Consider the following 144179-nt stretch of genomic DNA (forward strand, 5'->3'; position numbering starts at 1 on the left):
TGACCTAAAATAAGTACTATTTAAATGGAGTATTTTAAAATACTGTTTTATTTATTATGTAGATAGACAGACAGACAGACAGACAGACAGCCCTGGGGGCACATGCAGCTAATCAAGTCACATGATTTGTTTTTGTACAGTATTTGGAAAGAGGTCTGAATAGTGAGTACAGCGAGTCCAAAGTAATCTTTGTCTGGACAAAGTCCGTGCTGATGTTTGGCGGCTCTGCATACGGTTTGCACATGGGCAAGCTCTGTACTGAGGACTTCAGAGTAACACAGTGGTCAGAGGTTGAATCCAGCGCTCACCCTGCCCCTACGCCCCCAATCCACATATTGATCCTATGTTGGAAAGGAATGTCATTGGCATGTACTGTTTCAGGGGACAAAAAATATTTAAGCCTGCTCGTTGTATTTGGGTTGGGTCTTGGAGTCTGAAGGCCAGGGCTTTTTTTCTGGGAAAAGAGGTGTTGGAACTCGTGGGTTGCCCTCAGAGAAAATAGTCACATGGCTGGTGGCCCCGCCCCCTGATCTCCAGACAGAGGGGAGTTGAGATTGCCCTCCATGCCGCTCAGCGGCACAGAGGGCAATCTAAACTCCCCTCTGTCTGGAGATCAGGGGGCAGGGCCACCAGCCATGTGACCATTTTCAAGAGGTTCCGGAACTCCGTTCCCCCCCCATTCCCCCTGAAAAAAAAGCCCTGGTGAAGACCATGTCAGCCATGAAGATAGCCTTTAAAAAAAATGTTGCCCTTTAAATTGAAATGTCGAAGATAAAGTTCCCCAGCAATGGGAAGTCAAGAAATTGCCAAACAAATCCTTGCATCTGTTCGAACACGATGCGGAAACAATGGATCCTTTACACTCCCCGGTCCCGTTGCCAAAGGACAGGCCTTACGGAACTATTAGCTTCTCTTGCCAAGGAAGAGGTCTAGCCAGCGGAGAGGCTGAGTGGAATGCAACCACAGCCAGAACCGCCTGCTTCATGGCCTTTTTTAGTACAGGTAAGAGAGTTCTGGAAAAGCCCGGTCTGGCAAGTCTGGTCACAACACGCCTAAGGAGGGCTCAATTAAAGCCAACCCATTCTCTTTGATATGCCAGAGAAAGGAAAGTGCACTTCAAATGAAACTCAACAGTAAACATAAAAGGCAATCTATTCACTAAATGCAATTACCAAAGAAAGAGTAAATCTCTACAATGGCTCAAATATACATTGTGATGACAGACATAAACAATGGAGCGGAAGAGAAAAGCTTGGGTCTCCATTACAGCTGCAAGACCAGGACGCCTACATTTCCCATCAAAACTTGAGGGAAGCTGACAAGGGTCCAACCTGTGTCAGGCGTCACTTGTAGCTTGGCTCTCAGTCCCAGCTGTATTGCGGAGATAATAAAACTGACTTTGTTCACCACTCTGTGTGGGGCACTAATCTGAGCAGAAGAGCAGCATATAAGCATACTGTTGTTATTAAAATCAAAATGAAGACTTTCAAGTTGAAACATTTGGGATGAGAAATTCAAAATCATCCCTGCAATAAATCTCCTTGATACACTGCTGTGTGTTACGCTGCAAAAACAGGTATTAAGCATTCAGAAAATCACAATCTGTGGTTAGTTGGCTTTGTTCAAAACTGAATTGTGCGGGCCTACTCTAGATGAAGGAAATTACATGGGTGGGGGTGTGATCTCATAAAGAGGAAGCTCCTCTGATACTTTCCCTTCAAATAAAATTTCTTTTGGCCATGAACAACTGTTCAGAAGATGGAAAAACGATTTGCAGGGCAATCCTAAGCAAAGTTTATTTCCATCTTCTTAGAAGGGCATATCCGCTTAGTTAGGATTGCTTTGTTAGCTGCTGTCCTCTAAGTAGACAGAGGAGAGAGCCCCGCAGCAGTGATTCTTTCCAAATCAGCATAGAGTGGATCCAGCTACGAATCTGACCGCCTTTCAAAGGCAGAGGAGCACATCGGTGAAGCGGTGTAATTTCCTCAATTGCTTTGTTTGCTTGAGATCTTAAATTTCCAAATTTCTTTTTTCCAAAGAGCAAACAATAACTCCTTTAAGGCAAGGAGGGGTAGCAATTCCTATGCATGTGCAAAGGCTATTTAGAAAATTGCCAGCATTTGCAAGTGGTTTCCCCACCCCCACCCCTGGTCGTACTCACGCTTTTGTCATAAGCTATGATTTTAAGTCTTTGAACAGTGTTTTGGTGAACTCTGTTAACTTTCCTCCTTCGGGAGAAGTTTGCTCAATTCATTAGGAATCACTTTCAGCTGCTCCGTAAACTGTTATTGTCCGGGGTTTCTTGCCGCAAGAAGTCATTTGCTGTTGCTGTTATAAACTCAGGCACTTCTTTCTTCAGCTGTTTGTTATAACTTGGCAGTTTCTAAAATAGTGGATGAAGCTTGTTGCATGTTTTTCCCCCCAGCCCAGATGTGCTTAGCAGGCGCATGCCCCCCCCCACACACACACACACGAGAATGCTTTAATCCTTTAGCAACAGACTGTAATATCCCTTGTTTACCAATGCATAGAGCATTCAGACATCACAATAAAGCATGAATTGTTTAAACCATTGCTGAGCTTGGCAACCAGCAGGAGGGTTGGGACATGGAGACATGGGGGGGGGCAGCATTGCAAGCATGATGATGTCCAGGGAAAACCCAAAAGTGATTATGAGTAGCTCTAGGAATGGTTGGAAACTCTATGGTAAAACATCATTACACTCACGATTATGCCTTTTTAAAAAAAACAATCCAAATGGGATCTTGGGGCAGGGGATCCCCTGATCCTACTGGGGGCTTGGCAGTACTAGTCTGAACTAGAGCAGCATCCACATGATGGTATCCACTAATTGCCCACTTTTCACTATTCTTCTGCCTTGCAGAACCTATGACAAACTGCTGAACCTAATAGGATCTTTTAGGAAATATTGAAGTCAAAGTGCTTTGGCACACTGCATGGATGGGGAGATGAACCATTTTCATTGCTTTGGTCCCCAATGGTCATCCTCCACTCTCACAGCACTGGAGGGCTTTTTTAAAAAATTGGTGATGGACATATGGCTATAGCTTAAAAATGTTTTAGAGGCCTGAACAAGTCCTTGGGTGGTGTTAAGGGGGGAGTGGCAGCCCCAGGGGACTTGGAAAGAGAAATTACAATGTGGCTTCACCTTTGCAGCTTCTTTCAGTGGTAACAGAAGGAATGCAGAAAATCATCACCATACGATGGAGACCATTCAGAGATCACAATAAACTAGGGGCTGCCTGCTTCTTGCTTGCTCTCAGTCTGAAAGCAGGGAGGATGTCTACCCTATGCTACCCTATGTGGTGGTGGCAGAGAGAAGTGCTGATACTCAACCAAGCTGTAGTTTATAAATTCATAAATTGCAACAAATTATAATTATTACAAAATGGTTATTGAATGGGTTACAAACCCTAACTGAAATCCCATTTTGATGCCAGCCAATCAACCCCAGTTTGCTGGAACATTTGCGTTTGGGCAGCTCAAATAACCACGGTTTGTACAAACCACAATTTATTGTGAGGACTAAATGCAGTCATGATTGGCTATTTTGGGTGAGTGGAAGTAAGTGGAGATGCCAGACTATTTTTTTTATTAGATTGCAACCTCGTGATTAGCTTTAGATGCTTATTTTCTGTTGTTTAAAATGAAAACAGACCCCCCCCGCCCCTTCCCCAAGATAAAAATCAGCAAATGAAGGGTTAGGGTCATGCATTTGACAAGATGGTGTCTAGTTTGTCTAGAATTCCTGCAACCGCATCAGATATAAGCTTTAGTGGAAAATCTCGTGTACAGAGATTCACAAAAGACAAACAGCCTTTGCACAGAGTTCTAAATCAAAGCAACAAAAGAAAACATCAGTGCTGTGAAGAATTTTTTCAGTGCAAATCATGTTCAAAACTAGCACAATCTCTCTCACACACAAAACTTTGGTCTTTAGCTCTAGCTAGGAGAAAAGGATGAGAATGTTGCAATAAGAAGAGTCTTAAAAAAAAAGCAAATTAAACATTTGTTGTGCAAAAAAGCCAGTGGCTTATATATACAGCCTAACCCTAATTCCATTTATTTGGCTCTGTATTTAAAATCCCCCTTCATTCATGTGCTTTAGCTCAAACCCTGTAGTGATCCTGCAGGGTTGCCAACTCCAGGTTGGGAAATCCTTGGGGAGTTTGAGGTGGAGCCTGGAGAGGGCAGGGTTTGAGGAGGGACATCAACAAAGTATAATGCCATAGAGTGCACCTGCCAAAGCAGCCATTTTCTCCAGGGGAACTGATCTTTATAGTGTGGAGATCAGTTGTAATTCCAGATCTCCAGGCCCAACGTGAAGGTTGGCAAACTTTGGTAGTGATTCATGGTTTTTGACTGCCTGGATTTGGCAATCCTTGAAAGCTCTGGGCCCTAAAAAAAAATGAGATGAAAAACACATATCTCACTGCCTATAATTACTTGAATTTGAAGGCTACAATCCTACACATACTAATTTAATGTATCTAGAAAATTTATGACTTGCCTTTCCAACAAATAAAAAGGACAAAAAGTCATTGATAAAACATACACATGACCATCCTATCCAATTTTATTTGCTAGTAATGTTTATGCAATTCACAAAGAATTACAAAACAGCAAAACAACAATATCACATTATCAATAAAATTGTGCAGCATTAAAAGAAAAAAGCAATAAAACAGCTGCAGATGCAGAACATTCAGTGAACCAGGGGGAAAAAATCCTTACTCATCCCACAGTTGCCCTACAAGGTAAAAATGTCTAAATCACATGTCCAGGGCATGAGAAGGGAAGGAGTTAAACATGCATCTGGAGGAAGAACATGTGGGGCTTTTAGGATCGTCACCAGCCCTGTGAATTGTGCATGGAAACAAACCGGCAACTGATTGAGCTGATACAACTATGACTCTCCATTTCCCCACATCGTCCCTCTCCATAGGGACTCTCATGTCCGGGGTCTGAGGCACAGCCCCCGGCCTCAACAAGAGGAAGCAGGGGGAGGCAGCCAGGAGACAGCAGTCCTGCCACCTCAGCCAGCAGCCAGGGCCAGAACCTGCCTACACCAAAGGGAGAGGGCAGAGGCAGGAAGAATTGGGACCCAGCAGCAGCCCAAACAGGGCCCTTACCTGCAAAGGGGCAGAAGCAGCCGCAGCAACTCAGAGCCACGCCCCAGCATCCACCCCAGCTTGAAGATGGCAACCTGACTCAGGAGGTGCTCAGAAGCCAGCCCCTCCGGGTAGAGCTGCTGAGGGCACTCTGTGGGAAGAGCTGGGCAACCAGCCAAGGGGCCGCAGCTAGGCCCACCTTCCCTAATCAGCTCAGCCAGAGAAGCCCAGTAGCCAGCCAACATGGTGCAGCTGTGGCTGATCCCGGCAGCCCAGCCAGCTACCCCTGCTGCAGCAGCTTGAGGCAGCCCATGGCCACGCCAGGGCTAGAAGACAGCAGCCTGGCTCAGGAGTTGCTAGAAGCCAAGCCTCTGCAGGGGGGGCTGCCACAGGCATTCTGGGGGAGGAGATGGGTAGCCCCGCCCAGCATTGCCAAGCAGGCAGCACGGAAGCTGGCTAAGGCAGCTCCTCGTGAGCAAGGCCAGGCAAGCTCAGTAGCTCAGAGGCTGGCTGGGGCAGCCCCTCGTGAGCAAGGCCAAGGAGCCCTCAGCTGGGGATGGCTCACACTCAACCCCACCCTGCCAGCTAGGCAAAGGAGCCCAGAAGGGATTAGTGGTTGGAGGGAAACACCTGGGGGAACGCACAGCTGGGCCCGGTCAGGAGAGGGAACAAGCCTGGAAGGAGGGCGGGGTGGAGATAGGAAGCCCTATAAAGGGTGGCTGGGAAGAGCTCTGAGGTGGTGGGTGTGAGTGAGGAGGGATGATGTGGAATGAGAGCAGTAGGATGCAAGGGTGGAGGCTTGGAGGAGAGTTCTGGAAGGAGGAGATGGAGGACACAGAGGGTAAGCAGGCCAGGTTGAGCAGGCCAGCGAGTGGACTGAGAGGGAGTCTGGGTGAGGTATACCGCCCCTCCTTCCACAGAGCAGGGTCCTGCAGAGTCCCTGGCCCCCCTGTGATGTCAGGAGCAGACCGCCCAGTGCCACGCCCAGCGGCAGCCGCGGCAAGCCCTGACATCTCAATTCTAGTTTTTAGAAATGTCAGTATATTTTTCAACCTCTCTTTCACCAAGAGAGTCCCGTCTAGCTCAGTGTTGTCTGACTGGTAGCAGCTCTGGAATGTCATGCAGAATAAAGGCCCAACATGTGCTACCTGAAATCCCAACTCTGAGCTTTTTCCGCATGCCGGTTGTGTAATCTGCTACTGTGCTACTTGTGTCGGATAAGCCCCATTGAACATAGAGGAACATGGACAGGGTTGGCCTGCATAAACCCTAAGATTAGCTGTGGACTGCATGACACATCCATGTTCATGTGTCATTTGATGCATGTTTGAACATTTGATGATTTAGTAAAGGTTTATGAATGGGCCATCTCTCTCTCTCTCTCTCTCTCTCTCTCTCTCTCTCTCTCTCTCACACACACACACACACACACACACACACACACACACTTAAAAATGTTCCTTCATTATTACTTTAAATCTCATGCATTTCAATGGAGCCAGTTCACATAATGCATCCAGGGTCCCCAATCCTGTTCAGCCTGTGGGCACCGTTAGAATGGAAAACAGAGAATGGGCACCCACCACAGCATGGCTGCCATGAAAGGCTGCCATGGAGCAGTGGCGTAGCATGGGGGGGGCAGAGGTGTGGTCGCCTCAGGTGCATAATTTTTAGGGGCGCCGCACTGTGGACGGCCTGTGCTGCATCCGCAGGAGGCCACCCACACTGCCTTGGCTGCCAGCCGCACCAACAGGGCAGCTGGCTTGCTGGGTGCTGAGCGGGCCATCCTGCAGTGGCTGGTGGCTGAGGAGCATGCCGAGAGGGCAGCCGGCTCACTGGGGGCCAAGCTGGCCATCCTGCAGCTGCTGCTGGCTGGGCTGCAGCAGCGAGGCAGCTGTGCTGTAGGGCTGCCAGGTAAGGGGCAGGGAGGTGAGCAGCCCGAATCACAGGAGCGCTCCCAGGGGGGTGGCTGGGCCCTGAGGGATGACATAACTTCCTGGAAGTAATGTCATTGCATGGTCCTGGGATCGTTCACGTGCTTTGTGCGTGCATGTGGTACCAGTGGCACCACCTCCTGCCTATAATTACTTGGCTGGGCAAGATGGGAATATTAGACAAACAAGACATCTCCCCTGCTCCCCAGAATGGACCTTTGAAGGGCCCTCTGAAGGAAGCATCCACATACAAACCATAAACAAACCTCCTAATGCCAGTGCTGGAAGACAGTATGAGGGGAAGGCCTTGACCTTTATGTCCTGTTTGATGCTATATGGCCGCTGTGTGAAAGAGGATGCTGAAGTAGATGGACCACTGGCCTGATCCAGCATGCTCTTATAGGACAGGGGATTAAAGAACCACCTCTTTTATACGTTTTTTTTGTCCTGTCAGATGGGTTGGGTGGATGCCAGAAAGCGGACTAGGACAGCTGTGAAGAAATACTGTAAAGAATATGCATATGCAAAATATTTGCAATACAATTTAGAACAATGTTGAGTGCTGGATAAAAAGCCATTTTTCTAGCATTTGAGGGTACAGCTCATAAGTTGTGATCAGTCTATGATCTGAACAGCTGAATATTAACACATTACTGTACCTCATTTCACTGAGCATGATTCGTCTTACGGAGAATATGGGGGAAATGCTCCCATGGGAGCCATTATTCTATGAAGTGCTTGGCTCTAACGGAGGGAGCGTTTTAATGACCCAACGACATGGTCTAATTGCAAGGATCTTTTCCAGGCAATTAGCACCAACCCCTCTCTTGGGTTGCCAACACCACGACTGGGGGCCCTGCAATTGGCTCTCATGCGTGAGGTTTACTTTCCACATTATTTTTATTTATTTATGTCATTTATAGTCCGCCTTTCTCACTGAGACTCAAGGTGGATTACACAGTATGAGGTTAATACAATCAGTATCAAGTAAGTACATTTCAATACAATACCATAAGGTAAACATATACAAGTTTAAAGACATAGCATTCGCAAGGATCCAGGATACAAAGCCAAGCTACAAGTGACGCCTGACACAGGTTACACCCTTGTCAGCTTCCCTCAAGTTTTGATGGGAAATGTAGGCATCCTGGTTTTACAGCTTGGCTCCCCATTACAGCTGCAAGACCAGGATGCCTACATTTCCCATCAAAACTTGAGGGAAGCTGACAAGGGTCCAACCTGTGTCAGGCGTCACTTATAGCTTGGCTATGAGTAGAGATACTGAAGCAAAACATAAATCAATTCTAGGACTAACATTAGACAGCATGGAGCGCTGGTTGTACATAGGAGTACATATTTAAGGCAGCAGATAACATATAAGGCAAAAATGGTGATAAGGTCTGTGATCCCCAACTCGTTAGTGAAGCACCTGAGACCCCCTCCCTACAATGCAGCCCTCCCATTTGAGTAAAAAGCCTTTTTGAATAGTTCGGTTTTGCATCGTTTATGGAAAGCCAGGAGAGTGGGGGCTCTTCGGACTTCCTCAGGCAGGTCATTCCACAGGGTAGGGGCCACCACAGAGAAAGCCCGTGTATGGGCTGCTGCTTACTTCACCTATGTGCAGCCTGGCACAAATAATTGAGATTTGGATGCTACTGAATGGTTCTCACATGGTGAGCCTTCAGCACACCTTGGACCGAGCACAGCTAAGCATGTGGGGACGTTCAGTTCAACGCTCCAATTCTAAGAATGTTCATGGGAAGAAGGGTGTTGGGTCATGTGTAGGCTATGAGCCGGTATAAAGGAACCAGTTCAGACTGCACTACATATGTAACAAGCCCAGTGCTGGAATCATTCAGCAGAGCAAGGCTAAGCTATGATTTGCCGCACAACCACATGAAGAAAAATCTGTGCAGCTGGGACAAAATCAGGTTATTCCATTTCCTGCAACAATACAGACAACCATAATCCAGGCAGCTGCTGTCTTGTGCAAAATGGCAACTCCTTGGCCCTTATTTCGAGAGAGGAATCACAAGAGTTTACACAGCCAGGCAGAGAGCTTTTCAGACGTCACAGATGTGGGCCCCGAGAGCCCCCTCGACTGGGTCCAGATTTCATAAGAAGCAGGCAAGTTTTCAGCGGGAAAGCTGGAGAGCAACCTGCAGAAGTGTTGCATTCTCTGCCTCCAAACGCTCTTCCAAACTTTTTGTTTGCCCGATGGCCTTGGGCTTTTTGGCTGCTGCAGTTTTTAAATCCGCTGGCAAACAGCTCACTGCAGCTCCGCGTGAAATCCTTGGGGGGGGGGGTTAAAATAAAGGTAGCTTCTGAACTCTGTTCTCCTTCAAACTATTTTTCTCCCACCTCCTCTATGTGCCTTCTTCGTGCACATGCTTGCCCCCCCTTCCTCCCCAAATAACCCCCTTTGTCCACTTTTATGAATTGAAACATGTACTCCAACTTGCACACACGGGGAATCCTGCCCATTAATTAAAGGACTTGTCAGCCCCAATCCTGGATTCTTACAGTGCAGGAAATGTCTCCCCTTTTAAGTGCAAAACCATAACATTACCATTTCCCCAAGTGCTCTCTGTTTTAGGCTGCTTTCCTAATTAGAGGAATGATAACAGCCGTGCTGATTGGCATTATAAAAGCACTAGTTTGGCTTCATCTGTCCCAGGTGTGCTATGTAATTTTTCTCCCCCTCTTCTCACCGGTTCAGAGCACTACCTCTCTTCTTCATTGTTCCTTAAAGTTTTCATCTGAGGAATTAATTCAGATAAAAAGACATTAGAACAGAACCGCTACTGCCAAAGCCCATCAGTAAAACCTTTTATCAAAAGTACAAACTATACAAGCTAGGGTTTTCTTTTCTTTTCTTTTTTTCTTTTTACCCTTTTGTTTCTGAGGGTTTAAAAAAAGAAGAAGGAGAAGGGGAAAGGAGAGGGGGAGGGAGAAGAGGGAAGAAAAAAACCCGGGAGTTCTGTCAACGGGCTGAATGCTCCATTAAAACTGGCGTCACTACAAAGGTTAGCGTGGATCTAACTGTCAATAGAATGAGTGGAGTGCAGTCCGGTAAGGGGAGGGAAGGGGAGCTTTGGTGAGAAAGAGATACTTTGATATTTTGGGATGTTAGAAGGGTGAATGTGAAAAATTGGAGGTTGGGGATCTAATTACCCAACCATAATTGGGGGCTAGGGAATAAGTTGCCGTCCTCTCAACTCACCGCAGATCAATTATGTTAAGAGAACATCTGTAAGTAGAACTTAATGAGGTCCATTAGAGCAACATGTACAGCCTCCTCTAACCGTACTTGTCAGCTCCTTGGATAAGCTGAAGAGAGCTGCTAACTAGGGACCTGGTGGAGGTGTTTAAATACTGAAGGAGGAGAGCTGGCCCACTCAGGTTTTTTTTTCCCTGGGAAGAAAGTGAGGCAGGCGGAAAAAGAAGACGGGAAAGGAGGAAAAGAGAGGCAGGGTTAGGCTTATCTGATGCTGCAGACATTCAGGCTGGGGGAGAAAAGGGGGACCTGAGGCTCACGTACAGTTTTCCCTCTTGAACTGAGGTTTGTTTTTTTAAGGGAGGAAAAAGGACTTTACATATTTTTTTCCTCTGAATATTTTTTGGTTTTTTTGCTCTACAATAAGAGGCATCACAGTCCACCGGGCATCTCTCTCTGGGACTATAAAGATTCATGGTCAGTGGGGTGGGGGCACACACTTCCCAAAACTGGTGACGGTCTTTTTCATTGTTATAGGACAAAAGTGTCCAAGCTGTGAAACTTGAAGATTTTTTTTTTTTACCTTTCTGTTGTTCTGTTTTTTCCTCTGGAGAAGGCTTTTCTTGCACAAAGGTAAGTCTTTATCTCTAATAACAATAAAAAGAACTCTTGCAAATCCAAGGGGAAGAAAAATGTTTTTTTTTAGCAAAGTGCAATGGAAGAACAGAGAGGGAGAGGCTGAAACAAGCCACAATCTTACTAAAAGAGAGAGACCCCAACTCCCTTTTTTTAAAAAAAGCTTTTAACAAAAATCTTTGCAACATCTAATTTTCCTCGTCTCCCACCCTCCGGCACTGGAAATGAAGGAATTGTTTCGGCTGGAATTCAGCCTTGCCTAAGTAAACAATAATGCCAAATACTGTTTAATTTGGGGTAGGTCCTCAGATTTGGCAGCCTAGAAATGCGGCAATGCAGGGTGGGAAGCAAAGAGAAGTGAAAGGATTGGAGTTTGTAGAGGGTTAATGGCTGTCACCAAAGTGATTAAATCCCAGCTCTTGTTCACCAAATCCCTCTTCTGTCCTTGGTCTCTTCTCCCCCCCACCCCCATTGCTCAGGGGTCCTGTGCTCCAGGATATTTTCAGCCCCGGTACACGGCTGGTGACCACATCTGAGCAAGGTGCTTTGAAAAGTGGCAACTTCTCCCCCTCCACTCTTTCCCAGCCACCTTTCATTTCTCTCCTGGCTTCTCTCCCCTCCCTTGCAAAAATAATTCCTACAATTCTGAAAAGAAAGAGGAACGCTTTATTTCCCCCTAATTTTGATACTTTGTTATAGTATTCTATATCCCCCCCTCGAAAAAAATCTAGCTGTAAATTGCATGATGTGTGTGGGGGGGGGGGGCAGAAAGCCTGCTTTCAAATAATTTAATTCATGACAAAACCTAATTACTGTCAGGTAATACCCTGTCAGCTTTAATGCATTTCATCAGTCATAATGAAAAGAAGAGCATTTTATGACCCATCTAATTATCATTACATTTTAGGGGGAAATGAATGGCGTGGAGCTGAATGTTAACCATTCTATTTTATTCCTTTACACATGTGGTTTGGCATATTACTCACCAAATTCTTTTTTTTTTTTAAGAGAAAGCCCTTGATTGGCGATGGGGGGAGGACGATTGCAATTAGATGCGGAGCTGTTTGTTCCAGGCACACTCACACAGACACACACAAACACACACAGGCACACACACTTTCAAGTGACAAAGTGCTTAATGTCTCTGGCAGGTTGGTGTTGACACCGGGTATCTTATTGCCACAGTCCAAATAGAGTACTAATTACTGCGCGTGATGTCACCATAGGCAGAGGAATAATCCGATCATTTAATTAGTTGAATGATTTAAACAAAGATTTGCATAGATGCCCTAATCAGTTGCCATGAATTACGGAGGCGCAGTTTGCCAGCGAGGGGTAGCAGATCGTACATGCTGGTGGGGGGGCGGGCGATGCTGGGGGGGGAGAGAATTTCATCTCCTTTGCCATAATTAATTTAATTGTCCTCATTAGCTGTACCATTTGTTCTGATTTTATTTCTCCCTTTCTCTGCACATAACTTCTCTCTCTGTCCCCCTCCCACTGAATGTCTCAGGGTAGGGAGAGACAAACACACACTTCGGTTATTGGGTCACTTCGGGAGCAGGCGAGGTTTGCAAAGGTACCTTGTAGACAAGGCGCCCATCCAGACATGTGGGCTGCTCGGAAGGGAACCGGTGAAGTTTCTCTGGTGCAAATCGACACGCAGCACTCCTGCGGAAGGGCTCCTGGTTTTTGGCCGAACGTCGGAGTCTTCCTTCTCATTTCTGATGATTGAACTTCATAGCTGTTTGGGGTGAATAAAATGCAAGGGAAACAAAAGGGGACTGGGGTATCGAGGGCTGCAGGATCCAGACGTGAAAAATGTATACATGTTCAGCATTTCCAAAGAGAGACGTAGGGTTTTTTTCCTTGCTTTATTATTCGGATCAGAATTGCTGGATTATGGGGGGTGGGGAGAAGAGGGTGAGAGAAGGATGTCAAATCACTTCAAAGCATTAAAAGCTTTTGGCGGGGGTCTTGAAAGCCCCCTTTCTCATAATAGGCGTCATTCATTTTTTTTTAAAGGATGGGGTATTCTAAGCTGACATCTTTTTTTAAAAAAAAGTGCTTTGTGGCAATCCTAGTGTGAAGCTCCTAATGGCAGACAACAGAAGGATGACTTTGAAGTCTGCAAACTGCATTCACAAATTCTTAATCGGTTTTTTCCTCCCTCCACCCAGCCCCTTTCTCTTTCGCTCCCAGCTGTGGATTGACTCTTAATATCCCCAGGCATCTTCGGGGTGGGGGGGTGCTGTTTACACAATAAGTAGGCTCCGTGCTGAAAAGGCAAGATATTTGTCCCTTTAATATGGCTGGGAAATATTTAACGTCCTGCTTTGGGGAGGGGGCGGGGGGGGGGGGAAGAGCCGATGGAAACCTGGGGATCCAAAGCATCGTCGACTTCAAGGGAGCAAGACGGAGAGTCCTTTCATCTCGTGCAAGAGTGGTCCTAGCCGTGCTTACTCGGGAGTAAGCACCGCGGAGTTCAACGGGGCTTGCTCCCGTGTTCTCCTTGCTTAGCTGGGGCATATCTTTTGTTGGGAGGGGGAGCGACGAGCACATCGCTTCCTCCCTTCCGTAGTGTAAAGGATAGCAGGATCGCAGCTCTTCCATTGGAGAGCAAGCCACGTGCTCTGACACCGGCTGCTTGTCAAAGTTGAAAATGCGCAGGGAAACTTCTCTCCAATGCCACGCGTCCTCGTCCTTGCCCCCCCCCCTTTGCAAAATCTGGAAATTGGCAGTTTTTGAGTTAGCTTGCAGGGAACTTTCTTATCCTTTATAACCTGAACAAGTCTTGCGGGGGGGGGGGGGGGGAGAGACCTACCCTGATTTCTTGAAAGCAAAAATCGGGTCTAGTAGCACCTTAAAGACCAACTAGATTCCCAGGCTATGAAGAGAGTCAAAGCTCCATTCTTCAGATAACATTAGAAGCTCCATTCCGCTTCCCAGTAAACGTGCATCCTCCTGGGCTGGGCAGCAAAGGAGCAAGAGAAGTGTCTACAGGGGGTCACTGGCTTGTACGTATGTGGGGGGGGGGCGGTCTGTCGGTTCCTTTGCCCAGCCACTCTATGGCAGGGAGGTCTCCGCAGCCCGATCTTTCTGCGCATTTCCTCGGAAGTAAGCCCCCTGGAGTCCAGCGGGCTTTGCTCCCTTGCGAAGTTGCCATTGCTGTCTGCAGAGGGCATTTCGCGCGCTTGCGGGTGCGAGCTCGCAGCCCAAATGCTCCGGGTCTAGCGCACGTATCTGCTTTTTTTTGCTGACTGATCTCGCGGACTAGTCAATTTCCACCCTGGGAAATTAGCGACTCAGCCCCCAATCTGGCTCCCGGCTGCTTTGCATTTTTTTCCCCCGGCTGTGGTTAAAGGCGAGCTGCAGATCGAGGGAGGGGGGAAGAGGAGGGGGGGGGGGAAGGAGGAGGAAAAGGGGGCGGTGGGGTGAGGATGACAGGAGGTGGGGGGGCGAGAGAGTGAGTAGCGGTAAATAGCCTGCAACCGGCCACGAGCCTCGGCTTTTCTCTCCCTGCGTTTGCAAGCACGCAACCGGCTCTTCGCCTTTCTCCCCAATAACAAGCCTGACCTTTTTTTCCCCTTTGCTGTATTATGTCTGGCTGGTTAAGGGACTGCGTTCCGCAATTGCGCCTGCCTCTGACTTCCTCCAGCTCGGCTCCAAGCACGCTGCTTTAGGTAAGTTGTCTTCGCGCACACGCACACACATACCGGAGGAAGGGGGGGGGTGCATGGAGGAGGCAGATCAGTCGGCCAAGATTCACCTTGCTTTAAAATATAGATGGGACACCTGTAGCTCTGATGCGGGCAACCCAATTACTCGGCGGCTCCTTGAGGACCTCATTATTTAAAAAGAAAAGCAAAATCCCAAAGAAGGGCAGGCTGCCCCCTTCCTCCATTCTCTCTTTCCAACCCCGCTTTATTAACCCCCCCTTCCTCCTCCAACACAAACAATGCACTTTCCTGACCTTCCCCAAGGTGGTCAGTTTCAAAGCAGTTCCTCCCCCCGGGGTTTTTTTAACTCACCTTGTTCGCCTTTAATCGCGCAGGTAAGTGGAGGCAGCGCGGTCCGCAGCGGGGCTCCGGGTCCTGTTTCTGAACGTGGAGAGGCGTTTGCCTCTCCGAACTCTCCGTGCCCCGGTCCTCTCTCGGCGCGGCAACTTCGGCTCCGTGCGCCTCTTTCCCACGCTCGCCTTCCGTGTGTGTGCGTGTGCGCGCGCGTGTGTGTGTTTGTTGCGTGTGTTTAAATCATGTGAGGCTTCATTATTTTTATGATGACGGGAGATGCGAGAACGAGAGCGAGTGCAGGCTCGGGCTGCGGGAGCCGGGCGCTTGGAAGGCTGCGGGGAGAAGCAGGCAAAGTTAAAACAATGAGTCGGGGGCCGGTTCCCACCTTGCCGTAGACCCGGCGCCAGATGCGGCTTCTGGTTCTTTGCCAGGTGGGGTGAAACGCGATGGTGAGAACCTGAATTCCCCCCCCCCCACCCAATTTCCTTCTAGGAAGCATCCTCTTTTCTCTTCCCCACCCCTTTTATTTATATCTAGATTTTTCAACCTCTTTCCCTTTGACGCTCCCCTCTCCAAAGCTCATACCCTAGAAATCTGCAGACCAACACGGCTATCCTCCCCCCACCCCCCACCCCCAAAAACTACTCTGAAAATCTAGTTTCAGGTGGGCAGCCGTGTTGATCTTTCGGTGCTATTGGACCCGAATCTTGCTCTCCTGGAAATCGAATTGGTCTTTAAGGTGCTACTGGGCTGGAATTCGCCCCCCCCCCCCACTTTCTGTTTGGAAGTAGAGCAGATTTGGATAGAACAATTGGGAAGGGCTCGGGGCACCCCCCCCCCCTCCGGCATTTGTGATCTGACCCTCTTTTATAGCGCACCCCCTATTTACAGCGCATGGTGTGCTTATGCGACCGCCTCATGTGCCGCTTTAATCGAATCCGTTTGTTCTAAAGCAGCTTGGAAAGACGCCGCTTGGGATGGCGAGGAAATCCGCCGCGCAGTTAATAAGGCAGCGTGGCTCTTTTGTCGTTCGCCATCATCTTTGGCGTGCGCGCCGGCACGGTGGCAACTGCCCTCCTCTGAGTGTGTGTGTGTCGCTTTTCCAGCAAGGCCCCCCAACCTCCACCCCCTTTCCAAAGTGCTCGGCACAATAGCCCTGTTCGCTTTCTCTTGCTGGCAAGACAAAAACCCTCCTCTTGACCCAAAGCTGGGGGCTGGGGGGGGCCCACTTGCCACTTGGTGCTTTCTTCTGCGCGAAAGGAGCTCTTCGGGGGGGAGTTCATTGCATCAACTCATGCAGAAAAAGGAGAAAAGTTTTGGTAAGGACAGCGTGGCTTTGGCGTTTGGGGGTAGCTTTGGAGGGGGGGGCTTTGGTGTTCAGGGTGGGTTTAAGATTTGGAAAGGGTGGGGGAGGAATAGATGGACCCCCCCCCCCCCCGAATCTCTGAATGCTGTTCTTGGAAGGCTGCCGGGTTAATTTTTAAAGCCATTTTTTAAATCTAGGTGTTACAATGACAAAAGCGATTCTCTTTTTTGTGTGTGCGTGTGCGTTTTCTTCTGTTTGCAAAAGAACAAATGCTAGCCTACACCTCCCTTGGATGGCTTTGCCAGGGGTTGGGAGGGGGGGAGAAAAAAATTAGTGGTGCCTGGTTTGTGCTAACTACACAAAGGGGGGATTCTTTGTTGTGAAGAGTGTTTCCTCTCGTCGGGGTGTTTCTTTTTTTTTAAATCTCTCTCTTTTTTTTGCATGTGAACTGCATCAAAATTGAGCTCGGTCTTGCAAATCTCTTGTTGGCCTTTGCCAACCACTAGCACTTTGCTGCCATGGTAACTGTAATTAAACTGATAAGAGTGGAAAAATGTCAGTATCTCTTGGAGTCTTACAGCTGCATTGGAAGAAGGGGGGAGTAGAATTGGCTTCTAGCAATACCACATTTTTTGTGTGTGGGGGGAGAGAAGATGGGGTGTGTTTTTAAACAGTATATGAGCAAGATACTTTGAAAAGAAAATATCCTCTCCTGAGACCTTGGTGTGAAAGTAAAGGCTGCTTAGACTTGCCCCTTGGAGGCCTGTGGGGAAAGATGTGGGCCAGTGAACAGAGAAACTAGCTTTTAGACCCAAACGAGCTTTTGGAAATTGAGGCTTCATATCTTTTGTCGCTCAATTCCCTTTAGTTGGGGCTCCCAACTTGGGGGTGGCCTGCATGTGCTCTGTCCTCCCTCCCCACAAAAACATTTCTTTTCTCAATGCTCCGTCCTCTTTCTTAAACCCTCCGACATTCATGGCATGTCTTGAAGGCTGGTGGTGTGAGGGGGGGGGAAGATTTTTTTAAAATGTATTTTAAAGGTTATGGGGAAGTAATTAGTGGAAAGTGGACAAAAGTCCCATATTCTGAACTATGCCAGATTTTTTTTTAAAGGTGGCTGTGGGGAATTCCTGGGTGTTACGGAGTTGCAGTTACTTTGTTGTGTTAACTACAGCGTGTGCGCGCGCTTGTGTGTGTGTGTGTGTGTGTGTGTGTGTGTGTGTGTGTGTGTAAGGGGATGAATAGCACAGAACAAGAGGGCATAATGGAGGCAGTGGAGCGTTGGCTTGGTTCGCAATGCAATCTAGGCAATTAAAAGCTCACCAGAGTTTTTAAAATGAAATGGTTCTACTTCCCCCTTCCCCCCACCCCTCACCACACAGCACAAGCTATTATTTGTGTCTCTCTCATTTAATTATGATTTCCTTTAAACTGTCAAAAGTAGCAAGGGCAAGAAGGAATTTTTTCCCCTCCACTTTTTGCACACCAGTTTGAAATGACTCCTGAGGAGCTGGGAAGAACTGGAAGTGTTGGCTTTTATTCAAAGCAGGCCTTCTCTTTCTCCCCTTTCCCCAATAATTAAGGTGATGTGGAGGGGAAGGAGCTCTAGCAACGGCACTTGTTCTCTCACCACAGAAATCTGATTTTTTCCCCCCCTCTGTATGTCTAGACTGAATGGACTTGCAAGTTTGAAGCATATTTCTCTCTAGAAACACAAACTCGTGAACTTAAGTAGTTGGAGGAGGCCATGTAGGTTTGCCTCAGAGAAAGCAACCGTGACAGCCCAATTCTGTGCCTGTTTATTCTGAAACAACCCCCACTTGCTACATTGGACTTATTGCCAAGTAAATGCAGCTTTAAACCTTTGGGCTTGCCAGCTGCTTAAACATAACTGCTGCCTATGAGAGGTCTTGGTTAGTAGTGAAACATACACTTAACATTTAAACCCTGCCTTCCATCATGGAACTCAGTGTGGTGTGGTGGTTAAGAGTGTTGGCCTAGTATCTGGGAGGCTCAGGTTCAAATTCCAGCTCTGCCACAGAAAAGCATTGGGTGACTTTAGGTCAGCCACACACTCAGTCTAGCCTACCTTTCAGGGTTGTTGTGAGGAAATTTATTTATTTATTTCAAATTTGTATTCCGCCCTCCCCGCGAGCAGGCTCAGGGTGGATAACAACATATTAAAAATACAATTAAAAATTCATGTTAATTAAAAACAACAAATAATAGAGGAGAATGATGTAAGCTGCTTTGGGTCTCCTTTCGGGGGAACAGCTGAATATAAATTACAAAAATAAGGAACATAAAATAAACTCAGTGTAGTGTATAAGGGGGTGGGTTTCCCAGGAGGACTCACATTCAGGTACCGGGCCAAACCTGCTTCACCAGGGTGGCCCCATTAGTTGACTTTCAACCAATCTCATAGCTACCCCTGTGTGAACTTTACTTGTACCGATACAGCAAAGCTAAAAGAAAATAATCTGAGGTAACTACAGTAATAAATACTTCTCTCCCAAACTGAAAAGAGGTTCACCAAGCATATGGACTGGACTGAATGGGGTAGTTTCTGCTAATTTATTATTTTTTGAAGGCCTGGTGTTGGACAATTGGTTTATCCTTGGTCTGAAAATCAAGTTAACTTGAGGACTTTTAAATCCTACTGATTTCAGTGTGCTAAGATTAGTGTGTGCTTCAGGTTCTTGCTAAAATCCAGGGGACTGAAGGGTGCCTCTTGAGTGTACTCTGCCTGTTCCAGAAACTAGGTATAATGTGTATGCCAGTGTATCGGTAAGCATGAAACACTAGCTTAGTATCGGAGTTTGATCTGTTGAAAGTGCAGCTATCTCCTTTCCTCCCCCCCCCCCATTCTAACCATATGTTGGTGTGGTAAACCTTAGGCCATGAAAGATATTAGGAAGGTCGAGACTTTTCTGCCTTGTGAATTTGAAATTAAGTGTCAAATACAGGAAAGCCCATGTCCTAGGCAACAAATAAGTGTTAATCTGCAAAAATTCCATCATAAGTCAAGCAAGTCTAAAGTGACCATTTCCCATTTGAAAACTTGGCAGACTATTGAGCTGTGACTGTATTAGTGTCAAAGCCACAGACCTGTTCATAAAAAGATGGCTAGCGCATTACAACCATCTTTTTGGAGCAATGTAGCTTTTAGCTTTTCTACTTGCTTAACTTGAGAACGCTGTGCTGTGTTGGCCTGGTTTGTGAGGACAGTTGCTTAAAGATCTGAGGGGTTAGAGGTTAGGTGTAGTATGCATGCTTGCTCTCTGAATATGAGTCCATGGTTCAAATCCCATCTTTGTCACGAATTCACTAAGCAGTCTTAAAGTATCTGGCATTATTTGGTTCGGTTCAACGGCTGTGTTTCGTGTTATAGAGATAATACTGGGACTGTTGTAGGGACGACCGAATAAGTGAAGTTTTATGAATAACTGAAATATATTTCCTGAATGCTTAACACTTTTACGTTGGGGATACATTTAGTGTATGTAGCAAAAGCATTTTGTTAAAATGCTTTGCAGATTTAGAAGCAAATTCCACAGCTACACTTGACCACACAACCTTTTGAGGGTGGTCTCTTCTAGCGTATTAGAAGGCAAAATGTTTGCAATGGTTGGGGTACTCATCTCCTCCACCCCCATAATTTTTCCCTTGATACTTCTGTGGGTTTTGCAGGGCAACGCTTTTGCCCATTGTCCGGGAAAATATCCAGGGAAAGCCTGAATCTGTATCTTCTGTGTTTCTCAGCAAAATGGTGGCTTTCTATCTGGGCTTTTAAGAATAAGAGCAGGTTGCCAATCCAAAGGATCTTGTAACTCCTGGTGCATTTGATTCTCTGATGCTGATCACTGCTTGAGTCTGGCGAGAAATTGCTAAAGAGATGACTTAGGTTGTGCCAGCTTGCCGTTGGTATACCAGCAGTGCATTCCGTTCTTTTTTAAGGTGCAATTGTAACAAGTTATTCTTAATGAGGTGTTTCCTGCAGCTTGCACGGAAGCAGTAAATAGAAACAAACCTCTTGAAGCTATTGCCTTTAATAGAAAGCAGCATATCAGCTGCTGTAAGAAACACAGGAGTACATGTTGCTTTTATGTCTTTTCTGATTACTTCATATCTGCAACATGCATTTTAATACTAAGGCACGTCTATTTAATGTCTTACTTTCTTTCTCAGTCTTTTCTCAAACTCTTTTAGTTGCAGGGTGCAAATTATCTCTGAACACCAGCTCAAAGTGCACAGTTGGGCAACACCAGGTTCTACTTCGTAATTTCACTTCTTGAGAAGTTCTCTTGAGTTTGCAGTGCTCTTAAACAGGGAGCAAGTATCTGTTAGTTCCTGCCAATGTTTTGTTTTATGCTTTCCCACCTACCCCTGGAAGAGTCAGGTATTCTGCACAGCTCTCTCATTCATCCTTCGCAATCTGTTGGATCGTGTTGTGGATGCTCCCAGAAATGCTGAATGGTTTAATTCTCGATCAGTAGGTGTCACCTGCCTTACAGAAGCACTGACTAAAAAGTCTTACAACAGCCCTTCTGAAAGCGAAGTGTCTGTCCTACACAAGTTCTGATGTCAGTATTTCTTGAAGCAGATACCCAACATTTTAAGATTCATGGCCATGCACACGTGTGCACACCCCTCTGAGAAGTGGCTTCTGCATAATAACAGTAGTAATAACAGTGTGCTTATATATTTTCCTTCTGAACAGATTAGTGTCCACTCAGAGTGGTGAACAAAGTCAGTGTTATTATCCCCATGATACAAATGGCACTGAGAGGAGTGGCTTGCCCAAGGCCACCAGCAGAGCTTCTGGCAGTAGTGAGAGTTGGACTAGCAGAATGCTGACTTGCAACCCAGCCTCTAAACCAGTATGCTACAGCAACTCTCTGCAGGATATTTTTCCATTCGCTTGCTGTGTTTGTAGGAATACAATGATGAAATGTATGGGTCTTTCCTTCCTGATTTGCGCTGTCCTCCTTCTCTGCAAAGTTCCCATCCAACAGGAAGGACCTACAGGGCTGGCCCTTTTCATATTATTGTAGTCTGCACACGTTCCATGTAGAGGTAACATGGGGAAGGTGTGTGAGTGTGTACATACACCCCTTCAGCAAGTGTGCCACATGTCATCCAATATATGAAAGAATCCCCCTCCCTTACAAATCTTGGGATAGATTTGGCCTTCAATGTCTTAAAAGCCAGGCAGCAGAGTGGGAGGAGACGCCCCTGGTTTAGTAGGCAGCAGAGCAGGGCATGAGAGAGGCAGGCTGTAATTCTGAATCTATGACGTTTCCAAGCCCCAGGTCCTGTAGAGAGATGCTGCAAACCTGCTGTTTGTGTGTCTAGTGAATTGCTTTTAGGGGTTGGCATGGTACAGTTTGTTACTGGAATATGTTTGCTTTATGTCTTCCTCAGCTATCGGGTTGGCACAGGTCATGGGCTCCTGGCTATTTGGGTTTATTTGCTGCAGCATGCACACTTAACAGAGATTCATTTAGTGGCCGTACCTGTATTTAAAGGTGTCTGTTGCATTGATACTCGGTGATTTTACATGCACATCTTAAAAGGGGGTGGTGGTGGTTTGTGAAGCCCTGCAAGCTACATCTCTTGCAGTCCAGAGCCGTTCCTATTCTTGATGTTACTCAATACGAAGGTCCATCAATACTGTTTTTGCTGTAAGGTACTTAATATTTTACACTTCGGGCTGTAGCTACCCACAGCTGACTTCGCTGCAGCAACAGTCGAAAAAAGAGATCTTGGCTGCCTCCAGACTTGTCAGTGGGTGGGAAAGCGGCTGTGTGTGTGTTTTTTTAGAGAAGGCTCTTGACTAGAATCCTTTTTTTTTTCTCCTCCTTTGCTCTGACAGATGCCAATCTGACCTTTGCAGAGCTCCATCTATTTTTTCCAAGCCTTTTTCCTGAGGAATGGGAACAGTGGATGTGGCTTTCATTTGAATCAGGATAAGACCCTCTTTTTGGATATAATGTCTCACATTTGTCTGTAAGTAACTGGGCTGTGTAGGATGGAATAGTCCTAAATAAACCAGCATAGTTTAGTGATTAGAGGGGTTTGGTCTGGGATTAGAAACGTTTGGGTTAAACCCTTACTCAGCCATGAAGCTCTCTGGGTGGTCCTGGGCCAGTTGTTCGCTCTTGGCCTTTCTTACCTCGCAGGGTGGCTGTGAAGATAAATTAGGGGGTAGAAGAACATGTGTGCTGCCTTAAGCCACTTGGAGGGAGGGTGGATAGATACAGAGTTGCCAGCCTCCAGGTGGGACCCGGCGATCTCCCAGAATTGTGTCTGATCTCCAGACAACAGAGAGCAGTTCCCCTGGAGAAAATGGCTCCTTTGGAGGGTAGATTCTATGGTATTAAACCATAGAGTTCCAGGCCCTCCTCAAACCCTGTCTCCCCAAGCTCCGCCCCCAAATCTCCAAGTATTTCCCAGCCTAGAGCTGACAACCCTAGACATGGCATGGATACATGAGTTTCATGGGCACACGAGTTTCCCCGTGTAAATAGCTAGCTGCATTTGTGTGTGCATGTGTTGTCTTGAGTGCGAGCCCTCAAAATTTCAGTTGATTTTATTTTCAGCAAGTGTACTTTGGATCGCAGTTTATATAATTGACTCGGAGTTCAATAAAATAATGGAAATAGCCTTCTTGCACTAAATTTCATGGCCCTCCCAAGAGTTTATCCCCCAAGCAGGCTGGAGCTGAAGGACTCATAAGTGCATCTGCTTGCATACGTCCCTTTTGTTGTAGTATCGCCCTCTCTGTTGTCCTCCAACTCCTGTTAAAATTCCAGTGTGCTGCAAATTCCTTGGAGTAAGGAAGGAATGTCGTCTTTGTCGAGAGAGACTTCAGTTTACAGATGCTGATGCTATTTGGATTTGTTTCATTGTATATCATCTTCAGTGTGTTGGTGTCAAATCTGTGTTCTAAGGCTTCGTACAGCGGCTCTTGATCTTTTTTGACAAATGAATCAAATTCTCTGACTTACAGTCCTTGTTCCTCAGTGAAACATCTGAACACCCGTAATGCCCCCATGGCTGTACTCTCTTGCCATGGTGATCCTTTCCCTTGTAACCATGGTTTGCTAATAAGCTCCTTCAGTCTGTCTTTACAATACAACCATAATTTTTAAGACTCCGTGGCTAATATCAAGAACTGGGGAAATTGCTCTGAGGTGGAGTCAGGGAGAGACATGCCATCGGAAGACTCCATGCTTTGCAGTGAGCTAATTCATATAAGTCCAAGGACTGGACTTTATCCGTATCTGTATTCTTGTTCTTTACATTGGGACCCAATCTACTTAGACAGAGACACAACAAAGGGTTCCATACCTTGGCCTTCTGCCTCCTATCCTTCTTCTTCCGGTCTCTGTTCTCTATTCAGTTAAAAATGCATGTCCCACCTTTCAAAAAGTTCAAGGCACGCAGCCAATCATAAAACCACTGAAAAGTCAAAAGCAGTAAGCAATATGTTCTCCATGATTGCTCTGTCGGTTTCTTCCGACACACACAACCTCCTTGGCCCCAAACTGTAATGCGAAGGGCCAGTCTAGCACATCCATATTTGTCACTTGCTCACTGCAGCATCAAGTGGCACAACTTGCATGGCCAAACTGTGGGTATCTTCTGCAGGTGTGTTGCTGGAATGCTGTTTACCTCAGCCTATGCTTCTGTCTCCCTCCATCCTTGCATTCCAGAAGATACGATCAAAGTTCCTCTCTTTCCCTGCTGTTGCATGTGTCTGTATTGTCTCTCTCTATCTCCCCCCTTTCCCTCACCCTGTCAGCAGCTTCCATCTTCAGAGAGTATAAGTAAAATGTTACCCTCCACGAGGCATATGCCACTCCAGAATAGCAAGCAAGTCAGACTTGCTTCTGCTTAAGTATTATAAAAGAGAGCCTCTTATGTAGTGATCAGCAGAGAGTAGAAACACAGTGGCTGAGAGTGTGATCCTCTTTGGCAGGAGCATTTGCTAACTCCTTTGGTTGGAAAATGCCCCTCGTCTGTTAAGAGTATCTGCTGGGTCACTCTCCCCTGCTGCCCTTGCCTTGTGCCGTTGTGAGAAGCAAGATAGGTACCCCAATAATGGTAACTTCCACAGATTGCTAAGTCATTTATTTTTAATGTTTGGCTTAAGCACAGTAAAGAAGAGACGTCATTCAGTTGCAGTTCAATTTATTAGGTTTTGAATACACACACACACGTGTGTGAGCCCCTAGAAAATTTAAACAACTGTTGGGATTTGAGTTATTATTTCTGGGATATTTTCAACAGACAATGGGCCTCTGGGACTCCAAGCATGCTTGTTAAAAGAAATAAAAACAATGCTTCTTAATTACAGCCATCTTTTATCTTAAGTCTTCCCCAGTAACAAAATAAACATTGTTCTTACTTGCCTGTGACATACTGAGTGTGCCATATATTATTTGACCATTTTCTTGTGCATATTGTTGCAGTTTGTATATGCGTGTTAAGTTCAAGAAGGCAAACAAGTCCAAAATAAATGTTTAGATCAGGTGCACTCTGAAGATGGTACAAACCTTAATGCCTTTGCAAGCTGATATTGTGTTGCTCACACATCTGAAGAGAATTTACACCTCAGGAAAAGCGAACGTTGAGCCAGTTGCTATCAAAATTCTGTTTTAGATGAAATCCAAGGCAAATTTGGAGAAGCATCTGTGGACTTTGAGGGAAGCATGAAGTGGTTATATGTGTATGTATGTATGTATATGTGTATAGAGAGAGAGAGATGTATATGTGTGTATGTATGTATATATATATGTATATGTATGTATGTATGTGTATATATATATATGTGTATGTATAGAGGTATACATATAGAGATATATGTCTGTTGATGGAGTGCAATATCTCTCTCAGGGAGCTACATCAAAGCAGGTTGTTAGTCAAGCTGCTATGCTATGAGTGCATTGACTATCCCGTTGGAGAGTTCATGGCTAGCAAAGAAGGATGTACCATGCCAATAAATGTAACCTAAAGTGAGGTGGATTGGAAGTTTCCTGATCTGCGGCAACATTGAAGAATTTTCAAGGAAGAGAAGTTTTGACAAGACCAAGGAAGCTTTCTTGGGGAGAAATCCTGCAGGTTGTGTACTAACTTCTCTCCTCCTTTTCTTCCAACTGCAGGTATACAAATGCTCTCAGTCCAGCCAGACACCAAGCCGAAAGGTTGTGCTGGCTGCAACCGTAAGATCAAAGACAGGTATCTTCTAAAGGCCCTGGACAAATACTGGCATGAGGACTGCCTGAAGTGTGCCTGCTGTGACTGCCGGTTGGGAGAGGTGGGCTCCACGTTGTACACCAAAGCCAACCTTATCCTGTGTCGTCGAGACTACCTGAGGTAGGACATTCCTGCCTTTGCATACCCTTAGTACGCAAAACTCTATGTTTTGGCTGTCTGCTCTAGTGCAGTGTGCTGTACAACCCACACAAGGCAGACCATATGTGACTGTTGCTAAGGAGACTCTGCTGTATGAGTATGGCAGGCATGCAAATTGTCTTGTGGGGAGGGAGGAGTACATAAGCGATAAACAGATTCTCAGTCAGCACCTTGTGTGTCCATGTCATAATAAACTCTTATGTTCTGAAAGACCTGTAATTCCATGTATAGTGAGTTTAGAGAATCTTGTGCTGGACTGTTTCTTGCATTTGCACTGTGCTCTTTAAATTGGAAAGGCAGCCTGGGATTGTAAGTGACTTGACCTGAGTCACTTGAAATCTGTCTTTTGATGGGATTTATAGACCAGATTATTGCATGGTAAGGCCATTATTGGATTGCATCACTATGGGTTGGGGATTGCAAAACTGAATGTGGTGTAATCTGCCTTGAGTCTCAGTGAGAAAGGTGACTATAAATAATAATACTGATAACAATAACAACAATATCCTGCCCATCTAGCAGATTAGTTCCACAAAGTCAGTGTTATACAGCTGGGGAGCTGGGGCTGAGAGGAGTGACTTACCCAAAGCAGAGTTCATGGCTGTAGAGGGAGTCGAACTAGCAGAGTGCTCATTTACAATCTTGCCACTTAACCACTATGCTACAGTATAAAAAAAATACTCCTTTACAACAACAAATCCTGTTACACCTTTTTAAAAGAAAACATTTATATGTTGGGAGGAAGATGAAGCTGGATCCTTTCTCCCTTATTACAGAGATGCCTATTTAAGGTCGTGATGCTACTAATTTTGGTTAGGTGTGAGAGAAGGCCAGTTTCCTTTACTTAATTTCCTGTAAGGAAGGTTGCTAAGACTGTGACAATGCAGGTTTCCAAAGGCTAGCTAAGTCAGTTAAGCTTTCTTCCGTAGAGCAATTGTTGGTTTCTTTTCACCCTTAAGTTGCAGATTTGTAGCAGCATCATCTAGGCACTTTTCATGAAGTTCTCCAGTTTTCCTTTTTGCATGTTGGGACAAGTGTAAGGTATTGTTAAATACTAAGGTTGTTGATGGGGTTCTCTTGTATGTATTTGTTGTTATCCTGACCTGCTGAGATTGTCTAATGATGCCTTCCCCAACATGCATAGGTAGGTAAAGGTAGTCCCCTGTGCAAGCACTGAGTCATTACTGACCCATGGGGGGGACGTCGCATCATGACGTTTCCTTGGCAGAGTTTTTGTTACGGGGCAGTTTGCCATTGCCTTCCCCAGTCATCTACACTTTACCCCCAAGAAACTGGGTACTCATTTTACCAACCTCGGAAGGATGGAAGGCTGAGTCAACCTTGAGCCAGCTACCTGAACCCAGCTTCCGCCAGGATCGGACTCAGGTCATGAGCAAAGCTTGGGCTGGAGTACTGCCACTTACCACTCTGCACCATGGCAACGTGCATAGCTGTAACTTTATAAGAAAACGTGCATAGCTGTAACTTTATAAGAAAAGAATACACTCATTATCTCAAATCAGCAACCTTGTTAGGATATATCTTGAGCACCTCCATACTTTAGAGGATAGTCAGGGCTGGTTTTGAGGTTGGATTGGTGGGACACCTGCTGATGTTCCAAGCTTTGCAGAAGACATCCCCCCACCACCACAGCAGGAGAGGCTTCACAAGTCATTTCTCACTGAAGCAAGCTAGAGACAGGAGCATTGTGCTGTGCTGCATCTTCCATGCACTGCATCCTGTTGGCCCAGAGCACCCTGCGATGTTGCTGTTATGACTCCCTTTCTTTTTCAGTTAGATTTTTCCTTTAACCCTTTTCTTACACCCTCTAGGTAGATTGCTGCCACCGGGAATTATATTCCAAAACAGCTAATTTAAATTTTCCTTTTAATAATGTGCCCAAGTGTCAGGCTCCTTTGTGGGACTATGAGGTTCTGAGGAAAAGAATGGGATATAGGAATAACATAAACTCTGGGGTGAACAGAAAAACCAAAATAAACTTTTATTTTTACAAGAAACATATCGGTTTCACACTAGTATACTTAAGCTTAACAGTTTCAAAGAGAGTTCTCAGTTCTTAAAAGTTTTCTCACATAGGCTCAGTCACACAGATCTTCATAAACTTTCTCAGGTGCACACACAGTTTGCCTGCTTCAGATATATTATTCTCTCACTCAAATGCACATAGACTTTCTCTCAGGTGCACACACAGTTTGCTTGTCAAAACCAGAAAGCAAGATGAATGTTCTCTCACAGGTTCAGGCACACACAGATTGTCTAACAGAACTAGAATGTGAATCCCCTCAGGCTTCCTCACAGGTTGCCTAACAGAACTAGGATGTGAATCCCCTCAGGCTTCTGCACAGGTTGCCTAACGGAACTAGGATGTGAATCCGCTCAGGCTTCCGCACAGGTTGCCTAACGGAACTAGGATGTGAATCCCCTCAGGCTTCTGCACAGGTTGCCTAACGGAACTAGGATGTGAATCTGCTCAGGCTTCCGCACAGGTTGCCTAACGGAACTAGGATGTGAATCCCCTCAGGCTTCTGCACAGGTTGCCTGACGGAACTAGGATGTGAATCCCCTCAGGCTTCCGCACAGCTTGTCTGCTTTGCCCGGACTGAACATTCTCTCTCTGCTCAGTAACTAAAAACAGCAGTTCACTCCACCCACACTTTCAGTCATCAACCAGTCATCTCACTCACTCACCCCTCTTTCACCCCCATTCTTCCTCAGTACCACATGTAAAGACACACACACACAAACTTAAAGCAATTACAGTTGCAAAGACTTCCTTGCTCTTTAGATCTGCCAGCCCGGATTGAGCTAAAAAGAGGCCACCAGCTTGCGCTCTTCTAGTCACAGCGGAGAAGGGACTTCAATGAGGTGGCAAGTGGTGATGGTTGGGGAAGAAGTGTCACAAGAGCTATGATGGAGGTTCCCATAGATACTTTGTGTCCGAGGGCTATAAAAATGTGCAGCCAGTTCCTCCTGAGGATTGTGGTAGGAATATCTAAAACAATTTTGGAGTATCTGAAGCAGCAACAATTGGGATGCCCTTTCATTTCTACTGCTGAATTTGGTGGTTGCTGTCCTACCATTAATTGAGGTACAAATTATGTCTCTGGATCTAAAAGGGAGGTGGGCAGGAGAAATAGTCTGAACGTCAGCAGTACCTGGTCCTAGCAGATGTACGAGTTGTTTTCACAAGATCTTTGTTTTTAAGCTTGAATCTTTTGTTAGTCCATGCAGGTCCTGCAGCACCACAAATATATTCCTGGAGGGGCAGGAAACACAAGAAAGGTCCATGCCCATTGAGTCTGGATCCAACCCACTGAATGTTACTTCGATGGCATTGTCAGAATGATGAGTGACACAGCCAAATCTTTTATTTTTAGTTTTCAAAACACTGATGTTGAAGAGCAGGTACAAATGTTGGCTAAATTAAAGTATGGAGGAGGATTTAGAAGAGAATTTTTGAAGGTGAATTCGTTTTGGCCATCAGATACTGCTAAACACTTTATAAAGATGGGAGCCTTGGCATGGGTAAAGAAAGCTCCTCCCCTCTAGTTTTCTGAAAATCTAGGGATGAGCAAGTGTTCCCCATTTCATTTGGGGCGAAGCTCTTCTAGTTCTCTTTTTCTTGTTTTATATTTGTTTGTGGTACGTCTCTGGTGTTCGTGTGTATACTATGTGTATGTGGTGCTGATTAAGTGGTGCACAAACAGTAAAATGTGTGCAACTTATGGGGGGAATCAATACACGCGAATTAAAAATAGTGCAAAGATAGGATGAAGGGATCAATTTATACATGAAGAACCAAAACCGAAGTGGGAATTATCAGGTTGGAATAGCAAAGAAGAGAAACTTGAGATCCTGCGTATAAAGTGAGGCAAGAGCATATCTATTGACTAGAGAACCATGGTGCGTTCTTAAACACTTGTCAGATTTTAAATAAAAGCTTTATGATACATTCAACTTCCAAAGAAGTAGAGAGCAAGCTGGAAAAAATGTTTTCACGTGAGTCAGATATTCCATGGGATGATGAGTTTGGTTTGGAGATTTTCATTAGATGGTAGACCATATATTTGGGTATTGAGTTGAGTGTGCAACATGCATCCACTTCAGGTGCCAGGGCTTTGCAGGCTATGTGCAAATAAGATAAAGCAAAACAATTATGTTGGCTTGCTGTTGGCCAAATGGGTACAAAGGAAGGCTGTTAGCTGGTGCTGGGTACATGGCAGTAGATACTGTATGCCTGTTGAATTAAATACAACTACAAGGTCTTTGTCCATTGAAGTGCTGTGCAAAGTTCAGCTTGCAGGTGTGCCCCTGAAGCTGAGGGCAACAACTTTTCATTTGATCTCATCCCATGAACAAATGCAGTTAGGATAGCACCAAATGTAGCGACCGAGGTTGTTTTGGCTTGTTTGCACATTGCGCATTGTGTTGTTTCCATGCCAACATTTTAGTCCCCTCCCCCTGCATTTTTAATTATAAAACTCCTAACTCACCTTTCTCTGATGTAGACTCATGGATCATACCTACAAGTCAGCAATTCATAACCATAGCAGCCTTTGTGCTTGTGTCCGGTTGATGAGAATAACTTCATCAGGGAGTCGAAAGCGATTTTGATAGCATTTCCATGCTCACAGTGTGTACACTCATCCAACTTTGACCGAACAGGTTGTGTTGGTCTTTGTATGGTTTCAAAACCCAGTTTGACCAGAAGTAAAAGTGGGGCAAAAGCAGTATGTATGTGCACTGTCAGGATGCGGAGTTTCTCTGGAACCCGTTTCAGCTTTCTTGTGAACTGTTGCTTCTCTCCAACCTTGCAGCATATGGCTTAGCACAGCCATCAGTCGTGGCAACTGACAAGCTATCGGCCCTCACACCGCATGGCTTGTGTATGTGGGATGTTGCTCATATTTGCAATATGGTGACTGGTGTCCAAGACGCCAATTTCTGATCTAGGTGTGGGTTTGTCACCATCTTTCTCCATCACGATTGCATGCTTATACTTAAACGCGCTATTTATGTTAAACTTCGAGTTGATGCACTTAACGTAATTGCAGACAGTCATTTGCCTCATTGCCTCTGTATGTACTTAACTATGCAGTGAACCTGTAAAAAGTGATCTCCATTTTTATGCTAATGCTGGAGATGGTTAAACGTGCTCTATCTCTTGTAGGCAAATAAGCTTTTCATATTTAGTAACCGACTTGATAGGGATATGAAGAATAAATTACATGAGCTAATGATCAGATTAGGGATAGGTTGCAGCTTCCAGCTGCCCCATTTATAGGCTTTTAAAAAAAACCATTCCTTTATTTAAGTGTCTTAGAACAGTGTATTACATCTATCTACTTGCTTTTAATTTGCAGTGCCCTCTAGAGGGTATGCGGTTTCTGGGAAAGAATAAAAATAGCTTATTAACGACCCTTGTACATAGACACATACATGTACACTGAGTATTGTATTCTACATGCCGAGATTTGACAGAGATGCAAAGAATGTGGAATGTGGGTCTTGGGCACAGAATTCAGCTGGTGGGAATCTGTTAGTTTTGTGCTGTCCTTAAATCCACCAAGTTTGTAAGCCTGAACAGCTGCAAGGATACGGTGTGCGGGTAATGCCTATTGAAATCTAAACTGGAACCCGGGAGGGCTGGCTTCTCTTCCCTCCGTTGTCTGACTCTTTTGCCCCGTCGACATGGAAAGCCAGGTTAATGGTGGAATTGTAGAGCGGAGAAAAAGAGTAACCCTGTCCACCGAGACACCATTATTACACATGGTGTTTTTGTCTCCAAAAAGAAGTGGAGAAACTCAAGTGTGGCTTCTTTTAAAGTAAGATTGCTCCTACTGATTCTGTTTGTAATCTACCATAACTAGAGACTAGGGATACTTTCAGGGATAATTTCAGATTTCTCGGCCTTACTGTTTCAACCTAAACAGTTTCGTTGCATGCTGTTTCATGTCTCTTCTGAACATGAAGTGGTCATATTCTCTGGTCATAGTTGGAGGTTTTGTCAAACTTAATGTTTCTTACTGCTGTCTACTTAAGAAAGGTGAATGCAGTTAGTGGTACTTTAGGGGAGAAGTACGGTTGCCAGCTCTGGGTTGGGAAATTTCTAGAGATTTGGGGGGGAGGGGGTTAGTGCCTGAAGAGGGCAGGTTTGGGGAATTGAGAGACCTCAGAAGGGTATAATTTCATGGAGGCCACCCTCCAAAGCAGCCATTTTCTCCAGGGAAACTGATTGCCATTGTCTGGAGACCTGATGTACTTCTTGGAGATCTCCAGTTATCCCCTGGAAGCTGGCAACCTTAAAGAGCATTTCTCCTATGAGGCTGTGTGATTGCCTTGATCCGGAGGAGGTGGCCCATAGAACTCATCCATGAACTGGGCTGTTGCTGGTATCAGCTTTGCCCCTGTTTGGAACGCTGTATCTAGAGAAGTCTTCCTAAGTCTATGGCATTTTAATGCAATCTAATTGCCTCTTGTTTTAAATACTTAAGGGGTGATTTGAAATGTTTTTGTATTGGTGGCTTTAATTTGAAGCGAAAACGGTGGTGTTTCTGTTACTTTTTTCTTTTAAAAATGTCAGCATTTTTCAAGGATGTGCTTTAAGCTGCTGAGCATCTACAGAATGAAGTGTAATAAACGCACTTTTTAGACTTTCTGGGGTGGGGAGACTTTCCTTACAATCAGAAGTTTTGTGTCGGTGTGTTTAGAGAGAAGAAAAAGCTAAACTGGGTCCCCAAAATGGATCAGACTCAGTAAGATTAATATTCATTAAAAACAATCTGAGCTTGTAAAATTCACAGGATTATAGTAGAGTTGCTAGATCCCTTGAGTCCCCCATTAGGGGACTGGGAACCTCGCACTCACCCTCTGTGGTCGTTGTTTTTTCTCCTCACACATGCACAGCGCACATGCGCTCCTGACATGTGCGATGTCACTTCAAGGAAGTGATGTTGTCATGTGGGTCAAAGGGCAGCCTGGCATGCACTCCCACAGTCACCAAAGCGCTGAATTGCCCCCTCCTGCTGGCCCGGTTTGGCCCAAAACGGGATCATTGTGGGGCACAGGAGTGCGCTGCGGCAGGGTGCACTGCGTCGCTGGGGGGGTGCTCCAGGGGCGCACCCCCTCGCTGGCCAGGTAAGTGGGGTTGGAGGAGGAGGTGGGAGCAGGGGATCCCCCACCCCGGGCGGGGGAATGGCAGCCCTAGATTATAGTAGTGAGATATAGCAGTCCACTGTTTTAGCTCTTGCTACTGAAATCTCTCTCTGTTGCTCTTCAACATTGAGGGATGTTGAAGAGCATCCTGTCAGTATTTTTACTAAGGAACACCTCCATATTTGTTATAGAACCTCAGTTTGTTAAAGAAGATTCTAGGCCATATTTTGGGAAACACCATCAGTTCAAATGAGGTATTCTTCTTGGCTTTTGGTCCACACCATTGCCCTATTTGAATTTTCTTCTTTAAATGAGCTACACCACAACTAACATTCTGTGTTTTGTTCTTTTGGAGGAGGATTGTGTCTGCATATTGCAGCCTTCTATGTTCTCATGGATCATCTCATTGACAAATCTTCTAAAGCTTCACTTCCCGAGGTCTCCAGAACACAATCTGAAAACATATACTTAAATTGTGATGTAATGGAGGGAGTTTAAGAAAACGTGCTTGCATAGAGAACTGCTTTTATTAAAAGTAGCACTTCTGTGAAAGATGTTTGGTTTCTGTATCCAAACGGGCTTCTTCTCCAATTAGTTTACAGAATAAGTCCTTTAAGAAGGGCATTTCTGCTGCACAAAAACCATGTGGAATCAATCCAATATGCTAAACTATGGTGTATATAAGGAATAATAGATACTACAAGGGTCAAGCTAAAAACCTTTAAAATATATTCAAAATAAGTATGTATTATACAGTGTACAGACAGAGTACTCAAATTAAAAATGTAGGACCTGAATAGCAGGCTATACACATGTGCTTAAAATAGGTATAACGTTCTCCAAATACAATTGATGATACTGTCAAATGACCAACACTAAAGTAGACCATCCGTGTTTCGACCCCAAGGCCTTCCTCAGTGGTCAGTCATACAATTGTTGTAATAGACAAACAAACCTGCACATCCAGAAACCACTATGTATAAATAAAAATGCTCCTGATGTTCTTATTTGTGTGGTCTGATACAGATTATTGCAGCAGGCCACGGATCACTTCACACGGTGACAGCACTCAAATAAAGCTCTTCATTTGGTGTAAAAAAGTAAAAAAACCAGTAGCACCTTTAAGACTAACCAACTTTATTGAGGCATAAGCGTTCAAAAACCACAGCTCTCTTTGTCAGATGCAGGAGCTGTGATTCTTGAAAGCTTATGCCTCAATAAAGTTGGTTCGTCTTAAAGGCGCTACTGAATTTTTTAATTTTGCAACTACAGACTAATACAGCTAACTCCTCTGGATCATTTGGTGGAATAATCTGGTGCTTGGTTTCCAATGTTTCTGGATGTGTATCATCAATCTCTGGTTTCAATCAAATGGAGGATGAATACCCATATTGATGTACATGAATTGGGAATGGAGAATTTTTCTTTATCAAAATATAAATCTTATAAAAACCTGGAGATGGAGCTAAAATGCAGACGTGGTATCAAATTGCCCATCTATTCTCCAGAACAACAGTTACAATAATTTTATAGATATGTAGCTAATTAATAATCTTCTCTTCCCAAAGCTTAGATGGACTGGACTGTCCTGTCTTGTCCTTTCGAAACTTCGACCAAGAAAGCTGTTTTTAAAGAATTCTTTATTGATTTCTTGCTTCTCTCTCTCTCTCTTTTTAAAAGAGTACCGTACAAATTTAGATACATCCCACTCACCCCAAAGGTGGGAAATATCTGCTTTGCAGGCTAATCTCTTGCAATCTGTCCTCCATTCTGATTGGCGTCTTCTTGCAAAGGAAACAGCCACTTGCTTACAATCTGTTACCCTGACTAATGACCAGTTGTGGTAACAGCATAGCAAGTTTTTTAATTGGAAAATTTTCACTTCAACTAATATGGGCTGTGTACTATTGAAAAGGAAAAGAGCCTCTTTGTGCATTATCTTGGGTACACATTTAAATAGTTAATATGTGAAAGTGATGAACAGATATTTTTGAGAGCTCCATTGGAACTGGTTGCAGCTCTCTGAGTGCAGACTAGGTGGGTGAACCAGGGTATATTGTTATGTGACCTGTGAAAATAGACCTAGTTCTATTCTGTGAGTTTCTCCCAAGTGCTCAATGAGACTTCTCCAATGAAACATACATAGGAGCTTCCTTGGGTCAGAGACAGAACACACACTTTGCATATAGAAGTCCTCAGGTTCTATTCCTGCTATCTCCAATTAAAAAGGATCTTGAGCAGCAGTGTCCTACTGCCCAAGACCTTGGAAAGCCACAGCCAGCTGGAGTTAAAGTTAGATGGCCCAATGGTCGACCCATTACAAGACATCTCTCTGTGTGTGAGATCATGTACCAGTATGATGTAAAGCTATAGGGTAGGTACCAGGGACACCCGGGGTCAGTCTTCGCTCTGCCATGAAGCTTACTGGGCAAACTTGGGCCAGTCATTCTCTCAGCCTAAATCGAAAAGAGTCCAGTAGCACCTTTAAGACTAACCAACTTTACTGTAGCATAAGCTTTCGAGAATCACAGTTCTCTTCGTCAGATGCGAAAGCTTATGCTACAGTAAAGTCTTAAAGGTGCTGGACTCTTTTCAGTTTTTATTACTACAGACTAACATGGCTAACTCCTCTGGATCTCAGCCTAAACTATCTCATGGGAGAGTTTTAAGATGAAAATGGGATGGGAGAACCATCTTCGTTATCCATCAGTGGTGTTCTTCTGACAGAAGAAGCAGGAAGAGCAATATCATCCCTTTCACCCTACAGTTAACCACCCCGTGTGGCTATTATTTGGCCCCCTGTAACCTACAAATCAGTTATCCTGGGCTCAGACATGGCTGCCGTGGGAAGAGGGGGAAGACTCATGGCTATCCATGCTTTCCACTGAGAGCCCCCCTCCCCAGAATTCTACATATGACCGTAGTGTGCAGATGTCCAACAAACTCTCAGCTCTTATCTGAATGATTTTTATTTTGCCCCTCCTTCCTCTCAAAATATAGCACTTCCTGGCACCTTCGTACCTTCCTAGCACATGACCTCGATCTTTCCTTTCAGAATATAGTGTGCAGCCCATCTACCTATGGAGTCAGAATCGATCCCAGTGTCTTCCACTTATCTTCGGTTGCACATAGATAGTAGCAAGAGCAGATAACTTTCCAGGCGGCTGCTTAGCAGGGAGCTGTGTAACTCTGCTTCTGAACTTAGTATCTGGCCATGTGGTATGAAAATAAATGAATGCCTGGCAAGTGTAGGTAATTCAGTTGCATTAACTAATGAGCTTCATCCAATGCAGTGAAAATACAAAAGTGCAGCTGCACGAAGCTCATAGCAATGTAGGTCAATCGCCCCTTTCACTCCAGGTTTTTAACTAGGCGTACCCTGCTGTGCGGCCAATGACTACAAAGTGCCGTTTCGCTTCCGATTTAATTTTGGCAGCATTTTACTGAAGAGCGGCTATTCACACACAGCTAAATTATCTTTGCTGTTTTAGAGTACATCCAGCTCCATGGTGCTAGAAGTTGGTGTGTGCATATCTTAGTAAACACAAAGATTGACTCCTTATATATTTTAAATCCCTTTCCGCATGGAAATTGAATTAGTACATTTTATGCTACTGTCATAATAAATATTCCAGCCAGGGAAAAAAGGCTCCTAGGAGAAGGATTATCAAGCTGAATGTAGAAGTTCTTTAGTCCTCTAAATGCATCTAGAAGCTTAGTGATCTTTTCCCTTCCTTTTCAGTTCAGTTTTTTTTTCTTTAGCTGGCCTGATAATAATTGGACCTCTAAATTTGTTTCAGCCTTCAAGGGTTTAGTCAGAGAGGAGCTTCCCTTCTAGCGGATGTGCTAAACTGGAAGAGGAAGAAGGGCCAGACCTACATGTTTGGTGGTATCTGAATTCTTCTGCTCAAATTCTGTTGGAATAAATGGGCGCAGCCATATGGCTTCACTTCAAGCGAATCTGTCCTCTTGCATTCTCTCTAGATCATGCAGATATAGGCTCCTTTTTGATGGGTGGGATGGCTACAGTGGGGACTTGTATATTATGTAACACAACTCTGTAGGAAGGCAAGTCAGGTCCTGGATGGAAGACAGGTTTTAGCCCCACCATGGTGTTGTCCCAGAGCAGTATTTACTTGCCTCTGCAGGACAGAAAGGCAGTCACTTGTTAATAGGGAAAAAAATAAGGTGCGTGCCTGTGCAATTGAGCCAAGCCTTCTCCTATATCTGCCCTGCATTTTCTTTTCTTGACTATTACAGTCAGAACAATCCTTTTGTGCAGCTAGCTTGTGAGCTATCCTCTTCAGTCTGGGGTATGCTCTTCAACCTAAAACAAAACCAGCTCTGTAATAAAACAAAATTGAGATGATACAGTAAAAATGTAGTCAAAATATATTTCATTTTTGAAGACTAGCTTTAGTCATTGATACCCTACCATTCCACTGAGCAAAGTTTGTTTATTAACCCCACCTTTCCTTTTAGCTCAAGTGTGAAGACTTTCTCCAGCTTAAGGAACCTTCTTCCAACTTAAGTGGCTCTTCCATTGGAACAGCCACAATTTCAACCCATCTCCAGTTTTCATTCTTGGGGAAGATGCTAGAGCGAGTGGTTGCTTCCCAGCTCCTGGGGCTCTCGGAAGAGACTAAGTTTCTGGACACATTTCAATCTGGCTTTAGGCCAGGATTTGGAACAGAGACTACTTTGCTCATCTTGGTTAATGACCCCTCTGAGAACTAGAAGAGCAAATGTGATTTTGCTAATCCCAGTGGATCTCTCAGCAGCCTTCAATACTATTGACCATAGTATCCTGCTGAGCCACCTCTTGGTGCTGGGGCTAAGGAACAGAGCAAAAGCTGTTTATGAAAAATGACATCCAAAGCAAGGGCAGCCAGAGGAAGAAACAAACAGGATTTTAAAAGCACCGCCTCTTAAAAGCTACACCTCTTAAAGTGGTTCAGATTCATGGGCAACAGTCCTACCCCAGTGCTAGAACTTTTATTTCAGGAATTGGCAACTTTTCACCAGTTTAATGCACGTGTGGTGGAGAGTGCCCTCGAGTCACAGCTGACTTACGACAACCCCTGGTGGGGTCTTCATGGCAAGAGACTTAACAGAAGTGGTTTGCCTTTGCCTGACTCTGCAACCCTGGTCTTCTTTGGACATCTCTCATCCAATTACTAACCAAGGCCGACCTTGCTTAGCTTCTGAGATCTGAGCAGATCAGGCTCACCTGGGCTATCCAGGTTGGGGCTTATTACACATAAACTTAATAGTCAGTTTTGTGGCCTGCCAATGAAGATCATATTCCCCATATCTTCAGAGATGAAGTGTGTGGCCAACGAGAATGGTAATGGCATTTCACCTTTAGAATGCCCTCACCCTTGAGGCCTGGCATATCTTACCTTTAGGCGCTAAGTGAAAACTTTTTTTTACATTTAAACTGTGAAGCTCTAGCTTTTTGCTGTTTTTTATGATCTGGTTTTAGCCTGAAGACTATTTTATTTTTTATTTTAGACTGTTCATCATTTTTATGCTATTTTTAATATTGAGAACTACTTTTGTCTTAACTATTTTATGCTATCGTTTTTACTTGTGAGCCACTCTGGAGGGGCAGTACCTAATTTTCAAAGCAGTATTTAAAAAGGAGATTCAAAACACCAGCAACGACACTCCCCTGCAATTTATTTTGCCTTTACATTTGGAGAATTTGCTGTTAACTTCTAAACACATCACACATTGTAGCTTAATTGACCGTGCCCTTCAAAATGCTGAAAAAGTGACATTATACAAAAACGGCAGGTTGACAGTATTTTGTTGCATGAAGTGATTTATAAACTACTAGTTTTGATACACGCACACCTCAAAAGCTTAATTTGATACAAGCCAGCATTATTTCTCGGCACAGTGCTGACAAGGCAGCGAACATGTAGGGACAGGTGTTGATTGGGAGTAATCTGTGGGTGCCAGAAAATAAAGTCTCAACTCTGCCTTGTGTTCTTGGCTAGGAAGTTGTGTGGCATGATGTGAGAACCTCAACTTTAATGTCAAAAAGCTGGCCCTACTCTCTTCTTGTTGCACATGGTCACACTGAGTCAACTGAAGCATCCTGCTCTGCTCTCAACTATACTTAAGATAATAATAACATTCAATTTATATACCACCCTTCAGGACAGCTTAACACCCACTCAGAGCAGTTTACAAAGTATATTATTATTGTCCCCACAACAAAGCACCCTGTGAGGTGGGTGAGGCTGAGAGAGCTCCTAGAAGCTGTGACTGACCCAAGCGCACTCAGCTGGCTAGAAATTAGGGTTGCTAGCCTCCAGGTGGTAGCTGGAGATCTCCCAGAATTACAGCTGATCTCCAGGCAACAGAGACCAGTTCCCCTGGAGAAAATGGCTGCTTTGAAAGGTGAACTCTGTGGCATAATACCTCACTGAGGCCCCTCCCCTCCCAAACACCACCCTCTCCAGGCCCCACCCCCAAATCTCCAGGAGTTTCCCATCCTGGACTTGGCAACCCTACTACAAATGGAGAAGTGAGGAATCAAACCTGGTTCTCCAGATTAGAGTCCCACGCTCTTAACCACTACACCAAACTGGTGTAGTGGTTAAGATTCCCCTTTCCAGGAGATATATAGGGATCCAACTGGGTTCTTGTGCCAACCATGAATGCCAGCAATGCGCTTTAAAAATTTTTTAAAAGAACTCCTGTTAAAGATCATGAAATGAGAGATTTAGCAAGTGGCACTTTATAAACGGTATGCCTTCTGATATTTGAGGGAGGGGAAAAAATAAGTCCAATTATTGTGCATCAGCGGAATGAAAAAGGCCGCTAAATAGTTCTTAGGATGAACATTTCATCTACTACCTTTTACTAAAGCAAATATTTCATCATATTTACTAAAAGCTGTTGCATTTCATGAAATTGTGAAACTAACAGTAAAATCCTAAGCAGAGTTACCTGGGAGTAAGCCTCATTGAACATAATGGAACTTATTTCTGAGTAATCTACACAAAATCCCACCACTTTTCCATGCTGCAAGAGCTGCAAGAGCATTAATACAGTCTCCTCCCCACCAGCCAAAATGACCACAGAAGCTAGGTTTTAAAATATCTATTCCTCCAAGCCCTCCGGATAGGACAGCTTACGGGTCCAATAAACAAAATTTATGCTAGTGATCTCTCAGACGCTGGTAGCATGCAGTGCTGAATATCCACAGGGTCTGAATTACAATTGGGGCAAGAGTTTTTGGGGGGGTGATCAAAAGTGTCATCAGGTCACAGCCATCAAGTCAGTGTAGGGTTTTCAATGCAAGAAATGTTCAGAGGTGGTTTACCGTTGCCTGCCTCTGTGTAATGATTCCGGACTTCCTCGGTGATAATCCTATTGAAATACTAACCAGGACTGACCCTGCTTTAGCTGTCATTTCTCATGAATAGTTTTAGCTCTGCTGTTATCTGGGTGCCAGGTTTTCAGAATTGCCTCTAAAGTCATACACTACCCTGATACCGGTTATTTACTCAAATGTTTTTCCCCATAGGAGCTTCCCTGTGCTTAAGTACCATTTGTGGCATCTTTTTTAGAGATGAATTCTTGTCCTCTGTGACCCTCTTGAGCAGGGCTTTTTTTTCTGGGAAAAGAGGTGGTGGAAACTCAGTGGGTTGCCCTTGGAGAAAATGATCACATGGCTGGTGGCCCCGCCCCCTGATCTCCAGACAGAGGGGAGTTTAGGAGGACAATCTCAACTCCCTTCTGTCTGGAGATCAGGGGGTGGGGCTACCAGCCATGTGACCATTTTCAAGAGGTTCCAGAACTCTGTTCCACCGTGTTCCTGCTGAAAAAAAGCCCTGCTCTTGAGTAAGGACAGCACAGCTATGGAAAGCCCAGCCACCCCATTTCCTGTATAGCTTTAGGTGCCAGGTTTCAAATCTGTTGTGTGCAAATATTTAATACTTTACGTGTTTAAATTTGATTATATTTTTGCCGATGTTTGTTTAATTGTGCTTGAATTTTTCATCCTGTCAGCATCTTATGGTTTTCGTAATATGTTTGTTATGGTACGTTGCCATATGCACTTCAGAAATGTAAAAATAAAGTTATGTTGGCTAAGTAGCTTTATAAAGCTGCTATTTAAATATCAGGGCTGGTGAGGTATAGTGGTTAGGGTGTCAGACTAAGACTTGGGACGACCAGGGTCAAATCTCTTACTCAACCATGGAAGTCTGCCAAGTGACCTTGGGCCGGTCACAATCTCTCCGCCTAACCTACCCTTACACAGTGGTTGTTGTGGAGATTTAAGTGGAAGAAGGAGAAACCATGTTAAAAGCCGGATATAAACATTGGCCGTTTTCACACTGCTTACCTTCCCTCGCAACGACCCGGAACATCGTGCAAAAAACACAGATGATCGCATTTTCTCGCACGAAATTTGTGCGATGTTCATTCTCTCTCTCACTCTCAGCCAACCTGCCACCACACCTCTCTCTCTCTCTCTCTCTCTCTCTCTCTCTCTCTCTCTGACCCTTCTGGTAAAATCAGAAGGGTGTATTGATTTATATTCCCTTTGGAGCACCAGAGTTATTTAATTTGCTCAGAGTGAAGTTTTGAGGCCAATCTGATAGGGCCAAACATCTGAGGAATTCGAAGGGAAGCAAAGTTTTGCTAACAGTATTAGAGCCTCTTGGTGGAGTTCTGCATGTCCCTGAAAAGAGGAGGAATACCTCCTCTTCCGTTTCATTAGGCAAAGATTTTAAAAGACTGTAAAACTCAAATTTCTATGAAAAGCTATGACACTAAATTGAAATGGGCAGCTCTGACTGGTGCAGGACAGCTGTGTGAAAAGCCTGTGTTGCAACTTAATTCCAGCAATCTTTAGTTTAAATCAGAACTCTCTAGTTTAAATTGTCTTGGATGGGTAGAGGCATATTTTTTAGAGTTCCAGCTACAAAGAATTTGGAGACTTGGAAGCACATTTTTTACATTACAGTATTCGCTTTCTCATGAACCTTGATTTATGAAACGCTTCTATAGAATTGGTGGCAGTGCTCAAATTTGGCAACCTGAGGCGCATCTTATATGACAACTCTTGGGGCGTGCATTAAAGAGCAGCAAAGGGCCAACTTGAGTTTATATTGTTACCATATGAATTTTTCTTCTGGACACCAAAACGGGCATCTCTGCATGGGACAGAATCTGGTGGCACTGGGGTAGTTCACACACACAAAACAATCTTCTACAAGAGCCGCAAGCTCAAGATGGTAACTGGATCTTATGGATCTCTACCATCCTTTCACATTAGTAGTCAAGAAAGCAAAAGTACAGGTAACTATTACCTGCTCATAGATGAGTCTGTCTGTACAGAAACAGGTGATATAAAGAGTGCCTTTTTTTAACAAAAAAACTGGGTGTTTAAGTGTCACCTGTTGCATCCTTTAGAATTTTTACAGGGCCGTTGTAGCAATACTTCTAGTCTTAGACTTGTTAAAATACTTATTTCCCTGCTTTTTGTCTGTATAATGAAACTCAAGGCAAGTTACATCAGTATGTCTAGTCAGTCTCTTTCTCTTTTTATAAAGAGAGTATTTATATAGTACAAAAAGAATTTGTTGGGGAGGGGAAATGATTCAAACAGAAGCTCAAAGCAAACACCCACTTCATTAGATATTTTCCCCAAGCATTTAAAAATTCCACTTTTTCAAGAAACTTATCAGATTCTAAACTCTTATTGCTTAGAGAGTGTTTATAATAATAAGTCATTTTGGTCAAATATGCTGAATTCCAAATTTTATGCAGCCGTTCTGATATTGTAGTTATGTTTATATGTTTCCAATAAGATGCTATGCATATTCTTGAATAAATTAACATATTCAAAATCATTTCAAACTTAACATTATTTTCAATTTTTTTATCTGTTCATAAAGCACATGATGGGAAATCTAGGGAAAGTTACTTTTTAGGCTATCGTGTCAATCACTTCTTTTTAAAAAAATGTTTTAAAAATCATACTCTATGACTAAAATTGAGTTAAGAACTAATTGAAAGGAGAAAGTGAGAGCCAAGCTTGATCAGAATAAGGTTATGACAGTGGTGGTCAGTATTTTGATTCTAGCAGGATGCTGGCAAGCCTGAGGGGGCCAAAATCTATTATTTGTGTTTATACCCATCATGTCAATGTAAAAGCACCATAGTCTATACTTTTTGAGGCTGATGTCTGGTATTGGGAGACTGCTGCCCAGATCATTATGAGCAGAACCACAAGTGACAAAAGGCACAGATTGGACACTTGTCAGCTTCCCTCAAGTTTTGATGGGAAATGTAGGCAGCTTGGCGGAATGTTGGACAAGTGACAGTTGAAAAGTCCATTGGACAGCAGTCGGAGAGCCAAGCTGCAAGACCAGGATGCCTACATTTCCCATCAAAACTTGAGGGAAGCTGACAAGTGTCCAATCTGTGCCTTTTGTCACTTGTGGTTCTGCTCTAAGTGAAAACAGTTCTAGAGGTTCAGACTACATAGTAAAATGCGGGGCGGGAGGGGAATAGTGTAAAATAAATTTTTTAATGATCTTTTTGTACCTTAGGATATGAAATGGTAAACTTTTGTATATATAAGAGCTTAGGAGCTTTCTGTCTAGCAGAAAGAGAACACATTCCTACACTTTTATTGTATATGTTTGTTATAATGTCATGTAAACATATGCCCCATGTTTGTGCCTTTTAATTAGTTTGTATGAATAAAGAGAATTATTTTTTTTAAAAAGCTCAACATTATGAACTATATTTTTTAGAAGGCCTAATAAAACCACTTTGGGGTTGGAGGAATGATGTGTCTAGTGATATCATAGATTAAATCCTATACTGAATCCCAGAACTTCTGAACCTCAACAGAGTCTCAAAAAATATGATACAATCTGCAGAAGCAGATCGATGCCTCCAGTATGTATTAATTGGTATATCATAAATCCTAGATAGTTTTTATGGAGTTAGATACCAGCTGGATAATATTTTGAACATTTTTTTCTTAATAGTCTACTGAAATAATTTCTGGGATACTGTTTCCCAAACCCATCACTATTCATCAGAGATTTCTTCTCTCATTCTCCTTTCCCATTTTAATAAATAATTGTTCGGTAATTCGATGCCTGGTCACTTATGCATGTGAGATGGGATTGTTTTTGTTTGGGGGGGTAGGAAGGAAGAGCTTGGGGGTTTCAGTATTCCGCATCCTGCTATGGTGGAGAATGCCCTCAAATTATAGCTGACTTAGGGTGAACCCTAGTGGGGTTTCATGGCAAGAGACTAACAGAAGTGGTTTGCCATTGCCTACCTCTACAACCCTGGCCTTCGTTGGGGGTCTCCAATCCAATTCCTAACTAAGGCTGACCTTGCTTAGCTTCCGAGTTCTGATATGCCCAGGCTCACCTGAGCTATGTACCTATATGCCACCAAATTGAAGCTGACTTATGGTAACCCCTGCTAGTAGGGCTTTCAAGACAAGTGAGAAGCAGAGAAGATTTGCCATCACTTGCCTCTGCAACTCTGATCTTCACTGGAGGTCTGTCGTCCAATTACTAACCAAGGCTGTCCCTGCTTAGCTTCTGAGATCTGACAAGATCAGGCTCACCTGGGCTATACAGGTCACAGCTAAGAAGTAGAGAGTGCTGTCAAGTTGTAGTTGACTTACAGCAACCCCTGGTGGGGTTTTCAAGGCAAGAGATTAACACAGGTGGTATGCCATTGCCTACCTTTGCAACCCTGTTCTACCCTCCAATTACTAACCAGGGTCTACTCTGCTTAGCTACCAAGATCTGACAAGATCAGGCTTGCGTGGGCTATCCAGGTCAGGGCTAGAGATGGGCACAAAACAAACCATGGAACAAAATTCCAGACAGAACAGCTGGTTCATAGTCAAAGAAACACACATTCCGTAGAGCCATGTTTTTATGAAACAAATGACTTTTTCCTACTGTTCAGTTGCCGGTTTGAGAAGCCAGACACTTTGGCGCCATTCAGTCCATCGCCCAGACAATGGTGGCAGTCTTTTGGTTGCCCCCAATCTGAGATCTCCAAGCTTGATTGGCAGCTGTCCCTGCCAACTAGAGCGCTCCCATTCTGGCCCATCCAGCCAGGAAAAGGGCCAGCCCCTCAAAGTAGCTGCCGGCAGACACGCCAGTTTTAACTACTGTGAAGAGAAAATGACAGGAAGGGGGGGGACCCATGGATCATGCCTTTCCTGGGGTTCAATCTTTCTGAAACTTGGGGGGTCTTTAGAGGACAGTGAGGACTAGCTCTCCTACAAAGTTGGTGGGTATTGGACATTGGGAAGGTCTTGTTTAGTTTGGCTGTGAGCATGAAGGGGCCTGTTCTGGGCTCCCTCAAACCATGAACTGGTTCGCGAACTGGCTGAAGTTTGGCAAAGTTCATGGTTCGTGTTCCATGAAACTGAACGAACCATGAAGCACACGGTTCATTTTTTTGCTCGGTTCATACCCATGTCTAGTCAGGGTACATCCTGCTATACACCGATTGTAAATAATAGCTATCTAGTTTTGTTAGGCACCACCAAATGTCTTAGTCATTGTACCACGGTCTACACTCTGTTAATGACTTAGAATACAAAAGCATTTTGTATTTTTGTTTTTCTACAACTTGTGGGGGAGGGGGAGGCAATTGCATACAAAAACAAGAGTCATTTCATGTGAATGGTACCGATTGGTACATATCATATTCCTTCAATTCAGTTAGAGTGGCCAACCCAAGAGGTTTTAACCACTGTGTTTAGATCCAGTAAACTACACCAACTGTTTTGTATGTTTAAGAGGCCTTGGACTCGCATTTTCTTGAACAGTACACCTTCCTTGTTCCCACTGCATCACACATACTACTTTTGAACCCCTTCCTTTTTTGTTTCCAAAGTGTAGAGAATGGGAAGTCTGCCATTTAAAGAACAAGTTAAAGATTTCATGGGCCATGGCCAAATCTAAAATAGTCTTTTCATCCACCCCAGGGAGAATGACCTCCATTTTCCCCTTGTGTTTTTGCTTAGAGTAGGCAAGTTTACCCTGTGTAGATTTGGAACAAATTCTCTTAAACTGAGCTATAGGCTGTGAGTCAGATTTAGCTCATTTTTAGAATGTTCCCCCCTCCCTATAATGAGCTCTAGTTCTTCTTGTGCTGGTTGAGAAATAGAGAAATCGAGATATAAAATTTCCAGAAAATGTGAAGCCATGGGGAGGGGGGCAGAATTCTGGAGAAAAAGGAACTTCTGGGAAAAATTGAAATAATTGCAATACTTACTTTTATTGCTTTAACTATATAAAATACATCATTTACAACTTACTTAGCTTTTTAAATTGCAATATTTAACATACTCATGGAGGTTAAATGTTACAAAAGTTTTAGTTTTCTACTAGCAAAACTGCAAATATGACTAGTACTTGAAAGAAAACTACAAGCCAATGCACTCTCCACTTAACCTCCCTGCAGGAGGGGGGCGGGGCTTACCTTTTGCTGTTTCCTGGGTGCCCTCCCAGGAAGTGACATCATTGCACAGGCACATGTGCATGCTTTGCTGCGAGCTGATTTGGACCCCAAACTGGCCCGATTTGGCCAGTTCGGGGCCCGAATCAGCCCACAGCGAAGCTCGGGAACACTCTTTGGGTGGTGGTGCAATGACATCACTCCCGGGATCTAACGTTTTTGCACTGCCCTGGGAGCACACTAGGGAGGCTCGTTCCCACATCTTCCCCTCCCCTCATTGGCCAGGTATGGGAGGGCGGACAGTGGAAGCTATTACTACCTTTGAATCTTGAATGCAGGAGCTTTGCAGCTGCATGAATTGGCTGGCAACAAAACTCTTCTTGTCTTTGAATTAAATCTTTCATCTTTCTCTCTTCCAAACTTATAAGCACCAATATGTTTATACTGTTGAATACAGTCTGTGCAATAAGGTGAGGCTTGTCTGTCAACTGTATCTAAATACGAACATGCAATGCAATCTGTATGCTGTCTGATTCAGATACAGTGATTGCTGAACCCAGAAGATTTCTCCATCAAGAGCCATGTTCCATACTCTCCTAGCTACTTTAACATCTTCAGTTATAACTGTTTCTTGAAGAGCTTCTTTGTTTTTAGTAAACTTTCAAATGAGATTATGATGACCCCACCCTGTCTAGATTTACTATCTAGATTTTACCATTCTTCTTGCTTCTTGTTAAAGACTGCAGCTATTATATGAGTAGACACATGTTTTATCATCTCTTTTGATCTCCTGCAGATCTTTTCCACTGTGTCCAGCTTAATAAAATTGTTAAGAAGTTTAGGCCATTGGAAGCATGTTCAGTTGCAGAAATATGAGGAAATGTATCTACTATAATTTTTGATGTTGCTTTTAAATTAATTGCTTTGCAAATACTTTGCCACTCCCAGCCTTTTCTATAACTTCACATATCCTATTACTAATGTATTCTCAGTGTGTCTATTCTCTCCTGTTCCATCGCTTTTGTAAAACACCAGTTGAGGTGCTATCAAAAATTTTATAATTTCCTCTCCTGAACATTTGTTCATCCATCTGTAAGCACTGCAAGACACAATGCTTCGTTGATTTTTTTCCCTGAACAGATTGCATTGCATGTTCGTATTTAGATTTTAGAAGAGGCTTGCTCAAAGAATATCGGCTTGGCAAATTAGATGGTCTCAGTTTAAATACTTCCTGCCAGTATGTATTTTCAGTGATCAATATTGGTGTGCCAGATCTCTTTCAAGACCTCGAATAGTTTTTTTCTTGATCTTCAGGTATCATCTATAAATGAAGTTATTCTTGAAAGTTTTTTCGCATGTGTTTGATGGATCTATGAGTTCATGTTGACTGGGCAAGACATTCAGAAAAACTGAATCTCTTGCCTTTTAATAATAATATCTGCACTCCTAGGTGTAGACCCAGCTAGATGCTGTCTTTTTCCTTTCCAGACTTCCCATGATCCTACTTACACAAGCACTTCCAGGAAGTTACATCATTGCAGGCATGGGCACCTGTTGCTGCTGGCAAATCTTGGCCTCAAACAGGCCAAAACAGGCACATTGGGGGCCACAATCGGCCCACAGCGAAGCGCAGGAGCGCTCTCAGGGCAGCACGATAACGTCACACCCCTGGACGGTACCCAGGATGCCTGTTCCCACAGACTGGTGGCAGGGGGTGAAAGCAGGGGATTCTCCCCCTCCCCAGAGGGATGAGATCCCTAGGCTTTGGTGCAGCTCTGCATGTTCCCTTCATGAAGATTAGGTATTCTTCTGGGTGCAGGCACATCTTGGATTGAAGAGCTCTATGTGTCTACAACACGACAGACTTGTCTTTAAAAGCATTACACACATTTGAAAAGAGAAAATATCTTATGAGAGGGTTTTTTAAAAGTCCTCACCAAATTTCCAATTTTCCATCAGAAAAATTTAAAAAAATAGAACGGGCCTAAGAAATTTTCCAGTCCCCCCCGCCCCGCCTGGCTTTAGTTTTGGAAAAAGAGTTCAAGACCGCTCTGAATACAGCCAAGTTTATTTGCAAGAAGAACTGGAATTCTTGGATCACAACTTGCTCAGTATTTATGAAGTGCTGCTACTTCTGAAACTTTTATCTATCCATCCCTAGTTTTTGAGCTATTTCTATTTGATTTCTATTTGGAGTCCTATAGTCACTCTTAATATTGCTGAACTGAGATCTTCAATCCCAGATTTTAGCAAACACAATTTTTTTTCATTCAAGTGCCTGACTCAAGGAACTGACTGTTGTGCTGCTTAGCAGCCCTATAAAAGTGAGGCTGTAATTCTGTTAGTCCTTGTATGTGTGATTATCTCCTTTTCTTGGGGAGGACAGGAAAAGGTGGAGGTGAGCTACTGTAAAAACTGATGGATGTAAATGCTTCCAAAATAATATTATCAGTGAAATCCTAAGCAGAATTGTTCCAGTCTAACCACATTGAAATCAGTAGGTTTTGACTGGAGAAACTGCTTAGGATTTCACTTAGGGTTGCCAGCTCCAACTTGGGAAATTCCTGGAGGCCTGGGGGATGAAACCTGGAGAAAGTGGGGTTTGGGGAGGGAAAGGACCTTGGCATGGCATAATTCCATAGAGTCCACCCCCCAAAGTAGCCATTTTCTCCAGGGGAACTGATCTCTGTGGCCTGGAGACCAGTTGTAATTCCGGGAGATCTCCAGCCACTACCTGGAGGCTGGCAACCCTTATTTCACTGCTAGGGATCCCAGACCCCTGGTGGGGGTGGGGGATCTCCTGCCCCAACACCCCGCCCCCACTTACCTGAGCAGTGAGGGGCACGCACCTTCTTTGCGCGCTCCCCCGTGCCGCTGGGATTGGGCCCGTTTTGGCCTGGATTGGAGCCGCTGTGGAGCACAGGAGTGCTCCTGCGCTCTGCAGTGCTCAAAACGGGCTCAATCCATGGCAAACCAGGCCCGTTTTCAGCAGCTGCGGAGCGAGCGCTCCTGCATTCTGCAGCACCCCAAAATGGGCCCGTTTTGGCATGGATTGGGCCCGTTTTTGAGGCGCTGTGGAGCGCAGGAATGTTCCTGCACTCCACAGCACCCAAAACTGGCCCGTTCTGCTACAGATCAGGCTTGTTTTGAGGCGCTGCGCTGCGCAGAGCCTCAAAACTGGGCCCGATCTGCAGCAGAACAGCCAGTTTTGGGTGCCTTCTGCAGCACCCGGCCGCACGATGACGTCACCCCCGAAGTGATGTCATCGCACCTGTGGGGGCGTGTGCACTCTCTGCACATGCGCACCCCCCTCTCCACAAAGGTAAGTGCCAGGCCCCTGTCCCCCGCCAGGAGATTGAGGGGGCCTGGCAACCCTATTCACTGCATATAAGAAGTGTGATATAGTTCTAAAAATTAATGTGCCCATTCATCTCTCTATTAACTTGTTATTTAGTCATTGTTATATATATTATAATTCGGTGTCTCCACGATAAAAAAATGCAAGCAGTCGTTTAACTCTTGAACTGTCCTGCTCTGCCTAGCCTTCACGTTTTAAATGATTAGCACATTTTTTCCATGGGAGAGGGAGTAGGAATGGTAAAAGACCCAGCCCCTGAGTTTAAAATAAAGCAAATTGGCATGTCAAAATATACAGTAAAATAAAACAACTTTGCTTCTTGTATTAAAAAGAGAATCGTTGTAAAAGATAATTCACGTTTCTGATCATTTACATTCCATTTTTGTTTTAAAAGCATTATGTGGAACTTGTGGCTTAAAGCAAATAGATCCCATATCGTAAATTCTCAGGATAGTTTTAGGTGGGTAGCTGTGTTGGTCTGCAGTAGAATAGCAGGATTTGAGTCCAGTGGATCCTTAGAGACCAACAAGATTGTGAGAGTGTAAGCTTTTGGGAAGAAGGGAGCTCTGACTATCAAAAGCTGACACCCTACTGTAAAGTGCCACTGGTCTCAAATCCTGCTGTGTAAATTCTCAGAAATCTTTTATTTTTTAATAGGTGAGGTTGTTGGTTGCTGCTGAATCTGAACTTCTGTGCAGTAAAATTTGTGGTCAGTTCATCATAGGAGGACTGCAGACTTGCCTAAAAACTGAACCAGTTTTTTCCTTATGGCGCTGGGAATGATGATGAAATTCGACTTGGCAGTTTGTACCAGGATTGCTGTCCCCCCACTCTTAGTGGGGGAATCTCCTGCTCCCACCCTCTCCCCCCTACCCTTGTTTTCCTGGCCGGTGGCGCAGCATGCTCCTGTGTGCCAATTTCAGCCCAAATAGGGCCCAATTCAGCCTGAATCGGGCTGCTGTGGAGTGCAGGAGCACTCCAGGACCCATTGCACTGCCCCAGCAGTGCCCCCCCCACTCCACAGTGGCCCAATTTGGCCCAAACTGGGCCACCACAGAGTGCAGGAGCACGGCAAGGCCTGTTGCACAGCCCTGGGAGTGCTTCCGTGATCCTCAGCAGCCCGATTTGGGCCACTGTGGAGCGCAGGAGTGCTCCCAGGGGCAGCACATGGCCTACATGATTATGTCACTTCCCAGAAGTGACATCATTGCACAGGCTGGAAGTGCACGCAAGCACTCAGGTAAGTGCCAGGTCTCCCACCTCCTTCCCGGCGGGTAAGGGGACCTGGCAACCCTAGTCTGTACAAAGATGAGAGACTCTCTTTTCAGTGAAATTATTTGAACTTCAGAACATACAGGCAACTCAGAGATCTAAAAAACAAACTTTCTCCATATGCATATCAATGTATAATTTGAACTTGATAATCTTTTCCTTCTCTCCAGGACATGTAGCCCTTAGATCGCTGTTTCTTACTCCCATCTGTCCAGTAAATATAATACTTAACTCAGGGCTAAGCTACAATTAACGTCAGACACATCTTTTTCTAACATGTTGGGGACGCAATTTTACCTGGGAACTGTAGTTGAAAACAGTGTTATGTCCCTAGCATGGGGAGGCAGGGGAGGGGAAGAGCTTTTCAAAGACAGTTTTCAAAGACAGAGCCGCACGGAATCGCTGGGAGAGAGGAACTTTAAAATTGTTTTCTTGCAGTCTCAACAGAGAGAGGAATACAGTACCCTGTCCCTAGCATGGGCAGGGAGGGGAGGGGAAGAGGTGGTAATTCATCTCTCCATTGAGACGGCAACAGGGCTGGATTGAGGGGGGGCAGGGAGGGTAGTCTTCCCCCGGTGCCGCCAAGGAAGGGACACCGGGAGCAGCTGCCTGCCGATAGGAGTGCGTGGGCAGTCTCCCAGCCCCCCACGCTGCCTTTTGCCTGCCCGGCAGGACAGGGGGCAGCCGGCTTGCCGCGTGCCCCCTGTCCTGTGGTGCAGGCAAAAGGCAGTGTGGGGGGCTGGGAGGCCGCCTGTGCCATTCGCCTGCCCCGCAGGACACGGAGCGGCCAGCCACCCCCTGTCCTGAGGGGCATGTGAATGCCGCGGGCGGCTTCCGAGCCCAGCCCCATGCTGCCTCCACCAACTCGCAGTGCGCCAGGGCACCCGGCTTGCTGCATGGGCGGAACACTTATGTGACATCATCTCACAGCTCAGGGAGTGTGCATGCACTATCTGCGTGCGTGCAAGGGGCCGGACTTGGGTTGCCCTGGGCGCTGGTAACCCTAGATCCAGCCCTGGACAGCAAGAAAACAATTGCAGAGTTCCTCTCCCCCTGCAATCCTGTGCAGCTCTGTCTTTGAAAACTGTCTTTGAAAAGCTCTTCCCATTCCCTGCCTCTCTGCTCTAGGAATGTAACACGGATTTTAATTACAGTTCCCAGGTAAAATTGCATCCCCAGCACATTAAAAAACACGTGTCTCGTGTCACTTGTAGCTTAGCCCTCAGTGTCTGAACCCAGATGCACTGACCAGTGTCAAATTTAGGGGTGACGGTAATGCGTGTGGCTGATGCATGCCTGTAAGTGAGGCTGGGCTGGCTTCTGCAATACTCAGTGCTTGTGCAGAGGGGTCAACGGCAGCACCGAGTCTACAGATCCTGAGTATGTTTACTTGTAAATCAGTCTAATTTTACAGTGATGACAGAAGTAAAAACAGAAAGGGCTGGATTGCCAAAAAGTGATCAGGTGTTTATCAGGATGGAGATCTTAGCAAGCATAATGAAAGGTGGGCTCTGATAGAAATATTGTTAGTTAATAAGAGTTGGGCTGGGGAGCTTTAGTAGAATGACGGTAATCACATGGTGTCGAAGTCGCAGCCATCTTACGGTGATCCCTCAAGGGGTTTTCAAGGCAAGAGATGAGCCGAGGTTGTTTGCCACTGCCTTCCTCTGCAGATCAACCCCGGTCTTCTTTGGTAGTCTCCCATCCAAGTACTAACCATGGTGGTGTGTGTGGTGCATGTGTGTGTGTCATTTTTCAAAATAAGTAGAGATCATTTATATCAAATGCTACTGTGATTAAAATATGGAATTTGCTGTCCGAGGATGTAGTGAAGGCCACAGGCATAGATGCCTTTAAAAGGGGGTTAGACAGATGCATGGAGGAGAAGTCTATCAGTGGCCACCAGCCATGCTGACTAAAGGAAACCTTCACATTCAGAGGTGGTAAACCTCCCCGTGCCAGGAGACAATATCAGGGGAAGGCCTCGGCCTCTCCGCCCTGCTGTTGGTCCTCCAGAGTAACTGGCTGGCCACTGTGTGAGACACGATGCTGGACTAGATGGGCCTCTGCCCAGATCTAGCAGGGCTCTTCTGATGTTCTTCCTCTGCAAAAACAATGTCTTATACAAGAGATGGCAGCGACAAATTAAGAACCACAGAGACGATCTTGCATTGCAGACTGAGTTGCAGCAGAGATTCTTGCCATTAATTAGAAGCAATAAATTGCAGTTAATGAGAACCAAAGCTAGAAAAACAGGTCATGGCAACCAAAGCCATTTTGAAGTAATAGATTTCTCAGCCCCCGAGAAAGAGACACAGAGCTCCAGATCTCTTCTGGGGTTGTCTATCAGACCCGCTACTTACAGTAACATTGGATTGGATAAACATATGGAGCAGAGGTCCATCAGTGGCTATTAGCCACAAGGTATCGATGGAACTCTCTGTCTAGGGCAGTGATGCTCTGTATTCTTGGTGGTTGCGGGGGGGGGGGGCAATCAGTGGGAGGGCTTCTAGTGTCTCTTCCCCACTGGCAGACCTCCTGAGGACACCTGGGTTTTTTGGCCACTGTGTGACACAGAGTGTTGGACTGGATGGGCCATTGGCCTGATCCAACATGGCTGTTCTTATGTTCTTAACACTGAAACATGGTTGCTGCAGAAAACTGCTTCCGTGAAGAGTCTGTTGGCAGTACCATTTAGATGGATAGTGTGGTGTTCCCACAGCAACACTGCACCTGTCTGGGGAGGCTTCAGGGGCAGGCCTCAGTCCACTTCCAGCAGTGTCAACACTGCATTGCAGATTTGCTGCTGCAACATGGGACTTGGATTTGATTTCCTAAGCCAGTATCATGGGTGGTGGTGGGTCAGAATTATTATTACTGTGATTACATGTCTGAAGGCAAAAGCAAAATTACTGATTTCTTTTTTAAAAAAAGAAAACCAAATAGATAGGGTGTGAAATCCAGTAACAGGGCCACAGCATCGTTCTATTCTTGTGGCACAAAGAAAGGGTGAATGTTTGCCTTCGGATGAGTAACAGATGCTCGGCTGCAACATCCTTCTCTAGCACAGCGCAAACTCAGCCCAGGCACTTGTAGAACAAAGTAAAACCAGACTCTGCATGTTGTTTATACTGGAAGCAAAGGACTGTGCAACATCTCTTTGCAACAAGCACACGAGTACTCCAGAAGGAGCACTGCAACTAGCAAGGTGGATAGATCAGATTCCTCTGTTTCTTCCTTCTTGTTTGTTCTGCTACTATCTCTTTGTTAACCGAGAATGCTAATATCAGGCACTTCCTTCCTTCTGTTTGGCCTCCTTCTCTTCTCATTTTTGCTGCCCACCCCCAATAGAGAAACATGCTCTTAGAAACTCCATCCTAATAGTTAGATACACTAGAATGTCTACAATGCCTTTCTTAAAACAGTATGGGTTTCCTTAACAATAAAGCAGCAAGTCTTATGTGGACTCTGTTGTAAAAGCATCCTCTCCCTTTCACTAGCGCACGGCCAGTTCCAGCGAACAGTTTATACTCAACAGCCTCTTAACAGCTTTCTCAAAGGGTTTTTTTTTATGAGGATGGGGGAAAGCCTTCTTAATTTGCTCTACTCCAGTACCAGCAATCTGTTTGGGTAAGCCTGCAGAATGTTTGCTTACCATTGCATATCTGCACTTCACTACCACTCAAAAAGATTGTGGATCACAGTAAAGCTATACAGCAGAAATTTAGATTTTTTGTTTTTTAAAGGGAATGCCCCCAACTCTCCATCTAGGGTTGCCATGTCCCTTCAGGGAGTGGGAGGTCTTCTGCCTTCAGCAGGAATCAAAATATATTTTAAAAGTCAACAGTGGTGTGATGTCACTTCCTAAGCTAGGCATCAGTTCTAGACGTTGCTAGTTTTACCACAGAGTTTCTGCTGTTTCCTAGATAGGACTGATGTCACTGCTGCCACCCCCACGTTCCTACTCCCCCTGGTCTCCTGTGGATTGCTGGGCTTGCTAACCCTACCCTACTCTTTCCTCCACTGAAGCCAACACTTAACTGCTTCTTGTCATTGCAGTCTACCTTGGCAAGGTAGGGGAACTCATAATTGACTTGGATATTCCAGCGTCTTCTGTCAAGTGGAGCAGGTGCTGAAAGTGCATAGGTTGAGGATACCAGCAAGGGGTTGAGCATGGCTTATAGTGGACTCCAGATTGGGACCAAAGGTGCTCACTGGGTCACTTTGGGCCAGTAATTCTCTCTACTTTACACAATTGGGAAGAATGATGTGTGCCCCCCCTCCTCGAGCTCCTTGGCGAAAGGGAGAAATACAAGTATACTAAATAATACTTGCTGAACTAAGGTACCAGCAAGAATTTCTAGGAACACTGAAAACAAAGGTAGCCTAAAGGAGTCAAGAACTGAGAAGATAAAACTAAAAAGTGACAGTAGATCATATGATCAGAGCATACCAGAACAGGGAGAGGAGAAACCTCTTTCCGGCCCTAAGAAATAGTTCAGGCAACAAACCCTGGGCAGTTTCTTTTTTCTGGCACCTACACGCCTGGTTAGGACTGGAGGACTCCATTTAGGTTTTTGGTGTATGAGGACTGAGACATACCAAGAGGGGGTGAAACAGCCTCACAGTTGCAGTGCAATCCTATGGTGAGTTACTCCAGCCTAAGCCCATTGATGCCAATGCTCTTAGACTGGAGTAACTCTCCATAGGATTGCACTGTTGGCTGCTTAAGTCAGGAACCTTATGAGCAGAAACGGGGCGGCTTCTACAACTTCTCAGCCACCACGATCTGCTCAAAAACATAATTGACCTATTTGTGGAATCTGCCAAATTTTATCAGAGTTTCTTGCAACTGCTTAGAAAGCTGAAGATGGTAAAAACTTGAAATAAGGTCACTTTTACCACTTTTAGCCATCTTAGCACATGAAAACATCTAGAGGAGACAAAGCCCAAGAAGGTTTTTTTTTCCTGCCCACCATGTCATCTTAAAAAGTTCCTTTATAAAGTTCTGAAGCTTTCTTTTACCCCAAGCACACACTGCTGGTTCTCTTAATTCTTTGGCACTCTGTATCTTAACCACCTGAATTCCTGAAGAACAAAGTCAAATGGTTTTAATTCCTGTTAAGTGTGATGATATTCCTGAGCTGGAGACGGGGACCAATTAGGATGACTAATGCAAGGCACGATCAATACTAGCACCAGGAAATTTTGTAGGTTATTAAAAAGGCTTGCGCTATCAAGTTCTTGCCTCCTGCATAGTTCTCCTTTTAGGCTAGAAGAACTGAGGATATTTAGCCTGTAATCTCTCTCTGGAGAGATTTGTCTAGAAGTTAGTCTTTCATCTTCAGGAAAGCTACTTGAGGGTACAGTGCTCAAAACCTGGAGTTATTCCAAGACCCCAAACAGAACGGTTTTTGACCAAGGCCAGCCTGTCAGTCCCCCTCCCAAGCTTAACCAAGCTGGAGCATTTATATTTTACATGGCTACAGCCCTGTACTGCATTGAGCAATGTGAGAGAGTGCAAAAAGATGACCTGTCTTAAAACTAAATGTATTTTGGCCTTTTCTTGCATTGCAGTTGAATAAGCACATCAGATTTCCTTGCTAGACTATATTTGCTTTTAAAAGAATATATATCCTGCCCTTCCATAAGTGGGCTAGCTGAAGAGTTGGGAGTTGTACTGTGCATATTTGTTATTGTTTTTCTTAGGGTCCCCAACCTTTTTGAGCCTGTGGGCACCTGACACAGGGTGGTGGGTAAACTTTCAGAATGGCTGCTACAGAAGGTGGAGCCAACCACAAAATGGCTGCCATAGGAAGTGGAACCAAACACACAGAGGAAGCCCAAGTTCAGGGCTTGGACTTCTGAAGAGGGATAATTTTTAAAAAAATTAAAATATTTTTTAAAATTCACAGGGAAAGAGGAATGAGAGATAATAAAATAAACTAGGCTTTTCAGATCCCCCAGTCCTGAAAGCAGGGGATGGGTGGTTGCTGTGGAGGGCATACTGGTGGGGTCTTACTGTGTGCTTGCAGCATGCATGTGTTCTGAGACGCTCCCATGTTGCCCTGGGAATGATGTCATTCACAGCATGATGTGGAAGTGGCAGTTTATGCCGGGTACAGATTCAGTAAAAATTGGCCCCAAATTTAGTGTTTGGGGTTGATTTTTACTGAACCAGCCACCATTGCAACCTGTCACGTCAGGAAAGACATCATTCCCAGAGTGACACAAGAGTATTCTGTGCACTCTGGAGTTTCCAGCCCCACTCCTGCACTTTCCCTCACCCCAGCATCCAGGTGAGAGGTGGTAGTGGGCGGCGGCTGGGAGTGGGGGTATCCCCTGCCCTCACCAGGGGGCTGGTAAACCTAAAACAAACATTGTGGTGGTCGCTGTTGCTGAAACACTATTTTAATCTGCATAGCCAATTGGATCTTCAGTGGCAAATCCTAAATCCAGCTGGGCTAGAACCCCACCTGGCCTCACTCACCTTCTGAAAACACTTGGTGAGCACCAAGAAAGGTGTCAACAGGTGCCACAGCAGCCATGCTGGGGGACCCCCAACCTAAATTATATTTTTGTGTTTGTTTGTAAGATGCTTTGAGTTCCCGAGAAAGGAGAAAAGCAGCATGGGATGCTCAAGTAAGTTCAGGCAGATCAAACTGAGGCCCATCAAGTCCCACATTTGGACTCTGAAGGCCAGTTCACATGATACTAAGCCCTTGTGGTACCCATGAGGGCTTTGAATCACATCTGCACTGGGAGTTCTGCACTTCCCAGGCATGTGGGGGCCAGATTGGGATTGGGACCATGTGACACATGTGTAGAGGGTGTATCGGACTTCCTCACTGTGCCTTTTTCCTTACCTAAAATGGTCTCATGGAGCTGCTAGTTGCTTCTGAGAGCCTTTGGGAATAAGCAGGGCTTTTTTCTGGGAAAAGAGATGGTGGTGGAACTCAGTGGTGGAACTCAAGACCGCACAATGACGTCACTTTGGGTCAGCTGGAACAAGGGGGAGTTTTTTAAGTTTGAATTGCCCTCGGTGAAAATGGTCACATGGCCGGTGGCCCCGCCCCCTGATATCCAGACAGAGGGAGTTGAGATTGCCCTCCGAGGGCAATCTCAACTCCCCTCTATCTGGAGATCAGGGGGCGGGGCCACTGGCCATGTGACCATTTTTAAGAGGTGTCGGAACTCCGTTCCACTGCATTCCTGCTGAAAGAAAGCCCTGGGAGTAAGAGTGGTGATTTCCTCACCCCTGTTTTCTTTTTTCTGGTATTCAGAAAACCATTTAGGGCCCCAACCTTCAGCTAGAGCCCAAGTAGCTCAAGAGAGCCTGCTTTTCCGCCGTGGTAGAAAGAACACTGCCCCAGCAGCCATTTGCTGTGTGTCTGTAGTCATTGGGGGTTACAAGCCAAAAAAATAAAGTCCATTAGGCAGCTGACCATCTTCATTCCACAACGTCAAGGGAAGAGCAGACCCCCGGCTGGATGTAAATGCCTGCTGCTCGCTTGTTCTGGTATCACCGTGTTGAGTTCCTTCCTCTGCCTTTACTTTTCTGTGTCTCTGCTCTTGCATGACCTAATTATGATCATGGTTCTCTAGCCCTTTGCAAAAGGTAAATTGCACCCGCAGGTGCTATTAGGAGTGGGGCTGTATAAGAAGGGGAGAAGGGATTTTAACCCTTTAAACCCACCTCTATCCCCATTTTGCTGATCAAAACTGGGTTCCCCGTGCATTTTTTAAAAAGAGTTTTTTTAAAGGACATGTATTTTCTTTTTAAAAGATGGTAAAAGCTTGGGAAGCATGGTTTTGATTCCTAAACAGTAGTGGAGGAATGCATATGTGAAGATTTCCGTCTCTCCTTTCTATACATTTGCAATCTGAATCACAGCTGGGCAGATGTGAACTCTATCAACCTGCAATGCATCTGTTTGCATCTTTGCCCCTTTTAGTATGTGAACATGAGGACAAGGATGGTGTACCTTTTTTTTATTCCACCAGTATGGCATTTAATTTTAACTGTTGTGAGCTGCCTCAGGTGTCACTGTTTGTCTGCAATGTGGGATTAAAAGTAAAATATTCAGAGGTATGCTTGAATATGCTGCACATGGAAGTTCTATTTAGATATGTCAGCCACTGATGGGCTTATCCTCTGGGACTGAGGGAGAGGGGATTAGGTTGCCTGCGCAAGGTTTCTGAATGGCTACAGTGGTGGCATTTAGCGTCACATCTTCCATTAAAAAGACCTGACAGCAGGAGGAAGCCCAGCATGCAGCCGAGAAGAGGTGACGTTGATCCTTGCAGCTGCATAATGTTAATTGAGGTGGTGCTGGTCAATTGACAGTGCAAGTGACTGTCCCCGTGAGCTTCACCAAAAATTTAGGAGCCATTTTGAAATATTAGTGACTTGAGCAGTCCATATCCATCACTCCGCAGTTAACGGAGAGCCACGTTTGCAGTTACTATCAACCCCAAAAGCCACATTTACTTCCAACCATGGCATGAATGAGGCTTGCCCTTCATGGAGGCTTGTGGCTTACCTGTTCTTCCGGCAGCAGCTGTTTCAAGGTAGGAGCCAAATGCCAACTATGGAACTCACTGCACTAGAGCTTTCTCCACTTTTCTGAAACACATGATAGGTGCCACACTGGGGAATGGTGCTCAGAAAAACCATGGGTGGCATGTCAAAGAGCCACATGTGGCTCTTGATACACAGTAAGTATTGCCTGATATACACGATCCCATGGGTGTGCAATGAGCTCAACTAATATGTTAAGAGCAAGGGATTAAAGTAAAATGTTGGGTGAGTGTTACAATATATGAGAGTGAAGGGAAAACATAGAATGTAATATTTGAGCCTAGCATTCTGAGAAAACTTTTTCCCCCACTAGCCCCCATGTCTCTGGCAAAGAGAAATGTGAATGTATTTATTTAAGCATTTTTCAGTCCTGCCTCTTCAAAACCATACCAGAGGTGGAAACAATAAATAATGTGTAGTTCATTCAAAGCAGAAAAGCAGTTCAAACTTCCAAATGAAATTCCAGGTGCTAAGTTTCTCAGGCTGTGAAGAGTGGCTCTAAGAGGAGGGTTAAAAACCCAAATCAAATAAAAACATAGGTGAAGAGAATTGTTTTTGCTGCCACATAAAAGACAAAGTGCCCTGATCTTGATAGCCCAAGATAGCCTGATCTCCTCGGATCTCAGAAGCTAAGCAGGGTCAGCCTAGGCAAGGTAGTCCAGGGCAGCTACATAGAGACAAGCAATTGCAGACCGCTGCTGTTAATCTCTTGCTTTGCAAACTCCATCAGGAGTCTCCACAAGTCAGCCAGCACTTTTACCACCACCAAAAGGCAAAGTAGGTACTAGGCAAGCTTCAGTGGGAAAGGCATTCCACAGATGGGGAGCCACCACAGAGAATACCCTGTCGCTGGCCCTCTGCAGGTAACACTGAAAGCAAAGCTCGCCATCAAGATATTGGCAGGCAGTTTAGGGATGTAAAAATAAGGACCAGCACTTTGAACCAGCAACCAGGGCAAATCCTTCAGCCCGAGAGTGATGAATTCTATAGCTTTGCATACTTACGCACAGATTGTGTGACTTGTATAGAATTTTGGGGAGGTGGAGTATGGGGGCGGGGAGGTTAAAACTGTGTATGCAGAGTTTAAAAGGTTTCTAGAGTAAATCTGGACTTCTCTCACTAATAATACATATAACAAACTTTTGGTCAATGATTTTTCAGTTCATTTGAAACTAGAGCAAGAAAATGCAAGCAGGAAGAGAGACTTTTGCTATAGGGAAAGGGTAATTGTCCTTAATAGGTATTGTTATATTCTCTATTTTTTTTTAAAGAAAACCTATCCTTTGTTCAAGGAGGTGAAGATGTCATACATGATTTCTCCAATGGGGCAAACAGCAGTTACCTCAGGCCATTTCAAGAAAGGAAAATAGCACAGAGAAGAAGGTTGAAGGCAGTGCATCTGATCCTAATTGACTCTGTGTGCACCTGAGAATTAATAATAGGGCTGTGCTGTAGGAAATGGCTAAGAGAGCAGCTTTGGTAAAGGGACAGGGACTGTAAACTGTACTTCTGGGTACTGTCTATTGATGTAAATATGATCCTACTGGGTAGTTTCTGCATTGTTTAATATGTCAAATTGCTTATGTCTTCCTGCAGCAATGTTTCATCTCTGTATTCGGAATTATGCTTGCTTTCAAATGTCCATACCCAATTGTATAGTTTATTGATCGTATTAATTTATGCTGTGTAATCTGCCTTGACTATCAGTAAGAAAGGTAGAGTATAAATAACATACAAATAAATAAATAAATGTATCCAAAACAATAAATAAATGTATCCAAAACACATCTGTCAGATATTCTCATGATAGTAAATGTGTGAATTGGCCCTGAGAGAGAATGATTGTGAGCTTAATGGATGGGAATTTGAACTGGTTCTCCCAGGCTTAGGTGAAGCTTTGCCTAGTATACCATACTGGTATTGCATATACATAAATTTATACAGGTTTCATAGTGATGGCTGCAGTGTTCAGTGTCTATCCATAAAACAATATTATGGAAAATGGGTGAGAGTTTTGGATTATAAGAAAGGGCTGCAGAGGTCATAGGAGAAGGCCTTAAAGGCAGACCTGCCAAGCACCCTGCCTCCAGCTCCAATTTTCTGACAGAGAAAAATAAATAAATAAAGGCCATTGGCCCAACTGTGTGATATCACATCCAGGGGAAGCCTGGAAGTGAAGTCAGTCCTCTCTAGGAATAACTGGAAACTCTGTGGTCAGTCCTAGAGAGGACTGATGTCATTTATGGGTTTTTCCCAGAAGTGACGGCATTACTTCGCTGATAGAGCCCCCTCACCCATGCCTCCGCAGCTTCTCGTATCCTGCTGATTGCCAGGCCTATTTCAAGGTGCTCATCTGAGGCGAGAACATCTTCTGTAGCCGTGTCTACAAGGCATGGATATCTTTTTGCTGTCTTTCAAGATACACAAATGGCTCTGTAGTTCAAGAGGTTTTCCTCTCCTTGTTTTTATGACTGTACTCCTCAATGCAGAGTGGTGGTTGAATACTTCCAGTGGGCTAGCTTCAGGAGCCCTGAAGGAAATTGGAAACCCTGGAACTGTAAGATTAAAGTTGGGTACCAGTTTCCTAGAAGTTCTTGTGCGTACTTGAACTGCCCTGTTGCTAACTGTGAAGGCAGCGGCAGTCATGTTGGTAAAGGTACATGTAGAGAGCCTAAGGAATGCCAGTAATGAGTATTTTTCCCAGTGTTTTCCAATCTTTGGCTGCCAGTAGCGGGAAGGAGACATGGTGTGTTCTTCTATGCAGGAAGTCCTTAGCAGGGCGAAACAGCCAAGACATTTTAAAGGAAGAGATTTTTTTTAAAAAAAAAAACAAAAACAAGTATTTCCTTTCAAGATAGGTGCTGAAGGTGCGGAGGGTCTAGAGTTGTTACATGCATCTGAGGGCCAAGCTACACATGACGAATGACACTTGAACGGCAAGTGGATTGAGTGGAGGGCAAGTGAACAGGGAGAAATACACTTGCTGTTCAAGTGTCATTCGTCATGTGTAGCTTGGCCCTGAGGCCTCAGTCTGTGTACTACCCACCCACTGTAAATCTCGCATACTCCTGGCTTACCTATAGGTGTTGGTGTCTGTAGGAACCTAGCTTTGTGGCTTCCTGTGCTTTAGCAGGGCAGCAGCTCCCCAGCTGTATCCACGAAGCAGCGCTGTAAGTAGCACAAAAGATGGAACATGTTCTCCATCTCTATTTTCCCTCTCACCATTTAACAATCTGACTTTTTAATTCGTCACCGCCTCCTTATTTCAGCAGAAACAAATTTCATATGAATTACTGGGTATGTTGATCCGTGTGAAGGTGCAAAAGGGTTTTTGCTTTTTCTCCTTTCCCCCAACATTTTAAATATACCCTAATCCACCTTTGCTTGCATTTTTGTACAGTCTCACATAATAGTCAATCAAGCTCTTGTTTTGTGAAAAATGTGATGGTGCGTTGTTGGCACTTTACAGAGCTACAGCCCTTCGGCAACCATTAATGAGGCAAGGTTCCCCCCCTCCCCACCCCATCCAGACCACAATGAAATTTTTTAGACAGATGAATGCTATGAGAACCCTGTGTACCAAAGGCAATGTTTACTGCATGTAATACATATCATTGTTTGTCTCCTATAGTGAAAAATACTTGTGTCATGCTGTTAAAATGTACTCCTGACAGAACAGTGCTTGCTGTGATAGGGTCTATTGCTTTAAAAAAAAATGATATACTGACAGAAAATACAATTTAAGAAAATTTAACGCCAAGGGTAGTCAACCATGTAGGCTACTATTAAGGGGCCAAAAACTCAAGGCTGAGGTTTTTTATTGAAAAGGAACGTGTGTGAACGTTGCTGCTAGCTGGAAAACTTTTTAAAATAAAAAAGAACAGAGGGCTTCATGCTTTTTTACCTGTATCGAATTAGTAAAACAGCAGTTCGGTAAGGATTTATTTCAGCAACCTTTCACTGAAATGTTCTGATTTTTTTTTTTGTAATGGCTGCAGTTCAGAGGAATATATCATTCTAGGACTTAAACTGGTAACAGTTTGAATGCGGGGCACATAATATTATTCTGTTTCAGATGGGTGGCTAGAATTGAACAGGCCCAAAGCTTGGTGGTTGATCTTTCTAGGTTCAGTCCCTGACTTCTCCAGCTAAAGAATCTCAGATATCAGGCCAGAGAGAGAGAGAGCTTGGCTGATAAGTACATTGAACCAGTTAAAGTGGTTGTTAACATCTGTCTTCCACTCCTTTTCACCAAAGAGCTCAGGGTAATATATATGGTATCTTCTGATTTTCTTTTGTCTTCTTAACAAATAGGATGAGATAAAATTGTGCCCTGTGGGACCTCGCAAGATAGTTCCTACACTGAAGATAGCTGGTCTCCCACAGCAACTCTTTGCATCCATTCCATGAGGAACAATTTAAACGCATCCAAGGCACATCTTCTGATACCTACTTCTGCACCAAATAGGTTGGTATAGTGTACTGTATCAGAAGCTGCCACTGGATGTAGGAGGAGCAACTAATAAGCACAGCCAGGGCTTTTTTTTCTGGGAAAAGAGTTGGTGGAACTCTCATCACATGTGCATGTGCAAAGTGCACATGCGCTCCCGGAAATGCGTGATGACGTCACTCCTGGAAGTGATGCCGCTTCCCAGAACTAGACATGGGCACACTGAATTACGATTTCAAAAAAACCCCAATTTTGGTGTTTGCACCATTGTGACTCAGCTAATCAGTTCCGTCCACGGCAACCAATCCAGCAGTCGGGGGTTTGCTTGTTCGGGACTTGATATATCGGTTTCTGTTCAGAATTGCAGACACTCTGGCGCCAGTAATTTATTCCCGGGGCAACGGAGCCAGGGGACTGAGCTGTGTTTGCTCTCCCTCTGTCACCCTCGAAACACGAATGGAAGCCCAGCTTTCCTTGATTAGCAGGCTTCCTTCCAACCATGGAGCAGCAACCCAGGGGAGGGAGGGGGAAGGGGGTGTTCTGAAGCCATGGGCACAAAGGAAAGGCAAAAGGCAGCGTGGGAGGCTGGGAGGCCGCCCGCACCGTTTGAATTTCCCCAGGACAAGGGGCGCATGGGCAAGCCAGCCGCCCCTTGTCCTGGGGAAAGGCAAAAGGCAGCGCGGGAGGCTGGGAGGCCGCCTGCACCATTCGCCTTTCCCCAGGACAAGGGGCGCGCGGGCAAGCCGGCCGCCCCTTGTCTTGCGGGGCAGGTGAACGGCGCAGGCAGCCGCCAAGCCACTTGCACTGCTGCCAGCTCTGCAGCGCACCAGGACAGCTGGCTTGCTGCGTGGGCGGGGGGGGAGGACGCAGGAGTGCGCGCGTGGAAGAGCCTGACTATGGTTGCCCAGGGCGCTGGCAACTGTAGATCCGGCCCTGGGGATGTCCCCTCCTTGAGGGGAGGCGGCTTGTTGCCAGGTTAAAAACTCCCCCCCCCTCTATTCTGTGTGTGTGTGTGTGTGTGTGTGTGTGAATGTGAATGTCCCCTCCCTCCCTAAAGGGAGGCGGCTCATTGCCACCTCCCCCTGCCCGCCGGGCCTGGCGGCCGCTGCCACCAACCACCGTTCCTATATCTCTGGAAACAGCGGGGCGCCTTCCCGCTTTGGCCTTCCCGATTCCGGATCGGAAGTGGGACTTGATCAGTTAGAATCGGTGGCCTGGATTCGGCAGCGGCCCGGATCCACGAACAGCTTAATTGGTATTTTTTTTTTGGATCGTGCCCATCTCTACCCAGAACCCAGCACAATGCATTACAATGAGATAAATGTTAGTAAGCTTGGGAAATTACACTATTATGAGAGACGGTTTTTTTTCCCCTTTCTGTATCCTCTACAAAAAGTGAAATCTTCCATTCCTTTTCCCAAACATTTCATTTCTTTGGAATCATATTTTAAAATATGCAAGAAGGAGGGGGCCTCTACATATCCAAAACCCATCCCACAAATCTAAATTCTAACAGCATAGAAAAAAAAATTCCAAAATTCTTTCTCAAAATTCCAGAGTCTGAAATTCCTAATCTAATTAATATTAAATTTTCAGGGAGGGTTTTGCTTTACTGGAACAATTCAAAATTAGATACTCAACTTTAGCTGCATCAAATCTATACTTAGTTTAAAATGGCTTTTTTTGTTGCCTGCCAACTTTACCTTACCAATGGCTAAGCTGTTGAGATATTGTGAACTGCTCGTAAATATTCCAATGTCCCACACAAACAATATTCATAAAAACTTCCTTCACACCCATATGTCCACTGCAATTTCAGTGATGTTAATCAGCTAAGGGTGGGGAGAACCGTTTGAGTTGCAGCTTTTAAAACATAAGAACACCTATATGCTGATGAATATATTGATGAAAACCTTCTGGACATGGCTATCCATTACTAGCATAAAACTGGAATAAATATAACTGATATTTTAACTAATACAATAACCATAACTGATATATTTAACACAGAACCAATCTGCATTCAAAAGCTGTGGGAACCATAACAATGTCAACTTCAGTCAACAAATGAAAGCCACACACACACACACACACACACACACACTCATATGCATAGCCCCACCCACTCCCTGAAAAGAGAGCAGAATGAACTCAAAGCAGCCCCCCACTCACCCAACCCCCCACTTTGGCCCCTTGCAAGCCTAGATAGATGCCTTCATTGTCACAGGCAGTATTGACCATTGACAAAGATTAATGGGTTGGATCTTGGCAGCAGGTATCTTTTTGGCTTCCTGGTGTTCTTTTTTGCAAACCCAAGCCAAGATTTCCTTAACCTGGACAGGTATTCCCAAATTTAGCCAATTATTATCAACCATGAATAGAGTTAGAGCATGGGTAAGGCAAGGATAAAAGAGAAATCTCCGTTAGAGTGTTGTCGATTGAAAGAGTTGTTCTTGTGCACTCAGCAAATGGCATTTTCTGCTGTTCAGAAACACACTCACACAAAATCTCATCAGCTATAAGCGTTTTTTCTTAAACATCTCAATGATCTCTCAACTTTCTGGTGAGGACAATTGTACAAAAAAGCAGCAACTCAAAAACCTACACCTTGGTTCTAAAAGAATATACCCTCAAAACATACACTTTCCCCGTTGAAAGTTGTCATATGGAAATATTTATCATGCTTCTCCTTAAAGGGGAGTCTCTTTTTGCAGCCCACTGTTTCAATTCTGGCCACATGCCTGGTTTCCCATGTTTGCCCTTGAATCTTCTACCATTTCAGTTTACCCGATATTCTTTTAGTTTCAGTCAAGAAACTCTCATTGGTGGCATATCAGGCACTTGGCTAGACTGTAACAAACTCCATTCAGGAGAGCCGGAAAAATATTTCCGTGCTTTCCTGACCCAATTCTCTTTCTGTCTAAATTCTCTTTTTAGTTTGCTCAGGCGTACATAAAAGGATTCCATTGCTGCCACAATTCCAGATGGTCTCTGGATATCTAGTCCTAAAGTTAACTCTTGATGAAGTGGTCCTTTACCACCAGTATCTCCTGCTTTTACTTGCATGTGTGAATCGCAGCAGGCTAGGCTCACAAACCGTTTCTGAGTACCCCCTCTTTTTCCCTCTTACTCCTAAAGTGATTCCCAGCCCTTTCCAAGTCATTTCCTGTCCCAAATGTAGGCCCAAGACCTTGAAGAAATCTCTACCTAGGAATCTGTTCAGGTGGACCAATGGGCTGACCCATTCAGTTTGGCTGCCAGCAATTGCCCTGCCTTTCCACAATCCAAATCATTTATATCTCAAATGGAAGTAAATAAACTTCCTAATCTCACTTTCTTCTGCAATTTGTGGCCTTCTGGATTATTCCACCTGTAGAGTCTGAATCCTTTCCTGTAAGGCCTTTGTAAGGTTGCCAACTCCAGGTTGGAAAATTCCTGGAGATTACAGGGGTGGGGCCTAGAAAGGATGTGATTTGGGGATGGGACGGATGCCATAGACTCCACCCTCCAAAGCAGCCATTTTCTCCAGGTAAATTAACCTCTATGGCCTGGAGATCAGTTGTAATTCCAGGAGATCTCCAACCACCACCTTCGTGAAGTACACTTTTTAATTCTTTAAAGTCATCCACTTCTCACTGTGTGTTGGCCCATGCTGCACACTTTCTGTTACATACATGCACCGTAGTATGCAATTGGTTGTGTATTATAAATGACTGCAGGCTTCAGTCAGTTGTATTTTCGGCCCAGGCATTTTCTAGTTCCTGGGCTGTTCTGTCCTGTTTTTCACCTCCGTCTCTGGTAGGCTTGCAAAACAAGCAAATTCGCCATGATTGTCAGTAATCACGAAATGGCAAAACTCCACCCTCCGAACTGGTTAATAGTACGAATTTGAAAGCTCTAAAATGTCTGCTCATCTCTTTCTTTGATTAGTAGGCAAAATGGGTTCCCTGTAACAATAACCATTGACAATGTCTATTGTTGTTTCTGAGTACTGAAAGAAAAATGTTAAGCAGAATGGAAGCAGAATACTTTGGAATCTGATCCTTGACAAAACAGCATTGCTGAATTTGAGTAAGATTGTGCAAGATTGTGCATATACGTTTAGCATCAAGGTACAATCCATTTGCTTTCTAAAGTGACCTGTGTAAATGACTTTGCGATGGTAACCACAGCAAGCATTTTTTATTTTTAGATGTTTAGTTTTCAATATATCCAACAGCAGAACTTCAAACATTTCTGAGAATCTTACGTCCATGCACACTCTGGAAAATTTATTTACTTAATTTATTATACCCCTTTTTTCTCCTCAGTGGGAAACCAAAAGGGCTTAGAACATTCTCCCCTCCTTCGTTTTATTTTCATAACAACTTTGTGAGGTAGGTTAGGCTGAGAGTGTGTGTGGAGCCCAGCAAGCTTCCATGGCAAAGTGGGGATTTGAACCTGAGTCTTACACTTCTAGGGATCCTGGATCCCCCACCCCCATCCTCCACCCCCTGTCACTGTTCACCTGGTTGGCAGGGGTGAGGGAAGGTGGGGGAACAGGCCTCTTGGTTAGAGATGGGCATGAACAGCAATACGAACAAAAAAAAAAGCTACGTACAGCCAGATCTGCTGTTCGCAAACAAGCTGTTTGTGAGGCCTCATTCTAAATGAACAGGTGATCATTGCAAGCCTTGTTCATTGCTGTTCGTTGCTATTTGTCAAGCCAGACAGTCTGGCACCTGCAAACAATTCCCATGGCAACATAGGCAGGGATTGTCTGAACTCTGTCTGAACTCCTGCTGTTGCCCTGGAAACCCCAATCTAAGCCCAATTTAGCTTGATAGGTAGGTCTTCCTTCCAAGTGTGGCGCTCCAAATTTATTATAAGAGAGCAAAGACCATGGGGGAGGGGGGGCTCCCAGCTCTGGCTAGTCTTTGCGGACAGTGGAGAGGGAGAGACAGCTGCTGTTGGCATTTTGATAGAGAGACAGGGGGAGTGCATTGGAGCTTGAATTTTCTTTGTGTGTGGTGGGATATGGATCTACCCCTTCAGTTTCCAAGGCTGCTGCCAGGCTCTGGGGTCAAGCTATTATTTACTATTCGTACCTTTCCTGCTGCCTGCTCAGGTAGGTTTTCTGGGAGCGGTGCGGTAGGGGTCTACCCATCCCCAGGTTCCAGGGCTGCTGCCAGGCTCTGGGGCCAAGCTATTATTTATTATTGGTACCTTTCCTGGTGCCTGCTCAGGTCAGGTTTTTGGGAGTAGTGCAGTAGGGATCTTGACCAAACTTGGACGATGGCTGGAGGAGAGCCTGCTGGCCCCTACGAACAGCCACCATGAACAAGTTCATGAACAGGGCCATGTTCATGGTTGTTCATGAGTCCCTGTTCGTGGATGGCAACGAACAACGAATATCATGTTCAGGTTTTTTTCTGTTCATGCCCATCTCTACGCTCAGTGCACTCCTGGGCAGTGCGATGTCACTCCTGAGAATGGCATCATCTCGCCACCACGAGAGCACTCCCGAATTTTGTAGCGAGCCGATTTGGGCCCCAAATTGTCCCTCTGTGAAGGGCTCACATGCTCCCAGGCCTATGTGATGATGTCACCTCCCAGAAGTGATGTCATTGTGCAGGCCTGGGAGTGCACAGGAGAAAGGAGAGAAGAAAAGCTGCGTGCCGAGCCCGCCCCCCCCCACCCCGACACACACACACTGGGAGAGTAAGGGGACCTGGCAACCCTATCTAGATCCTAGTCCAACAGTCTAACCATGGCTGCTTCCACATGTCCTTAATGGGATAGCCTGCCAACGGAACTCATTACACACGTCATTGTTTCCCACGCGTGAGCGGGTCAAGATGATCCCAATTTTTAAGTGTTTTTTTAAAACCTTTTTTGGTCCGTGTTTATTTTTGATGCAGGTTTTCCGCGCAATTATCCTACTGTATCAATGCAAGTGGAGGCCTTTTTACGCTTCAGAAGAGCCCTGCCACAAATCTCCAACCCCTCCTCTCACCATTATCCCTCCATTAAACATCACGCATGTGTCTGGCTTGCATGTGCGATTGTATAATTTCTCCCCTCCCCTTTTAAAAAAAACTTTTAAAAACAGTCCTTGCACTGTTACAATTCACAGGGAATCATACTGCAGTGCTTGCTACAGTGGATCACTGCAGTCTTGTAGATTTGGGGATTGGGGCCTGGGGAGGGAGCTCAGCAAGGTATAATGCTATAAAGTCTACAATCCAAAGCCGTCTTTTTCTCCAGGGGAACTGATCTCTGTTGCCTGGTGATCAGTTGTAATTTCAGGAGACATCCAGCCACTACCTGGAGGCTGGCAACCTTATTTGAAAGGAATGTAAAGCCTTCCTCTTTGGTGCTGTGTGGAAACTTCATGTGCTTTTTTTCCTACTCTGTTATTTTACTGCCAAATCTCCTGATAAAATCTATGAAAAATTAGACATATTAACTTCTTATATCTTTCAAAACAAACATACTCTGATATAAATACCAATGGCCATTTCAGCATGTTTACTGTTCAGAGTTAATGTGGTGCACATATATCAACACTTTGGTATTAAGTTTTAAGTGCAAGTCAGTCCTCCTTGTCTGGAGACAAGGCCTAGGTTTCTTAGCTGCATTTGCATGCATTGTTTTAATAGCATGTGTCTTTTTGCTGCATATTTAGCTTTAATATATGCCTTGGTAATGCCGTAGCCTTTTGCGTTCAGATTAGGTTATAAATAAACAGATGCACCTGTCACGTTTTCAGTCCAGTTTGTGGGTCTGCTAAAGCAGATTGTTGGCTTCGAAATCTCACGCGCTAATAAACCGTTTAGTCTTTAAGGTGCCGCAGAACTCTTTGTCCTTGTGACCCTATCAAAAAGGTGCTGCTCCATACCCTTCTGACAATCCATATTAAAGTAATAGAGGTTGCCTCCTGACACGGCAAATGCTAGCCACCCAGGCTTTTTCCTTGTGCATTAGCAATGTAATCCAAGCAGCCGTTTTGACCTGCTGCTGATGTTCGTCAAGGGAAATGCGACGCAGTAATCATGTTCCACTTCCCCTGACCTGCATGAGAGGCAGGTCAAAACCACTAGTTGGATTATATTGCTGACACGCTTGGAAGCAGCCTGTGCGAACAGCTCATCTGTGTTTGTCATGTTGGGCAGTAACCTGCGCTACCAAGGATTGCTGGCAGCCCTTGCTGCAGCAACCAGCGAGATTTATTTATTTCAACAACTTGCTGGTATTTGCCGTTTCCTGGCTAGATTGTTAATGCCCGAAGACTGAATCATAACAAATAAATTCAGATGCTCCCATTTCTCTCTCTAAGCAGCAAAGAACAGATTATAACTTTTTGAAATGTGTGCAAGCTGCTGAAGAACACTCATGAGTCTTTTGCAAATGCTCAGAGTAAGTTAACTTTATTATTGGCTTGAAGGTTTATGGGATTTCTTGCCTGACTCAAGAGCATTTCCAAAGATGTTTCCATAATACCGTGCTTGCTTAAAACTTGTTTTTTTCCCCTCTTTCTCTCTCATTCTTAATGCTTGCCTTTTGAAAACCGCTTTAGTCTTTCTGGATATTTTTGTAGGGTCTTTAAGCTTTGCTTATCCCTGAGCCTCATCCGATTGTCCTGGAAAGAAAAAGTCTTTCCCATCTCCAAATATGGCTAACTGGGTCTGCATCTCTCTCTTTTTTTTTAATGGTGAGAACCAGGTTACAGTTGTGCCTATTTTTGATTATACAATGACTCCAGGCAATACTCTTGAGAGTGGAACAAGATATTTCCCCAGACTATTTTTATTTAAATGCATTTATTTTAAATATATCCTGTCTTTCCTTGCATTGCAACCATAAAGAAGCATATAATCTTCTTTTCCTTCCATTGGCTCCTCTGGGAGAACAGGGGATCTGCTTTAGGACAAAGCTGGAATATGTAGGTGACAGGGAGAAAACTTGTCCTCTTTCCCTGTCATATCTCCCGGCCCCCAATTGAATTTGATATTTTTCTCTCATTTTCATCAACTTTCCATATCGGAGGCTGGCTGGGAGAAGAATTTTTCAGTCACTGGAACATGGCTTTGGAAAGCACTCTCCCTTGCTACAGCACCCAGTTTTAGTTAAAAATAGAATCCTCTAGCAACCCCCCCTTTATTTCCACAAGGGTAGCTCTCCACAGAAGCTTATATAGCTGGGACAAATAGTATCTTAAAAAGAACATGGCAGCTTCTATATGAAATTTAAGACGTTGAGAGAGGAGGAACTGAATCATTGGTGCTCTCATATAGAATGTAGTCCTTCCACATAATTAATCCAGGAGTATGTGTTTTCTGTTAAGGTGTGTGAAGCCTCTGCCTTTATTTCCCCACACCGGTATCTGCTAACTGGTACAAGCAGGGCTTTTTTTCAGCAGGAATGCGGGGGAACGGAGTTCCAGAACCTCATGAAAATGGTCACATGGCTGGTGGCCCCGCCCCCTGATCTCCAGACAGAGGGGAGCTTAAATTGTCCGCAGGCAATCTAAACTCCCCTCTGTCTGGAGATCAGGGGGCGGGGCCACCAGCCATGTGACCATTTTCTCCAAGGGCAACCCACTGAGTTCCACCACCTCCTTTCCTAGAAAAAAAAAGCCCTGGGTACAAGCAAAGTGTTTGCCTCTGTCCGCAAAATATTTGCTGCGGGAAGGCCAAGATCTGGCCTGTATCTTCAAACAGTGAGTATATCCCTGCCTGCCAGCCATTGAATACAGGCAAAGTTTTGCCCTGGCCTAACAGACACTGCCCTTGATTATCCAAAGAGCTTTGGTAAGTAGAACCTATATTTGCATGGAATGAAAAAGCCTGAGTAAATGCAGTTCTTGCAAGGAAGTGAAAATGCTGCTCATGGAAATCAATTGGGACAATCCTGTTTGGCAGAAATATTAAACTCTCCGGGTTGAATGATATCCCCCCTGGCATATCTTTGCTGAGTCACACTCTCCCTCTGTCGTGTGAGGAACTGAAATCCCATTAAGGTACCAGAATAATGGTCAGATCCGAATGGTTTCCATCATTACTGAATATCAGAAATGATGTGAGTCATACATTAACAGTGGGAAAGAATGGGTATCCTTTGGGCCAGATCTTGATTCATTCTGTGAAAGCAACTACATTGGCCCTCAGTGGCAAAACTCTTCATCCCTAAAATACTTTGCCGACGGCTGCCTCTGATTTTATATGATAACTGTTTGCATTCTCCTGGATTAAATACAGGGCGCAATGGGCAGACTTGCGTCTCTGAATAAGGGCTATGGAAGCCTCTGCCAATTGAGGTCACCAGCCACGAGTCCCAGAGTGTCTGGGACATGCCCTTACTCTGGTTGTTTTTGATGGAAAACCCGTTGCAACACCGGCATGGCTGGAAACACAATTTTCACATAAAGTGTCAAGGACCTCTGAGCCAACATTCTGTCTTTAGTCTTCATACTTCTAAATAATGCAACAGTTCTGTTGATTGTAGCATGCGCCCAGCAGACTTCATGAGGTGTGAGGTGTTGCCATTTCTTCTCCTGAAAATGCTCTTCCCCCTGAAATTTCATTCCAGGGGTCAGACTAGCGTCAAAGGTACAGTAGGGGTCTATAGTGGGAGAAGACAATTGGTGGATGCCCTCTTCTTCTCCAGACAGAAATGCCATTCCTTCAGAGGAGCTCTGGTTGGATGCATGCCAGTGAGTTTTAAGCAAAATGACATGTTAAACCCTTCTTTTGAAGCCCCTTTCAAGCACGCTCTTACCACTTGATGCCTCATGCATATCACTGCCTCAACAATGGTGCTATACTGGGAACTCCCTTTTTAGGGAGGTATTTCTTGCTCGTTCTCATTTGCACCAGATTATTGTTCTGCTGTGCACATTGCTAAGTTCTGCAGTCTTTTGGGGGTCTTTGGTCATTGCTGAGTTCTGTGTCTATTTTGTGATTGTGTTTGTCAGGCGGTGGGGTTGCATGGGTTTACTTCTAAGTGAATTTTGTTACCTGCCTTGTGGGATTTTTTTTCTTAAATCAAAAAGCAGGATATAAATATTAAATGGAAGGAAGGTATCTTGCTTTAATAGCTAAGTACAAGAATCTGTTGTTAGGTTTCGTTCTTCTGTTAATGGGGAAATGCTGTAATGCGTGCCTTGCTTCTGAGACTGGTGAGAAGTTCCACGGACTGGTGGTTACCTGGACTGATTCCCTTTCAGAGGAGAGGACATTAGATGCACGTGGTGTCTGTAGGATTTGCTTTAGTTACAAATATATATATAGAACATAAGAGACACCTCTGTAGCACAAAATAGTAAAGAGTCCAGTAGTCCTTTAAGACTAACCAACTTTATTGTGGCATAAGCTTTTGAGAACCACAGCTCTCTGTCAGATGCATTACTATTTTGCAACTACAGACTAACATGGCTAACCCCTCTGGCTCTGTAGCACAGCAGATCTACTACCCGATATCTGATCTTGAGAGAGATCATGTACTCCTAGATTGCTTCAGCAAAGTCTCTCTCTTTCCCCTCCTCTAAAATCTTCTCCTGTGCGCATCCATCTACCCCTCCCTCCAACTAGACAGGAGGCTTTCCTCTTCCACCATGATGGTCACTTGAGCAAAACTAATTTCCCAACAATTAAGGGCTGTTGAAAGTATATCTGCAGACACTTAAAAGCGTCACTATTCCTGACATCTTAGGTACTGGTCCCTGTAGTCATGCCACTTTAAGCACGGGCTGTAAATTCAAACCATTCACAGAGCCCAAGTTCTCTGTTATTGTAGAGAGGGAAGTTGATGCATTGGTCTGCTTGGAGCCGGACCACTCTTTTGGGTCACAGCAGCAGCCCTGAATCGCTTGCTCTGTTGCAGTTGGCTTGAGTACTTCAGAATGTCTGCATGCATCATGGCTTTGAATGGTAGCTGATTGTCCTAAATGCTTGTCTGCCCCCTGATTAGAACCTCTTGAGTGTCAATTAAACTGTAGTGTGAGCAGATTCTGCATCTTTCTCTCTCTTCTCCCTTTATGTGACTCGCCTGTGATGAATGTGATTCTCTTTTCATCTTGGAAATCAAACCCAATCGAGGCACTAAAATTAACTTTGCTTTTAATAAGAACCAAATTGAATGGGGAGGGGAGATAAACTTGATAGGTTTCCTTCCTCCTCCTTTCCTCCCCGACATCTTGCATCTTGAAAGTAATTAGTGCTTCACAGTTTCGGTTCTATTGGTTACGTGGCTGATTTGTCCCCATTTTCTGAAGAAAGTTTGTGTAACGTCGCCGGTGGCTGTTCTTTGGTGGAGGGGGGTAGAGATTTGCATGGTATTATGTTTGGAAAACTTCCTGGGTTGGTGTAAGCTTTTAAATAGTGAGTAGGAACAGCTGTCAGAGAGGAAAGACTGTTCACGGTGTAAGGGTTGTGTGTTCCCTCACCTTCAAATTTGTACTGCAGATAGCAATTGCCTGAACTAGTAAAAATGTTTGTTGCCTTCTTAAGCTTGTTAGACTACAAAACCATGAATTTTTTCCCAAGGTTATCTGCAATTTCTTACCGAGTGGTGAGGGAAACTGTTTGCCCCTGGGATCTCAAGAATAGAGTTGGGCATGAACCGGAAAAAACCTGAACCATGTGGTTCATGGTTCGTCAAATTTCACGAACCATGAACTTTCATGAACCTGCCCCTGGTTCGCGAACCGGTTTGTTTGGTTCGTGAAAATCCAGGTCAGAAAATTTTCACCTCTGGGTCAGCAGAAGTTCACTTTCGGATCAGCAGGAGGTCTGCAGGAAATCCATCCCTTGTTGCCTAGGAAACTAATCGATTGGCCAGGCTGTCTGCAGTGACGAACCAAAAAATGAACCAAATGAACCAGCCTAAAAATTTGTGGCGGTTCATCAGAAATGGGATCTGAGGAACTGTGGTTCATATTTTGGTTCGTGCCCATCTCTACTCATGAAGGGGGTTCTGACTCCCAAAAGCATACACACTAAAAACCTTGTTGGTCTCTTGGACTCAAATCCTGATGTCCTACTGCAGACCAACACGACTACCCACCTAAAACTCTTTACCTCTTGGTTTGTCTCACTGAATACCATTGGTTTGAACAGCCCTAGCTGTTGACCAGGTTCAAAATACCCCAGTGAACAAAGGCCATTACATTTCTCGCAAGAGTCGCAATCTTCTAGGAAGCACTTGGAAGACGTGTGATGATTTCTGGATCATTCTTGTCATTGTGTTGTATCAGCCTCTTTGGGGCGGGCTTCAGCCTGAAATGCCCTGTAGTATTTTCATTTTGGAATGATTCCTGAATGTTTCCTTTTGGCCTTTCCTTTGAAAATAGAATTGTCTTCTGGGCCACCTAACAGTGTATCTACACTACAGACTTAGCGTGGCTTTAGCTGGCTTTGTCTCTCCCCTGGGGTGTGTGGTTCTGTAAATGGTTTGGGCTAGCGATCTCCAACAAAATTCTCAAAACTCTTTATCAATCTATAGCTTGCAAGAAGCAAAAATAGCAGCAGTTTGAGAATAAGTGCAAAGTTTTCATCATAGTTCCAGCACAAAAAGGCAGGAGTTTAGCCTGTTCTTATTTGAATTATTATAGAAAGCATTTCCCTTGGATAAAGTGCAGCGTAAAAATTTTGAGCTGTAATGAAATAGGCTTCTAGGGCTTTGACCTGAATCCCATTAGGGAAATGTTCAGCACTCCAGACTTGGGAACTCCAACAAAACTGGAAGTGAACCAAATAAGGACCTCATAGAAGAAGGACTTTGCACTAGAGAAGTTGGAATCTACTGTTTTTGTGTTTGGTGCTGCTTAGAACCTGTGAAAATATTTGGGTCATGGAGGGGGCTTAAATGGTTGTGCAGTGCTTTTTGAACTATCCTTAGCTACTCCCCCCCCCCCTTACTGTTGCTTTTGGATGCTTCTTTGGCATCCCTTGCTAACTTGCTGTGTGATCCCAGCCCATCAGGGATCAGTTAGTCAGCAAGATGCTGTCTAAGTGCCATGTAACCGGTCATATTTGGCTATGTAACATCATAAGCGAAGGTAAACATAGCAGTGCTGCTTTCACTGAAGAGAGAAACTATATACTTACATCCCTGTGGCATGGGGAGAAACTCTCAGACTTCCTGCATTCTGAGGGTAGCTTCATTGCCCACCTTTGAAGGGTAGGAAGTGTTTTTCTCTGCAACAGGTACATATTCTTCTCTGTCCAAAACTCTTTCTTGTCTTTTTTGAGTATTACCTAAAAAAAAAAAACCAAAAAAGAGGGAAAGTTTTGTTCTACTCATTCAAACTAGACCAATCTCATCAGATCTCAGAAGTTAAGTAAGGTTGGTACCTGGTTGGTACTTGGATGGGAAACCATCCAGAAAGGCCAGGGTTTCTACACAGAGACAAGTAATGGCAAACCACCTTTCCTTATCTCTTGCCTTGAAAACCGTACATGGTCGTTATAAATTGGCTGCAACTTGATGGCATTTTCCATCACCACTACAGACTAACATGGCTAACTGCCAAAAAGACAGAGTAACTTTACATGGAATATTAAAATGTTCTTCGATCAAGTTCACTCCTTGCTAGGTCTGCTAGTAACTCTGGAGTAGCAACAGTGGACCCAATGAAGTGGTCGACTTGGATACTAAAACCAATGCACAGCAGTGATTAAGAGCATGAGTTATCCACCAGAAAATGTTCAAATATCAGTTTGTTGTTTGGCGTTTTATTTAGAACATGTATATGCTGCTTCTCCAGAGGCCAGCTTGTGATGGTTTGCGAAATGAAAACAATACAATATTAATATTAAAACAAATCATAAAACAGCCCTCGGGCTAGAGGCTGATAATAAAAAAACAGCTTAAAAAAATGAACCCTCCAATGAAAAGAGAGATATATTGGCCTGGTATCTAAAGGACAATAAACTAGGATCTGGGTGGGACTCAAAAAGAAGGCATTCCAAAGGTGAGCTGCCCTCGCAGAAAAAGCCCTATCTCTGATTGCCCCCCACCTCTGTAGGCAGGGGGCCCAGCAAGCAGGGCTTTGGAAGAAGATCTTAACTTGTGTGTGATGGACCATATAATTATAATAACTGTGCGTATATACCACTCTTCTGGACAGATTAGAGCCCCATTCAGAGAAGTTAACAAAGTCAGCATTCTTATTTCATTTATTTATGTATTTATTTGTTTATATCAAATTTATACCCCGCCTTCCCGCAAACACGCTCAGGGCGGTGAACAAAATACATTATACAATTAAAACCATATACATATCTAAAAACCATAAAAACAATATAAAACAACCAGCACCATGATCAACTCAGGCTATAATAATTATTCCTATAATACAGCTGGGGAGCTGGGGCTGAGAGGAGGGGCTTGTCCAAGGCTACCTGCTGAGCTCATGGCAGTAGTGGGAGTTGAACCAGCAGAGTGCTGATTCACAGTCCAATTACTTAACCGCTATGCTAAAGCAGCTCTTTATGGAATGAGGTGGTCCTTCAAGCACACTAGTCCCTAGCCATTTAGGGCTTTAAAGATAAGATGCGAGAGAAGAGGGCTACACCAAGTAGGGAGCAAGAAACAAAAAACAGTGATACAGTGGGAAAAGTACATTTATTCCAATATATATGGGGCATACATTGGAATAAAATTATTTTTTCCACTGCACCACTGTTTTGTTTCTGACTTTAAAAGTACAAGCAAACACTTTGAGTTGTGCCCAGAAACAAATGGGCAGCCAGTGCAGATCTTGCAGCACGGAGACGTTACCATTCCATTACCCGGCTCCAGTAACCTGGCTGCCACGTTTTTGGACCCCATTCTCTTTGCAAACATTTTCAGCATAAAGTGCTTTACAATAATCTAACCTGAATGTGATCCAAACATGGATCACTGTGGACAGACGATGCTTTCTAGGAACTGGCAGTTCCTATACACCGAAGGCTGTACATGACACGGTGGAGTCCTGAGCCCCAAATGTAGTCCAGAATCGAGCCGCACCTCCAATGCCTTCCAGGACAGGCTGACTACTCATTCCTCCAGCAGTTTTGTCATTGACCAACAAGACGTTAGACTTGACTGAATTGAGTTTAACTTCAGCCATGAACTCACCACATGATGGCAAATGATGGCATTTCTCAACAGTCCAACGCCTATAGCATGAAGATAAATACAGACCTATCTGTTCAACAAAGCTATTATTAAAGAATTATATATGTGAAGGAGGCAAGGCGACATGGTATAGTTTGATCTCATCAGATCTCGGAAGCTAAGCAGGGTCTGTACTTGGACAGGTGGCCACCAAGGAAGAGTCTACAGAGAAAGGTGATAGCAATTCTCCTGTGCTGCTTACGTGCCTTGAAAGCCCCTTGCTGGGGTTGCCATAAGTTGGCTGTGACTTGATGGCATTTATATATACATACACACACAAACACATGAAATAAATTGTGTCTTCAAGAAAAAATGAAGGTAGTGGTGACATGCCTTGGGAAGGCAGAGACAGAGATCTGATTGTGCTTGTAAGAAGAGAAGATCCCTGTTGTTGCCAGCTTCAGAACGGCAGCCTCCATAAGAATAATGTGCACAGGTCACAGAACAGCAGAGCATATGGGAGACGGAAAATCTAGTCTCTTTGCATCTAGCACCAATCCAAGCCCTGTTCACCAGAACCAGCTTTCTAGGTGCTGAGCACCTGGATGTTCTTTTCCAGGCCACCGATTTTTCTTCAGAAATGCGTGCAGGAGAATCTGTCATTGTGATGAGTGAAGGACACAAACTTCGGGCAAAGAAGCTTCAGCAGTGTGCAGTGTGGGAGCATGAGTGGGGAGCGGTTCAACAACATTTCTTGGCATGAGAGGAAGAATGTGTACCCATACAGAAGTCTCCCTCTTCCTCTGTGAAATCCACGTGGTTACAGTCAATTGGGTCTGCGTATCTTGCTATTTTGGAATGCCCATCCTTGGTCTTCTGACACGTTCCTACTTTTCCTCTTCAAGCTGTGAAGTTTTCCTTGCTAGGGACAAGGGACCAAGGTGGAGTCTGTAAGTGGAGGCTGTAGATCACGGCGTCGTTCTGACGCTTCTGAGGGATTTGAAGAGCAGCAATTAAGCCTGTCCAAGTGATGCTCTTAAGGGGCAGGGGCGCCAGTGCTGTAATCCATTCCTTTCTTAATGTGACTTGATGTAGATAGAGTGAGGCCCTCTCAGGTGTGAAAAGCCCTGCTGCTCCTGGCCGGGAGCAGCCTCCAGACGGCGCTTTGGCAGCATCAATCCAGTCGTGTTTGATTTTGATGCTTGATGTAGTACAGCTGGATCCCTCTGCCCCAATCAACGTCTCAGTTAGCAAGTTGCCTTGGGGCACAGCCTTGTTCCGTGATCCCTCTGGCCTGGGTGGGACCATTAGGGTGAGAACTCAAAAACTTGTGGGGGGGGAGATTTCCTAATTTTATCTAACATATTTTTTGCTTTCAGGTGTTTCATGCTTAACATGTCAGCTATCTGCATACATTCTTTATAAATTTCTCATAATCTTGGGGGAACAACAGGTTGTGTATTGTGTTTTCGCCTATATGCATTTGAATATAAGCAGAGAGAGCCGAAAGATTAGTGGTAGCAGCCTGTCCTGTTAGTATCTTTGTTTTTTGCCTATGTTGCCTCTGTAAAATGCAATGCAGATTGATGCTGTATAAATAACAGTGTATCTTACTCTTGGAGGGGGGGGTGTTAATAATCTGCCTCCTCTTAGCTCATGCTGCCTGTTATTCTTGAGTTTGCAAACCAGCAGTGCTACAAAGATGTTACTAGCATTAAGAATAAAAACAAAACAAGGAAAGCACGCACACACATATATCTTGTGCTCCCAAATTTCCTCTCTCCTGTTCGTTAGGAAGCCAACTATTGTTGCATTAAATATTCAAGCAGTGCTAAATCTCGAGGGCTTTTTCTTTCTTACAATGTGTTACTAATATTCATACATGTGAAGAATTGCAACCCATATACATATAGCACCTTTTTTTAATGAGCAATATATGTCAACATGACACCTGCTTTTTTCTTTCTTTCTTTTTTTTAGGTTGTGCCTTTACGGATGTAGTAATTGAGATGTTTACTAATGTATGTAGTCAGGGGGTTATGTGTATGAGAGATTTCATTTGCCTGAATTTACTCGATAATGCAACACAGGATTTTTTTTTAAAGTAACCATTTCTTAGAAAGAAAAAAATGTAACTGCTTTGACTGAAGAATGTTGACTGTCTTCAGTTTATTTTTCCCTCTGTGTGTGTGTGTGTGTACCTTTCTTAGTATATATAAACTTCAGATCTTCTGTGGCTCTACAACTTTATTAGGCAAAGAAACATAACCTTTTAATTTTAGGCTGCATTGAATTCAGTTACTGGGACTGGTACAAACAGACACGGTCTGTTTGTAGTGATTTTCAGTCATAACCAAATGCACAACGTGCAAAGGCTAAAATTAAAATCATTTAAGCAATATCAGCATTCCCATCATTTTCAAAATAGCCAATTGATGCAATGGTTCAAAATGTTGCACTTCCAAAGATTACGGATTTACTAGTCTATTTCAGATTCGTTGATCAATAAATCAGTTGCAAATTCATGTCTTGTTTTATTCCAATATGTGTTGAAACATTAACCTAATTTAAGGAGCATTTTGTTAATAAAAATGTAAAACGTTTTTGCTATATTGTTAGCTGTTCAACAATAATCTTCGAATTCCACATTTGCCTGGTTGCATTCTTGGAATTGCTACGTTCCAAGGTTAACGCCAGTATATCTGAACTTTAGAGCAATGTATCTCTGTGCATTCTATATGCTGCATGTTTAGTGGCCCTGTTTCTTCTGAATAGTCCAGTGCTTTGATTTGATTTTTATTTTATTTTGGTAAATGTTTTAAGATTTTGTTTAAAATTCTGAACACCCTGTGTAGCGTAGCAATTCCAATGCACTACTTCAAACAGCAAGTCCTAAAGGTGACACAACAAAGAAAATACCTTGGATACTGCTGCTTTTATTTCTAAAAGGAAGTATATGCGCACAGACCAAAACGGGGGGGGGGGGGACTTAACTCTGTTCTATTTCTATGCAATGAGCAAGTTGCGTTAAGAAACGGCTTTGCTGGATGAATTTTGCAAAGCAGTCCAGAGAGATTTCTTATTTCCCTGGGTTTTGTTCTGTTGCAAAGAAATTTTAAGAGCCTGATTTGCTTTAAAATTACCGCATGGGTGACGTTTCAGATGGTGCCGAATGTAATTACAGGGTGCAGTAACAAATGCTTCTGCCGAGAATCTATTTTTAATTCTGTGCAAGATTCCCCACATCCACGCACCAAGCAGTGCCCTATTTCTAACTCTGCAAATAACATCTATCACACAGATTGTTTTGAGTCTTTAGCACTCTGTGCTTGAAAGGAGATCTGACAAAATTTCTCACTCACACGCCTAAAGAAGGTTTAGTCTTCTAAAGCACTTCACAATTGGCACTCTTTATAAGCTTAACCTTTCAGCATTCTTCTAAGGCAGCTTAATGTTCCCATTTACTGAGTGGTAAACTGAGGGGCAAAGCTGTGGCTCAGGGTCAGAGATTGCAGTACTCAAGGTGTTTAGAAGTCTTCCCCCCCGCCCCACTCCCTCTCAGGGAAATGTTATGATGTATTTAAAAGTGCATTTTCATTCAGAATTTCCCAAGGCATAACAGAGCCATATTAGTCTCTTGCAGCCAACCCAGTGAAGACTATAAGACTTGGTGCATCTGCAGAGCGGCCTCTGGATAACAATTTGTTCAAAATATATTGGACTTGGCAAGCTGCGTTATACTCCCTGTTCACAAGTTACAGTAAATGCACCTACAATCCATGTACAGTGTACACTTGATTTTTCTTTATAAATGTGTTCACAGAGGTCTCCCCTCCAAGATGACTTACAGAATCCAGCTGGTGCAGAACTCTGCAGCTCATTTACTCTTAGGAACTAGAGAGCGCTTGCAGGTCACCCCCATTCTGCAGTCACTCCATTAGCTTCCAATCAGTTACCCGGCTCAGTTCAAGGTCACACGACTATCACATTCAAAGCCCTTCGTGGCTTTGGCCCCTCGTGTGGGTGCAACTTCTTCTCCCCACGTTCCCCCATGGCAGCTTCACTCATCTTAACAGGGCCTTCTGCAGATACTGCCCTGCAGTTGGGCAAAATCAGCAGCTGCCCACACACGGGCTTTCTTGGTGGTGGCCCCCATCATGTGGAATGGCCTGCCTGAGGAGGTCAGGAAAGCTCGCAGTCTCCAGGCTTTCTGCAGGACTGAATTATTCAGGAGGGCTTTCTACCCAGATCTCTGCCCTAAGAAATAGTTCAGAGAAATGCTTGGTAGGAACAGGGACTATACGCTATGCTATTGGGTACTGTCTGCTTATGCAGAGGAGTTTCTATATTGCTTAGCCTGCCATGTAAATTACTTATGCATTGTTTCAGAAAGATTTCATCTCTATGCTCAACTTTATGCTTGTTTTCAAATTTCCAGCTTCCCATGCCCTATTGAATCTGTTCACTGAATGTCCTGTTGTTTATTTTTGTACTTGTTCAGTGAATGTCCTAGCTTTTGATTATATCGTATTTCATTTGCGCCATGTAATCCACCTTGGATCTCAGAAAGGCAGACTATAAATGAATGGATGGATGACTGGATAAATGAATGAAAATAATTCACATGCTACAATCAACAAATGTACAGCTAAACATATGATTGAAACTCCACATTTATCCAGATACCAGTCCCTGGTTTCACTTGTAGAATGAACCCATGTTGGCTCTTTTTTGCAAACAGGTGTACACGTATACAGGTAGTATGTGTATTCACTGTAACTTGTGAACAGGGCTACTGGGTCAAATCATTGGTGTATCAAGGTCAGTATTATCTATTCTAACTGGCAGCGGCTCACAAGAGTCTCCAGTCGAGATCTTTCAAATTACTTATTACCTGATCATTTTAACTGGGGTGCCAGGGATTGAACCTGGAACCTTCTGCCTGCAAAGCAGAAGCTCTACTGCCGAGCCACAACCCTACCTATACTAGAGGTGAAAACCAGTTTGGTGTAGTGGTTAAGAGCGGCAGGACTCTAATCTGGAGAACCAAGTTTGATTCCCCACTCCAGCACTTGAAGCTAGCTGGGTGACCATGGGTCAGTCACAGCTCTCTCAGAGCTCTCTCAGCCCCACCCACCTCATAGGGGAATTGTCATGAGGATAATAATAATAACACGCTTTATAAACTTCTGTGAGTGGGCATTAAGTTGTCCTGAAGAGCAGTATATAAAATGTTGTTATTATTGTTAAATATAAAGCTATAACTTTTGCTGAGTAGAAGGAGACAAGCCATGGTTTCCCTGAGTCCATGACATTTGCTAACTTTAGTGCATCTCTTTGGTGTCTGCACTCCTATGGCAACACTGTAAAAAAATTAACAAAATGTATTATGTAGTATATTTTTTTTACCCCAAGTCAAATTCCAGGGCATCTTGATACAGAAAAATACCATCCCTCAAAAAAGTTTGTTTGTGGCAGCAGGAGTCACGGTGTTCCATACTCCCCGTATACACCCAGAGCCTGAAAACACACTTTCCTGTAAGGCAAAATATTTCTTTTGAGTAGATTTGCTCTTCATTTTTTGCATATTGAAGAACTTACACAGGGTCTGTTTCTTTATAAAGCAGTCATTTTTAATTTTCAAAATGAAATGGCAAAAGCTGTTTTTACTGAATCCAAAAATCCTCATAAATGTTAAAGGGAAAAAAACTAACATTGGTAATCTCTAATATTGTTTGCGTCTGGGGTGTTTTTCTGCCTCAAAAGCTCAACTCACTCTGGTGACTGAAATGTTCTTTAGTGCAAGCCCAAGTGGTGCCAAACAGGACATTTCAGTGTTGCGGTGGGCCTTGTGTTCATTAGGGCTGCCAGCTCCAGGTTGGGGCATTTCTGGAGAATTTGGGGGTGGAACCTGGAGAAGGCAGGGACCTTAGTGGGGTATAATTTTATAGAGCTCACCCTCCAACACAGCCATTTTCTCCAGGGGAACTGATCTCTGTGGCCTTAGGATCAGTTGTAATTCTGGGGACCTCCAGACACCACCTGGAAGTTGGCAGCCATGCCTGGTCCTTCTAGGGTTGCCAGCTCCAGGTTGGGAAATTCCTGGAGATTTAGGAGGTGGAGCTGGGACATGGGGCAGGGTTTGGGGAGGGCCTTCAGTTGGGTATAATTCCATAGAGTCCACCTTCCAAGGCAGCCATTCTCTCCAATGAAACGAATCTCTGCTGCCTAGAGATCAGTTATCATTCCGGGAGATCTCCAGCCACCACCTGGAGGCTGGCAACCCTATGAGCACTGTTTTCAGGTACAGCATCTTCACCGCTTTGGGTGTAACTGTGCTGAAGATGATTTTGAAAGAGTCCTCAAAGTATGTCCCTTTCTTCTGAGCCTGCAAACCGGTAGGCAGATTTGGCTGGCCTTTTCCAGCCTAAATTCAAAGGGACCTTATCTGTGGAATGTTATCAGGTCATCATTCTATGAATAGAAGGAGCTGCTGTATCTCTTGGGGGCCCTTAAAAATGCTTCATTGGATCGTTGTGTTCAGAGGGGGCGAGAAACCATGGGGTGTATTTTTTACCCCAGTACATTAGAGGGGCTGGAGTACACACACACCAATGGCAAAAAAAATAAAGATTTCTTGGATTATTTTATACTCCCGGTGCTTTTTTGCTTTAAAGAAAGAAGATTGATATGCAATAAATCGATACTTTAAGGATATTGTTTACTAATATGCAGGTGACACTGTCCTAGGAGGAAAAAATTCTAGAGCCACTTATTTATACATTTTGCTGGAAAAAGTGCAACTTGGCTCGACATTTATCCAAACAGTTGCTTGTTAATTCCATTTCTCCGTTAAGCTTTCTAGTGCCATGTTTGTGATTGCGCAGGAAGTGTCTTACTTGCCACTTTGCAGTTCCATTATGGCACTTCGCATCTCACAAATGCATCCCACCTAGCAAAACCGAGTCTCGGAAACCCATCAAGAGCTAGATGGTGTTCCCATTCCTCCTAAAGAAGCATTCCTTTACCCGCAATCCCTGAAACAAGCAACTAATCGTTATTTGAATATTCTCATGGCTGGAGATCGTCTTTTAGAGCATGCTCCTCACCTGGATCGTCTTTTAGAGCATGCTCCTCACCTGGAAAGGGCTCGGGTGTCTAAATTCAAAGGAGCAGCACCTGTGCTGGTAATTCTGTAGCTGGCACATATTTTCTTCCCTCTCTTTAAAAGCCCTTTATTAGAGGCGAAGTGCTGAAGGCATTCTTCAATTAGCATGTGCTGTATTGTGGCTGAAACAGCTGTTTACCATTTAATAAAGCACGGCATAATTTATTTCAGCGCCTAGCAGCCGACCCTGCTGTTGTACCAAGGGGAGAGATTCAGCGGCAGCATTGTTTGCAGTTGCAACTGAAGTTCGGCACAGACTCTGCGTAGGGTTTAACCTTCCTCCTCATTTCACTGCATTTGAATCAGCATCCATCCCGTAGCCATTCCAGAGATCCCTCCCCTCTCCTCCAGCTTTCCCTCTGGTTTCTGGGCTGCATGAAAAATTGCCTTCTTCTTCCATTGCTCATTTGGCTAATTGAGTAAGTAATTTATCTTAATTTTATTCCTCCCCACCCCCATTTCCGGCAGTGGGTTTTTAAGCCCTCCATACTCAGCGTGATGAAGAACAAGGTAGTTGTGTAATTTATCACATTTGTGGCCGTCATTTTGTGTAAGGAGCTCAGGCTGGTCTGCCCGAACTGTTCCTATCTTATCCTCACAACAATCTTGTGAGGAGGTTTAAGCTAATACAGGGTGACTGGCTGCAGGACAGCCAGTGAGTTTCATGGCTGAATAGGGATTTGAACTTAGATTTTGCCGCTCCAAATCATTATGCCACACTGGTTAAGCCAGCTTTTTCAGTTGTGGGAAGTCATGTGCTGGATTAGGGGACCAATTTCAGTCTGGCAGCTGGCTGAAAATGCTAAGTGATCCATCTTTCAAGGTTTGGGGGTAGCAGGAGTTCCATGTGTATTTGGTATTCACATCATAGTCAGCCAATGCCTCCTAACCAAAAAATTTCCAGAAGTCTGGTTTCATTTTTTTTTAAATACACCAAATGTCTTCAGCCCCTGAAATTAGTTTGCTGTGCACAGATAGATTGATGTACATGATCTTGTGTAGCTTCTGTGTGTAGAAGAAAGTGCATGAAAATAGACAGAATATTGATATTGACTTTAGCCGTAGAGGTTTTAAAGATATTTTGGTGCATGAGTGGTAGAGCAAAACCAAGCTTCAACATCTAGAAATCATTTGTAACCTGCTTTCCCCCCCACTCTAGGTTTTTGCAGCATTCTATGTACGTAACATTTATGTACCTTTAAAATCTGTGCTGTATTGCACAGGTTAACTTTTTTCCTTTTCTCTAATAACGAACATTGTCACTGAATTCTGTCTGAAAGGGTCTGCTTGGAGTTTTGAGGTAATGAAGAAAGCAAAAAGAATTTGTAAAGCATTTCTCAGGGAGATTCCACCACGTATTTGCAGAAAACACTAAGGATAGCTGTTAAACAAGCTGTATTTGCAAGACTCATATGTTCTTCATCTTTAAGGTGCCATTGGACTTCTCTGCTACAACAGACAAACACCACTATCCTTACCTGCCCTTTGCCAAAATTGTATATCCTGTTTGGTGTCCGTGGTGGGTGACAGAATTCTCCATTTGGGGTAAAGTTGTTGAATTAGAACTAGTTGTCACAGAATTTTATCCGGAGCGAACATTTTCAGACAAATGTGGGCATTCTTGCTTGGATGAAGCCTCAGAAGAGGTCCAAGAAAAGCAGAAATGTTTTCGGAAATGCTAATGTCACTTCCCAGTAATGAGGACGTGCCTCCTTCTTGCACAGGAGCAAAATCAAAATTGTGCTACCATCTTCCCTGCCCCACTCAGCCTGTCCATGCAGGAAAGACAAACTAATTGGTTTAATTTGTTGCGATTTAAATTAGCAGAAGCAAGGAAGAGGCGCAAGCCTGGCCCAGTTGCAGGATTGTTGAGATGTTTGCCCAATAGCTGCAGAGAGATTCCATCTTAGTCCCTCCCAGAGAGAATTCTGCAATGTAGATTTTTTTAAAGCATGCCTGTTCAGAAACTCACCTCTTTGTTCAAGCCTTATTAAACTGTTCTCCACCCTCTCCCCTTTTCCCCCACTCCTATTTCCCTTGTGTATCTAGTTTCTTAGGGCAAGGACTGCGTACCTCTTTTGTTTTGCATAAAGCTCCTTGATCTTACAGTAAAAACGCTCCAAATTTGCTGCTCGAGGCAAAACCAAATGCAGCATACTGCTGGGAGTGGTTCTGTCCAGAGTAGCACCATGGTATCGTGTAGGGTTGCCAACCTCCAAATGGTAGCTGGAGATCTCCTGGAATTACAATTGATCTCCAGGCCACAGAGATCAGTCCCTCTGGCTGCTTTGGAGGGTGGACTGTATGGCATTATACCCTGCTGAGGTCCCTCCCCTCCCCAAACCCCACTCTCCCATGGCTCCGCTAGTGTCAGGTGCTCCAGGGACCTTCTTCCAGTACTCAGCGGTGTTTCCTTTGCTGCACTGTCCATCTACAATGATCCTGGCTAAAATTCAAAAGCCTTGAACAACGATGATGGTTGCAAGGTGCTTGGAGTTGGTGGAAGGTAATAGTGCCACCCTGTGTGGAGTTACTCCTGTCTAAGCCCATTGATTAGGCTTGGAGTAACACTGCACGGTATGTCACTTTACATATTCATTTTACGCACTTCATCCCTCGTGTATTTCCCTGTGGATCACTCTGATGTGATTGGTTGTTTAGACATTTTGTACTCTCCTTTTCCCATGGGCTGTCTTGTTCTGTTCCCTCCTCTTCACCTGTCAATCATGGTGTGCACACACTTCCTCTTTTAGCAGCTGTCTTAACCTTGGTAAGTAAAGAGCATGCAGTTGTTGTTGTGTTTTTTTAAAGTCATGATCGGGTCGTTCCTTTTCATCTTGAGCCAGAGAGACAAACTGATCTCTATGGTTATGTTAGCCAGTTGTTTTAAAAAATTATATGGCAGAGAGCATTTACTCAGACATCCTTATAACATGAAAATGAGCAGATCCAAAGATTAAGAAACACTTTACAGGCTCAGTCTAGTTCATCACAATACATTTTCCAGTACAATCCTAAGCACAAGTTACTCCAGTCTAAGCTCATTGATTTCAATGGGTTTAAAGCGGAGTAACTCTTCTTAGGATTGCACTTTTAGTTGCTGCCTTGGTTTTCACTCTGTTCTGAAGTAGTGTGTGACACACACACACCCTTCCCTCTGTTTAGGTGCTCCTTAACTCAAACTGTTCACCACCAGCAACACGTTTACGGGTGGAGGAAAAAGGATCCAAACACTTTGTAATTAGAATATTGGGTCCCAGCTAAGTGTTAAACCCAAGCCATGCTCCTGCTTATTATGGGCCAAGAATGCATGGTGGCAGCTAACCAGTATTGATGAAAAATATTGAACATACCCTATTGACTGTAGAGCTTAATTTGGAGATGTGTTGCAGGACTGTGAAGTTGCTGTCGGTTGTCACGGTTGCAGGCTGAGATTGGATTGGGACAGTAAGCGATAATGCTTACTTTTCTCTCTTGCATTTTTTATCCTGCCCTTCTCCTGTCCCCATTTTATCTTTACAACAACCCTGTGAGGTAGGTTAGAGTGAGTGTTTGTGACTGGCCCAAGGACAATCCACAAGATTCATGGCTGAGTGGCAATTTGAACAATACTCCCAGATCAGAGTCTGACGCTAAATACCAAATACACCGTCATGCCTCAAATGAAAAGCAAAATGATTTTATTTCTCTTGGATGTCCAAGCATGGTGGTGGTAGAGAGTGCCTTCAAGTCCTAGCTGATTTATGGTGACCCCCTGGTGGGGTTTTCATGGCATGAGACTAACAGAGGGTGGTTTTCCAGTGCCTGCCTCTGTGACCCTGGTCTTTGTTGGAGGTCTCCCATCCAATTACTAACCAAGGCTGACCCTGCTTAGCTTCTAAGATCTGATGAGATCAGGCTCACCTGAACTATCCAGATCAAGAAACACCCAAGCATGCTGTTGTAAAAAAAAGTCTTCTCTTCCACTATCCCAGAACTTATTGTGAAAGTCATTACTTTTCAGTGGAACACAGGATGAAACAAAAGGTACATATGCAGAGTATGCTTCCCTTATCAGTGAGCAGCCACAGCAAATGAATTTATGCGAAGGTACACAGATTATAAGTTCCAAATACTGTTCTGTCCTGGTGACTGGGCTCATGTTCATCCCACTCCATACCACATTGGCAGTGGCTCTCCAAGGCCTGTCAGAGCAAAGTCTTTTCTAACACTACCTGAGACCTTTTGACTTGAGAATGAGATACCAAGGATTGAACCAGCAAGATTCATGTCCAGTAGCATATTAAAGACCATCTAGATTCCCAAGGTATGAGCTTTCAACAGTCTTTGCTCCCTTCATCAGATACAAGGAGTGGATTGGATTCGGTTTCGTTTTCTCAGCCATGCCGGACGCTCCTCTCGGCTGGTCCGGGAGGAAACGACCGGGCACCCTGACCGGGCGGCTGATCCGTAAGGATTAGCCCCCAGGACTCCCAGGGAGGGAGCCAGGGTCCGGGATGCGGCGGGAAGAACTCCCCGAAATCAATGCGGGGGGGAATTGCCCGTTTGTCCCTATGGAGGCCGGCAGATGTGCGCGGTGCCTCGAGTGCCGCCGGGCAACGAGAAACGGCAAGTAAAAGAAACAGGCGGAAGCCTGTAAACAAGCGAATCCCTTCTGTTCTACAAGCGTTTGTGAAGGAGAGGTTGATCTGAAGAAGACTCGCTCTTCCCCTTCGTGGAGTTCCAGAATTTTGTTGGCGCCCCCCCCCCCCCAAAATGGCAGCAAAGAAGCAAAGTCCCGCTCTCGGTAAGTCAATCTCGGCCACCTTGCAGAAAGGGGAGTCGCTCGAAGAGTTGGTGCGCAGGGCGGTGGTGGAAGCCATAAAACCCTTTGTTGACAAGCTGAACGAAACTGATCAAAGGGTGGGCTTAATTGAAAGCGAGGTGAAAACCATTAAGGCAGCAGCGGGGGGGGCAGAAAAGTCTGCTCTGGAAAGTGCGTCACTTGTGAAGGCTACAAAAAAGGAGCTGAAGTTGGTGGAGAACCAACTGATCGGGCTACAGGTGGAACGAACGCAGACAATTTTGCGTCTCCAAAACGTGAAAGAGGAGGAAAATGAGGATCTGTGGGATTTGGTCTCGGAACTACTGGCGACACCCGCGAGGACGACTAAAGAAGAGGTTAAAAGCGCCATTTTGGAGGTCCGTCGGGCTTCTTCAAAATATGCAACAAAGCGACAGTTGCCTCGTGAGATCATTATTGACTTTTCAACTAAAAAGATTCGGGACACCATCCTATATAACTCATACAATGCGGATTTGGACTTTATGGGTTTGAAAGTCAAGATTTTGAAGGACGTTCCATTTCTAGTCCGGAAACGGCGTTTTAAATATAAAAAGTTTGCAGCTCTTCTGAGGGACCATGGAATAAAGTACAAATGGTTATTCCCGGAAGGAATATGGTTCAGATATAAAGATCAGGCCTATAAGATATTATCAGAAGATCAACTAAAGGATTTTGAGAATAAAAACCCAGAACTCTGCTGCACCAAGAACGAAGAAAAGGAGGAGCCGGAGGGGGGGGGGGGAGGAGGAGAGCATCGCAACAGCAGTTGCACAGAGAGAATTGCGTCCGGGACCTAGAAGGGGGAGGAAAGTTTAATCAGAATTTGAAATGTTTATTTTCTGTATGATTAACCACTCCATCATTATTCTATGGAGCTATTTTTGTATTATGACAGTATGAAGGGAAACATTGAAGTGTAGTGTTTAGTGTTTGTAGTTCATTCCCCCCCCTTTTTCTTTTTCCACCCCCCTTTGTCCTTTCCCTTTCCTTGTGATAGTCTGGTGTAGTGTTTTGTAGTTATGAAAAATAAAAAAATTTAAAAAAAAAAAAAGATACAAGGAGTGGAAGAAAGATTGAACCAGGTGCTTTAAGCATGCAAAACGTGCTTTACCACTAAACCACAGCCCCTCCCCAGTATGATAGCCAATTTATGTCTCATTAGAGTTCCATTTGATCTTCTGAAATGTGTGCGGTCTGAAAAGCTTTAAAGAGTGTGTAACTGCATTATAGAATTTTTCACTCAGTGATCAGTGAGCCTCCATGTATTTGTAATAGCTGTTCTGTCTGATAGCTACAACAGGCACAGGTGGAAGATTCCTTCCAGCTTTGTCAGAACTGAATAAGGAAATTCCCATTCCTCTCTGTTACGAGAAAAGACATAAGAGGCGTCCAAAACTAAGTATGCAGTGGCACTGTTGCTAAGAGCTCTGGAAGGCTCCTCTTTATATTTACCTGTAGCAGCTATCAGAACTAATTATGCTTCTAGGCACTTGCAGGCTGATTCACAGCTATTGTCAACCATCCCTGTATTTCAGTTTCATCTCTTCAATCTGCTGAGGACAAGGAAAACACTTTCAGCCAGTCAGTATTTTAGTGGTCTGAAAAGTAAAACTGCTTTCAGGCAATTCAGCACTAGAGTACAGAAAAACCAAATTATTCCCCATGCTGGCTCATTCTGCCCCTGACATTGCAAATTCTGCCACCCTGTATTTATGTTGCTAGTTTCAGCTACGGCTCCATCCATGAGCAACCGGATTGTGAACTCATGGAGGAGTTTGCCAAATTCTGTTCAGGCACCAGCCATGATACTCATCTAAGTTCTACCTTTAGCCACTTAGATTTTACCCTGGGTGCACTCTCTGGCCCCTCCATTTGCAGCATCTAAAACTGACAACTGTGGATGTGATGGAGTTGGAGACAAAGGCAGTCCACCAGAGCTGTAGCAAGGCAGAGTTAGATGCTAAGAACAGAGCTGTAACTTTGCATCAGATGAGTGGTCCAAGTAGGCCTGCTGAGCCCACCCACCCCCCACCTTCCAGGGCAGGGATCCCCTACCATAAGCTCTTGTCTACAGCTACTCCAACCAGCAGTGGGGGTGGGGGTGGGAAATGGCACTGTTGTGAGCTTAACAATATCACTTCCAGGAAAAACTCAACTTCTGGGTTGCTCTAGAAATGTCTGAAAACACTTTCTGGTGGCTCCTATAGCTACCTGCCGTCACTGTCAGCTTTTCCCCAGAACTGATGGTGTCACTGTTGCAAAGCCCCCCACCCCTAACATGTCCCTGCCCTCAACTCTCCCGCTGGCTACCAGGCTCAGCTAACAACTCTAGTTCCAAGTGTAACACTGTCAAGAAAACTATTTCTTCCTGCTTTTTTTTTTTTTTTTGGAGAATTGTTCTTTCTATACAACAAAACAAAAACTCGGTTTCAGTTTCCATTATCTTGAACCTCCAAGCGAACATAACAGATGCCATTCCTTGAGCTCACTTACTCTCCGGCAAAGGAGTAGGGCAGCGGTGGCTACTGACTGATCTCTTGATCCTTGGGACGAAACTGAGAGAGAAAGTCTAACAAGTGCATCGTTTTGCAGTAAATTAGATCAGATTTCCGCATCTCCGCACTCGGTCTGTGAGCTTGACAGTTCAGTAAAATGTTCCCTTGTAAGGTTCACCCTCTTAGGAAAAGGGGCAATAATTCATCATTAGGATTTCAGAGTCCAGGTGCAGATGAAAACTGATGGAGCCTCCAGCGAGGCAGGGAAAGTGTGCGGAAGAAGAAAATTTTATCTGAAGCCTAATTCCCTGGTTACAGCAGAGAATAATTAAGATAATATTGCTCCAAGAGTTCTTTAATGATTAAAAATCACATATGCAGAATCCATAAATTGGAGAGCAACAAATTGGGAAAGGTATAGTATCGGGAGATGCGTTTCTTGGTATCTTTTTTTCTTATTTTTTTTTAAAGGTGTACATTATACTGAAAGGCGCACTGATGGCGGAGTGCAACCGGCCCAGGAAAGCCACGGGAGACCAGGCCCCTTCCAAGGACTTTGTTTAGATGCAACAAATCATTTGTCTGTTATTAACCCAGAGCTTGTAATTATGCAGATTGCCATAGATTTTCCTGGGCCTGGAAGTGAGATTGAGGGTTGTTCACACTATACCAGGCAGCTCGGGGCTGGCCATGCATTACTGAACTTGCCACATTTATCATGTTGACTGATGGCAGGAGAAGCAGGTCTCGGGTCCCAGTGGTTAATGTAGTGGGTAATTAACTGTCATTTGCCTAGTAATAGGCTGATGATCAATGGTTTGTGTGGAAACAAATTCTAATCAGGTAGCTGATAAATGCTTAGGGAAAGAAAGCAATTGAAATTGAGGAAGGTAGGGAAAGAGGAGGACAGGATCTGGAATTTCAACACAGCGTTGTGTTGGAGGGGGGCTTATTAATAGTAATAACATCAATAGAGGGGGAAACAGTGTTCATAGAAACATATAGCCATTTTCACAATTAACAGAAGGAGCTAACATTAAGCTGAAGGGTGGGGCAGGTGCAAAAATGCATACCTGTGGCAAAGAGCACAACAGTCCAGCAGGCTTTGCATAAGTTTTTAAATAGGATGCTTCAGTGGCACAGTGAAGGTAATCTTATACTCTGGACTTCATTGTCTTAGGGGCCACCCCAGCTTATTAACATCCAGTGCTCCAAGAAACTGCAGCTCCCAGAATGCACTGGAGAGAAAGATGTGGCAGAATAAAAATGGGTGACATTCTCCTATCTCTAGCTACAGCCTGCATGGGGTGGAGCCTTGCTGAACCAGAGCATCTGGGGCCCTGCAGTTTCACCCCCAAATCTGTCCCTGATGCAGATGTGAGGCAAGATTTGTGGGCATCCTGCAGAGAGGGACTGTGGCTCAGTGGCAAAGAATCTGCTTGGCATGCCAAAGATCCCATTTTCAATCCACAGCATGTCCACCTAAAAGGATCAGGTGATATGAAAGACCTCTACTTGAGACCTGAGGAGAGCTGTGCCTGTCTGAATAGACAATCCTGACTGATGGACTAATGGTCTGATTCAGTATAAGGCAGCTTCATAGGTTCAGTAGTGGCCCAAATTTTGGCTTGTTGCATTTTTTATCCTGCCTTTCTTCTGTTGTGGAACTTACCTTGTAATTCCTCAGAGTCATCCATCCCCAATTTGCACTAGCCAGACCTAGGGTTGCCAGGTCCTGCGACTCCCCCCCCTCCAGTGGGAGGTTGGAGGCCTGGCACCTACCTTATTGCTTTCCCTATCGCACGTATGCTCCTGGCCTGTGCAATAACATCACTTCTGGGAAGTGATGTCATCACACGGATCACGTGCCGCCCTGGGAGTGGCCATGCTCTGCAGCAGCCCAATTCAGCCCAAATCTGGCCGCTGCAGAGCAGCCTGATTTGGAATTAATTGGGCTGCTGCAGCGCACAGGAGTGCAACACACCGCCTGGGAGTGCACCCCCCCCACCAGCCAGGTAAGTGGGGGCAGGGTCTCCCCTGCACCCGGCAGGGGACTGATCCCTAGCCAGACCCTTCTCCATTTTAGACAGCAGTGTCCACAACATGTACCCTTCTACTATACCATGGGCCTGTCTGTTCATTCGAGTGTATATCCTACCCTTTCCCAGTGAATAAGAGCAGGTTGTTGCATTAAATCTGATTTAGATAGGTTTAAAGAGAGCATTGCACAAATTCTCGGAGTCTAGGTCTATTGACACCTATTAGTCTGATTGCTAAATGAATCCTCCAAATTCAGAGTTGCGGTCCCTCTGAGCAGAAGGAGCTGGGTATGAACCACAGAGCATGGCTCCAAAGAGAGGAAGGTGGCATGCGCAGAGCCCTCTCGCCCCTCTGTTATTCTCACCACTCTCTGAGGTCTGTTAAGCTGAGAGAGTGGAATTTTTGCCCAAAGTGGATTTCTTGGGGAAGGGGCTGGGGTTCAACTCTGCTCTCTCTAATCCTCTGCCTACTATACCACACTGAAAAACAGAATCCTGTCCAGATCTTTGCAAAAATTCTCCAGAAATTGGGGTTCAGGTCCAATGTCAGCACATGGCAAGGTGGGGCAGGTGCCAGGACGCATGGCTTCAGGGGGCGCCCCTTGCTGCTCACTTACTCCTCACACATCTCCTCTGGTGCCTGCACTCACACTGTCCACTGCCTGTTTGTGAGTGCTTTGTCGCCTCTGCTCCCAGCTGCATATGCTGCCTAGCACTGCCAGAGAAGGGCATGTGGGTGGTGCACAAAGCATCAGCATTTCTGGTGGCCATGACAGTGGCAGTCTCGGCGCTGCTTAGAAACAACAGTTTTCTGAAAGTCTGTGCTGGTTTTCAGCTGTGCTATTACTGGTTACACTAGTTTTGAGGTTGCTCTTTAGCATATGTTCAAGTCAGCTTGAATTGGGGTTTGCACTGCCATTGTTCAGCATAGATGATTTGAGCATTTGGAGTCATACGTTAGAAATCGATGATCTAGGCTGACTTTATTGCAAGCCGTGAGCATGCATGTGGCCATTTGAGCCATGGCGTAATTCCCATTTGGGGGGATCCAGCACAGGCTTACTGAAAACTGCTGTCTTTCTGTGCTTAGAGAAGGCTTCTGCGTATGGACTGTCAAGATAGGTCCAAGCTGACCCATACAAAGGAGCAGAGATCCATTTGTGTTTTCTTGCACATTGCTTAATAAAGGCTTCTTGTGCATTTCAAGGCTGCTCAATGTGTAATACAAGCAAGATACACATGGCTTATCTGGCAATGGCCGTGGACCCTCAGGCTCAATGGCAGAAATAGAGTTTCAAGACACCATTTTCAGGTGCAAAAGGCCCTCATGGTGGGGGAAAGCCCAAGGGAGAGGGAAGTTTGAAAGAGGAAAAAAAAATACCTTTGGTTGTCCTGTTGCTTACCTTCTCTCACACAAGCTTATTAAGCAAAAGGGCAGAGACCCTTCTGTGATCATGAGAAATTTCATCACCATGAATTAGAAGCATTACATCTTTCATTGTAGTAGCCTTCCTTATTAAATTCCCTGTGTGTCCACATTTGCAAGCATATGTGCATGTGCATGCACATGGTACACCTGAAGGTGTGTACCATGTGGGTGGCATTTGATCTGTTTCCAGATATAAGTTGAGTACTAGGACTTTTTTTACACAACGGACTGACACATTTGTATTGAACAACATAGCTTGGATTCTACCACCTCATAAAATTTCCTCTTTAGCTACTGTTTTGTTAAGTTTGAAATCCATTACACGAACCTTTGATGAGTAATAGAAGTTGGCTTTAACTAAAATATTATAAACTAGTGATGGATGAATGCCTCTCTCTGTGTCAGTTCCCTCTAAGCCTCAAAGTTTACCATTCTGAAGGATGAAAGTAACCTGCAGGGGAGTAAATTTTATTTATTTACTTCATTTTTACTCCACCTTTTTCTCAGATGGGGACCCAAAGCAGCTTACATAATTCTTCTATCTTCCATTTTATTGTCACAGCAACCCAGTGAGGTACGCTACGCTCACACTGTGAGCACCATGTCAAAACAAGCTCTTCTATTACCTGGGAGCATTTATCTGAGGTAAATGTTGCCATGTTGAACTTTACTCAGTTAGCAAACTTGTTTGTGGTTCAAGCAGGCTAAGTGGTATGCTTGTTTGACCACATAATTACATCAGAATAAATACAGTCAATAATGTACTTATCAAGTGGTTACTTACTACAGTGCATAGAGCCATCTGATAACCAACGGTTTACAACATCTTTCTCTTCTCCATTATTCTCACAACAACCCTGTGAGGTAGGTTAGGCTGAATGTGTGTGACTAGTCCCGGGTCACACAGCAAGTTTCCATGGCCAAATGGGGATTCGAACCTGGGCCTTCCAAATCATAATCTGGCAGTAATCCCTACACACAGTGCCTCGGGTAGGGTCCTAATTTTCCTGTACAATTCTCTTCCCCGGTATGACTTTGTGCCAGGATTAATAGAATTGTAGTTGTTGCAGTATCCCAAATTAAATCAGAAGACAGAGAAAACTACAATTCCCATCAATCTCAGAAACCTAGTAAGGCCTGAGTATGCACCAGTACTGATGCCAGCCAGCTACTCCTGTGTTGATGAATGCCACCAACTGTGTAGATAAAAATAACTCAGAATAGAGATTTTTTTTCTTTGTGTGTATGGCTGAGCAGACCATTTTTATTTCATCTGTTTTAACAGCCACAATTCCGTCAAATGATGTTAATTTAGTCAGGAATAAATGACCACCATTTTGTCCCAATGGTGGAGAAAACCATGAAAGAAAATTGGACTTTTGACTCAAACAAGAGATGTCAAATACTTTGGTAGCATCCCCAGTTGCAAACAAGCTAACTTTAAATCTTCACTTTATTTCTATGTGATGTTGCTGCCTGTGTGCCTCTTCCTTGTTGTGTGGTGCTTTGGTTCTATGTCTTTCTGTCTAATGTTCCCCTTCCTTGAATATCTGCCTCTCTTAAAAACAAGCTGTGTTCCACCTCTCTTTTCTCTCTTGGTCTCACTCACCTCGTTGCCTGAGAGTTCCCTTTCATTTGAATGTTGAGTGCCCATTCACATAGATCAGCACTGTTGGCAGTAATGCCACAGTCATAGCAACTTCTCCAGTCACTGAGGAGCAGGCCTCTTCCTGGCAAATGATCGTTGTTATCATCTCTGACTGGAATTGGATTAGCACATATATGCACCCGCCGCCATAGGCTTAATGGCTCTAGTTAATAACCTTTTTCCCAGGCATAGTTATTTCTGGGATAGTCAGCAACAATCGCTGTGCCAAAATTTCAACTCATGCACCACACATCCCTTTTGCCTGTAGACTAGGGCTGTAGTGTTGGTTCGTTTAATCAGTATGATTCATTTAAAGGCCTTCCAAATGGTGGTAAAAAAACTCTCCCAATTACTTAAGAACGATTTTAGGAGAGACATTATCCTACTATCTTTCTTAGGGTTGCCAGGTCCAGGTTGGGAAATTCCTGGAGATTTGGGGGGTGGGGCCTGGAAAGGGTGGGGTTTGGGGAAGGGGGAGGGGGAGGGGCTTCAGTGGGGTGTAATGCCATAGAGTTCACCCTTCAAAGCAGACATTTTCTCTAGGGCAACTGATTTCTGTTGCCTGGAGACGTTGTAATTCCAGGAGATCTCCAGCTACCACCTGGAGGCTGGCAACCTCAGTGTTTCTCTCCCACTTTCTAAACTGGAGTCGACCAACAAAGTAAAATTTCCAGAAATTTTGAAGACACATTTTTTAAAAATGGCTTAGTTGGTACAGCTGGCATCTGTGTTTCCTCCCCATCTGCACTCCCTGCACTCAACATTCTTATGCCAGTGTTGGGTTGGGACAGCAGTAGTGAGCGCAAGTCGTACCTTCTCTTCTGCCACGAAGGTTTTTATGACACCCAAGGGGGGACACCCAAGGAAGCAGTGTTTTGAGAACCCCTGAAACGGAATATGTAGCAAAAGAAAAGCTGCTAGAGAGACAACCCTTTGTGTGTGCGCACACGCATGTGTGTCTGTGTACATATAATTTTAATCAGTCTTCACAATTAGCAAAACAAAGTTGACATGAGCTTGAATAATAAATCTAACAGGAGTTGATGCACACAAGAATGCTGATGATTAGGCCTTGTTTTTGGCTGTTTTTATCTTAGAACTTTTCCCCCCCAAAATCAGGATAAACCAGCATATCAGACAACTGGCGGAAAATGATTCAGAACTTGGAAAAATAAACATGTGGCATGTATTATGCAAAATGTGCCTATTGAGTGGAGGGGAACAAGAGGTGGAAAAAGGTATCTGGCTTCGGTAGGCATAGATATTGCCATTCTCCAAAATGGAAAAAGAGCGCATTCTTTTTTTTGTTTTGTGTATATTGCCAAACTGAATTTTCTACAGTAGCACCTTTGAATTCATTAGCTTAGAACTGCTTTTAATTTGGTGTTTCCCTTGAGAGCCATTATATTTTTCTGCTGTCAGCCTGATGTTGAAGAGCAAAAAGGAAAGCGGCAGATGAGGCATTTTCATCTATTTTGTATCATACTTAAAAATGGCATTAACTGCTTATACACAGAGAAGAGCGATGCTTTTTTAAACAGCCCCTCTTATTTGCATATATTAAGTAGCTTTACATTAAAGCTGGCTTCAAAGATGGGTGGTGAGTGCAACAACAAAAAAATCCCCCAAAGTTATAATCCTCCCATGTTTAAAATGAAAATCCCATCTAGATCTATGCGGAGCTGTTATTATGCATTTGCTCTTTGCAACATACCATTTGCAAAATAACCAAAATCTTGAACGAAAGCGCATGGTGTGTTGTGTGTATATTTTAAGAAAAACTTTGAAGTTAAAAAGTTAAAACATTTTAGAAGAGATTTAAAATTGTTCCTGCAGTATAATATACCTGCACTCCTAATGTGGCTATATATAGTTGACTGCCTCATTTACTTTAATGGGCTACTTGAATAACATAATCATAGCTATAACCATGGCGTAGGGTTGTAAGGTGCATGAACCACTAATGCTTTCTGACGCTTTAAATGACTTCTTCATAAAATGTTCTTTAATAATGGTAAAGCTTTTAGCACTAGGTGTCAAAAATGACTAGAATTGTAGCTTCTCCCCCCACCCACCCCCAGCAGTATCATTTTCTCTTGTGCTAAAGCATGTGTGTTATAAATAAATAGCATTAAGGCCAAGGTTTTATGGCTCTTGTATTTGCTGTGAGATCTAAGAAGCTATTTTCCCACTGCACTTTCAAAGAGACTAGCCCTCAGATCCATGATGTTACATAATATTTTGCTCCTGTATTTGCTATTATGTATCTTTGTAGAGTTGCAAGATTGCAAATGTTGCTTTATACCCCAAGCCTCATCAAGGCTAAAGACTTTTATGCACAGCATATGAGCTGCATAGGATAAGGGCCAACAGTATATTATTTTTCAGGGTAGAGCAGAATTCTGCTACTTATAGACACCTTTCTGACCATACAACGCTTGTCCAGAAAAGAAGGTACAATTCAAATAGGGCTCACTCTTGCCTAGGGTTACCAGCCCTGCACATCCCAGGCACATTATGAGGGGGGTTCTAGGGAGGGGGGAATATCATGGATGCTGTGATGTCACTTCTGGGTGAGCACCCAGAAATGAGGTCTCAGCGTGTGTCAGTGTATTATTGTTGGACTATGATCTAGAGAGCTTGGCATCAAATTCCTCCAAGAACCTTGGCATTCAGACCCTCCAGGAACCCCTTTAGGAAGCTTGGCATCCAATCACTGGTTCATACAAATAACACATCTGCATAAGAATGTAAGGAGAGCCCTGCTGGATCGGACCAGTAATCCATCTAGTCCAACAACCTGTTTCTCAGTGGCCAACCGATTGCCCTAGAAGGGAATAAGTTTTGGGAAGCCTCAACTCAAATGCCATTTTACTGGTACCCATCAGTCATTCCTAGAGGTTCCCCTCCACATGACACTCTAGGAATTCCTAGAGCATTGTAGATACTTTGACATCACTTACGGTTGATCACCTGGAAATGACATCACGGCATCTGCACCATCATGCTTCATGCCCACACGCACAATTTTTTCTGCAGAGGAGTTAGCCGTGTTAGTCTGTAGTAGCAAAATCAAAAAGAGTCCAGTAGCACCTTTAAGACTAACCAACTTTATTGTAGCATAAGCTTTCGAGAATCACAGTTCTCTTCATCAGATGCAATTTTTTCTCACGCTGCTCTATTGCTCGAGCACAGGTGGTGAAGTGCAGGTCAGGACCATGCCTGCCATGCACGGGCAAATAGTAAGCCTGCTTTTTCTGCTGGTACTTAAGTGATTTTGTAAAAGCGTGTTTCATGACAAGGTTGGAAAACAGGTAAACTCAAACGTATAGGTAGTATGATTGTTAAGTTATATGTGGGTAAACTCAAACGTAGGTAGTAGGATTGTTAAGTTATATATTTATATATATATATAGTCAACCTTACCTGCTCCTGGACCTCTCCCCCTCCCCCTGTTTATATTTCTTCAGGTTATTTGGCGTTACGGGAAACTGCGCTGCCTGCAGCAAACTTATACCTGCTTTTGAGATGGTGATGAGAGCCAAGGAAAATGTTTACCACCTGGACTGCTTTGCATGTCAACTTTGTAATCAGAGGTAAGAGGGATTCTTGGTCTCCTTCCATGTACCGAAGCCAAGTATGCAGCGGAACAGGAAGGCTGCAGGCACAGTGCCTTCCTCTTGTCCTCTGGGCAGATTTCACGGTGGTGGTTTTTGTCAATAGTAGCCTTAAATGGCTTGTGCATGATAAATAATCACTGTTGCTTTTTCTATATCCTGGCACAATTCCTCATCTCTGAGTGACGACACTGGCCGATCTCATTTAAAACCTGGGCATGTTGGGTAGAAGTCAGTGGGCTTAGACTGGAATAACTCTGAGTTTTAGTGTAAAATTCAGTCTCTCACTCCTAGTTAAACTAGTAGTAGCTCAATTCATATGGAAGCTTCTCCTTTTTTCCTGCTGTGTTCTTAGGCCTTGTGTTGAAGAACAGCTTGAAAAATATTCAGAAGGAGTTTGTGCATTGTTGGACATGAGTTTTTAACTCTCCAGATATCATTTGGGCAACCATGTGCCTGAGAGAATGGGTGATTCCGCACAAATGGTTTTCCCTGCTTCAGCTTCTAAATGACCTCGATTTTTTCTTGCGTTTCCACACGTGGGAAGGCAATCCTAGCAGCAGATTCGAAGTCACTGCACGTTTTGCCCATTTTTTTCCCATCCTGCTTTCCCCCGACTTATTTGTCCATGCGCAGCAGGTTAGGGATTTTAATCATGCGGAATTCTTTATCCGATGTTCTCCCCACCCTTGCCCTTTTCTCTCGCCCTTCAAATCAACTTAATTTGATTGGCCAATCATGTTTTCTAAGCTACACCCACTACCCTTTCCCTTCCCCTCTTTTTTTTTAAAAAAAAAAATGTAAAAAAACATTGCAACGTTTCTACAAATCTATGCAGAAACATATCCTGTGTCACATGACAACAGCTGACCAATAACAGGTCAATTTTACAACACGCCAAATTTGTTACTTGTTGCTCGCTGACAGCTGACAGCTTCTGAGGCAGAGTGACAGTGTGATGGAGGGACTTCAGTGTTCAACTAGTGGTCTAGGCATTTCATGGAGGGAGAAAGAGACCGTCCTCAACACAACACCTATCACTAAACCACTCCGCTCACGAAGAAAGCAGGAAAGATAGACGCGGGGTCATTGGTAACAATTTTCCCTCCAAATGTCAATAGCCAATACTCTTCCACAATATCGGTGGGAAGTGCTCTGGCCTATCCAATATGTTTATTTGATGCAACGTTTATGTGTAGCAACGTTTTTTTGTGAGAAATTTTTTTCTAATGTGTCGGTTTGATGCAACGTTTATGTGTAGCAACGTTTTTTTGGGGGGGGGGATGAAGATGTGCATCATTCGACACTTCCCCCGGAAAAAGCGATGAGGAATCAATTTTTATCCTGTCAAAAATTCCGCATGATGGACTTTGAGCCGATGAAATGTGTGAAACAAAAGCCTAATGTGGAATGGGGGAGAAGTGGTTTCGTAGGACTCCACTGCGGCATGACTGCTCAGAAAGTCCGATCAAAATTGATCATGCGGAATCCCCCAATAAATATCTGTTAAAATTCCTGAACTGCTTCTTGTCGCTTCAGCCTGCTTTCCCACGTGGGCCTGAGGGCTGTATCATATCAGTACCTCTGTTCAGGGCAACCGTGGGAAAAGTCCAGTCCATGTCAATGTCCTGCTACCAAGATGGTGGTGTAGGGGGTATCATTTGGCATGCCTCCACTAATATTTAGGGGGATCTTCAAAGCAAATGAAGAATGGATTTAGCCAGATTGGCAACAGATACACACTCTGCAGTCACATGTGCTGATATTTTTTCCCCCCAAGAGCCTCATACGCAGGTCAGAATTGCACATTAACACACATCACATAGATGCCACCAAATAAGGTGTCTCCCTTCCTCCGTAATGTGTATGAACACTCACTTTATAATGCAACACCATCGTGCTGTGCTTTCCCCTACTAGCCAGTAACGCATGGCAGGAAAACTCACAATGGGATAGGACATCTCAAGGAATGGGATGAATGTTCCTAGATGTTCAGGGGCAGCAGGGGTGAACTCCACAGAGGGGTGGCATGCAAGTCAATTATCTGAACATTGACAACTGATCACCGTTTATTTGACCTGGGAAACAAAGAAGGGGGGGGCGATGTAGGTAGAAGCTTTTCTTATTTCACAGTGGTGTCGTTTGTTAGCAAAGTCAAAGAGGGGGAGGGCTACTTGCCTCTTAGCTCTGCAGCAGTCAGAGGCAAACATACATGAGGCTGCCTTATGCGGAGTCAAACCTTTACCAAGATCCGTATTGTCGCCTCTGACTGGCACCGGCTCTCCAGGATCCTGGATTTTACATCACCTTCCACCTGATCCTTTTAGTAAGAAATGAGATTGAACTTGGGACTTTCTGCATTCAGAGCAGATGCTCTACTAGGAAGCCGCGGCACCCTCTCCCTGTGAGCACAACGAAGCACTCATCAGCCCCAGTGATTTTGAAATCTCTGAACAGCAGTCAGGGCTGAGGGCTGCCTCTGTAAATGTCCTTAAATTGTGGATCTGATGCAGTTTTGCCTCGAGTTGATTTTGTTGTTTCAAACTGACATATTTAACGGGTTTGTGTTTCTAAGCGGCCGAAGCATCAAGCCTGTTCATTGTTAATTTTTCTGTTCAAATAATGCTATTCTTTTTTCTGTTCAAATAAAACTATTCTTTTTAAAAAGTAATAGTATTTGACCAGGTAATCGATCATTGAACCCTCAGCACCTTTAAAGGGTCTTGTGAATAGGTCCTGCGATTGGGAGAGGCAGCCTTTGCCATTCTGCTTTGTTTGGTAGCATCGTAGCAACTTTTTTTTTTTTTTTTACAGTTGAGTATCCCTCATGCCATGTGATTTGTGCAGCTGCCATAATTATAGCTTTCTACAATTACATTCTAAAACAAAGCCAAATTGACCTTTTTCATCACGTTGAACAGAAAATTAAAATATCAGACAAGTAATAACCACTGTTTAAGCTATGTAATAATGCAAAGCAATTAGAAGTTACAGGGCCATTTACAGATCCTATACATCAGCCTTGTTTTGGTGCAGAACTAAAGAGTCTGCATTGAAAATAAGGTCAGTCTTATTTCCTACCAGTGGAATCCATTCAAGTAAGAAATAATTACAGGCTCCCGAATTGAAACTCGAAAGCCTTTCCCATCCCTTTTGCTCCAAACCGCTGTTCTGGTGTCATTATTAAAAGTGCCTAATACGTTCTTGTTGTTCGCTTCATTTATTGCATGCCGTAATGGGGCTGCATATCTTTAGCGCCGGTTATGCACAATTAGCACTTAGTTATTGTCTTGTCACCTCATCCCGTACAAGACAAACTTCTTTAATGCAAGAAGTCAGCTAATCTTTATCAGTCAAGCAAGGCTACATGATTTTGTTTAGTTTTGTTACCCAAAGAACAGTAGATGGTGGCAAAACTCAGTTTGATGGGCGAACGCAACAAATGAACCAATCCCCAAAATACAAATGAAAGCATGGTTCAGTATAAAATTATGGATAATAGCCACATAACTAGCAGGAATATTTTGGATTTTGTACTGTGTTCTTGAGGCAAAACTGGATGTTACCCTCAGAGCATATCCCAAAGTGGCCAACACTCCCCCCCTCATTCTAGCATAGCTTGGCTCACATTGTGAGGTCACAATGTGCTGTATCCTCATCAATGCTAGCAGTGGTATGGAGCAAATCATGACACTGGGCAAATGGTAGTAAACATGGAAAGGAAGGAGACATACAAATGTGGGCGCCATCTTTGGTGGCGAGTGTTCAATTTAATGCTTTGGTCTGGAGAAGGAGGTTTAGCTCAGGATTTTCAGTGACTTGGGGTGTTTCAGTCCTAAATCCTCCTGAGATGTGAAAGTATTCTGATCGTGTGTTTGTAATGCTTCATCAAGTCATAGCTGACTTATGGTGAACCCATTGGATTTTCAGTGTGAGAACTTCAGAGGTGGCTTGCCATTGCCTGCCTCTGCATAGCAACCCCTAGACTTTCTTGGAGGTCTCCCATCCAAGTACTAACCAGGTCAACCCTGCTTAGTTTCTGAGAACTAACGAGATCAGGCTAGCCTGGGCCATCCAAGTCAGGGTACTTTAATTAGCAGCGTGCAATTAGAACTATACTTTCTACCCTCTATACTGTTCCAGAAGTTGATTTGACAAATTATTTTACTGTTTAAATATTTCTAGACTGTCCCTTGACTGAAATTCTAGAGGCAGCTCACACCAAAACAAAGAGTAATGGCAGATATGCCTTGGATTGTCCATGGTTTTGGAAAGTATTGGGTGCAAGCAGACTTCTCAGGAGTAAACCCACCAATTTAATAGGTTAGATGAATCAGTATTTTTGAAGACCCCCTATTTAACATCATTTCTGGTTATCTAGAACATTGAAGAAGTCATTCAAATATTTTGATCATAGATAATTTGGCAAAACCAGATGGATTCAATCAAAAGTATTCTCCCCACTAAAAAAACAAAAAGTGTTTTGGGGACTGATTTTAATCTGTGTGGGATAGTTTGTGGTGGTTACACTCTGCAGACCCTGAAGTCAAGCAGTGGACAGGGATTTGATTAGTTTCAATTTCATAGTGCTTTTCTTTTAAGCATGTAAAGTATTTCAGTATTTAACTACACTATCTCTCAAGCTGCATGAGACTTGATGCCATTCATTGCATCTTTTAAGTGTTACAACAGCACACTTAAAAGATGCAATGAATGGCATCAAGTCTCATGCATCTTGAGAGCCAGTGTAGTATAGTACAGTTGTAGAGGTGAAGATCTCTGAAGTTCAGCAGGTGACCTTGGGTTGCAGCCACCCCTGGCTTAACCTTCCTCAATAGTTTGCTGAAAGGATACAACAGGATCACTATCTATCGATTGCCTGTTTATCCCACCCTTCCTCAAAAGAGATTACAATATCGTACGTGGTAGGTGGGGCTGGAGATCTCCAGAATTACAACTGATCTCCAGACTACAGAGATCAATCCCCCTGGAGAAAATGGCTTCTTTAGATGAAAGACTCCATTGCATTACACGCTCCCTAACCTTCACTCAGCAATCTCCAGGAATTTCCCAACACAAAGTTGGCAATCCTGCTCGCCCCTGATAAGTTCTATAACTAACACTCTGAGCTGCTTGGATAAAAGGTAGGATACAAATGTAGTTATTTATGACCCGTTAGATAATGTTTTGAAATCTGTATTTATAGCTTCAACAACTGAGCAACCAGGAGCTTTATCTACTGATCTTCCTTTAGTATATAGAAGGAGAGTGAAAATAGAAATACAGGTGGAGATTTTCCTGAATCATGGTAAATGTTTCATGACAGGAACTGCAATGGGCAAGTTCCAAAAGTCTGCACACAGATTGAGTATCCATGACATGCAAAATATTGATGTAAAAAAAATCCGTAATGTTTTCAGATAGCAAACTAAGATCAGTGACATCTCAGTTGCTTTTCAGTAGTGAAGGAAACTAATCTGTAATATAGGAGCTCAGCTCAAATATTACAGTACAGCTCTCTCTTTTTTCCCCTTAGATTTCCAGTAAAGTATAACCAACAAACATGTCCAAACATGAGGTATTACAACTTAATTCAGATCCTATCCTCAAATTAAAAATGTGAGCTCTAAAAATTGCTTTGCAATCAGCTTGGGTCTTTGAGGTGCTAATTTCCAAAATATTCTATGAACATGTTATATTTGCAGTATGCAGATTTGAGTCAGATTCCATTCCTCACCACACCCCCATTCACACTTATTTTGACATAAGCAGTATTATACAAGAGAACAAACTCCTATGCATCAATCCAGAAATAACATGATTTTAATGTTCCCCACCTGGCCTTTTAAAATATGGAAGTGTTCTGCCAGAAGGTTTGCACACTGTAAAAAGTGCAATGTGGAAACTGCACTTTGTGAAAGCCCATTCTCTGCAGAGAACAGGATGCCAGCTTTCCCCAAAGATATTCAGCAATGAACAGAGAGGCCTATTGTATTATGTAGTTTGCAGATCTTTCATTCGTCTGAAGGACTTTCAAGAAGCGTATCTTTTCTTGGAACATACCATATTGGAAAATCCTGGGAGTTGAAGATGTCCTCATTGAATCATTCTTCCACTGTGAATGATGGCGGTTGTGGTTAGACATGGGCACGAACAGAAAAATAACTAACATGGTGTTTGTTGTTTGTTGCCATCCATGAACAACGAACGTTGATGAACGTGACCTGTTCATGAACATGTTCGTTGTTCTTGGGGTCCAGCAGGCTCCTCCAGCCATCAAGATCCCTACAACACCACTCCCAGAAACCCTACCTGAGCAGGCAGCAGGAAATGTACCAATAATAAATAATAGCTTGGCCCCAGAGCCTGGCAGCAGCCCTGGAACTTGAAGAGGTAGATCCCTATCCCACCACACACAAAGAAAATTCAAGCTCCAATGCACTGTCCCTATCAAAATGCCAGCAGCAACTCTCTCCCTTTCCACTGTCTGCAAACTAAGCCAGAGCTGGGAGCCCCCCTCCCCCCAGGTCTTTGCTCCTTTGTTGTAACAAATTCGGAGCTCCACACTTGAAAGGAAGACCTGCCAATCAAGCTAAATTGGGCTTAGATTGGGGTTTCCAGGGCAACAGCAGGAGTTCATACAGAGTTCAGCAAGTCCCTGCCTCCGGTTGCCAAGGGAATTGATTGCAGGTGCCAGATTGTCTGGCTTGACAAACAGCAACGAACAAGACTTGCAACGACCACCTGTTCGTTTAGAATGGGGCCTCATGAACAGTTTGTTCGCGAACAGCAGATTGGGCTGTTCGTGGCTTTTTTTTGTTTGTATTGCTGTTTATGCCCATCTCTAGTTGTGATATATCCTTTCTGCATGCTGAAGATGGGAATATGTGAGTAAGACATGCAGAAGAGGGATAGCCCTGCTTGTTTCCATTTGACACTGGCTAAAGTTTGTATTTCTCTAAATGTACTGGAAAAAAATTCAGACTTCTCCATGAGACTACTGCTGCCTCTTGCATGAGCAGAGCACAAGTTGTGAGATGCCTCGTAGCCACAGGTGTACCCATTGGGCACTGCTGACTGGCAGTGAGCAGAAATTGCATTGAGCAGAGCTGGTCCATCTCCTCCTCCTCCTCTCTTTATATATTTATTTACTTTATTAGTAGTCCGCCTTTCTCACTGAGACTGAAGGCAGGTTACAGGATACAAAACAGTGCCATGAACAATGCAATAGGACTCGGGTTACAGAATTTGAAAGCAGTGTGAGCAGGGCTTTTTTCCAGCAGGAACGTAGTGGAACGGAGTTCCAGCACCTCTTAAAAAATGGTCACATGGCTGGTGGCCCCGCCCCCTGATCTCCAGACAGAGGAGATCTGTCTGGAGATCAGGGGGTGGGGCCACCAGCCATGTGATGATTTTCTCTGAGGGCAATTTAAACTTTAAAAAAGTCTCCCCTCCCTTGTTCCAGCTGACCCAAAGTGACGTTATTGTGCGGTCTTGAGTTCCACCACCTCTTTTCCCAGAAAAAAAGCCCTGAGCGTGAGTAACAAATTATCTAAGGCAAGGTATACTATGAACAATACAAACGTTGGATTACAGTCCCTCCTAATCCTCATGTGTGGAGGAGAAGCGTTGTAGAGAGGTATGATGTCTACAGCAGCCCCATCAGCCTTCCCTCCCTTTTCTCGCAGTCTTCTCACTGTGGAGAAACATAGCTGACAAGTTGAAATTTGGTCTTCCTCCTGTGCTCTTGCTGAATGAAGTTGATAACGGGCAGCTGTGTTTATAATCTCTGAAAACGTTCCCTTTTCGCCGCATAAAATGCTTCCAAAACTCCAGGATGGAATTTAATTGTATTTACTCTGGATGTTCTCCTCGTATGCCGCATAAAAAGAGAGATTCCATGAGGTTTTTTTTTAATCAGATCAACTCTCTATTGTAGATCGTCCCCAGTCATTTGTTCATGTGCCCCCACCCACCCATGTAAAAGCATGGACTCCCCTGAGACAGCTGGACCTGCTGTAGCACAGTGGTTAAGTGGTTCAGGTATGGATCAGCACTCCGCTAGTTTGAATCCCCCTACTGCCTGAAGCTCAGTAGGTGGCTGTGGGTAAGCTATCCCTCTTAGCCCCAGCTCCCTGGCTGTATTGTGGAGATAATAATAACACTAACTTGTTCCCTGCTCTGGGCATGACACTAATCTGCCTAGAAGAGTGGTATATAAGCACTGTTGTTATTGTTAAAATAATTTTATTATTACTTGTTCTTGAAATGCCTCAGCTAAGAAAATTTGCTGAGAATATAAGGCCAGCTTCTTGCAGCAAATGCATTTTCTGTGTATACCAATTGGTGTTTCCCATTTTAAACCATGTATGAAGAACATGTGTGTACCAGCATCTTTAGATACCTCTATGCACATGCCTGGGAACCTTGACTGGACCAGAGTCCCCCAATGCATGTATGCAGACATTTAAAGCCATAAGTATTCTCGTACCTGTCCACATAGCAGGTCAGAACCAGTGGAAGAGTTTACGGAAGGAGTTGGCGGAATGGCTCTTTCCCCTCCTCTACCCCAAGTATCTCGGAAGTCTCCTCTGAGGATCGGGAGACCAGCAAAGTGCAGCATGGGAACTCCCTTGTGAAGGCTCCTCCTGTAGTGTGAAATCCCTAACGTTAGCTTCCTCACCCATATGCATCAAAGTCACCTGCTGCCCAGGTAACAAGCACTTCCCATGTGAGAATCCATGCTGAACTGAGGCCTTTGTCTTAGGCATGATTTATACCTATCCAACAGTCTTACATAAATAGTTATTTTATGGGCTTTGAATGTTTATAGAGTATCGGTGTAGACAACTGTTATTTTAAGCTTCTTCTAACTTTTGTAGAATGGTTTTATTTGAATAAAAGGGGTTTTGTTTTTAAAAATGTACTGGTTTATACATGCTAGACAAAGTGAGATGGTAAAATGTCAGTATGATAGAATGGAACGCACCACTTCAGACTGTGGGGGTGGATTGCACCTTTGAATGTTCTTTTGCATTAGGCGGGGGGGGGGGAGCTCCATGCAAATATAAAACTTAGAGAAAGCTTCCATCCCATCTCTTTGGTAGCTCTGCTGGTTTTTTCCCCAACATGGAAGACTTTGCACAATGTGAATCCCTACCTCATTTTTCTGTATATCTAAATCAGACCTCTGAAACAGGAGCTGAAGGGGTGGAAATGTTTCTAGACCCTGCCTTTTCAGCCTACAGATAAATTCATATGGCTGAAGGAATTTACTTACCACTTGCACATTAAAAGTAGCATGTGAACCATAAAAGCAAGCCGAAAATCTTTTCTACTGTAGACCTACTCTAGCGTCTTAAAGATGCAGAAGTCAAGTTAAAGAATGAATCCCTTTAAGAATGTCAGACCCTTTTTGAATCAGACCAAGAGTGCCACATCCTGGGCTAGAGAGATGCCACACGGAAGGGCTCAAATATTTAACCTCATACTGCCTCTGCCATCATTTCTGTTTAATTGGTGAAAAATCTTTTCTCCATTAATTTGTCTCATTTGAGGCAGGTAGGAACCTACAGGCTTGGATGGTGCATCTATATGAGCTCTAGCATGCAGGTAATCCTCTACCCCATGCAGAAGTTCCATAGCAGATGTTCAGGAGTTCCTCAGTGGGCTGGTGCAACCGCTCATTGTAGGATTGGGGAGACCTGGAATCAAATCCCCTTGACGCCTTGACCTGGGTAGCCCAGCCTAGCTTAATCTCATCAGAACTTGGAAGCTAAGCAGACTTGGCTCTGGTTAGTACTTGGATGGAAGACCCACCAAAAGAGTCCATAGTCATTACACAGAGGCTGGCAATTGTAAACCACCCCTGTTTGTCTCTTGCCTTGAAAACCCCGGCAGGGGTGGCCATGCGTTGACTGAGCCTGGACTGCACTGTCCACACGCTATGCCATGAAGCTCCCTGGGTGACCTTGGTCAAGGCACACTCAGTCTAGCTTCATTCACAGGGCAGCTGCAAAAATAAATTGGAGAAGGGTGAACCATATATGCCACCTGGGGTGTCTTGAAGGACGCACAGGATACAAATGTAAATGGTGAATACGCGGAAGAGCTCCCAGACAGTGGAAAGATGAACAACTGCTCTAGGCAACACACACTGCCTACAGTAGTCGCTGCTGGTGTGTCCATGAAAATCAAAACAGGGAAGAGCCTTCTTTTCCTCCTGGCTCATCTCAAGCAGTAGAAGAACTTTAAAAGTGTTCGCATCTTGTGTCAAATGTGGGGAAGCACCTTGTGTCCCATGCAGCAGTAAGCCCAGCTCTTAGTGGGAGTTCAAGTTCAATATTACTTTAAAGATTTTCAGGGTAAGGTGGTGAACAAAGGGGAGGGTGCCTCATCTCTTACTGCAACATAGGCAATGAAATTATTGTTGGGAAGGCAGGGAGCCAGCCAGTGGTTCTCAAACTTCAACTTTAGCGCATTCCCAAACCCTCCCTAGCATCCACCATGCTTTGGACAGCTCCCTACAGCCAACCTTGGAGGCCCCTAGTATCCTCCAAATGCTACATCTACACTTTAAAAGCAAAAGGCCACTGGACAGGGATGGGAAAGCATCCGGAAAAACTTCCGGAGCTGCTCGTAAGAGTAGAAAAACAGCAGTGCAACACACAACCTGCAGAATTTGCAGAAGACATTTGAAAACTGCCGTTTGCTGGTATGGTCTGTGGACAAAGAGTGGTCTGTCGCCATCCTCTCTCTAGTGAAGTACTTTGCATTGGAAAATAGAATAAAAGCATATTTAGTTGAAATAGCCATAATGACTGTATTAGGATTTGAACCTGTGATGTCCCTCAGTCCTAGGGAGTTCCTATACGTGAACTGTTGGTTTCCAGCAACAATCATTGTGCTTTCTAGTTAGTTTTCTGGGGTGACTGTGAGTGGCAGTAACTGTACCACCTCCAACATTTTGGAAGAGTGGGAAGAAGATTCTGTCCCTTTCCTCTAAGGCAGAGTCTCTGCTCCCATTCCTAGGAAACTGAGCAGGCTTTGTTTTCTCTTTAGCTAAATGACATTAGAAGAGGACATCCTCTTTGCTTACAAAGGGCTCTTGCAAAATAGTAAAAAGTCCAGTAGCACCTTTAAGACTAACCAACTTTATTGTAGCATAACCTTTTGAGAACCTTCGTCTCTCTGACGAAAAGAGCTGTGGTTCTCGAAAGCTTGTGCTACGATAAAGTTGGTTAGTCTTAAAGGTGCTACTGGACCCTGTGCTATTTTGCAACTACAGACTAACAAAGCTGACTCCTCTAGATCTTGGGCTCCCTGGAGTATACTTAGTGGCCTCCAAGTGAACCCAAATCACAGTTTGAAAAATGTTGACCTAGACTATGGGGGTTGAGATGGATCCAGAGCCATCTTCTTTCTCTAAATCAATGCACAGTTTTCTTGGGGGGGGGGGAGTTGGTTTTTATACTTTGTGTTTTACTTAGTTTCTCACCACTAGTGATGTACAAATTGGCGAGAGGAGGGACAGAACAAATATTGAGTAACATGGGCAAAAGGCAGTTAAATTCAACTTCCTTGTCTTCCAGAGGAGAATAAAAAAAATGCTCAGGTGCTGAAATATCTTGAAAGGGTATTTTTCAGCAGCCTTCCATTTCCATACACTCTATTCAGTTAAGGTGTAGGTGGACTATAATGAAGCATAAATATAAGCCAGGAGTGTGGGGGCTCCGGAATTGGAAGCTTGTGTTTATATGGAGCTAGTTTGACCATAAATAACTTAAGGGTTTCAGGACTGTTCCATCATCTGTATTTTCAGTCAAATGCTGTCAGTGGGCATTAATCCCGAGCTGGAGGAGAGACGGGGGGAGGGGACTCCACAAATAAACAGCCCAATTTTCCTTCAGGAGCAAAGCTAATTCCTTTCAATCCACTTTTTTATTACGCCATTTTCCCTCACTCTATTTAGTGAGCATAAGGATAAATTTCCAAAGCTACCCGGTTGGAAAATAAATGGGTTCGCTGTTTGTCTAGCATTCCAATCTTTACAAATGTAAATCAGTCCAACTGCTGCTCCATTTAAAACCTCACAACTTCACAAAACATTAAAGGCCTCCTTTCAATACACAATTTACTCTGTGACAATTCCCTCAGATTTCTGCTTCAAACATCATTAGAAGCTGACTGATAAAAAAGGGGGTGGGGGTAATGCCTATCGAAGGTCGGGGGGGTCAATGTGTGTAATTATATGTAGTTTTACTGGGTCAACTGCACCAGACATTGCTATTTGAAGGTTAAATTGTTACAATTAAATACATATACAGCCTATTCCCCTAGCTACTCTGTTGTTAAATCTACCGTAAACAACACGCACATTTATTTCAGCTCCTAATTGTGTCCAAGATGTCATTGCTTGGAAGTTATATGGCAAAAAAGAACATTGTAATCCATTACCGAATTAAACAATACTTTCTAGAGTAAAATGGGTAATTAGCTGAAGGAAACTAGTTTTCATCTATCCGCATCAATGCTAAGCAGTTCATTTGGGTTACTCTCTTTGGTTTAATTGGAATGCTGAGAGGAGCTCCATCCAATATGTTGGGTTTTTTTTTCCAGAGAGCCTTCGCAACAAACAGAATATGACATTCCCCCCTCCCACCCATGCAAAACCATTCATTAGTGAAACTCTTCTGCATGCTTCAGGGAGGACCCCTTGTGGTGTTCTCCCCCTCCCTGCAATCTGTGTTAAAAAAGAACTCTTTATTTTTTTTAATGAACCATTGTCAAAGCTGTCCTCTATCCTCATGCCACACTTAGTGTGGAATTAGTTTAAGTCTGCAGATAAAGGGTTGATTCACATGACCCTGAAAGAGGCCGGAGAGATGTATTGTTGCAGATGTGGGCTACATTTAGGTGTCTTGGTCGTACAGTGCCTATTATTCTGCTGTACAGCCTCAGAAAAAGCCAATGGTGGCCCAATAAAATCGTGAGAATTGCATGGCCAAATTCAGGGCATTCCACATCTTTACATGAGTTTTTTGCTTAAAGAATACCAAGCCAAAATTACAAAACAAGATAAAAACAATCTCCATTTTTTTGGGAGGTGAGTATCGGCTAGTTATAGGGCCTTTATGGCTGTGGTACCCCAGCATTGCAATGCCTTCCCTTTGGATGCTTGCTTGCTTCGGGATTTGTTGCCTTTACAGTATCAAATAGATTTCCCCCTCCCCTGGCTTTTGGGTGGGTATGGTTTCTATTTCCCCTCTATATGGGTTTGGTTTTAGGTCTGTTGTTCTTATTACTGCGATTAAATGTGTCTGGCTTTATAATTTTATTTCCGGTTTGAGTTTTGCCAATAAGGAATATTTTATTGTTGGGGGGGGGTTGTAAAACAAATTCTTAATACATTAGCTGCCATTCATTTACTATTCCCCTCTTGCCAGAAATGCACTTTGTCTGGATGCTATAGGGCTACATGTTACTTCAACCCAGACCCAGGACTCATCTTTAACCCCTAGGTGGCAGCTTGGGACAGGAAATAACATGATGTCACAGTCATGTGACAGGAAGAGACCTGTATCTTCTAAAAAGGAATTCTCTCCACCTGTGAACAACCTGACTTTACCATTTTGATATTCTTCTTAGGGTGCATGCAAAAAGAGGCAAGAGGTATAGCTAAATCCTTCCAGAAAGCAGGACAAAAATATGTCAAATCTACAGGAGCTCACAGTCCAGCCTCCAGACCTCTGTGGCTGACGACCACTGCTCTGCCTTCACTTAGAGTAGTGTCAAGGAGAAGTGCCATATTTCAGCAGCAACACATGTTTTACTTACATAAAGTCCTAGGTTCAACCCCATGGCATTTTCAGTTAAAGTACCTCAACCAGCATGGCCAGGAAAGATCTCAGTGAACCAGCCCTACAGTGGATAGCCCAATCTTCTGACCCTCTATAAGGCTACATGATACGTAGAATAGAAATGTGAAAAGGAAGTGCTGTTGCTAGCTGTACAGTCCAAAGGTGGGCCGCATTTGCCCATAATCTGCTTTTCACAATGTACCTTTGTCTAAATCTGTCATCTCATTCTACATTTCTTGGTACAATCCCATACAGCCACCCAAGGATTTTGAAACCTATCCTGGTCTTCTCTTCTAGAGAGCTGGTGTTACACAGTGGTCACGGGTCATTTCGTAGAAAAAGAGCTGGAGGAACTCATTAGCATAACTGATTTGCATATGCCACACCCCTTGGCATCACCAGAAATGTGTCATTAGCATAACTGATTTGCATATGCCACACCCCCTGACAGCACCTATCCTGGCTGTTTCGGACCCAATCCTGGCCATTCAGGGCTGAAATTGGGCCCAAAATGACAAAAAGGGGCTGAAAATGGCTGAAAAGGGGCCCAAAATGGTCGGGATTGGGCCACTGCTGAGCAGGAGAGTGATCCACCACCCGTCAGAGGCCCGATCCAGCCACCTGATATGTGACCTCTTTGGGGAACTGCCAGAACTGCATTCCTGTGCGTGCCCCCTCAAAATGAGCCCTGACAGTGGTTAAGCAATCAACTGTGCCATCTTAAGTAGAGTTAACATCGTTCTAAATCCATTTACTTTAGTGGGCTTAGGAGGGTGTAATTCTGCTTTGGATGGTGCTGCGTGCTACAAAGCAGTAAGTCCCTGGTTCAAATCTTGCCTATTCCATAGACTAACAAGGTAGCCTTAGAAAAGCGACTGTCTTTGGCCTCATCCCTATCCCCAATATAATAATAATATATGCTAGTTTCAAAAATTACAACGTAATGATATACATTAAACACCATGAGCTGTCTACAATTCTATATAATTGCTAAGTCATTAATTTTTTTCGTTGAGTACTCGGGCTATGGACCATTGGTTTAAATGCTGCTGGGCAAAGGTCAACTTGTGCAAGAATTTAACAACATACTTGAACGAATGCAGGAGATGAAACAGTATACAATGGCATTGCTTTCCTTCATCAAAAAGAATTAGCCCCTGTTCAGCCCCAGTCGAGGCACATCTCTCAATTCGTGGAAACCGGATCTGCTATATCAAAAGACGGGATGCAAATGGAAGTTAAGATTACTGTTTTGTTTTGTTTGTTCCCCTTTCCAGATTTTGTGTGGGAGACAAATTTTTCCTAAAGAACAACATGATTCTCTGCCAGACGGATTATGAGGAGGGTTTAATGAAAGAAGGTTACGCACCCCAAGTTCGCTGATCCAGCTCCTCGCCGCAAAGAATATTGAAGCACTACTTTTTTTTTCTCCTTTTTTGCTCAACTTGTATAAGAAACAATGGCGGAACCTACTGAATAGCATAGATATAGGGAGGCAGGATGGTCGTGTGGAATAAGAGGCGGACTGCAAATGTATGTCGTGGAAATTGCACCAGTTCACAGTTGAATGTTTATTAAAAGATAATGTACATACTGCTGGAGTTTGGGGGCGGGGTTCTTATTCTTTTGGCTTGTTGTTTGGGGTTTTGTTTTGTTTTCCCCTTTTTGTGTCATTGGGCATGAGATGCTTATTTTGGACTAATGTATATAATGTATTGTAATATTTGAAGCACAAATGTAATACAGTTTTATTGTGTTACCATTTGTGTTTTCTGTTTGCTTATTTGTATTGTTGCATTTAGTACAATCGGTGTCTAAACTTATTGTATATTTATGCTTTCTGTATCTACCAGCTATTTTGAAAGAGCTGTTATCTTTCTAGTAAAAAGAAAAAAAATTCAGAGCCAGTCCCATCCATCATTCTGTACTAAAGAAGCTTCTCAGATGCTGCTGTCCATTAGACTCTTGGATTGGATCCAGACCAAGTTTAAGCATTCTTAAACCCCACTGATTTCAATAGGATGTATTTAAGTGCATTGCTTAACTCTGCGATGAAAAAGAAAATTAGGCTTTGGTGCTTAACTTCGGATTCTAATTGTAGCAGCAGCCATTGCTGACATCCCGGGTTTCTCGGCAGACATCCTGCAAACTTCCACCTCCTGCTCATCAACGAATATTCGTCTTACCATAGAATTTGGCATCCACATGACCAAGTCAACTTTATCAATAGGCATTTTTGGCTTTATGGAGCTGGCATTGGTTTTTGGGCTATTGTGTTGTGTAGACTCCTCCCCTCCCCTTGCCCCAATTGCTTGTTTCCAATAGAGCTGGGAAGGAGGAGCCGAGTCCCAATGCAAATCAGTGCCTTTGGGTATCATGTAATATATTTATATGTATATTTCTGAAGTTATTTTAAAGTAGAATAGTGATTTCTGCTCCTGTACAGAAACATTATTTAAAAAAAACAGAAGAAAAATCAGTGTCTTGCCTAAACTTTTATGAGGTTTGGGTCCGGCATACCTAAGAATTGCCTCCTTCCCTATAATTGTGCAACAGTGCCATCTAGAGGTTACCATCTGTGTACCAATTTGGGATAGCCGGGGCTGGCAGAGGGTTACCTGGCAGCTGCCCCACAACTGCGGAAATTCCTTCATGCTGGAGACTTGCCCAAAGCTACATAAGCTCTTAAAAACATAGTACGGCCTTTTAAAAACACACACACACAATTGGCCTGGCATTTGGGGGAAGGGAAATGAAGACTCCCCTCCCCATAAAAACAAAACAAAACACTGCAGAGGTTTCAGCATCATTTACATTGTAGATGTTGTACTCAAAAATTTAACTGGATATTGTATTCTTTGTTTCTTAATTTATTGTTCTTAATTCCAAGTTGTTGGGGGTGGGGCAGTTTTAAAATAAATAAAATCTAAGGATTGGATGGCAATATCTCAAGCTAGTGCTTCTCAGTTTTTATTTATTGATTACAGTAAATCCAACACCAGTACATAGGGAAGAGGACAGCTATCTCATGTACTTCTGCATGGACATCCCACAAGAATCTGCTTTTACATTCTCCATCACGTTTGTTACTGCCTAGCCAGTTTGTGTAAACCTTTCAGCCGCCTCAGTAGCTCTACAGCATGGCTTTCCGAGCCTGAGTGATCCTTTTGATGGCTATTTTTTCTCTTCAGCTACTCAAAGCGTTATTGCTTCACGCCCAGAATTCTTTGGTCTGGCAGGTTACAAGAAATGTAGACATTGAACTCGGAAGCTTATACTCAGGGCTGGTTCTAGGATTTGGATGGCCCAGGTTGCCCACCTCTGTATACCTCACTTGTCGCCCTTCCCACCACCAGCCTATGTGTACCTCTCCTCCACCCATGTATCTTTCACTGCCAGGTTGTGAGTGCTCCCAGCCATATGCCCCGCACATATGCCCTTCCTCCAAAGGCGCTGGAAACCAATGTGGCCAGCAGCCAGGTGGAGGAAGGTCTTACAGGCCAGTAGGCATTCATGTCAGCTGCCCCCCCTTCAGGAATGTTGATGCCGGCCCTGCCTGTATTCTGCTCTTTATCTCGAGCTCTGCAAGAAGGATTGGCTAGCCTCACTGACCTACCGTTTGTCCATCCATACGCCGCATGTGCCTTATCTCCTGCTACCACAAATCTTTGGAAAGCTGCAAAAATACAAGAAAGACTGCAGGATGCATTCTTGTTAGCCAAGGATCAGCTGCAGGAGATCACTGCCTGGCGGATTATCAACTGCTCATAGTGGTGGTGGAAAGAGCCATCAAGTCACAACTGATTCATGGTGATCCCATCAGGTTTACAATGAAAGAGACAAACAAATGGTTTGTCATAACTTCCCTCTACGAAGCATTCCTGATCTTTCTTAGTGGTCTCCCATCCAAGTACTAAACAGGGCTGACCCTGCTTAGTTTCCAAGATCCGATGAGAGCAGTCTAGCCAGAGCCATCCAGGTCAGGGTTTACGGTAGCTTGTAACAAAGTACAGTGAGCAACAAAGAAAAACATTTCACCAGCAGCAATGGAATGGGTAGAATACAAAGTGAAGCAAGTTTTTGGGAGAGACAAGATGGAAGGGGAACAGCCTGTAATATTGCTGCCTCTCATTTTTACACAGAATGCCGGCGCTCATTTCCAGATAAGTCTTTTCTTGGCAGAGTTTCTCTGATCTGCTGAAATCATTATTCAAAACTGGAAGCTGGGCAGAAAGCCGCTTTATAGGTGGTGATTGGCTGTAACCTTCCAGCTACATAGATAAACCGAGCAATCCCCTGAAAATCCAGGTAAGAAAAGGCCTGGCAATATCTGGCTTAACTACATGGATGCAGAGTCACTTGGTTGCAGACTCCATTGGTTTGCAGTCCTGTGTGCACCAAACTCATATGGCTTGAAATATCCTGCCCTTTTTAAACCGACCATTGATGATCCTTCCCTTATAGAATCTTCTGATGGTTCTTAAGGACCAGTGCCTGAATCCCAAGCAGCCTGGCAACAGCCGAGGAAAAGACAGGTTGAAATGGATTCAAGTAAATGTGGGAAAGAGATTGCCCATGACCTGATTTGCAGTCTGCTAAAACGTGTCCAGGTCAGAGCAGAGGTGAGCTGTTTCTTCCCTCCAAATTCCTTGCAAATATGTCATACTGTGTTACTAATTGGTTAGCCTATAGGTGGCATTGATTACCCAGTCACCACTCAGACCCACAGGATGGCAATCCACAGAGAAAAGGGTGATGGAATCAAAGATGTATTGGCTACCATTGCATTGAGCTGTATTCAGATGGTTTCAGGACAAGTCCTGTGCTATCCGCCTGTTTCATTGCTCTCATTCCTCAAGTGTGGAATGGGAGCACCTATCCCAAAGCAGAGACAAAGAAGATTTAGACCCTCCTCCGATTCCACTGATCAACAAGATTCTCAACTCGTATAATTTTTCTAAGCAAGGTCTAAATTGTGCCAAGACTTTTGGGAAACAAAGGGACCTGTCAGTCTTCCTGGGTGGCTCCATCCTATCTGGTCTACTACTTTTACATGCACAATTACCAGTGATCCATACTTATCTAACCACAACTAGAGATGTACACATTCTAAAAAATGTGAAGGCATGATGATGAGCTGAGAGGAGGGGAGTTTTGCAAAAATCGAATATATGCAGTTCTCATCATATGCTCATTCTGTGAAGTTAGCAACACTCTCTAAGGACAGAACTGTATCTTTGTGAGAAAGGTGGACTAAAACAGAAGTAATAAAATTAAATAGCATTGAATCTGAATGTTGTACAAGTCTACAATATATTTTATTTATCTACTGACTTTCCCAGCATAATGCCCACTCAAGGAAGCTCACAAATAAATAGCATAAAATACAATACAATCACCATCAACGTTCCTGTGATCCCAAAGCTTGGTCCAGCAGTGAAAATGGCTATTGTGGGAGAGTCTACCAGTTGTACCTGTGATTAATTGATTCCCGTAACAAAGCTGCACATGAGCAGAAAAATTCAGGAGGAGGTAGTCCTTCAAATACTGCGGACCCACTGCCTTGAGAGGTACTGCAGAACCTACCAGGTTGACTTGCATCCCAGTCATCTACTGTGAGCAAGGAGCTAGTTCTTCCATGAGTGATTGAGGTTGCTTGTTCATGACTTACTTCCCATACACACAAACTGTGCATACACCCACTCACCTGTTGCTGCCACCTCTCCATGCTCCGTTGCTGACTTTTTAAAAGGAGAATGAACAGAAACACAGTCATATATAAATTCTGTAATTCCTCTGTTTTCAACAACTGTTTTCTGTTTGTCTATGTCGGTCTGATCAACATAAATGGTTGTCGATCTGTATAGATCGCTTTCTAACTCACACATACATTTTAATACCGCCTCATGGGAGTCATAGTTTTTCATCACCACTCGCGGCATCATTTAATTACCTGACCCAACCATTCCTGAGCCCGAGGGAAAATTGATTTCACCTACTGTGTAGATGGAAAAGCAGCCAGAAGGTAGAGAGAAAACGAAAGCCTTATCACCATAGCTCCTCACAGACATGAAGTAGCTCGACATGGCATTCGAGTCGAACAGCGAAGGTTCATGTCTGATCACAACGGACAAAAATTGTAAGTTCGTCTGCCAAACCTGTTCACTGAGAAATCCTCAGCATTTTATTTGGGCTTCACAAGCACAGTCAGATTGGAACACAAATGTTCAGATTTTTATTTCTGTGCATTACTTATTACAGGTCACTATATTAATATTTTTAAGGGAAACTCTCCCTTTTTTTTTCAGAATTGTACTTTACTGCCAATAAATAAAAATTGGCCATTGAGGAGATATTTTGTACAAAAAACATCCTGTTATCATTTTGCCTCTGTAGGCCAAGTAAACGCTTAACAATTTCCCCCCTCTCCAGAATATAATTCTAAGACACTCTTACAATTTTTCTCAATGCGAGGCAGTTCACTGTCCTCAGTCAAAAATGGAAAAACCTGGGTGATTGCTGAGTATAATTTGATACATGTAATCGATTCTTCTGAAAGACTCGGCCCTGCTGCTGTTGCCCAATCAAATTACCAATTTGAACAATTGTTGTTAAAAGAATTATTTTTTAAAAAATACTCTGAAATCCTACAAATTGATGTTGTTTGTATAAGTTTGTATAAATCATAAGTTTCATCTCCCCTGCATGCATGTGCTTTAAAGAGGTGCAAATTATTCTTCTAAACATCATAATATGAGGGAAAGGAAATGAGTTATCAACTGATTTCCTGAAACACATTTTCTCAGATCTAATTCCTTAGATCAAGGGGTATCAATATCCATTGAGTATTCCACTGAGCAAGCCACATTGTAATGAATTGAAAGACTGCCAAGCACATTTCCATGGCAGAAAGGAAATCTGTGCTACTGCACAATCCCATTCCATTTCAGTGTTCAGTTCCTGGTGGAAGCAGATTGTCTAAGTCCATTTCAATCTAGTTTCAGACTTGGCTATGGGACAGAAACTTGCTTTGACATTAATAACCATGAAATCTTCCTGGAAAGCCTCTATGGTTTGAGGAGTATCTGAGCTCTGCTCAGCCATACTTCTGTTTCTACCTTTCCGGTAGGATTGTGGTGAGTTTGTTGCTGCAACCTCTGGGAATTTTGTTGTGGGGTGCCGCAAGGCCCCAGTTTTTTCCACCATGTTATTCAAAATGTGCATGAAGCTACCAAAAGAGATTGTGTGAAGTTCTGGAGTCTGATGCCATTTATTTTCATTCAGTTGTACTTCTCTTTTTCTTTGAATCCTGGTTAGGCATTGGAGTGTCAGACCATGGATGACAGGTTATGGCAGGTAGATCCCTGGATCATTTCAGCAAGACACATGTCCTTGTCTAAACGACATTTATTCAGGAATTCAATCTTGTTACATATACACAGGTCCATAGGAGTACATGAAGTAAAAGGCAGATGAGCCTGGTAACTTCTCATTGAAAGGAATAAGTATTAAGGCAGTTACAAGGCTATATACCCAATCAACCTTCTTCCCACCTAAACCACAAGTACAGAAGCAGCTTGGGAAACATTTCCAGAGTTCACACACAGTCAGGCAAGACACTGAGCAATGCAACACTTCAGACACTCAAGGTTAGATTAAACAATATCAACGGAAAGGAATGTTTGCAGCTGTACCAGCGGCGAGCTAGTCTGTGAAGATGGGAGGAAACGAAAGTGGTTATTGAAAGCTAAGGAATGAACTTATCAGTTACAACATGAGACCAGTTCCAAGACTGAGATGACTCAGGACCATCAGCTTAATACTAGTCTGACTGAATGGTAGTGGACCTCAAGCATGGATCACCCTGGCATGGAATATATGCATGTCAAGCATATACTTGACAACAGAAATATTGGCATGAATGAATGGGCACAGTCAGACATGACGTCCCCAAAGAAGGATTAGAATCGAGCTGAATGAGACCAATAATAATAATAACATTCAATTTATATACCGCCCTTCAGGACAACTTAATGCCCACTCAGAGTGGTTTACAAAGTATGTCATTATTATCCCCACAACAAAACACCCTGTGAGGTGGGTGGGGCTGAGAGAGCTCCTAGAAGCTGTGACTGACCCAAGGTCACCCAGCTGGCTTCAAGTGGAGGAGTGGGGAATCAAACCCGGCTCTCCAGATTAGAGTCCCGCGCTCTTAACCACTACACCAAATTGGCTCCTTTGAAGCTCAATCCATAAATAATGGAGATGTTATTACACACCTACTGATTTATGGATAGGTTGACACCTTTCTGGAATAAGGTTGCTAGCTGCAGCCTGTAATCCGCCAGGAGAAGTTGAGGGTTGGGGACAGTCATGCTGATGCACAGTGTTACTTCCAGAGCAAAAGCAGAAGTGACATCATCACATTGGAACAATGCTCTAGGATTCACCCAAAATCTATGATTGAACTATAGTTTTAGACAAATCATTCTTGCTCCTATTCCTGGATCGACGTCACATTTTCCCTAAAGGAGCAGGTTCACAGTTTGGGAAATGCTCTAGCATTGCAACTTGATGCTCAGGTCTGGTGAGACAGTTCTGCTTTTTCCTATGAAGAAACCTAGTCTCCTCCATTTCTGGCTGTAGACTAGAGTAGTAGAAATCTTATCATTCTCAGACAACAGAGATTTTAGAAGCCATTGCCCATACAATTCCAAACATTCATGTGGCATTCCTGAGACCTAGAAACTTTAAAAAAAAAGAAATTTAAAAATCTCAAGAAGTTGAATTCTCTGCTTGATAGTGGCATGGATCCTACCTCTGCCTCTCCACTCCAAAGTGTGAAGCCTTCCTCTTGCCTAAAAAACAGGGCTACCAGGTTCCCCAGGGGCCAAACCAAGGGTGGACAGCAGGGCACTTCCCCTCTTGCATGCACAAAGCATGCATGTGCTCCTGCAATCCCTGTTGCAACAGAAAATGACTTCATTTTCTGGTGCAACAGGGGAGCTACTGCTCAAGCCAGGGGATGATTAATTGAAAATTGCCCTTTGACATTAAGTTTGAGGATGATTTATAATTAATTATCCCCAGTGCAACCTGTTGCTTTGTTGGCACACTGGAAAATGACATCTTTTCTGGTGTCATGGGGGAGCATGCCTCTCTCTCCAGGTGCCTTCTCCCCTGCTGGCAGGTGAGTGTAGGTGGAGGGCAGGAACTGGGGCAGCGGATCCCCCTCTCCCAGGGGAGATATGGCACCCCTCCTAAAAAGACTGCCTCCAACTTAAGCAGCTATTCTGTCGAAGCACACTAAAGATCCGCGGATATCCATCACACATAAGCATAGTTGCATTCTTGTACATAAATGCTGTGAAGACACTTCCTTGGAATTTATTCATTTATTTAGAAAATTTATGTGCCACCTTTCCAGAGACTTGCTTGAGGAAGCTCACAACATAAAAACATGGCAAGAAAATAAACATGAAGCTGCCCTATCCTGAATCAGACTATTGTCCATCAAGGTCAATATTGTCTGCTCAGATGGGTGGTAGTTCTCCACGGTCTCAAGCAGAGGTTTTTGACATCACCTACTGCTTGGAGCTGCCAGGGATTGAACCTGGGGCCTTTGGCATTCAAAGCAAAAGCTCTTCCTCTGAGCCACAGCTCCTCAGCAGAGGGAAAATACAAACTAAGCGCTAACTGAAGGCCTCCATTGCAGAATCCACTGCAATCAGGAACATCATAATCCCAAGAGGCTATGCCAATTCCAATCCAAATGGATCTCTTTAAATACATTAATTTGGGAGATCTGGGAAATATCCTTCAAATAAATCTACTTTTTATCCACTCTGAATCATTATACAGGGAAGGAGGAAGTCTCAGCTCAGCACTAATGAGAAATATTGGAGAAGGAGTGGCTTTTGTATGAAAGAAGGCATTGGAAATAGGGCCGGTGCATCAATGGAGGCAGGTCCGGCAATCGCCTCTGGCACAGAGGTGCCGGAGGGGGCACGGCAGCATGCGCCATAGAGCAACTGAGCAGGAGGGCTGGGAGGACGCATGCACGCCAAGCATTTCCCCCCTATCTACTGCCTGTCGCCTCACAAACTGGAAAGGAGTGGAGGAAAAGTGATGTTTGTTTTGGGGGACTGGGGGTGGGGATGGGACGGAATAATGACAGAAGAAAGCAAAGGGGAGGGGAAAGGAGAAAGCGGGAAGGACCTGGAGAAACAGCTGTGCCTCAGGGTGTGCACTTTGAATCAGCTGCTGAAGACTCAAATCCTTCTTCCAGGCATAAGCCTGCTGGAAGCGAGGGCACACAAAGGACGATTCCGGGGTGGGCTGCTGCTGCTCTCTCCCAGGATGCCCTCACGTCGGCGGTGGGGAGGGGGGCTTGTGCCTGGAAGAAGGATTTGCATCTTCAGCAGCTCATTCAAAGCGCACACCCTGAGGAGCAGCTGTTTCTCTAGGTCCTTCCCGCTTTCTCCTTTCCCTTCCCCTTTGTTTTCTTCTGTCATTATTCCATCCCATCCCTCCAAGAACACTTGCGGGACCCTTGTCTCATTTGGTCCGGCTCTAGGTTGCCCCATGCTGCTGCCACCATAGCTAGCACACAGCTGCGGGCCAGGCGCGGCAGGTGGCCAGGGCGGTGTGGGGCAACTGAGCAGTCTGGGTGTGCGTGCGAGCACGGGGGCGGCAACAGCCCTGAAGCTGCCCCCGGCCTCAGGCGCCAGAAACTCTGGCACCGGCCCTGATTCTGTGATGGAACGTCTGTCTCAGATGCATTCCAAATGCCCTTCAGATGATTTAGCCCTCCTGGGTCTAAAGCGAAGGAGGCTTTAGGAAGAACACTTGCCATCTTCCCCCTCTTCAGAGTGTCATTGAGATGAAAGCTCCCAGAAAAATATCTCATGTAATCAATGTGTTCGGAGAGTTATCCAGCACAAATTACTCATTAACTCAATAGCACATAATAAAAAAAAGAACAATTAATTAATGAGTCACCCTCAGATCACTTTGATTACAACACTGCTTGGTGGAAACGGCAGTTATAAATGGATCTGCCTCTCTTTATTCATTGTTTGCAATTGCCCCATTACATTTTTGCCAGGGCCGGTGTCATATTTAACACATGCCTGCAGGTAATTGCGTGATTAGCTTCATAAAGGGAGGGAGGAGGGGACGCGGCAGGAGCAGCATGTTTCATGGAGGCGCTCAAAGACAGAGGAAACAAATCATTCCGTTACGGAGCCTGATTTAATTTGCACAGAGCTTTGAAATCTTTATGCTGTTCTCCCAAACAAGAGAGTCTCTGTTTATTCCCATTCTACAGATAAGGGGATGAAAGCTAAAGGTTTTAGGTGGGTAGCCATGTTGGTCTGCAGCAGAACAGCAGGATTTGAGTCCAGTGGCACTTTAGAGACCAACAAGATTTTCAAGTAGAAAAGAGCAAGAGTCCAGTAGCACCTATAAGACTAACAAAACTTGTAGTAGAGTATGAGGTTTTGTGAGTCACAGCTCACTTCTTCAGATATCTGAAGAAGTGAGCTGTGACTCACGAAAAGTTCATATCCTACCACAAGTTTTGTTAGTCTTATAGCCTTTTGTTAGTCTCATAGGTGCTACTGGACTCTTGCCTTTTCTATTGCTACAGACAGACTAACGTGGCTATCCAGCATGATTTTCAAGCTGTAAGCTTTTGAGAATCAGTGTCTGAATAATAACAACAACAATATTCGATTTATATACCGCCCTTCAGGGCAACTTAACACCAACTCAGAGCGGTTTACAAAATATGATATTATTATCCTCACGACAATTACCTTGTGAGGTGGGTGGGGCTGAGAGAGCTCATAGAAACTGTGACTGACCCAAGGTCACCCAGCTGGCTTCAAGCGGAGGAGTGGGGAATCAAACCCAGCCCTCCAAATTAGAGTCCCGCTGCTCTTAACCACTGCACCAAACTGGCAACAAACTGAAGAAGGGAGCTCTGATTCTTGAAAGCTTATACCCTGAACATCTTGTTGGTCTCTAAGGTGCCACTGGACTCAAATCCTGCTGAAGCTAAAAGTCTTTCCAGACAATCAGGTTATAATAATTCAACAAACGTGCAAGCTGTTTCTCATTTCTTGCTAAGTCAGATACTGGATTGATTTTTTTTTGTCTTTCATTGCTTGTTTACTTCATTTGCTTGTTTACTTTCTCCCCAGTGGGATCCAAGGCATCTTTCATTGGTCTCCGTGCCTCCATTTTCACAAGAACTCTGTAAGGCTGAGAGCACGTGACTGGCCCAAAGTCCCCCAGCAAGCTTTCATGGGCAGAGTGAAGGTTCAAACCTGGAGTAACCATGGCACCAGGAGAAGGAAAAGAAGAGAGCTATTGTGCAGAGTGCCGATGGTGATGTTCGTTTGTGGCCTCAAAACAAAAGCAAACTACACAAACCGCCAGAACTTTCTCTCCCATCCAGTAGTCTTCTCCTCTCTTTGGCTGCCAGAAAGCTAGAGAGATTCCTGGTGGGTCTTGCCTGGTCCCTGCTCCTTCCATTATGAACATGAAACTCTCTTACACTGTGCCGGTCCATTGGTTCATTTATCTTAGTATTGGCTCCTCTGCTTGGCAGGAGCTGTCAAAAGGGCTCTGGCAGAGCTCATTGCCAGCCCTACCAGCAGATAATCCTTGAACAGGAGATGTCGGTGTTTGCACCTGTGATGGTGTGCATCCAAACCATGTGCTCTTCATGCATCTGAGCCCTGTTCAAGATGCATGTGCCTGTCACAGAAGTCTTGGCACACTATAATGCAGATCCACCAAATCTTCCAGGTCTGCTGCATACTGTTGCTCTTTGCATACACTGGCAAGTCCCATTCCTCACATATGATGGAGCCAACATTCCTGATTGCGCTGCCTTAGCTGTTTAATACCACTTTTCTGATGTTTTTTAACTTTGCCTATAATTTTTCCCATCCCAGTTTTATTAGCCATCTTTCATAACATTTTATTGTCATTTTTTCCCTTCCCTTTAAGCTCTCCTGTTATTGCAAAAAATAAAGACATAATGCTGCATGTTTTGAGTGTTGCTGATCTTGGGTTCTCCTTAGACTTAGGGACAAAACACATGACAAAGATTGGGGATCTCTGTGCCTTTGGGAGAGGCAAATTGCTTGTGTAGCTGCAAGACAACTCGGGATTTAACCCTTCAATCCCGGCTCAGTTTTGCTACTTGAAACTGGGTATTCCCAAGGGAAAGAATGCAGATTTTTAAAGGACCTTTTTTAAAAATTTGGGGAGCCCAAGTTCAAGTAGCCAGACCAAATCAAGGTTGCAGCGTTAAATCCCTTCTCTCCTCCCTGTGTAGCCCTTATCCAAACTGGGACTTTCAAATACACCACTTGTCTTGGACGGGTGGGTGGATGAAGATCCGTGGTCTTCCTCAAGTCTCTTCTGGCTCCTGGTTCGCCCTGAGGTGGCCTGTGTCTGAGTTGTACCACTTTAATATGCAGGGAAGGCACAGCACCGCATGGCTCATTGCTCCTCTGTACCAAAAATAAAACCCCTTTAACCACAAACAAGACAAGTGTGTAAGGGAGAAGTTGAGGTTAGGCTAGAAACTCTCTCCCTGGTAGTTGGTTCCGGCTTCTGTGTAGAGGAAGGCTTTTGCAAGCATTCCATCACATGACCTCTCACCTGCAGCTTCAGCTGATACATCTTAGCAAGACAGGAACACAGGGAAGAACAGCATCCCTCTGATAAGGTGAGGGTTGGCAAAACTGGCTTGGGAAATTCCTGGAGATTTGGGGTCAATGCTTGGAGAGACTTGGTGTTGCATCCACCTCCCCATGTCCCCATTCCCAGCCCTCTGGCCAGTTGCCAAGCTTGGTTTGACACCTCTAATATGATGTTAAAATCAAACAAATATAGATAATTAAAATATAATTTTTAAGGTCCTAAGAGACGTGGTTCTTGATGAGGTCTGGACCCAGGCATTCTGGAAGTGGCTTCTAGGTCTGATGGCAGGATGCCTGGCTGCCCTTCGTTCGGCTGGTGGATCCCAGCCCCAGGGATTGTTCATCTCGGCCATGGTACTCTCTCTGTCTGTAGAAACACGGGCCTGGCAAGATCTACTATCCTTTTGCTGGGCCTGTAAGACAGAGATGTTCCACCAGGCTTACGGGGGTTGAGGTGAGCGGACTGCTTCCCAATCAGCCTCCTGCCAGGAGGGGGACATCGCACACACCCCCTCCAAGTCTGCACAACATCTAACAGCTCGCCACTCATCCCATCGGTTTTGGATGTTGAGGGACTGTGTAATGTGAATGCTGCTGGGTTTTATTAGCTGGAATTGTTTTTATTTATTATGCTTCTTTGTTTTATATTTTTGATGTGATCTGCTCTGAGCCTGTTTTACAGTGCAATAAATAAATAAATATTTTATTTCTTTAATAAATAAATATTTTATTTATTTATTTTATATGCGTTTATTTGTATTTATTTATTTATATTTTATCATATATATTTATATATAAACAATTATATATATATATATATATATATATATATATATATATAATTCATATTGAAAATGAATGAATGAATGAATGAATGAATGAATGAATGAATGAATGAATGAATGAATGAATGAATGAATGGCCTTGCTGATGGTTGTTGGCAGCTGAGAAGAGGAGAGCTCTTGGTTGAAGCAGCTTCCCGGCCTGATGGAGGGGTGTCTGGAATCTGGATGCTGTCTGTTTTCTCCCTAACCTTGCTGACAGTGGTTAGTAGCTGATGCTCTCAACTAGAGCTTGGTCCAGGCATGAAAGAGGATGTAACTCACTGCTTCTTTTTTTCCTTTTTCAACTGATAGAGGACTTACAAATCATTGCTTACCACCGCAAGCCAACCAATTCCCATCTGCAACAGATTCTCAAGCCACCAATTGTGAAATATGGTTGATAAGAACAGATTTTTGCAAAGCTCCTTGTTACTTCACGTGTTCTCCTCTCAACCCCCGAGAGAAAACCCTCATAAAAGAACACAAAGTCACCACCTAAAGTTCCTACACTACTTTGGTTAAATGCCATTCCACTAAGCTTATAGTGTAATTATAACAGTTCCCTTAGGTAAGTAAGAAACATCTGTTAGTAACACATAGCAGGTGTTAGCAATTACACATACTGATTTTTTAACCAAAAAAAATGGTTTTAATTAAAAAGAATTCTGTTTTCTGAAAAGCAGGGCACGCTAAGTCCAAACACACTTTTGTCGGAATGTCTCCATATAATGTAATCTGCAAACTTAGGCAAAGATTTTCTGTTAAAAAGAAATCAGACAAAATTAGCAAGGGGCTTGCGTTCCGTGATGGATGCCAAATCCCAGCAATCCAAATGGCACTGGTGAGGCAGGGTGGCTCAGCCTCGCTTTCTTCTAAAATCCACAGCCCATTTGTATTCCAGGATGAAGCTCAGGGAATTCCTGAAATCTGTACTGTTCAAAGCAAATATCCAAACAACATTATTTAAGTAAAAGCAATAAGGGATGTAGTTCAGACATGAATAAAAGAGCCAGGGGTGGGAGAAACAGAGGATAGAGAGAGTAAATGTCATTTGCAAAGTGAAAATCTGAGGATGAATTCCTCAGCTACTTTTTGTGAGGAACTCTTAAATTGGGTTTTTAATTTTCTACACCCACACTGGCCTTTATTACACATATTTAAGTGTGAAAACGTGTGTGTGAGGTGAGGAGGTATTTCAACAATTTCTTGCAAGGCCTAGAATAGCAGATAGTCAGGAGACTAGATTCTGCAAGCCCAGATACTCTCCAATGAAAATGGAGAGTAACCAACACCCCGCCCAAATCTCTTGCAGCTGTGATGAGGGCGAGAGTGCGCCCCAGATCTGCAAGGCCAGCTGAGGAGGAGGAGGAGGAGGAGGAGGTCGGAGAGGCGGCCGAGGCAGAGGGGGGATGAACGGCGGCCCACGGTCATGGAGGAACAGGCGGAGACTCTGGAGGAGGCAACGGAAGGTGGGAGGTGCTGCCGAGATGATGGCCATGACTGGAGGAAGGTTGGGAGAGGGAGAGGTGTCTGGCACGTCAGGGCAAGAGATGTTCCACCCTAGAGTGGCAACCATTACTGTATGACTGGATTTTTTTTCCAATTTGCTTTATTTTGTATTGTCGAAGGCTTTCACGGCCGGAGAATGATGGTTGTTGTGGGTTTTCCGGGCTGTATTGCCGTGGTCTTGGCATTGTAGTTCCTGACGTTTCACTAGCAGCTGTGGCTGGCATCTTCAGAGGTGTAGCACCAAAAGACTTGCTTTATTTTACTGTTGATTGTTAGCTGCCTTAAGCAGATCATTGGAGAAACATCACCCCCAAAAATCTTCTAAATAAGTCTTATTTCTATTTGTTGTTAAAAGATTTCTTCCTTGCCTTTCTTCCCTTGTCAAATCTCTAAGACAGCTAACAGGGAACCATTAAAACAATGTTTATAAATAGAATAAAAAGTCAACCAACTATTTATCAGATCAAGCACAAGAAGTGATCTAAAGAAAAGCTCGTTTCGGGTGGGTAGCTATGTTGGTTTACACAGTAGAACAGCAAGATTTTATGTCCAGTAGCTTTCAAGAGTCAAGCTGCTTTTGTTAGATACCTGATGAAGGCAGCTCGACTCTGGAAAGCTTCTGCTCTGGAAATCTTGTTGATCTTTAAGAAGCTACTGGACTCAAATCTTGTTATTGCTTGTTTTCTTAAAGCAAAACATTGAGACAAACTGAGAGGTCATTCTGAGATGAGCAAAAAAAAAAACCCCTTCTGTTGACAAAAGTGAAATTTCTTACGTTGAAGAGAGACCGATATGAACCTAAGTTGTCACCAAGTTTTCCCTAATGCATAATCTTGAGGTTCTTTCATAGGAAAACAGCTCTGAGAGAAGCAAAAGAGTTTTGAATAATGCTAGAGGAACTTTCTCTAGGGTCTTCCATGCACTTTTTGCTTCCTGGCATCACTGGGAACACCCATCTTAAAGGAGTAGGTGGGGGGTATGGCATTTGATTCATGCGGGAAGGGCTGCTGCCATATTTATTTGAAGTATTTCCACCTCACCTCTTAACAAAGTGTACACAATTTGCAGCTTCAGTGAACATTAAAAACAGTCATTATGGGGGGATGGTTTGAAATGAATCCGTTCAGTTAGGGGCAGATCTTTATTTCAATGCAAGGAGACGTGTGTTGGAAGCAATGGACTGTGCAATGGCACTTAATGCTAGCACAGACATCAGAGTCTCAGGGGAGGGCCATAGAGAGTCAGCAAAGGGCTAGACATGGTGCTTCCTGACCATTTCTTTGTCTGCTCCTGCAGCTGTCCCATTGTTACCCAGAATGCTGTACTTAGGATTCCCTTCATTCTGTTCACTTCCTCCCCACTTTTCCTCTGCCCTTCATGAAGGCTTGGCATGCTTTCTACAGTCTCCCTCCATCTTAGCTTAGATAGATAGCTAGAAGCCTTTACTCTGCCTGTCCTATCCAATATGAAGTTCTCTTACAATAAAGAACTTCTGTATTTTTTTCTAAGCTACAAGCCTCAGTGTAACCTGATTCCTCAAGCAACCAAACTATAAAATTTTGCTGTGCAGAGATTCAGCTCAGCTTTCAACTTCCAGGGTAATCTTATGCAGAGTTACTTTCATTGACTTCAATAAACTTGGAATGAAACTCTGCATAGGAAGGCAACCTTGCTCCTATTTCACAGAGCGAGACCGCTTATGTTGGAAGAAGGCGTTCTGCTAGAAGAACAGATTCCAGAGGATCTGACTTGAAAAGTAAGTAGCGTTTAAAACATTAAAAACATTAAAAATATTAAACCAGTAAAACATTAAAAGCATTAAAAACAGAGAAATGCCTTATTTATTTATGTCCCAATGGGGATCCAAAGTGGCTGTACATCATTTTCCTCTTCTCCATTGTATCCTCACAAAACACCTGTGAGGTAGGTTAGGCTGAGAGTGATTGGCCCAAAGTCACCCAGTGATCTTCCATGGCAAACCAGGGATTCAAACCTGGAATCTCCTTGATTTTAATCTGATACTAACCACTGCACCACACTGGCTCTCACCTTTACCTGAATAACTGGCCAACATCTTGAAACACATTAAAATGAATGGGAAATTATGCAAATGAAACCATTTTTCCATCTCACAAGCAAAGTGATCAATCATTTTTATTATGTTTATTAAAATGTTGATACCTCATTTTCCCCACCATCCATGGTGGCTTACCAAACAATGGTAACCAAGTAATGCCCTAACCCATAAAAATATAGCTATAAAATTCAAACACCCAAGAAACCCACCCAACATACACTTCCCCAAAACACAGGCAGCAGAAGGAAAAAGACCACAGCTTCCATCAAATGACCTTTCGGACAGTGTGGGTGCTTTCCTCAAGTCTTCTAGGAAGATCTTCCACAGAGCTCATGCTCAAGCTAAAAATGACCACATCCAAGCAGATCTAAGAGAAAGACCAAAGAAAAGGAAGCTCAATTCATGCAATGACTCACACTTGACATAATACACAGGTGGTGTTGGGGGACTCCAACCTGGGTAACAGATGTGAGTTGGGGGATTCTTGGTTTCTGTGCTCAGGGTGCCTCATTCGGGTCAGGATTGTGTCATGCTTAGAGAAGGGGCTTCAGTCTTCCACTCTTTACATCTCCTAACCTGATACAGTCCTGGGGGATCCTATGGAACATACAAGTTTCCCCAACTGACCCTCCCACCTAGACAAAAGTGTTCCATAAATTCCGAAGAATTGATGCCACATGATCTGAAATGGGAAGGGAATTTCACAGTCTCGGGACCACAACAAAGAAGGTCCTGTCCTTTGCTGGCAAGTGGGAACATAGGAAAGAAGGCAGACTCAGACTCTCCTAGTTCATGAGAAATGTGGTTAATGGATCCTGGCCTCAGGCAACAGAGTAGCAGTGTCTGGAATTTTTCTCATATTCCCTTTATTTTACTCTGGAGGGGAACCTTCACATGAAGATAGTCTTAAAAGAACAGAATCAAACAGTAATGTGAAATTACTTTGAAGAAATAGCCACGAGCAATTCATATTTAATGATGTGATTTGCTGGTACCATTAAGTGCAAGCGAGAAATAATAATAAAAAAAAAAGTCACACAGGACGGCCGAGCTTTCCAAGGAGGAGAGGGTAGAGGGAGGTGCTTTAATACATATTAAAAATGGTTAGGCAAATAATTCAATCTTCAAACCCAGAGCCAGACAGAACCACTGGGCAACATTGCAAAAGGCCTTTACTTTTCCTCATTTATGTCTCTGCCATGGGTCTCAACAACACGCAGTGCTGAGGATCTGGGATCAGATTCCCCCAGCAGCAAAAAATGATTGCAGATGGGCCAGATGTAGGAATCTACAGAAGATTAACTCTGCACCTTGTGCTACTTTCTCAATCTAAAATGGCTCCAGAGAGATTTAAAGCACAATGGGGAAAAAAGACAGGCACCAGTCTTTTTTTTTTAATCTCTAGGAGGGGGCCTGAAACACCATATGGGAAAAAATCAACCACCCTGCTTCCCCAGCTCTGTGGCTCTGAGTTGTAACAACCCCCCCCCACCTATGGTTGCCAGGTACCCCTCACCTCCTGTTGGGAGGGTGGAGTTCCGGGCACTTAGCTTGTGCATTGGACGAGGTCCTCTTTTGCATGTGCGCCCCAAAGTGACATCATCACGCTGGCTGCACAAGCGCTCCCGTGCTTTGCATGGGGCTGACTCAGCCTGTTTAGGGCCCAAATCAGCCCCAAATGAAGCGCGGGAACGCTCCCACGGGCAGTATGATGACGTCACTTTCAGAAGTGTTGTTGCCATGCTGGTTGGGAGTGCATGTGCGGTGTGCACTCCTGAGGTGCGCTCTCCTGAGGTGCCTGTCAGTGATGGGCAACCTCCGGGAGCTTGCCCCCTCCCACTGATCGCTGGGCGATTGGCAGACAAGGGGGCAAATTCCCAGGAGTTTGCCCACCACCGGCAGACACCTGGGAACCCTAACCTCACCCCACATAACCCCGGAGCTTTTTAAAAAACTACTGGTCCACACTGTTGCACTGGGGAGATATGGGTTCCAATCTCCACTTAACTAGGAAGTACACTGAGGAAAGAACACTTGGGCCAATCTCTCTCTCTCTCTCTGCCTACTTCACAGGGTGATTGGGAATATAAAATGGAGGAAAAGAGAATCAAGGGCCTTGGAGGATGGACATCTTGAGGGCTTTGGAGGATGGGCAGGATAAAAATATGAATGGGACAGCGAGTGTCGGCAAGCAACAGTTTGGTCTGCATTAGTGATTTAGGGAGGAGGAATCCCTATGTAGGGAAATTCCTCTCATCTTCTTCAGATTGATATTTTGCTTCTTCACCTTGAACACCTTGCTTCTTCACCAAAATATCTTTGCTCAAGTAAGATCCTCAAATACACCTCAAATAATCAGAACTCAGTGTCAATTGCCGTCATTTGCAGTTAATTCCTTATGGGGAAGGGGGTTCACTTAAGCAAATTAAACCAAATCAGAGACATTGTTTTGTGTGATTCCCCCCACACCTTCTACTACTTCTGGTAAACTTTTGTGAATTGTCAAGAATGTTCTCACCTCTATAGAGAAGTAACCAGAGCTGGATTATCTATTGCAGTAAGGAAGGAGTAAGGCCACAGCTAAATTGAAAGCCTTGGTTTGTGTGCATACATGTCTGGGTTTGTGAGTTTAATCTGAAGGTTCACAACATGAAAAGTGTGACCGTTGTACTTTCTGGGCTGGGATTCATTAAGATTCCCCACAGCTAGGAACATTATAGCTCATTCTCTTGTCATAAAGCAGAGAAGCAACAGCCATATACACAGCTTGAGGAAAATGTAAATTAGTCACATAGTCTTTGTCCTACAGAAGATTCTAGCCTCAAGGCAGTGGCAGAAGATCAAATCTCTGCACTTCCCACCTAGGGTTGCAGACTTCCAGATGGGGCCTAGACTTCTCCCAGAATTACAACTGATCTTCAGACTATAGATATTAGTTCCCCTGGAGAAGATGGCAACTTCAGAGGGCAAATTATGGCATATGATAGATTTGAGGTGAAATCTCTCTCCAAATTCCCTCTTCAACAGGCATCACCCCCAAGTTTCTAGGAATTTCCTACGTCATTTGTCTACAGGTCCCCTCCACCATCCTTGTCCCTTACCTGCGGTACAGTAATGTGTTCCCCCACACACAACCCCACAACAAGACAAGCCCCATCTCAAACTAAGCTGCTTCAGGATTCTCACTCAAATTTACTTACAAAATTTATATTACATCTTTCTGCCCTTATCATGGGCACCAAAGCAACTAACGGATTAAAAACACACATCATAAAATAATAAAATATTATTAATATAATAAAAACTATTAACCCCCCCTCATAAAACACACGATTAAAACAATTAAAACCAAGCTAAAATACATACATAAACATATAAAAACAGTTAAAATGTAGGGCAGAGAGGGGGTCAATGAGGGTACACCAAGCAAAATTCTTTACCTGCTGGAAGATGGCAACAAAGGAGCCAGGCAAGTCCCCCTGGGGAAAGAGTTCCAGAATTTTGGTGCCACAATAAAAAAAAAAACCTCTCCCTGACTCCATCATGATCCTATTCAGCAAACGTAGCTCAAAATCTCTCTGTCCCTCTCTCACCTCTATTGGATAAACTTCTGTACCTTGTCAGCAGTGGTAAAGATAACATTAATAATAATAATAACATTCGATCTATATACCGCCCTTCAGGACAACTTAATGCCCACTCAGAGTGGTTTACAAAGTATGTTACTATTATCCCCACAACAAAACACCCTGTGAGGTGGGTGGGGCTGAGAGAGCTCCAGAGAACTGTGACTGGCCCAAGGTCACCCAGCTGGCTTCAAGTGGAGGAGTGGGGAATCAAACCTGGCTCTCCAGATTAGAGTCTGGTGCTCTTAACCACTACACCAAACTACACCAAACTAGCACCAGATGCCTGCCTGCTACAAAGACCCCATCAGGTTTAAGGCCTGGAAGCTCCTTAATTGCCACTGGCCAGTCTAGGATATATAGTTCCAAATGCTGATTAGTCCACTCTGTTTAGCTAGATGCCATTTAGAACTACATTTTCCAAATGGCCCAAGGGCACTGGACACTCTTGAGTGTGCTCAATGTTATCAAGACATCTGGGAAATTAAGTTCCCCATCTTTCTTAGCTCAATGGATTAAGATGGGGAGCTTATAAATTATAACAACAAGAAGAACAACAACATTCAATTTATATACCACCCTTCAGGACAACTTAACACCCACTCAAAGCGGTTTACAAAGTGTGTTATTATTATCCCTAGAACAATCACCCAGTGACATGGGTGGGGCTGAGCGAGCTCTGAGAGAGCTGTGACTGACCCAAGGTCACCCAACTGGCTTCAAGCAGAGGAGTTGGGAATCAAACCCAGTTCTCCAAATTTGAGTCGTGCCACTCTTAACCACTACACCAAACTGGCTCAAACTGGCTTTGGAAACAATAGCCTTTTTTCAGACATTATAGCCATGTATACTAAGAGCCCACTAACAGGAGTACCAGATACAAACAATGCCCAGCTCTGCAGAGTTGCTATGTTGTGTGATGAAGGCAATGCACATACAAACTTTCTATACACACAACTTCGGTAAATGCTATGTCAAACCTTAAAATAGCAATGATACATATTGGAATATATTGGGAGGATCTTGGGTACCACACACACTCCTGTTAATGGGTTCCCAGTAAACAGGATAACATCTGAAAAGGACTAATATATTCTAGCAACAATGGAGGAGCATTCAACCAAGTGAGGTACAACAGATGAAAAGGGGGAGACAAGCAAGCAAGCTATCTCGTGGAATGATGAGGTTTTTAAAAATTGTGTGAAAAAGACAGCTCATGTTAGAAAAGAAAATGAAAGTGGTTCGTGGCCCCTACAAGGGGATACACTAGAGAAACAAGTGAATCAGAGAAATAGCCACCCCCTTCCCAACAAGAATGACACAAACACCATGGGAGAGAGAAGCAGAAAGAAAACAAAACTGTCGCTCCACACGTGCGACTCTATAGTTCTGAGCCTGAACATTTGCAAATGCAAACACTCATCCAGAGATCCCATGAAATTAGCAGACACGTGCTCTGCTCGAGGGAAAGCCAGCATGTGAACGTAAGACCACACATACATTTGTTCACTTGTACAAATTCACATAACTTGTTTTGCTAGTTTCTCTCATAGACTTAAAGATTAGTTTCCTTCTTCTCCCTTTGCATCTCAGAATTTCAATTGCATGCTCCTCTTTTTTATTATAACACTATATCGATTGTGCTATATTTAATAAATGTTGTAAATTGAGAGGGGAACGTTTTCTTTATGCCCTTCCACAGATGTGTATTTAACATATAAGACAATTATGCTAAAGTGGAAGAAAACCCTAGAACCAAGATTGGGGGAGGGGTGTTTGGTTGTCCTTGCTCTGTTGGTCGATGTATATATTGTGTGACTCTTCCAGATGTATTTCCTAACCTTGTATACATTTCTGCCACTGAGATGGAATTGTGATGGGTGCCTTGGACAAGCTGCCTTCCAGGTCCCACCCATTACAAACACTAAATATATTCCAGTAGCACCTTTAAGACCAACCAACTTTATTGTAGCATAAGCTTTCAAGAATCACAGTTCTTTTCGTCAGATGCATCACTGTGATTCTCGAAAGCTTATGTTACAATAAAGTTAGTTATTCTTAAAGGTGCTACTGGACTCTTTTTGATTTTGCTACTACAGACTAACACGGCTAAATCCTTTGCAACTAAATATATTGCCAGTATATCACTTTCCCTTCTCTCCATGTGTGTAAATAGAGCTAAAGGATGCCAGAGAAAATCACTCCTCCAGTTACTCCACTGTCTCTTCTTCAGGGGCCCCTGTGACATCACTATGGCCAACCTCTTTTTTCCTGATTGGAGAGACCCCTCAGGGAGCAGTCAAGCAAGGTTGTTTTGCACCTTCTCTTCACCCTGCCCATCAGGAAATGGAATCATGTCCTAGAGGATCATGGGAGTATGTGAACCAAACATTTCTGGTTAGAAGTAGACCTGCTGGGCTGTGGGCCTCAGCAGATACCGGGTCATACCTACCTCTGATAATCCTGAAGGGTGCCCCATAGCTCAATTATGGCGCATGAATGCTTTATATGCAGAACACCATTGGTTCAGTCCTGAAGATTTTCAGCTAAAAAGCTCCAAGTAACTGGTGGTGTGAAAGACCTCTGGAGAGTGGTGGCCAGTCAGAGTTTACAATGATACAATAGACTAGTTGTTCCAGTTCAGTATAAGGCAGCTTCACGGATTCATATGAAAACATCTGATCCTGCCATGAATTGTTTTGCTGGATCACAGCATAAGAATATCACTCAAAATAGCACTTTGTACATGCAGGAGATGGGGAGAGGAATTGCGCATGACCCAAACCAGTGGCTTTTCAATGCACAAAGTCATGTGCCATAAAAAGGTGCCTCCTTTGCAGTTAACAAAAATAATGCCGTATCGTAGTGCTGAAGTCTGTGAGAAAGCAATAACAGCTTTGAAAGCTAGGCACGTATCCCCCTACCCATCAAAAGAGCGGAGGTGAGGGGGCTGTGTGGCTACGCAGGTCCTGAAAGGGTTAATGGCAAGGCCCTGAGTTAAAGGTGTCCTCACATCTCAGCAGTTCATCAAGCGATGGAGTCAGGAAACAAGGGAGAATAGATGAAGGTGCTCGGGATAATAATAATGGCAAGTAATGATTTCCCTAGAGATGATCTGATCTATGGCCACGAGCAAAGAAAAAGAGGCTAGAAAAGTGCGGTAACACTACCTCAGAGTGCTTAACAGACTCAGAAGCAGTAACCTGGTGTCAGAAGTGGGGGGAGAGCCCATCAGCTGGCTCATTTTAAGGGGAAAAGAGTTATGCCGAGGCACAGGAGGGAAGCTCAAAAATTCACCTCCAAAATTAAACAGCTGAAAGGTATGATTTAACAATGCTCAAAACTCAATAAGCCAAAGATAAACAGCAAATTAGATGGCTCAATGTCAAGAGGTAAGGAGGGGGGTAGAAAGCATCTTCCATCGATCCCATCGTCAAAAATTAATCTGCTTGAGAATGCCCTCTGCTCCAATCGTGGTGCTGATGGAGAGCGAAGGGCTTTTTTTATATATATATTAAAAAAAAACACCTCTGTATTTGTGCTTCACCTTCAGGCTAGATCCTGATTACAATCTCCTCTGAGACACTTTGGCAGGAAGCGCTTCTCATGTTGGGACTGCAAAATTAAATTGCAATCAATACTTTACAAAAATAATTGGGGGGAAAATGTTTCAGAAGTCAGAGATGTACTGTGTGGCCAAGAAATGAATGAAACTCGGGCCTCTTTTTTTTTTCCTGTCTCTCTCTGCACCTCCCTGCTTCCGCTTACCTTTCTGGAGGTTAGACTTCAGGACAGATCAGTTCAAAGCTGTCTCTTGATAATACAGTTCGTAGACTGGTTTCCCTCTCCTTGTTAGGGAATTGCCAGGGCAGTGCCAAATAAATCGCATTCATGTAACTTTCGGTATATCGCCTTCTTTTTCTCTGTACTCTTCTACAACCTGATGTAGACATTATTGGGTTGCTGTCATAATGGGCTGCTTCAGCTTTATATTTGCAAAAGATCCTAAACAGGGCTATGTGAAAAGATCTGAAAATGCACTAGGAAGATTTAAAACAGGAAGAGGACTGAGATTGGCTGAACCAGTGCGTTGTTTTTTTTAAAAAAAAAATCCAGAAAGGTTGCATTTAAAACTTGCATAGGCTTAGCGGGGAGGTCTATCATTAAAATTCAAAATAAAATATGTTTAATAAAAATAAAACTGTTTTGCCTGGAGCGACGTTTGCTGCATAGACTCAGCTGAATTTCTTGACTTATAGTAGTCCTCATCTTGGGTTAAAGAGGTTTTCAGGATTCAGACACATACAAATTGGTTGAGGGAATGTTATTGTCTCCGCTTTACCTTCTATTTAAAATACAATAGGTGTAAATATACAGTCCTATATACATTTAAGTAGGCCTCATGCAAGCACTTTGGGAACATAGAGCAGTCACCACTGAGCACAATTCACACAGAGGTGTCATTTGTAAGAATGGGCATCTCCACATGGGGGCACCACATACAGACACTGATTTGTGCCATCACAGTGCCCCTAAAAGGACTGCCGCAGCAGTGCAAATTGTGGCAACCATTTATATATAGTACGCTGAAGTGCTGGCTGTCTCTCAAATTGTGAATGAATGTTGTTCAGCTGCGATTTCCTGGGGTGTTGCAGTGGGGCCCACATCAGGTGTTATGAATCCATGAAATTTGGTCTTCAGGGCATCCCATCTCCGCACTCCAGGATGGTGATCCAAAGAGTGTGCACCAATCAACTGATAATAGTAAATGTTACTCATAGTTTCTAAATCACAATAACACATAAAACTGCCTTAATCTGAGACAGGTTATTGGTCCATTCCCTACTCTGGCAGGCAACAACTCTCTGGGGCTGCAGGTAGAGACACCACCTGAGACTGCAGGTATCACCTGAGCCTTTTAACTTGAGTTCCCAAGGACCGAACTTACCTGTCTGTCAGAAAAGACAATATTGAACTTGATAGGCCAATGGTCTGGATTGATTTAAGGCAGCTTTGTTTGTTTATGTGGTTTGGAGACTATTGCTTGAGGTTACGTCCACGCTGATCCATGATTTTGTAACCTCATGGCCAGATTGCTGTGTTGTACTGCATGTTGGGCTGCCCTTGAAGACTACTCAGAAAGTGCAACTGGTTCAGTATGTGGCAGCCTGATTATTGTTAGGGGCTAGCTGATGAGAACATGTGTCACTCATTTGAAAACAGCTACATTGTCTGCCAGGTTGTTTTGAAGCTCAGCTTGAGGTCCTGGTTATCCTCTTGAAAGCCCTTCACTCCCAGGACTCTTTCTAAAGGCACATCTCTCATCATAGGCCACATGAGCCTCTTACGATCCTCAGATTGCCACCTACTGGCTGTTCCTCTGCGCAAGGTAGCCCACCTGGCATCCAGCAGTGCTGGTGCGTTTTTTTCTAACAGAGTTCCCACCCTAAGGACACGGGGTTCCTGAAGTGAGAAGATGAGCATCATCTCTAGATTTTAGGATACACCACAAGGCCATTTTATTAGCTAGAGCTTTTAATGGGGTGTAGGCACAGAGTGCTGAGCTGCAGTACGGCAGCCCAAGCTCTGCTCAGGACCTGAGTTCGATCCTGGTGGAAACCAGGTTCAGATAGCCGGCTCGAGGTTGACTCAGCCTTCCATCCTTCCAAGGTTGGTAAAATGAGTACCCAGTTTCCTGGGAGTAAAGTGTAGATGACTGGGAAAGGCAATGGCAAACCACCCCATAACAAAAAGTCTGCCAAGAAAACATTGTGATGTAACGTCCTCCCATAGGTTAGTAATGACTCAGTGCTTGCACAGGGGACTACCTTTACCTTTACCTTTAGGCTGCACACAATTTCAAAAGGAGAGGGGGTTAAGTGGTTCGGTTGTGAACCAGCACTCTACTGGTTCAAATCCCACTACTGCCATGAGCTCAGTAGGTGGCCTTGGGTAAGCCAATCCTCTCCGCTCCAGCTGTATTGTGGGGATAATGATAACTTGTTCATCTCTCTGGGTGAGGCACTAATCTGTCTAGAAGAACAGAATATAAGCACAATTTGTTGTTGTTGTTGCTGTTGTTGGGGGCTTTATTGTAGTCTATGGGAGGGAAGATGGCATGGTGTAACCCAATCTCATCAAATCTCGGAAGCTAAGCAGGGTTAGTGCTTGGATGGGAGACCACCAAAGAAAACTGCAGAGGAAGGCAATGGCAAACCACCTCAGCCCCTCAATAGCCCTGAAAGCCCCCTTTCTGGGGGCTGCCATAAGTCAGTTGTGACTTA

General features: G+C 44.1%; 1 protein-coding gene and 1 non-coding gene across 3 annotated transcripts; one reads left to right on the forward strand and one right to left on the reverse strand.

Moving 5' to 3' along the window:
• The first annotated feature begins 14563 nt into the window (after positions 1-14563).
• LMO3 (LIM domain only 3) lies at positions 14564-117745 on the forward strand. 2 transcript variants are annotated; one of them, XM_054988983.1, is made up of 4 exons: positions 14564-14602; positions 25406-25619; positions 102133-102258; positions 117416-117745. In XM_054988983.1, exons 2-4 carry the CDS (start codon positions 25414-25416, stop codon positions 117519-117521), a joined length of 438 nt encoding a protein of 145 aa, XP_054844958.1. In that variant the 5' UTR covers positions 14564-14602; positions 25406-25413; the 3' UTR covers positions 117522-117745. The 2 variants fall into 2 exon arrangements, with proteins under 2 accessions (XP_054844958.1, XP_054844957.1); XM_054988982.1 differs by lacking the exon at positions 14564-14602 and adding an exon at positions 16227-16251.
• Positions 117746-125730: 7985 nt separating this feature from the next.
• TRNAS-UGA (transfer RNA serine (anticodon UGA)) lies at positions 125731-125802 on the reverse strand. Its single transcript has one exon. It is a non-coding gene; the product is annotated as a tRNA-Ser (tRNA).
• Between the last annotated feature and the right edge of the window lie 18377 nt (positions 125803-144179).

This window comes from Eublepharis macularius, chromosome 9 (assembly GCF_028583425.1).
Source record: "Eublepharis macularius isolate TG4126 chromosome 9, MPM_Emac_v1.0, whole genome shotgun sequence".
Lineage (NCBI taxonomy): Eukaryota > Metazoa > Chordata > Lepidosauria > Squamata > Eublepharidae > Eublepharis > Eublepharis macularius.

What these genes read in the sequence shown, in the direction of transcription:
- LMO3 (XM_054988982.1), top strand. Translation starts at nt 16,227, where the DNA reads ATGCAGAAAAAGGAGAAAAGTTTTG. An exon ending in TGTCGTCGAGACTACCTGAG is followed by an intron (nt 25,620 to 102,132) that starts GTAGGACATTCC and finishes ATATTTCTTCAG; the next exon opens with GTTATTTGGCGTTACGGGAA. An exon ending in TGTCAACTTTGTAATCAGAG is followed by an intron (nt 102,259 to 117,415) that starts GTAAGAGGGATT and finishes TCCCCTTTCCAG; the next exon opens with ATTTTGTGTGGGAGACAAAT.